Source organism: Hyla sarda, chromosome 7, assembly GCF_029499605.1.
Source record: "Hyla sarda isolate aHylSar1 chromosome 7, aHylSar1.hap1, whole genome shotgun sequence".
Classification (NCBI taxonomy): domain Eukaryota; kingdom Metazoa; phylum Chordata; class Amphibia; order Anura; family Hylidae; genus Hyla; species Hyla sarda.
In genome coordinates, this window is record NC_079195.1 from 96,521,795 (window position 1) to 96,665,973 (window position 144,179).

At 42.1% G+C, this 144,179-nt stretch overlaps 2 protein-coding genes across 5 annotated transcripts in view; one reads left to right on the forward strand and one right to left on the reverse strand.

Annotated features, from left to right (window-relative positions):
• Positions 1–14,507: 14,507 nt before the first annotated feature.
• STAMBPL1 (STAM binding protein like 1) lies at positions 14,508–115,197 on the forward strand. Of its 3 annotated transcripts, none has more exons than XM_056530091.1 (11): positions 14,508–14,539; positions 57,488–57,571; positions 61,077–61,294; positions 61,375–61,450; positions 62,424–62,519; positions 67,885–68,254; positions 69,774–69,898; positions 98,868–99,005; positions 99,799–99,911; positions 106,634–106,733; positions 114,875–115,197. In XM_056530091.1, the coding sequence occupies exons 2-11, from the start codon at positions 57,542–57,544 to the stop codon at positions 114,929–114,931; spliced, it is 1,323 nt and encodes a 440-aa protein (XP_056386066.1). In that variant the 5' UTR covers positions 14,508–14,539; positions 57,488–57,541; the 3' UTR covers positions 114,932–115,197. The 3 variants fall into 3 exon arrangements, with proteins under 3 accessions (XP_056386066.1, XP_056386065.1, XP_056386068.1); XM_056530090.1 differs by lacking the exon at positions 14,508–14,539 and adding an exon at positions 14,763–15,108; XM_056530093.1 differs by lacking the exon at positions 14,508–14,539 and adding an exon at positions 54,224–54,327.
• A 22,529-nt stretch (positions 115,198–137,726) lies between these two features.
• Positions 137,727–144,179, reverse strand: part of ACTA2 (actin alpha 2, smooth muscle) — a 25,744-nt gene continuing 19,291 nt past the window's right edge. The window contains exons 2-9 of one of the 2 annotated variants that reach the window (XM_056530096.1): positions 142,457–142,627; positions 141,790–141,918; positions 141,253–141,363; positions 140,387–140,471; positions 139,497–139,658; positions 139,215–139,406; positions 138,537–138,718; positions 137,727–138,021 (exon numbers count right to left, since the gene is read on the reverse strand). In XM_056530096.1, the coding sequence (XP_056386071.1) occupies positions 137,878–138,021; positions 138,537–138,718; positions 139,215–139,406; positions 139,497–139,658; positions 140,387–140,471; positions 141,253–141,363; positions 141,790–141,918; positions 142,457–142,585 (1,134 nt within the window). In that variant the 5' untranslated portion in view covers positions 142,586–142,627 and the 3' untranslated portion in view covers positions 137,727–137,877. The remainder of the gene's footprint in view (positions 138,022–138,536; positions 138,719–139,214; positions 139,407–139,496; positions 139,659–140,386; positions 140,472–141,252; positions 141,364–141,789; positions 141,919–142,456; positions 142,628–144,179) is intronic. The other variant, XM_056530097.1, reaches the window with a different exon arrangement.

Genomic DNA, 144,179 nt, shown 5'->3' on the forward strand with positions numbered 1-144,179 from the left:
CCCCACAATAGTAGGCAGGTTCCCCACAATAGTAGGCGGTTCCCCCACAATATTAGGCAGTTCCCCCACATTTGTAGGCAGCTCCCCCCCACAATATTAGGCAGCTCCCCCCCACAATATCAGGCAGCTCCCCCCCACAATATTAGGCAGCTCCCCCCAACAATATTAGGCAGCTAGCCCCCCAAACAATATTAGGCAGCTCCCCCCCACAATATCAGGCAGCTCCCCCCAACAATATTAGGCAGCTCCCCCCACATTTGTAGGCATCTCCCCCCCACATTAGGTCAGCAGTTCCCCCACAATAGTAGGCAGCTTCCCCCCACCCCACAGACATACAGCTTCCAGCCATATACAGTGTATGGCTGGAGGCTGTATGTCTGTACTGCTGCCTCCACAGTGTTCCGGTCACTGCTCCTCCAGTCTGGGGTCACATCTACTGCTATGGCCTATGGACCAGAGGAGCGGTGACCGGAATACTGAAGAAGATGACACGGTCACTTACCAGGCCCCGGCCGGCGTGCGTTCTCCTGCGACGATCCTGCGGTCCTCCTGCGTCTCTATGGTTGTACGCACGGGACGTCAGTGACGTCCCGTGCGTATGACCATAGAGGCGGAGAAGCGAGGAACCAAAGGAGGATCGCAGGAGGACGCCGGGGAATGGTGAGTGACCGGCGGACATCCTTATGTCCCGAAAAGATTTTTCGGGACAAAGGGATGTCCGGGATAGGAATACTTATTTTTATGTGCCCGGGCCGGCTCCCGTGTGTGGCTGCAGGCGGGGGCCGGCCAGAGCATATAAAACCTAATACAGTATACTAAAAACCAGGGGGCCTCCAGCTGTTGTGAAACTACAACTCCCAGCATGCCCGGACAGCCTTTGCCGGTCCGGGCATGCTGGGAGTTATAGTTTCACAACAGCTGGAGGCCCCCTGGTTCTTAGTATACAGTATTAGTTTTTATATGCTCTGGCCGGCCCCCGCCTGCAGCCACACACAGGAGCCGGCCCGGGCACATAAAAAGTATTCCTATCCCGGAGAGCGCACCCCCCCCCCAGATGTTGCGCCCGGTGCGGCCGGCCCCCCCTGCATCCCCCACGAGTGCCTCTGCCACTGGCAGTGTTTGTAACGTGTGCTGTGGGCGGGCAGGGGAGGTGGGTCATTATCGGCACATTTTTTGTTGTTTCGGCATTTTGCCGAAATAGCTATTTTCGGCCGATATGTATCGGCCGCCGATATATCGGTGCATCCCTACATCAGACCTTTTTTCACCCAACTTCGTCACCGGGTACTGGTATTGCCACCCACCGTACCACTCTGTCACTGGGTCACTTTCAGGACTCCTGATGCTGCTGCCACCTCCAGGCTGTCTTATTCTGCCACTATATATTCTACTCATGCTGCTGCCAACTCCAGGCTGTGCCATTCAGCCACTATATGGTCTCCTCATGCTTCCACCACCTCCTGGCTGTATCACTCAGCCACTATATGGTTTACTCATGCTGCTGGGCCTGGGACATTACCTAAAAATATTTATGGTAGCATTAGCTACCATAAATCTTCAATTTAAATTTGAAAATGTATCTTTTAATCTCAGAGATTGTGAAGCCCTATTGTCTCCTCATGCTGCCGCCAGCTCCAGGCTGTGTCATTCAGCCACTATATTGTTTAATCATGCTGCTGGGCCTGGGACATTACCTAAAAATTTTCATGGTAGCATTAGCTACCATAAATCTTCAATTTAAATTTGAAAATTCATCTTTTAATCTTAGGGATTGTGAGGCCCTATGGTTTCCTCATGCTGTCGCTAACTCCAGGCTGTGTTATGCAGCCACTATATGGTCTCCTCTCGCTGCTGCCAATTCCGCCATAAATCTTAAATTAAAAAAAAAATCGATGTAATCTTTTCAAGACTGAGGCCCTATAGTCATCAATGTCATATTACCTGTGGAATTATCACAAGAATCATATGAAACAGCTTGGAGCGATAACAATGAACCTTAACTGCTTAAATGAAACATTCGCACTTTCACAGTCAGGGGGGCGCTGAGAGTCTGGGGCTAGAACAGGTGGTATCTCGCCTGGTGGAGGACCGACAGCTCGATGCTTACCAGAATGGGTAATCAAAAAATTAAAATAAATTCAAATTAATATGCCATATCCAGATGCTCTGCTGCAGTGATTCTAATAGCGATGCCTGTAATCTGCATGTCATACTGAATAACAGTATTATTTCACTAACACAGCACACTCACTATGTGTGTTAGGACAAGGCAAAGTATTGTACAGCTTCTCTGTAGGCCAGAAATAGCCGTTTTTAACCCCTTAAGGACCCGGGGTTTTTCCGTTTTTGCATTTTCGTTTTTTCCTCCTTTAAAAAATCATAACTCTTTCAATATTTCACCTAAAAATCCATATGATGACTTATTTTTTGCGCCACTAATTCTACTTTGTAATGTCGTCAGTCATTTTACCCAAAAATCGACGGCGAAACGGAAAAATCAATGTGAGACAAAATAAAAATAAAAATGCTATTTTGTAACTTTTGGGGGCTTCCGTTTCAGCACAGCACATTTTTATGTAAAAATGACACCTTTTTATTCTGTAGGTCCATACAGTTAAAATGATACCCTACTTATGTAGGTTTGATTTTGTCGTACTTCTACGTTTAAAATTGTCATCTTCTGACCCCTATAACTTTTTTATTTTTCCGAGTATGGGGCGTTATGAGGGCTCATTTTTTGTGCAGTGATCTGAATTTTTTAGCGGTACCATTTTTGCATTGATAGGACTTATTGATTTATTCATTTTTTCATGCTATAAAAAGTGACCAAAAATGCACTATTTTGGACTTTGGAAATTTTTTGCGCGCACGCCATTGACCGTGCGGTTTAATTAATGATGTATTTTTATAATTCAGACATTTCCGCACGCGGCAATACCACATATGTTTATTTTTATTTACACTTTTTTTTATGGGAAAAGGGGGGTGATTCAAACTTTTAATAGGGGAGGGTTTAAATGATCTTTATTCACTTTTTTTTAACTTTTTTTTTGCAGTGTTATAGCTCCCATAGGGACCTATAACACTGCACACACTGATCTTTCACATTGATCACTGGTTTCTCATAAGAAACCAGTGATCGATGATTCTGCCACATGACTGCTCATGCCTGGATCTCAGGCACTGAGCAGTCATTCGGCGATCGGACAGCGAGGAGGCAGGTAGGGACGCTCCTGCTGTCCTGTAAGCTGTTCGAGATGCCGCGATTTCACCGCGGCTATCCCTAACAGCTCCCTGAGCTAACCGGCATGGTTTCACTTTCATTTTAGATGCGGTGTTCAACTTTGAACGCCGCGTCTAAAGGGTTAATAGCGTGTGGCAGCGCGATCAATGCCGCGCGCTATTAGCCACGGGTCCCGGCCATAGTTAGAGGCCGGACCCGCCCCGCGTTATAGATCGGGAGCGGACTCAGGGCGTACAGGTATGCCCTGGGTCCTTAACAGGTTAATAGCGATTCGCCACGAATAAATTTGGTCCGAACCCAAAATTTAGCAAATCGTCCGAATACAATTTTTCAGAAATTCGCTCATCTCCAGTAGGTACACCAAAATATGCGACATACTGAAGTTGCAAATAATACATTCCTGACCACTGCATGATTTCAACTGAATTAACGACTTTCAATGTCACTTAAAAAAAAAATTCTATTTGATTTGGTGCAAAACATTGTCGTAAAAAACAACTGCACCAAAAAATAGAGACAAACTACAGCCTAAATAATGGAGTACAAGGTTTTATAAATGCCCCTCATTATCTCTGTTTTTGTAATCCTGGAAATCCTCTTAAAAAGGCTGCAAGGACTCGAACTTGGGAAATAGATGCTTTTAGGGAAAGACATAAATGCAGATTCCAATCAAAAGTATCCTTTCTGTTCTCTTGATGAAATTTCCCTTTGAATACATGAAACATTACGGCAATAAATCTTTGCTGTTAATATTTTCTGCCACCAGATGGTGTCAGCCTAACAAGCATTGTGCAGCGTAACATGCTGCGCGCAAGATCTGAAGGTTTCCGCTGTTAGTACAGTACTCGATTTTCACATCAACAGTGCCTGGTGTTGTCATAGAACATACAATATCCTATTTATAGACATGTATATACACTTTTAACTGTTGTATCTTGAACCTTTGAGCCCCTGATCACTTGTCTGCAGCCATGTAATTGAAGCATTTGTAATGTTCACTTCCACCAAGAAACAACCCAGATTTAGCACATGTATCTGTGTGTCACACCTGGAAAACCAAGGCCACACAGTTATATTTTAGTCGGTATTTTGAATTGGTAAACCTAAACAAAGTGTGCAAACTTAGGGTTAAATGAAAACTGTCAGATATTTTCTCCAGCACTATCCACAAGCCCTACCTTGCCCAGATCCACCCGGTCGTTCGCACGCAATTGTAGTTTTATTATATGTGGAAATCTTGCTGTAACTGGCACGGACGGGGCTTCTGCAGCTTAACTGGCACTGACGTCAGCACCGCCTGTCCGCAGCGCCGGTCGCTTATGAATATTCATCCCCCCTCCCTCCATTTAGGAGCGCGAAGAGAGGGAGAACTGGAGGTAAGGGGGGATGAATATTCATAAGCGGCCGGCGCTGGGGACGGGCAGCGCTGACATCACTGCCAGTTAAGCTGCAGAAGCCCCGCCCTTGCCAATTACAGCTAGATTTCCACATATAATAAAACTACAATTACGGGCGAAAGGCCGGGCGGATCCGAGTAAGGTAGGGCTCGTTGGAATCAGCTTCTCCTGCACTATGCATCAGTACTTGTGGATAGTGCGGGAGAAAATATCTGACAATTTTCCTTTAAGCTCCCAATGGTGTAAGATGCCCGCGAGGTGAGACTTGTATGGTCCTGATGACTCTTGCTGTCTGGTCAGGTAATCAGAGACGCAGTCAGCTGGGACATGGCAGTAACAGAGATGCAAAAATAAGGTAATGTTGCTTCCATGTAAAACAGACTAAAGAGTATGCACCCCTTTTGTATTTTTGACCCACTATTTATGCTGATGTAAGATACGGACTGAAATAGTACTGTATGAAAATTGTACACATACATATCTGTAATATGGTGCCCATAGCCTGCTATGAAATCGAACTGTACCTCTGTGTTCCTCTGGATATATAGGATTACACACATTGGACTTTGGCTCATTTGAAGAGAATTTGCAAAAAAAATTAATAAATAAAAAAACCTGTACCCTGTGGCATAATGGTATCAGAGAAGGTTCACACTAGTAAATAGCATCTGCAAACTGGCCAATCTACACCACATTGTACAGCCAGGGGATCCATTCATTTCAATGTGCTGAATGTATTCAAAAACTTGTCTCTTAAGGTAATGAATAACTTTTTTTTTCTAGATTAGAACCGTATTCTGAAACATGTTCTTTTTTCTAACCAGTTTCTATTTTCTGATAGTAATTTTTTTAAATTTCCTTTTTGTGCATTATTATGGGGTCAGCCTGAGCTATTCTAACAGCATTTTATAAGTGCTTTACAGCTGGACTCATGGACCATAGACAGCAACAGACACCACCAGGGGTGGACTGATGGAAGGTCAGAGGGCCCGGTCAGGTAAAAGGTCCACCGACGCTCCAGGACCCAGATCCCCAGGCAGATGAGCGCTGCTATCTGCTGTATTTGCAGCATACGTACATTTAGCAGAAAGCCTCCTCTGTGTGAGCCGCTTATGTGGCCTACACAGAGGAGACATAACCTCCGCCCCCACCACGCAATGCAGGCACCAATGACGTCATGTGGAAGCTAAAGAACGTGGCCTGGCAGCAGTGCAGAGGAGATCGCTGCGTCGTACATGTGAATATCTGTTGTTTTTTCCTTTTTTTTTTTTGTTTCAACTTAAATAAATAAAAATGATCATAAAGTCCCATCATAACAAATATGGTACAGATAAAAACTACAGACCACGGCGCAAAAATGAGCCCTCATATAGCCCTGTATGCGGAAAAATAAAAAAAGATATAAAAAAGGTCAGAAGATGACAATTTTAACCCCTTAATGACGCAGGACGTATATTTACGTCCTGCGCCGGCTCCCGCGATATGAAGCGGGATCGCGCCGCGATCCCGCATCATATCGCGTCGGTCCAGGCACTCATCAACGGCCGGGACCCGCGGCTAATACCACACATCGCCGATCGCGCCGATGTGCGGTATTAACACTTTAGAAGCTTTGACCGCCGCTTCTAAAGCGAAAGTGACCCGGCTGCTCAGTCAGGCTGTTCGGGACCGCCGCGGTGAAATCGCGGCGTCCCGAACAGCTGACCGGACACCGGGAGGGCCCTTACCTGCCTCCTCGGTGTCCGATCGACGAATGACTGCCCCGTGCCTGAGATCCAGGCAGGAGCAGTCAAGCGCCGTTAACACTGATCGCAGGAGTGTTAATACCCTATGGGACCTATAACATTGCAAAAAAAATGTAAAAAAAAAGTGTTAATAAAGGTAATTTAACCCCTTCCCTAATAAAAGTTTGAATCACCCCCCTTTTCCCATAAAAAAAATAAAACTGTGTAAAAAAAAATAAAAATAAACATGTGGTATCGCCGCGTGCGTAAATGTCCGAACTATAAAAATATATCATTAATTAAACCGCACGGTCAATGGTGTACGCGCAAAAAAATTCCAAGTTCCAAAAAAGCGTATTTTGGTCACTTTTTATACCATTAAAAAATGAATAAAAAGTGATCAAAAAGTCCGATCAAAACAAAAATCATACCGATAAAAACTTCAGATCACGGCGCAAAAAAAGTTATAGGGGTCAGAAGATGACATTTTTAAACGTATAAATTTTCCTGCATGTAGTTATGATTTTTTCCAGAAGTGCGACAAAATCAAACCTATATAAGTAGGGTATCATTTTAACCGTATGGACCTACAGAATAATGATAAGGTGTAATTTTTACCGAAATATGCACTGCGTAGAAACGTAAGCCCCCAAAATTTACAAAATGGTGTTTTTTTTTTCGTTTTTGTCGCACAATGATTTTTTATTCCGTTTCGCCGTGAATTTTTGGGTAAAATGACTGATGTCACTGCAAAGTAGAATTGGCGATGCAAAAAATAAGCCATAATATGGATTTTCTGGTGGAAAATTGAAAGGGTTATGATTTTTAAAAGGTAAGGAGGAAAAAACGAAAGTGCAAAAATGGAAAAACCCTGAGACCTTAAGGGGTTAAACAGACTAATTTTTGTGCATGCAGTTATTTTTATTTAACCCCTTGGGGACGGAGCCCATTATAACCCTAAGGACGGGAGCATTTTTTGCACTTCTGACCACTGTCACTTTAAGCATTAATAACTCTGGGATGCTTTTACTTTTCATTCTGATTCAGAGATTGTTTTTTGGTGACATATTCTACTTTATGTTAGTGGTAAATTTTTGTCCATACTTACATCATTTCTTGGTGAAAAATTCCAAAAATAAAAATTTTGCATTTTTCTAACTTTGAAGCTCTCTGCTTGTAAGGAAAACAGACATTCCAAATAAATTATATATTGATTCACAAATACAATATGTTTACTTTATATTTTCATCATAAAGTTGACATGTTTTTACTTTTGGAAGACATCAGAGGGCTTCAAAGTTCAGCAGCAATTTTCCAATTTTTCACAAAATTTTCAAAATCGGAATTTTTCAGGGACCAGTTCAGTTTTGAAGTGGATTTGAAGGGCCTTCATATTAGAAATACCCCATAAATGTCCCCATTATAAAAACTGCACCCATCAAAGTATTCAAAATGACATTCAAAAAGTTTGTTAACCCTTTAGGGTTATTCACAGGAATAGCAGCAAAGTGAAGGAAAAAATCCAAACTCTTCATTTTTTACACTCGCATGTTCCTATAGCCCCAGTTTTTGAATTTTTACAAGGGTTAATAGGGGAAAAAGCCCCCTAAAATTTGTAATGCAATTTCTCCCGAGTACGGAAATACCTCATATGTGGCCCTAAACTGTTGCCTTGAAATAAGACAGGGCTCTGAAGTGAGAGAGCGCCATGTGCATTTGAGGCCTAAATAAGGAATTTGCAATAGGGTCGGACCCGGTTACCTACAGTAAAATCTTACAGCAGTGTTTCCCAAACAGGGTGCCTCCAGCTGTTGCAAGACTCCCAGCCTGCCAGGACAGTCTATGGCTGCCCAGCAATATTGGGAGTTGTGGTTTTGCAACACCTGGAGGCTCCATTTAGGAAACCCTGCCATATGAGACGTTTTTCTTTTTTATGGGGGAGTGGGGATGTGTAAGGGGGTGTATATGTAGTGTTTTACTTTTTATTATTTGTTAGTGTAGTGTTTTTAGGGTACATTCACACAGGCGGTGATTCACAGTAAGTTTTCCGCTGGGAGTTTGAGCTGCGGCGGAAAATTTGCCGCAGCTCAAACTTGTAGAAGGAAAACCACTGTAAACCCGCCCGTGTGAATGTACCCTGTACATTCACATGGGGGGGTGCCCCAAACCTTCAGCTGTGGCAAAATGACAACTCCCAAAATGCACTGACAGACCGTACATGCTGGGAGTTGTAGTTTTACAACAGCTGTAGGCACACTGGTGGGGAAAAACAGACTCCAGCTCAGTGATTCCAACTTGTGTGCCTCCAGCTGTTGCAAAACTACAACTCCCAGCATGTACGGTCTGTCACAGCATTCTGGGAGTTGTAGTTTTGCAATAGCTTGAGACACACGGGTTGGAATCACTGAGTTAGGAAACAGAGACTCTAGCTCAGTGTTTCCCAACCAGTGTGCCTACAGCTGTTGCAAAACTACAATTCCCAGCATGGCCAGACAGTCAGGGCATGCTAGGAGTTGTAGTCATGCAACAACTGGGGAAGAACAGTTTGGAGACCGCTAAGTAGTGGTCTCCAAACTGTAGCCCTCCAGATGTTGCAAAACTACAACTCCAAGCATGCCCAGGCTGTCCAGGCATGCTGGGACTTGTAGTTCTGCAACATATGAAGGGCCAGAGATTGCAGAACTACATGCCCAGCATCCCTGACTGTCTGGCCATGCTGGAAATTGTACTTTTGCAACATTTGGAGGGCTACAGTTTGGAGACCACCGTATAGTGGTCTCCAAACTGTGCCACTTCAGATGTTGCAAGACTATAACTCCCAGCATGCCCAGACAGTCAGTGCATGCTGAAAGTTGTAGTTTTGCAACATCTGGAGGACCACAGTTTGGAGACCACTACACAGTGGTCTCCAAACTGTGACCCTCCAGATGTTGCAAAACTACAACTCCCAGCATGCCCAGACAGCCTTTAGCTGTCTGGGCATGCTGGGAGTTGTAGTTCTGCAACTTGTAGAAGGCCACAGAGAAGATCACTTACCGCGATCTTCACTGCAGCCTTCTCCACACCGCACTTTGCGGCTGCTCCTCCTGTGTCGATGCCTCCGCCACCGCTGGTCCAGGATTCCTCCGCCTCTCCGGGTAAGCCGGGCCATGCTCCCCCCTCGCCACCCGTGCTCCCCCCCACTCTGCCCATACTTCGATCGGTGGGCAGAGTGGGGGAAATTAACTCTAACCCCCCCCCCCAACTGCCATTGGTCGTCAGCCTGATCGACCAATGGCAGGGGATAGGAGGGGGTGGCAACACTGCCACCTCACTCCTGTCCTTTAGGATGGTCATTCTTATTTTCTGGGCGACACAATTGGCTCAGATCGCGGCAAATCGCTGGTCTGAATTGCCCAGCGATTTGCCATGATCGCCGACATGGGGGGTCTCAGAACCCCCCTAGGCATTGCCACGGGATGCCTGCTGATAGATATCAGTAGTCATTCTGGTCCAATCAATGCCCGGCGAGCTGCGGTGATCGGAAATACGGAGGGTGTATGGATACGCCCTCCGTCCTTAACCCATTAAGGACCCGGGCTTTTTCCGTTTTTTCATTTTCAATTTTTCCTCCTTAACTTTAAAATATCATAACTCTTAAAAATTTTCACCTAAAATGATATATAATGGCTTAATTTTTGCGTCACTAATTCTACTTTGTATTGACATTAGTCATTTTACCCAAAAATCTACGGTGAAACGGGAAAAAAAATCAATGTGCGACAAAATTTATGAAAAAACACTATTTTGTAAGTTTTGGGGGCTTCTGTTTTTACGCAGTACATTTTTTGCCAAAAATGATACCGTATCTTTATTCTGTAGGTCCATACGGTTAAAATGATCCCCTACTTATAAAGGTTTGAATTTGTATCACTTCCGAAAAAAATCATGAATACATGCAGGAAAATTTATACATTTAAAATGGTCATCTTTTGACCCCTATAACTTTTTTATTTTTCTGTGTTCAGGGCGCTTTGAGGACTCATTTTTTGCGCCGTCATCTGAAGTTTTTAGCGGTACCATTTTTGTTCTGATCAGACTTTTTGATCACTTTTTATTCACTTTTTTGTGGTATAAAAAGTGATCAAAAATGCGCTGTTTTGGACTTTGGAATTTTTTTGCGCGTACGCCATTGAACGAGCGGTTTAAAAAGCAGTATATTTTTATAACTCTGACATTTCCACACGCGGCGATACCACATATGTTTATTTTTATTATTATTTACATAATGTTTTTTTTATTTTTGGAAATGCCGGGTGATTCAAACTTTTATTAGGGGAAGGGATAATTGAAAGGGTTAATGATTTTTTTACACTTTTCTTATGCAATATTATAGCTCCTATAGGGGGCTATAACATTGCATGTACTGATCTTTTACACTGATTGATCCATCTCCATAGGAATGGATCAATCAGTGTTTTCGGCGATTGAATGCTCAAGCCTGGATCTCAGACTTGAAGCATTCATTCGGCGATCGGACAGCGTAGGAGAAGGTAAGAGACCTCCTCCTGTGCTACAGCTGTTTGGGATGCTGCGATTATACCGCGGCGATCCCGAACAGCTCCATGAGCTAACCGGCACATTTTACTTTCGTTTTTAGCCGCGCGGCTCAGCTTTGGGCGCGCGGCTAAAGGGTTAATAGCGATCAGTGCCGCGCGCTATTAGAGGCAGGTCCCGGCTTCACTATGACGCTGGGCCCGCCGCGATATGATGCGGGGTCACCGTGTGACCCCGCGTTATTTCGCAGGACCGGGACTCATGACGTATGCATACGTCATGGGTCCTTAAGAGGTTAAGTGACAGGACGTGAGGGCGTATGCATACGCCTTTCATCCCCAAGGAGTTAAAGGGGTACTCCGGTGGAATTTTTTTTATTTATTTTTTTTAAATCAACTGGTGCCAGAAAATTAAACAGATTTGTAAATTACATCAATTAAAAAATATTAATCCTTCCAGTACTTATTAGCTGCTGAATGCTACAGAGGAAATTATTTTCTTTTTGGAACACAGTGCTCTCTGCTGACATCTCTTTCCATTTTAGGAACTGTCCAGAGCAGCATATGTTTGCTATGGGGATTTTCTCCTACTCTGGACAGTTCTTAAAATGGACAGAGATGTCAGCAGAGAGCACTGTGGTCATGATGTCAGCAGAGCTCTGTGTTCCAAAAAGAAAACCATTTCCTCTGTAGTATTCAGCAGCTAATAAGTACTGGAAGGATTAAGGATTTTTAATAGAGGAAATTTACAAATTTGTTTATCTTTCTGGCACCAGTTGATTAAAAAAAAAAAAAGTTTTCCACCGGAGTACCCTTTAAGTAGTAAAATAAAATAAAACCTACATAAATTGGGTATCCTTGTAACAGTATAGACCTACAGAATAAAGATAAGGTGTCATATTTATCAAAAAGAAGCCCCCAAAAGTTACAAAATGGCAGGATACTTTGTATTTCACCCCATAAATAAGTTTTTTTTAGTTTCGCTGCAGATTATGATATAAATTAAGTGATGTAATTACAAAGTACAATTGGTGACACAAAAAAAATAAAGCTCTTATATGGGTCTGTAGGTGCAAAATTGAAAGAGTTATGATTTTTAGAAGAGGAGGAGGAAACATTGAAAGTGCAAATGTCCGCACTGAAATTTTCCATGGACATTCACCTGTGTGAACACAGCCTGAGGGTTTGAATACTTTCCCTTAAAGTGTACCTGTCAGATCCAACAAAAAAAAAAAAAAAAAATTTTTAATATATCACTCAGTACCTAATCCTGACCATGTACATCTAATTTTTATGCTTCTAGCACCTTATTTTTTTTTTTTATTACACTTTTAATTTAGCTCACTAGTCTGAATTCCTCTCAAAGGGAGGGGGTGTGGCCTCACTGTGCAGGTCTCCGCCCCTCCCTCAGTATACTGTCTGCTTACATCTCCCATAGCATTAGCAAAACTACAACTCCCAGCTTGTCCTCACTGATAGTAGCGGGACAAAAGCTGACAGTGGGAGGACTTTTCTTCCAGCTTTGAGCCCTGGCTTTTTCAGCAAGAAATACTGAAAATGTTCTAATGAAAGAAATTGCGAAACCTGTTGGTTTTGCATGCTTTACAACATATCAAAAGTTTTTGTATCTGACAGTGCCCATTTAAAGGGTCACTCATTAAAACAAATTTTTGCTATTGCACTCCTTATGGTAAATGAAAAATATTTCTAATATACTTTGTTTAAAAAAAAATGAAGTTTTCTATGTTTTATTTGTGCTTAAAAAAAGCTCAAGAGCACATTTTCCCCCAACTCATACACAGACTTTGGACCAAAGTCCAAACATAGGAAGTGCAGCCTGGAGTGCTGAGGGGGGGGGGGTGGTGTCCAGCCTCATCCAATGATAGCTCCTCTCACACATAACTGCCATAAGCTGTTGGTTTTGCACCCCCCCCCCCCTCAGCACTCCAGGCGGCACTTCCTGTGTTTGAGTTGGGGGAAAATGTGCTCTTGAGCTTTTTTAAGCACAAATAAAACATAGAAAACTTCATTTTTTTAAAACAAAGTATATTAGAAATATGTTTCATTTACCATAAGGAGTGCAATAGCAAAAATTTGTTTTAATGAGAGTGACCATTTAAGTGAAAATGATTTTTTTCTTCCATCTAATTCACAATACATGGGGGAAAAAAATTATATAGATGTTAAAATATAGAAAACCATAGCATTCCATTCATTTCATTTAATGGATTTCAGCAATTTCAGATAAACATCGAAATTCTCACAAATGCTGATAAAAAGTGGTGTATTTTTGTAGACCTCTGCATCAGTGGTTTTGCGAAGACATTACAGTGGGGATCAAAAGTTTGGGCACGCCAGATAATTTTTTTTAGTAATGTGCATAAAATAGCCAAGGAAAGATGAAAAAATCTCCAAAAGGCATCAAATTACAGATTAGACATTCTTATAATATGTCAACATAAGTTGGATTTTAGTTCCATCATTTACACTTTCAAAATAACAGAAAACAAAAAAATGGCATCTGCAAAAGTTTGGGCACCCTGCAGACTTTATTGCATGCACTGCCCCCTTTGCAAAGCTGAGACCTGCCAGTGTCATGGATTGTTCTATATCATCATCTGGGAAGACCAGGAGATGTCAATCTCAAAGGTTTTAATTGCCCAGACTCATGTGACCTTGCCCCAACAATCAGCACCCATAGGGACCTATAACACTGCACACACTGATCTTTTACACAGATCACAGGCGTGTATTAACACGCCTGTGATCAGTGTTATCGGCGCTTGACTGCTCCTGCCTGGATCTCAGGCACGGAGCAGTCATTCGCCGATCGGACACCGAGGAGGCAGGTAAGGGCCCTCCCGGTGTCCGGTCAGCTGTTCGGGACGCAACGATTTCACCGCGGCGGTCCCGAACAGCCCGACTGAGCAGCCGAGTCACTTTCACTTTCGCTTTAGAAGCGGCGGTCAGCTTTGACCGCCGCTTCTAAAGGGTTAATACCGCACATCGCCGCGATCGGCGATGTGTGGTATTAGCCGCGGGTCCCGGCCGTTGATGAGCGCCGGGACCGACGCGATATGATGCGGGATCACGGCGCGATCCCGCTTCATATCGCGGGAGCCGGCGCAGGACGTAAATATACGTCCTGCGTCGTTAAGGGGTTAAGCACTGGAGTACCCTTTAACTCTGCAGGGTGCCCAAACTTTTGCAGACGCCCTTTTTTTGTTTTTTTGTTATTTTGAAAGTGTAAATGATGGAAATAAAATCTAACTTTTTTTTGACATATTATAAGAATGTCTAATCTGTAATTTGATGCCTTTTGGAGATTTTTCCATCTTTCCTTGGCTTCTTTATGCACATTAATACAAATTTTTACCTGGGGTGCCCAAACTTTTGATCCCCACTGTATATTGCAAGACATCACTTGATAAGTCACATAGAACTCTAGCATAAAAAAATAAAAAAATATTTAAAAAAAGCCTAAAAACTGCATTTCTTGCCTAATTGGGTGGGTGTAACATCTGGTGATGTAATGACTCATTTATACTCATCAGCAACATTGAAAATTGACATTTTCAAGGTTTTATTTTCTAAAAGAGGCGTTTCGGGGGTCCTATTTATTGATGCCGCGTCTTTCAGGTAATTCATTATTTGAATACATTATTGCGTTACGCCATACCTTTCCCTTACGCAGTATAGATTAATAACCCTTCCTTGTATTTACTAAGCGCCCAAATCTTACAGAGCCACAAGCCATGACGCTGCGTTAGTCCTGTGAAGTGTGAGTGATGCATTCCTCATGGCTCCTATTAATAATGTCACACGAGGCCAGCAATAAGCAGCAGACATTGTGCTTCCTGTAGAGGCGGGGAGAGGTTTCCCTCCTCATGCTGCTCAGTAATCATCCACCTCAGGACTATATACACCGACAGCCGCTCTCCCATTTACCAGCAGTCTTCTCTCCCTATCACCGCTGTGGAGACTGTGGATTATTATTACAGCATTGATACAATTTGCACATGAAAGCGACATTTGGTAAACAAGCCATTAAATAGGGGGCAGGAGAGAGGTGGGGACACACAACCAGGCTGCTGTCATTTCATTTTGTTCTATTACAAAAAGCCAGGAGCTGCAGTTCTTTCCAGCAAAAGCCAGGAAAGCAAAGAGGCAGATGACAAGCGAAGGCTGCACCAGGGGCTGCGGTGTTGGTAAGTCTCCGGATTCTCATTTTCATCTATTAGGAGCAGAGAGATGGGTCATTGGTTTCTTGCTACAAAAGAACAATATGTAATTCTATATCACCAAAAGGAAGAAAAAAATAATCTATATTGTGAAAACGGATAATCATAATAAGAATAAAACAAATGGAGAGAGGACCCCGTCACAATCTAAATTGCACATGAAAAAGACATCTTCTGCGTTATTCCTTAGTGGGCAGAGGAAGGGGAGTGTGGGGAGTCATATGTTACAGATCTGGCGCTGAAACTCCTAAAGATAAGTGATGTATGGCGTATGCTGAAAGCCTTTGATGTCCAGATAGTTATCAAGCAGATATGTTGTGACTTTTTCATTATGAGACTCATCTGGCACTGCAAAGTCCTTCTTTCTGTTCTCTGTGAGTGGTGACATTGGTAAGGACAAGTGATTAAAGGGGAATTTCACTTGTGGTAATAAAGAGCGTGCATAGTACTTTTTAGAGATGTGAAAGCTAGAAACGGGTATTGTCTTTACATCAGTGGTCCCCAAACTGCGGCCCTCCAGATGTTGCAAGACTACATCTCCCAGCATGCCTGGACAGCCAACGGCTGTCCAGGCATGCTGGGAATTGTAGTTTTGCAACATCTGGAGGGCCACAGTTTGGGGACCACTACTTTACATGAATGCGTGAGGCTATAAAAGGACTGGTGACGTCGAAAGATATACATGGAATCCTAAACCCTAACCCTATTTCTTTTTCCCTATTACATATAAGTTCTTGCAGGGTAAATCTTTAGCCTAGATGCTGACGTGTTGTTGGGCAACAGAAAATCACATTGTGTGACCAAAATATTTCTGTGACTTGTTATCGCATCATTTTATTACAGGTGTGATTTAGCCGTTTAAAAAAAATTAAAAAAAAAGCCAAATTGCAGCGAACTTGCAGTCACATTGAGGTCATTGATGGCAAAGTCGTGTGCAACCGGCGACAAAAAAAATAATAATCTATCAACTGTAGCAACAGAATACCTTTTAGTAACATTACTTGCAAAATTACAGTGCGACAATGTGTTCTTCTCGTCATTCGACCAAAGTCACCTTGTATGGCAAGGTTTGACTACTACGGGAACACATACTATACACCTTTTATGTACTGTATATAGTAAAATGTATCCGTGGAGGTCCTTTTTATGGCTATAGCAGGATAATGCATTGTGTATTTATATAATTCTGCTCCTTCCTTAAAGGGGTACTCCGGTGAAAACCTTTTTTCTTTTAAATCAACTGGTGGCAGAAAGTTAAACATATTTGTAAATTACTTCTATTAAAAAATCTTAATCCTTCCAGTACTTATTAGCTGCTGAATGCTACAGAGGAAATTCCTTTCTTTTTGGAACACTGATGACATCACGACCACAGTGCTCTCTGCTGACATCTCTGTCCATTTTAGCAACCATGCATAGCAGATGTATGCTATGGGCAGCATGGTGGCTCAGTGGTTAGCACTGCTGCCTTGCAGTGCTGGGGACTTGGGTCCATATCCCACTAAGGACAACAATAAATAAAGTGTTATGATTATTAGAATAACGTCAGCAGAGAAAACTGTGCTCGTGATGTCATCAGAGAGCATTCCAAAAAGAAAATAATTTCCTCTGTAGTATTCAGCAGCTAATAAGCACAAGAAGGATTAAGATTTCTTAATAGAAGTAATTTACAAATATGTTTATCTTTCTGCCACCAGTTGATTTAAAAGAAAAAAGGTTTTCACCGGAGTACCCCTTTAAAAACATTCAAAAAGTTCTTATTGAGGAAATGTGGATAATTTGTTGTAAACCAAGTATTACACATAGTCTAACTTTGCAATATATCAGTGTTAAAACTCTGCTATGATCTCAGGGACATACTTGTAAAAAGGAAAGAGTAATACTTTTCTACAGGCTTTATGAACTGCTTACTGACGTTTTCTATTCATATTCATCCCACTTCCTTATGAGGCATTAGTATTGGCCCTCATATTTAACACAGTAAAGTTCGGCCATATTACGGTTGTCTGAGGCTTACCTAATAGAATTGTAACATGATCTTAAGGCTAGGTTCAGACTACGGAATCTCCGGACAGAAAATTTCCGCCCGGAGATTCCGAGTGCGGCCAGCGCTGACTGAATCAGTCGGCTCTAGGACCGCGCGGACACTGCAGTCTCCAATAGACTGCAATGTGTTCCGCGCAGATTTCCGCTTGAAGAAAGAGCAACCCCTTTCTTCAGGCAGAAATTTCCAAGCGGATTTTCCGTTCACAAATTCCGCTTCACAAATTCCGAAGTGTGAATTTGGGATCGGAAAACCATTCACTAGACTGTACATTTTAGCAAGCGGAATTTCCGCCTGCAATTTCAAAGCGGAATTGCAGACGGAAATTTTGTAGTCTGAACCTAGCCTAAGAGTTAATGAAATAGTAAAATGATATTCTAGTAATATTTATCAACTCTGTGACAAATCTTTTCATTACAATAATTCTTTTCATGTAATAACTGCGGAGCTATTAATACCCATCAGCATACTTTTATTCCTGTGTCAGACATGATTGTGCCAGCTTGTAATAGGACATATTAGCCAAAAAAGTCTGAGCAGATCTGCAAAAAATGTTGTCAGACGTCATGTGAATAGTTTACTGCCTCCAGGAACACTGAGGCAGACGCTGTGAGAGCTGACACCACGCCATCCTCGTGACCTAGGTGACCAGAGCTGTTACCAGAAACTACATAGCTATATCAACCTATATACTCATCAGCAAGCATGTGATCAAGCCATTCCCATGGTAGGAATTCCAGATGCTTGTCTATTATGGCATAGGACTGCCAGTGTTTAGGGTATGAAAACCCATCCAGGAATATGATCCCCACATAGCATGGTGCAAGAGAGATGTGGCTGCCCCGCCATTACTAATTCTAATGCCAACCGGTCAGTGACAACATGTCTAAGCTTGGGTGTATTATTGATTATAAGGGTATTTACGACAGAAGCATTTGTGCTGAGGGTGTGATGAAGGGCAGATGGTATTACCCTTAGGGGCAGATGGCATTAACCCCTTGTGTTTGTGATGCCAGGGTGTGGTTTCCTCTACACCACCTGAGGTATGACCGCTGGTTCCTGGGCTAGGCGCGGGGCAAATAATCACTCTGATGTAAAGTTACGGAACAACGGAAGCTTTACTGAGGTAGACAGATGGAATAGTCTTTACAGCTCAATTAGGTCCAAGGAGATGACCAGTGACTTAAGGTGACTTGCGGGCTTGCTGGGACTTGTAGTGGATTTGGACTGAATTATACAGACCCATGCTGATTTGAGCAGACTTGACTATGACTGACTAGACTTCACCCCTGTGATTGCTTACCAGGCTTTGACGTTCATCTGAAGGGGCACTTGGTGATGGAAGCGTGGCTGCGTGGTTAGGCCTTGGGTCTCTTCAGGACACCAGACACTCTCAGGTCTTGACTGTACTGTACTCAGCACTGAACTGCACTACCTAGCTCCTCCTTTGGTTTATAAGGGAGCAATTTGGAGGGGTCCTATAGGTCACTCACAAGTCACCTGGTCAGTCACATGGTCACCGACACCTTCCCCGGTTACACAGGACTTGGTAACAACATTTTAAGGCATATGAACATTAGAAAGACAGATTAATAAATAACATAGGTCACTTAACCATTTATGGCACATATAATGAAGGTGGACTCAGGGGGCTCTGAAATAGAGTCTGCCACACAGGACAGAAAGAGTACCAGAGAGCATCTCCTGTACTGGGCCACTGAACATTTAAAATGATCCACTGGATAGGATAGGGAAAAACATGGCTATGAGAAATTTGAAAAGAGCAGAGGTTGAGCCTTCCTAAAATGGACAGAGATGCCAGCAGAGAGCACTGTGCTTGTGATGTCAGCAGAAAGCATTGTGTTCCAAAAAGCAGATATTGCAAGTGTTTCTTATATGATTCGACTGTGTTCAAAATTTCATACATCATGTTCGATTTCATGATTAGTAGTGGTGAAGTATTTCGAATTTTGAACTCATGGGGTTAAATATTCACCTGCGGTGATCACACCTGGTCTGTTTAGCTCCGTATATATTTTCCACTCTCCCACTACCCATCATGCATCTGATGAAAGGTCACATGACCTGAAACGCGTCATGCTGGACGTATCCTGAGTTATATGCTATTGTATCTGTGTCTGAGACTAATCCATGTCGAGGTTTTAATCTGGATGAAAATAAAGGTGAAGTTACTTTATCGCTGGCTATTGCTGTTTTGTATCAGATTTGTAAATTACTTCTATTTAAAAATCTTAATCCTTCCAGTACTTATCAGCTGCTGTATGCTCTAGAGTAAGTTGTATAGTTCTTTTCAGTCTGACCACAGTGCTCTCCGCTGCCTTCTCTGTCCGCATCAGATAATGTCCAGAGCAGGATAGGTTTGCTATGGGGATTTGCTTCTACTCTGGACAGTTCCTGACATGGACAGAGGTATCAGGAGAGAGCACTGTTGTCAGACTGAAAAGAATTCCAGAAATAAATAAAACTTCCTGTGGGGTATACAGCAGCTGTTAAGTACTGGAAGGATTAATATTTTTAAATAGACGTAATATACAAATCTGTTTAACTTTCTGGCACCAGTTGATGAAATTTTTTTTTTTTTATATTATCCATCCCTCATCTCTCCTCTATCTCATCTCCTCTCCTCTCACATCTCCTCTCTCTCTCTCTCTCTATATATATTATATATATATATATATATATATATATATATATATATATATATATATATATATATATATATGTTTTCCTCCGGAGTACCCCTTTACTTCTATAGCACTGTCATAACCATCCACAGTGATCGGTGGGGGTCCTTTTTGTCAGACCCCTCCTTATCTAGTATTTATCTGTGTAGTGTATACAGCATGTGATTAATGCTATTGGTTGGAATATCTCTTTAATGGTTTTCCTGTTTTGTATGCATACATCTTAGGTTGGGTTCTTACACAATATTTTGGTTCAGAATTTACTATGGTGGGTCCAAAAAGGTGAAAATTATAATTTTCTTTGTGGATGCTCCACTCGTGTTCAAGAAGACTGACCAAAATACTACATGTGAATCCAGCCTAAAACAGGTGCCATACACTGCAATGTTTAGCCAAAACCCAAAATCATTTCCAAAGGAATGTGAAATATAAAAGGAAGGACTTCTACTTCTTCCTACTGGATCCATTCCTGGCTGCGGCTCAAAAACTGCAGTGTGTGACACCGGCCTAAGAGGGGCTTTCACTCTATTATTATTGCTAAACTTTCAAAAGGATAAGGTGTAAAACATTGACCATTGGAAAGGTCACCAGTCGACCAAAAATGGTCCATGTGTTATGATCTAACCTGCCGATAGGTAAGGATAGGTTCACATAATGTTTTTCACACTGCGGAATCGGCGGTAGGACCGTGCGGCACTGCGCCATCACCATTGACAGCTATGCAGTGCTCGCGGGATTCCGCACAAAGATTTAACATGGTCAATCTCAGTGCAGAACAATTTCAGCGGCGGAATTGTCCGCCGCTGAAATTCCTCAGTGTGAATGGGTCTCACAGAAGACCCATTCACACTGATGGTAACGTTCACTGCGCGGAATTCCGCAGTGTGAACGTACCCTTACAGTATGTCAGGTATGCATGTATATCTCTTGCTGGTATACATCAGTAAAATTGTATGTATATTATGAATAGTTCAGTAAGAAAGCAGTATATCTTAAATATATTTTTTTCATTGAAGCCTATGGGTGAAGGATATCATGGTATGGCACTAATCATGGGCATCCATTAAACAAAGAGCCCATGAGCTTTTGGTTAGATTTTCATTCCGTATCCTATCAATAGTTTAACAGATATATCATAGAAAGCTCTTGACACGTACAGTATGTTGCTATTGTAGCCTATGGGTAATAGATGACATTTGTTAGGCGTCTGTCACAACCTCTGTGTAATGTATACGTAAGTAGCTTTACCCAGAGTGTTTGCTAAAGAAACTAAATTATGACTTGAACAGGGCCAAACAAACATGACGGGAACCCCCCCCCCCCCCCCCAAACAAACATGACGGGAACCCTCCCCCCCCCCGTAATCCACATGCACAGAGCGAACTCTGCTCTGTGCCGGATTACGAGCAACCACAGCTGTCACACCCCCATCTATATATCTCTCATAGAAAATAATATAGTGGACATGACGACCATGCCTGCAGCCTAGCACAGCCAGCGTTCTGAGTATAAATGTTCAGAACACCGGGGTGCCGGGCTGGAGATCGCGGGGGGTCCCAGTGACTCCCTGCAATGAGACATCTTATCTCCTATCCTTTGTATAGGGGATAAGATGCCTAGAGGAGGGGTACCCCTTTAAGTCTAGGAATTCCTAAATATCAGTGTCACACCTCTGTTTTCTGTTTTGAGGCTTTGCTACAGGTATTATTGAAGGTACTGGAAGAGTAAGGCCCCCTTCACATATGTGCATTGTCCAGCGTAGTTTTCCTCTGGCGCTGTAGAAAACGCATCGGAGAGAAACTGATTGTAGAACTGATACCATTCTTTTGAATAAAACAGTTTACATTCATCAGCTGAATGTTGGATGGTGGAACACACCGCATGGGCACCAGACAGGGCAACATATCTTGCGCATGGCACTCTTTTACTTAAGATCCCTGTCGTATTTCAAGGAAACAGTTTAGGGCCACATATGGGGTATTTCCGTACTCGGGAGCAATTGCGTTACACATTTTGGGGGTCTTTTTCTCCTTTCACCCCTTATGAAAAGGAAAAGTTGGGGGCTACACACCAGCATGTTAGTGTAAAAAAAATAAAAAAGTACGGAAATACCCCATATGTGGGCGTAAAATGCTCTGCGGGTGCACAACAAGGCTCAGGAGTGAGAGCGCACTATGTACATTTGAGGCCTAAATTGGTGATTTGCACAGGGGTGGCTGATTTTACAGCAGTTCTGACATAAACACAAAAAAAATAAATACTCACATGTGACCCCATTTTGGAAACTACACTCCTCATGGAACTCACAAATTTCTGTTAATGTTGGATGGGAAAATGAAAAAAAAATTCTCTCACTAAAATGCTGGTGTAACCCTAAACTTTTCGTTTTCACAAGGGAAAATAGAAAAAAAAAGCCCCCCAAAATTTGTAACCCCATTTCTTCTGAGTAAGAACATACCCCATATGTGGATGTAAAGTTATCTGCTGGTGCACTACAATGCTCAGAAGAGAAGAAGCGCCATTGGGCTTTTGGAGAGAATATTTGTATGGAATTGAAGGCCAGGTGTGTTTACAAAGCCCCCATAGTGCCAGAACAGTGGACCCCCCCCCCCCCCCCACACACACACATACACATGTGACCCCATTTTGGAAACTACACCCCTCACGTAATGTAATAAGAGTTACAGTGAGTATTTACTCCCCCCTACAGGTGTCTGACAGATATTTGGAACAGTGTTCGGTGAAAAATGAAAAATTGAATTTTTCATTTGCACAGCCCACTGTTCCAAAGATCTGTCAACACCAGTGGGGTGTAAATGCTCACTGCACCACTTATTAAATTCTGTAGGGGTGTAGTTTCCAAAATGGGGTCACATGTGTCCTCTGTTCTGGCACTATGGGGGCTTTGTAAACGCACATGGCCCCTGACTTCTATTCCAACCAAATCCTCTCTCCAAAAGCTCAATGGCACTCCTTCTCTTCTGAGCATTGTAGTGCGCCAAGCAGAGCTCTTGACGTCCACACATGGGGTATTTCCATACTAAGAAGAAATGGGGTTACAATTTTTTTTTTTTGGGGGGGGGGGGGCATTTTCTCCTATTACCCCTTGTAAAAATGTAAAATTTGGGGGAAACCAGCATTTTAGTGAAAAAATTACAATTCTTTTACACATCCATCTTTAGCGAAAAGTCATCAAACACCTGTGGGGTGTCAAGGCTCATTGTAACCCCTTGTTACGTTCCTTGAGGGGTGTAGTTACCAAAATATTGTGCCATGTTGGGGTTTTTTGCTGTTCTGGCACCATAGGGGCTTCCTAAATGTGCAATACCCCACCCAAAAAACGTTTCAGAAAAACTCACGTCAAAATCCCATTGTGGCTCCTTCCCTTCTAAGCCCTCTAGTGCACCCACAGAGCACTTAACATCCACATATGAGGTATTTCCTTACTCGAGAGAAATTGGGTTACAAATTTTAGGGTGATTTCTCTCCTTTTACCCCTTGTAAAAATTCAAAAACTGGTTCTACAAGAACATGCGAGTGTAAAAAATAAAGATTTTACATTTTCTCCTTCATTTTGCTGCTATTCCTGTGAAACACCTAAAGGGTTAACACGCTTTCTGAATGTCATTTTGAATACTTTGAGGGGTGCAGTTATTATAATGGGGTCATTTATGGGGAATTTCTAATATGAAGGCCCTTCAAATCCACTTCAAAACTGAACTGGTCCCTGAAAAATTCAGATTTTGAAAGTTTTGGAATTTTTCCACAAAAATTTACCACTAACAAAATAGAATATGTCACCCAAAAAACAATCTTGGAATCAGAATGAAAAGTAAAAAGCATCCCAGAGTTAACTGGTCAGATGTGCAAAAAATGCTCGGGTCCTTAAGGCGAAAAGGAGTCCTTAAGGGGTTAAACAATATACTGTAACAGGCAGGTTATGGCTAGAGCAGGGTATGTTCATACTAAGGTACATGGGGCTTGTTCTCTTTACTTTAGCTCACGTGCTTGTCACTAGTTCTTTTTCTCTGAAGTAGGCAGTAACTGAATCAACTGAATTATAGTAGAGCTCAATGACGACATCCAGTGTCCCCTTGTTTCTTGGTTATATATCTCCCAGTAATGGGATGACAATAAAAGGACTATTCTGGATAAGGCTTTGGACAGGAATTCTTAATAGCAGTAGTCCGCAAACCTCAAACGGACTTTAGATACAGAAGTTGTGGAATCCCGAGTTTATTTTTTATTTATTTTTAAGATACATATTCCCTTTAACATTCAAAGAAAGTGGCTCTTGGAGTTGGAGGGTCTTATTTAACATCCAGGATTTAGGCTGTGTTCACACCGCATCTAATTACCGCATGCAGTTTTTGCCTTGTTTTACTACAGATTTACAGCAAAACGGCATGCAATAATTAGTTTGTGGTACTGCTATGTTTGAACACAACCTTACTCCTGTCTCCTTGTTAACATTTTGCTAAAGTGCACTTGGGAAACAAATTAGGTATGAAAACCTGGGTGTGTGCTAAGGATAACAAGAAATCTTCCTTTTCTAGACATCTAAGCATTAAAACACCTAAAGCACTTTTTCCAATGACATGTAATGCCATAATGTACTTTTAGGCTAGCAACACTATTGTGTTTAGGGGAGGGGATACAATGCCTGTAGGTTTCTTTTTCTTTCTAAGCCTTCCCTTTGATAAAAAGAATGTATATATTGTTAGTAGGTAACTTGAGTAGTAGGTAAATAAGCAGAGGATACACTTACTATTGCTACTTAATTACTTGCTTACCTTACCTAGAAGGAAGCGCCGTGTGGTAGCTTGTGTAACATTTGATATATATTTTGAAGTACTGTTTCAATGGCTACCAAAATAAAAATGTAGAAACTATTTTTAACCAAAAATTGAGTACTATTAATGGGGCCCCATGGCAAAAAAATAAAGTCACTGCCGCAACCACCTCATCCCTTTCAACTTGTGCCAGGGACCCATCAGGGGCAGCCTTCCCTCTTTCCCTACCTGACCAGGTACTCATACATGCACAGTGACGAAATTGGCCAGGAGCAAGGCCAAAGGCTTACAGGAGGGATATGCTGCCAGGCCAGGCTCAGCATATCAGGAGCAGTAAGGGCAACAGAGAGCAGGCTCCCAGGGAACGAGGAGGCGGTGGCTCTGGATCAGCTTGCTGCCCTCTTACGCCCCCTTTTAGAGGTTAATAGCGAGCACACATAATCCGTGGGACAGGCAATTGCCCATAGTGACAGACCGCTTGCCTTTTCTTTCTATAACGAACGCAGAGAAATGTATCTGGCACTGCTCTCTTCAACCCCCTCTGATAAATTCACAGTGGATGTGTAAATCCGGGCATCACTGGCAAAGACCCACCAGTGCTCTTAGCTTGTAACAGGACAGACTCCAACAATGCAGTATGGAAGAGACACAGCGCTGAGGCAGACAGATACCGGTCAGAAGATTTTTTGCAGGTGAAAATGCAAGGCAACAAATGTTTTCCTACTCGCAGGTAGCATTCTCACAGCCTGATTAAACCACTGGCCCCACCCCCTTAAAAAGTCCCAGCATTCCCATACAAACTTTATTAACAAGGAACAAAAAATAGGACACTCCTAGAAAAAAGTTAAAATTCTATCTACTTAAAGGAAAACTGTCACATGTTTGCTCCCGCACTATCCACAGGTACTGATGGATAGTGCGGGAGACGCTGATTCCAATGAGTCCTACCTTGCCCGGATCCGCCCGGCCGTTCATGTGACAGTTTTCCTTTAAAAAGCATATTGAATATAGAGTGGGATTGGCAGCACTGTATACAACACTTATTACAATCTGTGTCTGCATAATCTTGTACAATTACACTATACTGTTAAGATTACTTCTCTCGTTCATACCCATAGGGCCCAATGCTTCAGTTCTAAGGACAATTTCTGTTTCTTTTCTTAATAATTACTGGTTACGATCACCTCCCGTAGGCAACAGATCTACTCGTTTTAATCCACAAAAACACATGCATTTAGCTTCACTTCAGTGACATTCCAACATGTGCCGTATTAGCCTAGGTGATCCCACACCTGTTCTTAGTGAATGCACGTGTTCACCAAAACGTCTGAACAGGGGTCGAATCATTTTGCCGATGTAATAGCAGCCGCAGTCACGTATGACTGCATCAACTATATAACAGGTACAACATGTGAAAAATTGTTCAATCTGGATCTCATACTGGCCTAATCGGACAAAAGATTGGTTACAGAAACGGCAACTACCACAAGAGTGGTTACCCATAGGAGCCGAACTCCGTAGCCAATCTTCAGTGCGGGTTCTATCAATCTGGCCCTTCATTAGGGAATCTTTAAGATTCTGACACCTTCTAAAGGACACTATAGGTTTGTGACAAGCCATTTCTGCAAATATAGATTACTTTGCAATGATATGCCAGTTTTTTTGTATAGCAGTCCTAATCACATTAGACATTGTGCTGTGCCTAAGCTTGGTGAATTAATGGTAAAAGGATATCCACGGTCTTCTAATTTCTTACTGAGTACTGTCTCCTGTTGGTTAAATGAAACAATGTCACTATTGATATGACTTATTCGGAAAAAAGGTCCATAAGGTAAGACATCTTTTGTATGATTAGGGTGAAAACTATCGTATTTCAGTAAGGAGTTGGTAGCAGTTGGTTTTGTGTCGAGCTGCAGATAGATCCGTCCACTATAGGAATCTTTACATCAAGAAAATTTATGGAATTGTCACTACAGTCACTAGTAAACATCAAGTTGGCGGTATTAGAATTTAGGTGTTGTACAAATAGTTAAAAGGTCTCCCTGGGTCCTGCCCACATCATAAAGACGTCATATATATATATATATATATATATATATATATATATATATATATATATATATATATATATATATATATTACATACAAACAGATATATCTGAGGAAATGATTGGACAGGGAGAAAACTATCCTCTCCTCCAAATTTCCCAAGTATACAATGCTCAAAAAAATAAAGGGAACACTAAGATAACACATCCTAGATCTGAATGAATGAAAACTAAGCATTTGAAATACTTTCATCTTTACATAGTTGAATGTGCTGACAAGAAAATCACAAAAAAATTATCAATGAAAATCAAAATTTATCAACCCATGGAGGTCTGGATATGGAGTCACACTCAAAATCAAAGTGGAAAACCACACTACAGGCTGATCCAACTTTGATGTAATGTCCTTAACCCCTTGGGGACGGAGGGTTTTCCAGTTTTTGCACTTTGTTTTTTTCCTCCTTACCATTAAAAAAATCATAATTTTGCAGCTAAAAATCCATATGATGACTTATTTTTTGCGCCACCTATTCTACTTTCTCATGACATCAGTCATTTTACCCAAAAATCTACGGCGAAACGGAAAAAAAAATCATTGTGCGACAAAATTGAAGAAAAAAATGCCATTTTGTGACTTTTGGGGGCTTCCGTTTCTACACAGTACATTTTTCGGTAACATTGACACCTTATCTTTATTCTGTAGGTCCATACAATTAAAGTGATACCCTACTTATGTAGGCTTGATTTTGTCATACTTCTGGAAAAAATCATAACTACGTGCAGGAAAATGTATTCGTTTAAAATGGTCATCTTCTGACCTCTATAACTTTTTTTTATTTTTCTGTGTATGGGGTGGTATGGGGGCTCATTTTTTGCGCTGTGATCAGAAGTTTTTAACGGTACCATTTATGTATTGATCTGACTTTTTGATCACTTTTTATTCATTTTTTCATGATATAAAAAGTGACCAAAAATACGCTATTTTGGACTTTGGAATTGTTTTGCCCGTACCGATGACCATGTGGTTTGATTATCAATATATTTTTTATAATTCGGACATTTCCACACACGGTGATACCACATGTTTATTTTTATTTACACATTTTTATTTTTTTTTTATTGGGAAAAGGGGGAAAAACTTTTATGGTAGGGAAGGGGTTAAATGATCTTTATTCACTTTGTTTTACAATGTTTTTGCTCCTATAGGGGGCTATAACACTGCACAAACTGATCTTTTACATAGGAAACCATTTCTCATAGGAAACCACTGATCGATGATTCTGCTGCTTGACTGCTCATGCCTGGATCTCAGGCACTGAGCAGACATTCGGTGATCGGACAGCATGGAGGAAGGTAAGGACCCTCCTGCTCTCTTTACAGCTGTTCGGGATGCCGTGATTTCATCGCGGTGATCCCGAACAGCTCCCTGAGCTAACCGGTAGTGCTTTACTTTCGTTTTAGATGCTTTGAACGCTGCTTCTAAAGGGTTAATAGCGTGCGTTATAGAAAGGGAGTGGGCTGAGGGCGTATAGGTACGCCCTCCGTCCCCAAGGAGTTAAAACAAGTCAAAATGAGGCTCAGTAGTGTGTGTGTGTGGCCTCCACGTGTCCGTATGACCTCCCTACAATGCCTGGGCATGCTCCTGATGAGGTGACAGTCTGTGGTGCAACGTGGCATTGGTGGATGGAGCGGGACATGATGTCACAGATGTGCTCAATTGAATTCAGGTCTCAGTAACGGGCGGGCCAGTACATAGCATCAATGCCTTCCTCTTACTACTAACATACTCCAGCCACATGAGGTCTAGCATTGTCATGCAGCAAATGTACTGCACAGTGTTGGGCTGTAACCACAACCCCCACTTGTGGACGTCGGGCCCTCATACCACCCTCATGGAGTCTGTTTCTGACCATTTGAGTGGACACATTTTGCAGTGCTCTGGCAGTGCTCTTCCTTCTCCACCTTGCACAAAGGCGGAGATAGTGGTCCTGCTGCTGGGTTGTTGCCCTCCTACAGCTTCCTCCACTTCTCCTGATGTACTGGCCTGTCTCCTGGTAGCGCCTCCATGCTCTGGACACTACGCTGACAGATACAGCAAACCTTCTTGCCACAGCTTGCATTGATGTGCCATCCTGGATGAGCTGCACTACCTGAGCCGCTTGTGTTGGTTCTAGACTTCGTCTCATGCTACCACTAGAGTGAAAGCACTGCCAGCATTCAAAAGTGACCAAAACATCAGTCAGGAAGCATAGGAACTGAGAAGTGGTCTGTGGTCACCACCTGCAGAACCACTCCTTTATTGGTGTCTTGCTAATTGCCTCTAATTTCCACCTGTTGTCTGTTCCATTTGCACAACAGCATGTGAAGTTGATTGTCAATCAGTGTTGCTTCCTGAGTGGACAGTGTGATTTCACAGAAGTGTGATTGACTTGGAGTTACATTGTGTTGTTTAAGTGTTCCCTTTATTTTTTTTGAGCAATGTATATTTGCAAAGGCTGGCGCGACTGGGGTCCCCATTGCGGTCCCCGCCTGCTGCCAATACCATTGGCCATCAAAAGTGAATGCATTATGGCTGAGGAGAAAAGCCAATGTGTGGCAGATGATGTCGTTATGACTGTCTTCAAGCTGTTGGCGACCAAGCTGACGTCTAACAGCCTCCACACTTACATCATGCGGGATGCGGGTGTAGAGGCTCTCCACATCCAGGGTCGCCAGAAGGCAATCCACCTGCCTCAATACACACTCTACATGCTGCAAGAAATCTCCGGTATCCTTGATGTAAGGGGGTAATGTATCCAGGACTGGACATAAAGTCCAGTCACTATATAGTGACAACACTTTAGTAACTGATTTGCGGCCCGCTATGATTGGCCGGCCCGGTGGTTGTGTCAACAATTTGTGTGTTTTGGGGAGAAAGTACCAATACGGTTGTTTAGGAGAGGTCCAAATTTATTTTTCTGCAAGTGTTTCTGAAAAAAATGCCTCTATCAACCGCAACACACAATAAATTCCTCAGACAGTATTGGTACTTTCCCGTGGGATCTGTAGGGAGAACAACATATGTATTTTTGTCCAACAACTGTTGTTTAGCTTCCTGAACGTAGTAGTTCTTACTCATCATGACAGTATTCCCACCCTTGTCTGCTTGTTTAATTACGTTTCACATGTCGTACCCATTTTGTAGTTTATGCAGTCATATGTGACTGTGGCCGCTATTAGGCTGGATTCCCACTAAGTTTTCTCCCATATGGCAGGGGAGAGCTAAAACCTCGCGCTCCCTTATGCGCTCCCGTATGTAATTCATTTGAATGAGCCGACCACAGTGAAACGTTCGGTCGGGTCGGCTCATTTTTGCCCCGTATGCGTTTTTACAACCGGACCTAAAACCGTGGTTGACTACGTTTTAGGTGCGGGGAAAAAGCGCATACGGCGCAAAAAAACAATTCGACCCCTGTTCAGACGTTTTGGTGAACACGTGCGTTCACTATAAACAGGTGTGGGAACACCTAGGCTAATACAGCACATGATGGAATGTCACGGAGGTGATGCTAAATGCATGTGTTTTTTGTGGATTAAGAAGAGTAGATCCGTTGCCTACGGGAGGCGATCGTAACCAGGAATCGTTAAGAAAAGAAACAGAAATCCGGACGAATTGTATTATTCTTTGTTGCTCAGTACATCATAGTCCCGGGTATTGGGCCCTTTTCTGATGTCCATTTTCCTCCTTTTTAATATATTTTATTAATTTTGTAATTCAATAAAAATATTGTCATTTATTATACTCTTTGAGTAGCTCTGTTTTTTTTCCTTTTGGTACATATGAAAAGTTAAAATGTACACTCCTATAGAGGGAAAAGGGGTTGCTGATGCACTGGGTTTATGCAGGTGTTATGTGAGCACATAGGAAATTAACAGTGGGTCAGCAATGAAACAGCTAGCCTAAATACTGAACTGGCTTGCACTGTGTTGGGGGATGATTTATACAGTACACTAGTATGGATGGCATGAGGGGAGAGAATGGGTTACTAATATACCCGGTTTGCAAGGTGTTGTGAGCAAACAAGGAAGGAAAAGCAGCAGCAAAACATACACAAAACACTAAGCACAGACCTGTTGCTAAAATGTAAAGGAAACCTTGATTTACCTTGCCTGAACAGTGCAGATTCTCTGCACACTCACAAATGCAGATACACGGGGTGGATTAAACATTCCTTCACTTGGCATAAATGTCAAAAAGTTAGAAAACTTTGTAATGTTTTGATATATTGCTGTCACACTTGCCAAATAAGCATAGCGTGGTGCAAAGTGGGCATCAAGCCACACAAAAGGTGGCTTGGTGTCCAACTCCCCAAAGTTTTTAGAATTTATCTCTGAAAAAATTGGTAGAAATTGTAACCAAAATCTATGCTTTAAGCTTGGTGTTGATTTTAGTGAAGGTGCACGGACAGCCTAAGATGCACAGCTAAACAGTGTGCCTGTGCCCCAGTGGGGATTTTTTATTTTTTTGTTAGACTGGTTGATCATATCTCACCCCCCCCCCACCCCCTGATTTATCAGGCCCAAGCAAGTAGAGTTCAGCGGTGACTGGGTATAGGGATACCAGAGGCTAAAGGACCGAGTGAGCTAAATATGTTATCTCTTTCTGTTTAAACAGGCAGCCTGGGCATGTTTTTAGAAAAACCTTTTGCACTGGGCAATCACTTTATAACCAGCATCCCGAAATATAAAGCTATAAGGTTTTTTCTTAAAAATACCCCTGACATGAAGTTGTGTAGTTATTTTTATTGGCAATGTGGTATTGTCTCCAGCTCTTTCTCCAGTGACAATTCATCATTGTCTGCTGTCTCTGGAGGATTGACCAGATCTTGTATCTGAGCTCAAGCCCCACCCATGAGTGACATCATCACCTCTGACAGCCCGTCCAGCCTACTTCACCATTTCTCTTTATAATCTACTTTTGAACATATGGGGAAGAATGAGTTATGTTTACAGTATGCTACCCTGTCCTAAGCAGCGCCACAAGCAGAGGAGCAGACAGGCACTGAATAAAGCAGTTGCTGAGTAAAGATAGAGCTTGCTGTGATATGAAATGCTCTGGAGAGAGAACTGGCAGGAGTGTTGTGGTGGGGAGTAGGCAGGGTAGGACAGATATGATGAAAAGCTGAGAGGAAGCAATGCATTTTAGGAATTGTATGGTGGAGGAGAGGATTATATACCCATTAAACAAATGGATTTTTGGTGATTTCAGAACTGAGACAGACAGGTAAGCAATGCTATATGATTATGCAGCATATATATTTTTTTTTACCTGATGTCAAAATAGCCCTTTAATGACATATTTGCAGACTCCTATTTTCAAATGTATATTTTTTTAATTATGTCACGGTGGAAATTGATTGTTCCATCATTTGCCATTCAGATTTGAGTTCTCCACAAACAGTGACTGTTGACTTAGCTTCCATATGTCATGAGTATTTGCTTAGTGCATCTTTGGTGCTAGCACCTGTTATGACCAATATTTTCTACTAGGGCTGAACAGATAAAATGTACAGATTTTAACATGTAGCTTTATACTTTTCCAAGGTCTTACTGCAATTCAGGTAATGACAGTTTACTAAGGGATTGCTTTATATGTAGTTCCCTAATATGCAAGTGTAGTTTAGCCAAAATGTAGATTTGTAGAATTCTTTGGGTTACACTTGCTGCTAAACCTGTAGTTATATTATAGGTGAAACTATAATTATACGGTATAATAAATAATACTTAAGTCAACTGCTTAGCCAGAAACTTCTATATAATTTAGCACTTTCATTACCTGAATTACTTCTTTATCAATTACAGAGATGGCAGTAGAACAGATCTATGTATTGAACCTTTAAAGGGGTACTCCACTGGCCAGCGTTTGGAACATTATCCAGCCCAAAGTGGTAAAAAAACAAACAAATAAGATATCAGCTCACCATGACTCCACAAGGCATCTCAGCTAATTTGTTTCAAAATCAGACAACCGTAACCCCCATAAATAGCCTTTGAAAATCCTTTCAGCAAAAAAACTCCACACACCGGGCATGTTTTTTGTGGTAGCTGCTGGGAGGGGCTGCTGTGAGAGTGAGCAGGGAGGGGTGTGTGTGCCCATCAGTCAAACAGAGACACTCAAACACTGCACACTGTCAGCTCTCTGAGCAGGGGAGAAGGGATTGTGAAGTGTTTATGGTAGACGCTAGTCATCAGTGTGATAGGATCTCCTGGACTTCCTGTCTGGAGAGAAACAGGGTATGTGCTCAGCAATAAACTTATATAAACTTTATCACATGCAGCTATATAAAGGTAATTTCATTTGGCTGAAGTTCTCCTTTAAAGACCACACCCCTAAGCAGAGCCATATTTACATCTCTCGCTGCCCTAGGCACTAAGCCAGAATACACCCAAACCCACTCCCCCCCTGGTAAGGGCACATTTAGGCTATGTTTAGACGTCAGAATGACATTCTGCAGACTGTGGGCGCTGGCATGACATGCCAGTGCTGGGACCGCTCAGGAATGCGCTGTCTCATAGAATGCAATGCGCTGTCTCATAGCCTGCGATGCATTATGTCTGCAGCAATTTGCCGTGGACATTAGCTTCCTCCCATTTATGAATGGCACTTTTCTGGTGGATTCTGCTGGAAGATGGAATATGAAATTCAATGTCTCACTAGAAGTTCAGCAATATAACTTCTAGAATGTAAACTGAGCAGTAGAAACCCCATTAAAATCAATAGGAAGCTGCTGCAAGAAGAAAGCTTTTTGTGAGCATTTTTTCCCAGGAGGTATGAATATACTTTACTATCTTGATAACTGATGTTGTACCCAGTATCTCGTGGTTGAAATAGTCAGCACTATCTTGTTGAATCCAAGTGCTGATTTCTTGTGTGTATGATTGCTGAGGTGGTTTACTGCTGAATCTGTAATAATACATATTTACATTGGAGTTCCCTTCATTTTGTTTTCTTTCTTCACGATTTTGGTGACACATTTTAGTGAATATAAATAAAAGTTCTGTTTTAAGCACTTCAGGTTTTGGTATTTATGTTCACTTTTGCCTTTAAAGATCTTAAAGGTCCTTAGATTGCCTTGATCTATCTGATATGTGTTTTCCAACAAAGAGCAGAAACATCTTAAAAGGAGTTATCCGACATAAGGTGACATTAGTACTTACCTGCCAGACAGTAATGGACATGCTTAGCAAGGGTTTGTGCTTGTGTTGGTGGTAAATGGCCATGTCCTGAGTTCCCCATAATGCTGCTGGCTTGTTTGTGTGAACTGGCTATTTCCTGTTTGTGTTCCCTCCCTCAGACTAAAATTTCCTTGTTTGTAAGTGTGAGGTCACTTTGCTACCGCCCACATATGAACTACTCCACCCATTGCAAAACAGTTAGGCTTCCTTCCATGTATGCTGTGCTTGAAACTATAATTCCCTGCAGCCCAGTGGAGATTTCTCCCTCCCACCAAGCAGTGGCTCCACCTATTAAAGCAGACAGGCTCCCTTTCAATACCTGACTAGTGATGTAATGCCTCCGGATGCACTGCAAGCTGGGAAAAGCCTGAGACAACACTTTTTGTATGCTGTTAAAAATAAACATCAGGGCAAATATCACATAAATAATTGTGAGACCAGCCATCAACCACAGGTACAGGCACTATATTATTATGAACTACACTAACTTTACTTCCGCTGTCAAATAAAAAAAAATGCCGGAATACCCCTTCAAAGTATAAGCCTCAAGCCCAACGGGGGATACATAAGTCAAGAATAGTGTAATTGTGTAATTACAGATGAATGGTCCTGCACCCTGTATGAACTCCTCTCACTTCCTCCCTGGGGAGGGGGGGGGGGGAATGAGGTGAGGAGTTCATACAGGGTGCAGGACCATTCATCTGTTGTTATTACACTATTCTTGACTTTTGTAATCTTTTGCTTAGGTTGGTCATTTGTTGGCTACTATCATTCTGTGTCCTCATACCCCATTGGGTTTATGTGATGTATGCTTTTGTTGGCCCTTATTTTCCATTATAGCACCTGATGATTTGTAGTATGCACACTGTAACATTAGTGCATTTATGTTATATGCTGCTATACTTCTCCCTTTATCCTCTCATCCTCCATTTTTCTACCTGTACAACCGATCTACCTCTCAATCTTTATTAGTTCACATTAAAAATACACAAAAACTTTGATAGTTTCTTTTATTTTAATTTTTTTGCCATTATATACCCTGGTCTCTTTGTTTGGTGTATATATCTTTAATAAATTAGCAAAATATTATAACATTCTGTTTTTACTTTGTCATTATGGTGTATTGAGTGCATTTTAGCACAATGGCCTTAAACCGTAAAATAGTAAAAAGGGTCTGAAAACTTTCTGAATGCATTGTACATCTGTGTGTATAGTAAAAATTTTTTTTTTTTTTTTACAAATATTTTCCTTGAGAGCCTGCAGGATATGTGGTTTTATGGGTTACTGTTGTTTATGAATATTTAAACTATAACAGGTGGCTTACGTAGATGCTGAGAGGCACATACATTCATAGTACCAAGATAAGTTTTATTCTTTTCTTCCTCTTTTATGTTCTGTATTCACAATAATAGCCTACAAGTTATAAAAATGAGAATTATCACGTAACATGGAGTCTTATAAGAGAATCTAAATGTTGTCACTGTACTGTGTCTCCTATTTAGATAGAACATACATTTTTCTCTGGCTGCTACAACATTGTTGTAAAAAAGTGACTAGCTGCATGTACATAACATATAAAACCTTTACAGAATTTAATGAATCATAAATCAGTATACACTACGACCCATGTCTAAAAATGCTGGACTGTCACACTTAGAGGATGATCACCTAGAAATAACAGTAAGGCTATGTTCACACAGTGGAATATCCTTAATTCCACACAAATTCCATTCGCCAAAGATTGCTGAACGAAATTGTGGAATTCCGCTGGCATTCTGTGTTCTCAAAATACAGAATTCTGCTGAAATTCAAAGCCCCAATTACCTCCATGGGATTCCGCCGCAGAATACCGCAAAATTAAAAGGCAGATCGTGGTATCTCCACGCCGAGTTGCAGCCGCGGAAATTCCACTGTGTGATTGGGTCAGCGGAATCCCATTAAAGTCAATTTTGGCAGAATTCACAGCTGCAATGCATTCAGAAAGTTTTCAGACCCTTTAGTTTTTTTTACATTTTGTTATGTTTCCAAGTTTTCCCCCTCCCACATCATTCTGCACTCAACACCCAATAATGACAAAGTGGAAACAGAGTTTTAAGGGTAAAAATTTTAAAACAGATTTGTTTGTGAACAATGCCCCACACAATGACTGAATAACACTGCCATACCAGAACAGAACATTACCGCCAAACTGTGACTGAATAACAGTAATGCAATATTGTAATGAGATATAATATTGTAATGAGATATAGTATAATATAATATATGGTATACCAGAAGAGAACAACATCACCATACCATGACTGAACAACATGGCCATATACCAGAACAATACCGCTATACGTATCTGAATAAAACCACCAGAACAGAACAACTGAGAAGCACCACCATACCAGGACAGAACGATACCACCATACCAGAACAGAGCTGGGTTTGGATAGTTTGGCTGAATTGTCGGCACTGTGCTACAGTATAGTCAGTGGCGTAGCTATAGAGGTTGCAAAGGTCACCATTGTGACCAGGCCCCATGGCACTATACTACGGCTGAAGGTCTGGGACCTCAGCCTGAAGGGGAGGCTTATTGCTGGAAGTCCCAGCGCTAGCTTCTATCATATCGCACCCCACGCCCCGGCGCTAGCTTCTACCACAACCTCAGCACCATAATGCTGGTGATTCGTACACCCCCAACGCACGCAGGCACGCTCCTAATGCCTGCAGCAATGGCCGTGCAGCGCAGAGTCTGCCGGGACCCGATCACCAGCAGGCCTCCTCGCTGATTTCATGGCAGCCACCGGTGAGTGAGGAGGGGTTAATTAAATTTGGGGAGTAGCGGCGGGGGGGGGGGGGGGGTGGGCGGTAGTGGCTTGTCAATTTCGGGTCTGGGGGGGTGAGTGGGCTGTGCTGACAGATTTGGGGTCCGGAGGCAGAGTGTGAATGTATGAATGATGTGTGTATATGTATAGTACGTATGGTGTTTGTATGAAGTGTGTATGTTCTGTATGTATGAATGATGTGTGTGTGTATTAATGATAGATGTGTGTAAGCAACATGTATGAATGTATGCAAGTATGATGTGTAGAGATGTGTGTAAGCTGCAAGGATGTATTATGTGTGGAGATTTATTATGCGGGGGGGGATCTGAAGGTGGCGGGTGTATGTATGATGCGTTTATGTGTGATGTGTTTATGTATCATGGATGTGTATGTATGATGAGTGTGTATGTGTTATGTATGTGGGGGGGGGGGGCGGGGCGGTGTGTGTATGTACGAGTCCAAGAAAAGGGAGTCAGCATAGACCATCTCCAGATTCTGCAAGTGTCCTACCATCATGCAATGGCTGGAATCACTCAACTTCCACAGGATTTGTTGTCACAGCAAAAGAATGCCACAGAGGTCCGGAAATAGAAAAAAGGCTTCCAATTTTATTTTAACTCCATAAAGTGTACAAGTGCAACGTTTCGGCAAATTGCCTTTGTCAAGCATACAAACTGCCATTCTTAAATACAATAAGATACAAGATGATTGGTTCAAAAACATATGCATTACTTTCTTAATAAAATAAATAAAAGACCTGGTTCACACTTAGCGGCCGCAGTGCCATGCCATGCCCCTGGGGTAATACTGCCACACACTGTGCCCCTGGGATAATGCTGCCACACACTGTGCCCCTGGGATAATGCTGCCACACACTGTGCCCCTGGGGTAATACTGCCACACACTGTGCCCCTGGGATAATGCTGCCACACACTGTGCCCCTGGGGTAATACTGCCACACACTGTGCGCCTGAATATATAACTGCCACATACTTTGCCCCTGGTATAATACTGTCACACACTGTGCCCCTGAACATAATACTGCCACATGGTGTATACCTAAATAGAATGCTGTCAAACACTATGCCACTGATATAATACTGCCACACACCTGTCCGAGTATAATACTGCAACAAATTGTGCCCCTGATTATAATGCTGCCTCACACTGTGGCCCGAGTATAAAACTACCGCATGCTCGGATCCCAAATATTATATTGCCACTGTGTCCCTTAACCAGCCTAGCGGTATTCCCGAGCGTGACTCGGGGGTTAATTTTCGCTGCTAGAAGCGGTAACCCCGAGTCACGCTCGGGGTAGAATTGCAGAGTTGCAGTGCGGGCTGCACAGTATATCGCAAAAGCAATCGAATCGCGATTTTTGCTTTTTGCAATATAGCGATGTAGCCCCCAGGAAAATATGTGATTATCTGCTCGGGTCGGCTCCTGTGGCGGGGGCCTGCCAGAGCAGGTAAAGACATATACTAAAAGTCAGTGTTTCTCAACCAGGGGGCCTCCAGATGTTGCAAAACTACAACTCTCAGCATGCCCGGACAGCCAAAGGCTGTCCGGGCATGCTGGGAGCAGTAGTTTCACAACAGCTGGAGGCACCCTGGTAGAAAAACACTGAACTAAGTGTAAAAGTAAAAAGGAGGAAAATAAAAAAAACTTTTGCTCACCTAATCCCGGTCCCTGCAGATGCCGTTCCCCTCCGTGCGCTCCGGTCCCTGCTCTCTTCACTATTCATCTTCTAGGACCTTTCACTTTTCAGCCAATCACAGGCCGCAGTGGTGTAAAGCCTGTGATTGGCTGAAGGGGAAAGGGCTTGTTCTGCAGCAAATACACTAAGTTTGAAATCTGCCCGGCAAACCCAGTGTATCCTGCTGCAGAACAAGACAAGGTGAGAAGGGGGGATGAATGTGACACAGGGGAGAATGTGACAGGGGGGAGTGGAATGTAACATGGAGGGGGGAGAATGTAACAAGGGGGGGAGAATGTGACAAGGGGGGGGGGGAATGTGACAAGGAGGGGGAGAATGTGATATGGGGAGATGTGGAATTTCAATGCAAAAAATTGTACCGCTTTTGGTACAAATTTCCAGACAGAATCATACCACCAGGGAGGTTAAACAATGAATGAGGTGCCCCCCATATGAACTCACCAGCTGTTGCAAATCTAAAACTGCCATCATGCAGACAGAAGAGCATGATGGGAGCTGTAGTTTTTAAACAACTGTAGAGAAAAGGTTGGGAAATCCCTGTTATACACATACTTCCAGGGCCGGACTGGGAGCAAAAATAGGCCTGGGCATATTAGACTATGCAGTCCATTTTAGTTTTTTACAGTGGGTGTTGCAGAAGTCAGACACCCATTAAAATAAAATAGGCTGCATATAAAATCACCTCAGTTTAAGTGGCTCTCCAGCTGTTGCAAAGCTTCAGGCATTATGTGAGTTGTAGTTTTGTAAAAGTTGGACAACCACAGATTGGGGTACAGTGTCACCCATCATCACTGCAGAAATTACAAGTGACTCCAGCTCTGATGGGACAGTCAGGCAGCATACACAATTGTATAATGACTCTAACAGGAGACGTCTTCTCTGTTGTCTTTACTTTTCTTCTTCATCTGGTCTTTGTCTTCTTTCAGCTCCATCTTCTCTGCAGAGTCTGACGCCAGAACATCATTGGTTTCTGTGTTAGCAGATCCTCATACTCTGTATAAAGACAATAATCATTATAACCCTGCCAGACATCATGACCCCTAAAATAATACTGCCAGACACTGTTTCCTCTGTTTGTCAGAATCCCAACCTAGTACTCCCCCCAGACCCATTTTTCTCCTGCAGACCGCTAAGGGCTTCTTTATACTGTGGACATTTTGTCGGTAGAATGTCTGCTTGCTGCAGGCGCCACCGAAGCCATTGGCAGTAGGACTGCACGGATGTGCGCCATCTCTATAGATGATAAAGCAGTCTGGTGAAATTCCACCAGCAGAATGGACGTCCACCCAAAGAACAAACATGTTTGTTTATGTTCATTCTGCTGGAGGAATTCCACTGTGGTGATTCCACAGTATGCACAGAGCAGCAGAATCCGCCAGAGGAATGTCCTCAATGTGGATGGGCCTTAAGTCCCCCTAGGTCCTCTTCCAGACCCATCTTTTCTCTCCTCCTTCAGATTCCTCCAGACTCCTCTGCCCCCCTGACCCCTAAGTCCTCATCAAGACTAATCTGCCCCCCAAGACCCCTGCATCATCCTTCTTTACACTTTTCTGTCCCCTCCCCGACCCCTTTATCCCTTTCTGCCCTAATACCCTCACCCCCAAGACAACCCTTGAATGTTGTTACCCTCACAGGTAACAACATTCTTCTTTACTCTTCTGCCCCCCAGATCCCTTTATCCCCTTCTGCCCCCCCCCAGACCCCTGCATCATTCTTACTTTTATGCCCCCCCAGACCCCTTTATCCCCTTCCAACCCTAAACCAACACCACTGCCCCCCCAAGACCCTAGCATCATTTTTACTTTTATCCCCCCCCAGACCCCTTCATCCCCTTCTAACCCTAACACCACCACTCCCCCCCCCCCCCAAGACCACTGCATCATTCTTACTTTCAGTTGTATGGCACTGGGCGCAGATGGCTGGCCCCATGGACAGCACGATCCCGCTTCTTCTCTGTCGCAGGTCCCTCGCTGCTCCACTGCTCTGGCCTCTTCTTGTCAGGCCTGGCCAGAGCAGATGATGCAGACAGCGCTAATAGGAGAAGCACGGCCGGGCAGGGAGCAGGCCTGAACCGGCTGGAGGTCCCGATGACTGACTGCCATGGTCTGGATATGGACCGCGGTCCGCCAGTTGAGTACTGCTGGTGTAGGCAGTGTGCGGGACTTTTGGAAGAACATTTTTTTCATAACACATATTGATACATTTTACATAGACATTTCCATGACATTGGATGGATCTTACATGCTCCTATTCATTCAATTGATTGAGACCTTAGCCAAATGGTTGGCAAGGGTTCTGTCCATAAGCTTGCTGTCTGTATCCAATAATGATCAGCAGACTGTACATGCTCTTGACTAGAAGACAGACTTTAACTGTGGATCAGCACAAGGTTCTGCAAATAAAACATTTACTGTATGAAGAATTACTTTTTATGTATAACTAATTTTATTTGAAAATGACCTGAATGTAGTCACTAGCTTACTATGTTTGGGCCACTGAAATCAACGGGGCCTGTGCCTGTCAATGCACAGATAAGTTGGCCTCTCGTTTTAATATTTTTACCATGTCACAGAGGGCTGAAAGGTGATGTGAACATGGCCAAACCAGTAATTGGTGAGGACCTGCTGTGCCACCCAACTGGTTTGGCTTTGGGCCAAGTAATCTGGGATTAGTCTTGTTGTGGGTGGTGGCCAAGAAACACCTGTGTGAAGCACTTAGGGATCAGGCGGAGACCAGTTTAGGTACAGGCAGAGTTCACATGCATACAGCACAGGTTTGTAGTCTGGAAACAAATTTTGGATGCACATGTCAGTTCTTTAGGAGGCCAGAACAATGCACATGTGCACCCTTAGGGTGGCACTTAAGATGAGAGCAGGAGAGCCCTACTGGACTACATACAACAGATAATCCAAGGGAGGAACCGCACACCAATGAGGACACACTGGCAAACAGTTGCCTATTCATGGAATAGTGCTGCAGACTGTATGGTCAAGATAGCTGAACAATACATACTGTTGGCCACAAAAATCCTCTTTTCTAAGGAGCTTTCCTGCCACACCCACCATATTACCATTGGACACTTGTCTGCTCCTGCATTCTTTCCTTTGCTGAGAGGTTTCCTTTTTTTGATTGGTCACCTGCCATTTTGCATTTGAGAGACAGCTCTGTAGAGATTCTAGTGTGTTTTTACTTTAAACATGTATACAGAACTGTACTGTATGATAGATTATGGTGGCTGGCATCAGGGCAAAGAACCACCAAAAAGGATGTAAGTATGGACATAGGCCATAGTGGGACTTGAACATAAAGTTTGTTGCAGTTTTTTATTCTTTTTTTATTTTGAAATCAAAATATACAGCACTATTTCCCACGGCTGTGTTAGCAAAGCACTCAAAACCTGTCTAGAGGAAAAATTGAGTTGCCCATAACAACCAATCAGATCGCTTCTTTCATTTTTCAGAGGCCTTTTAAAAAAATGGAAGAAGCAATCTGGTTGCTATAGGCAACTCAGCAACTTTTCCTCTGAACAGGTTTTGATAAATCTCCCTCCCCCATAGGGTTGCACTGTGAACTATAAGTGGCCACAATCATGACCCAACAGTCCCAAATCCATCTCGGTCTATTGGATTGCATTATGACCCTGTTGCTTTGCCTAACAATGATGCATATGAGACATGTAGCCCCATCCTAAGACAAAAAAAAAAAAAGTCTGTATGAATGTTGGATAAGGCTGCATTCAAATCTCGTTTTTTTACATATGGGTGCCGGATCCGGCTGGGGGGAGGGGAAAACAGGGCGCTCCCGTACCCCAGCCGGATCAGCCCGTGACTCAATTTACTTAAATGAGCTGACCGGAGTCAAACGGTGCCTCCGGTCAGCTCAATTTTGACCCGTATCCGGTTTTGGACCGGACCTGAACTGCAGTTTACTACGGTTTTAGGTCGGGTCAGGAAACCGCATACGGGTCAAAACTGAGCTGACTGGAGTCACCGTTTGACTCCGGTCGTCTCATTAAAGTAAATCGAGTCACGGGCTGATCCGGCTGGGTGTACGGGAGAGCCCCGTTTTCCCCTTCCCCCAGCCGGATCCTGCGCCCGTATGTAAAAACGAGATGTGTTAGAGGGCAGTGGTCTTCAAACTGCGGACCTCCAGATGTTTCAAAACTACAACTCCCAGCATGCCCGGACAGCCGATGGCTGTCCGGGCATGCTGGGAGTTGTAGTTTTGCAACATCTGGAGGTCTGCAGGTTGAAGACCACTGATATAGGGGGAGATGTATCAAAACCTGTGGAGAGGCAAAGTTGCCCATAGCAACCAATCAGATTGCTTCTTTCATTCTTAACAAGGCCTGTGAAAAATGAAAGAAGCGATCTGATTGGTTACTATGGGCAACTTTGCCTCTCCACAGGTTTTGATAAATCTCCCCCATAAGGTACGAGGTTACAGCTTAGTGAAACCAGCAATAAATGTGTCTTAATAAAGTCACTTGTGAGATAAGTTGTTGGTATCCAGTCCTGTAAAGTTATAAGTACCTTGCTGTTCTATTAAATTAAACACCGGTACAGTGACCTTAGGAATCACAATTGAAAACAGGTATATTATTCTTTACTCCTGACAAGTACATATACCAATAAGCGTATTGCAATGCTATATTAGGGTACGTTCACACGTGCAGATTTTCGCAGCGTATTTAGCTGCAGATCCGCTGGTGAAGGCCCGGTTCTATGCTGCCTTTACATGTGCCTGCTGGTAGCGTCAATTCGCCGCTGCCAGCAGACACAGTGCAGCGATGTGCGCGGCGTACTCGCGCATTCCCGGCCGCTCTCCCTGCTCTGAACTAGGCAGAGAGCTCCCGCGATGTGCAAGTATACTGTGACTCGCACATCGCAGTGTGTCTGCTGGTAGCGGCGTATTGCCACTACGAGCAGGCACATGTAAAGCCAACATAGAGCGGGCCTTCACCAGTGGATTTACAGCGTAAAATAGGCTGTAAATCCTCGCGTGTGAATGTACCCATAAAGTGGCAGGGGACTCACCAGTATCCTAAATAGTGCAACTGTCCTAGGAGCGCTCCTGATCTTGAATGAGACTGCTGAGTTTGTTACCTGTAATTGTTAAGGCCTCAGATCACCTGGTCTATTGGCACATGCTCCATAATGCTTGACACACACAATGCATTTATTTTGTAGGTTTATATTGCTGATGGGAGATTAAGGAAAAAACATTGGGAAAACCATATGTGCTTCATCCCGGCTCACGACTGTTTACTAATGGACTTATTTACAGGACAGGCAAAATAACCACGGCGCAAAATGAATTCTGATAGAAACGCATGCAGTTTTTCACAGCATTTTTTTCCCTGACCGTCAACACAATAAAAGTGCAAAAAGAAATGTACCTTGTGACCCCATGTGCCGAATCTGCTGCTTTTTGTTGTACTACAGACATGCTGACTCACTATTCTTTGTAGCTGTAATACTTAAAGGGGTACTACGCCCCTAGACATCTTATCTCCTATCCAAAGGACAGGGGATAAGATGTCTGATCGCTGGGGTCCCGTCCCTGGTGCTGATCTCCCTGCTACACCCGGCATTTGTTTAGGGTGTCGGATGCAGTGCCGGAGGCTTGTGAAGTCACGGCCATGCCCCCTCAATGCAAGTCTATGGGAGGGGGCATGACGGATGTCACGCCCCGCCCATAGATTTGCATTGAGGGGCGTGGCCGTGAAATCACGAGCGGGGCGTGACCGTGACATCACGAGCCTTCGTAACGCATCGCCATTCATCTGGCTCACAGCGAAGTTCACTCCGTGCATCGGATGTCTGGGGTGCCGCAGCCGAGATCTGACATCATATCCCCTTTCCTTTGGGTAGGGGATAAGATGTATAGGGGCGGAGTAGCCCTTTAACTATTATTGTATGCTTCTTTAAATATGAATAAAAAACAAAAGTCGACTGTATCTTAAAAGGAACCTGTTATGTTTCATGCTGTAGCATTTCAGAGAAATGACAGTTGTTGTACCAAACAGGAACATGGCACTAAGTCACTGTGGCAGTCGCAGCCATCTTCTCCTGCCACCGCCAAGAGATCTTTCCTCATGCACATCATTCAAGCTCAGCGGAGATGCCACTGGGGACCATCCCAATCTGAGAGTAGGGTCACACATGCCGTATTTTACTGCTTATTTACCGCTGCGTATTTTCCTACCCATTGAATTCAATGGGTAGCAAAATACGCAGCTGGTTTTGCTACCCATTGTTTTCAATGGGTAGGAAAATATGCAGCAACAAATATGCAGGGCCCATTCTCATGGCAGAATTTCTGGGCAGAATCTGGTCAGAAGTTCAGTTGGAGCAGCCTTTCATTGTTTTCTATGGGATACTACTGCACTGTGCACACAGCAGAATTTCTTCAGCAGAAACATCTGCCGTGGAAATTCAAACAAGTGTGTTCCATGCTGGGAGTAATAGTACTACCTAAAAAAATGTAAGAAATAACGCTGCATGTGTAATTGTCTGATTTATTTAAATAAAATGGGAATGATCCCGCACAGGGAACGGAATAAAAAATTAATAAAAATAATGTTCCTATCACATATGTGCAATCAAAAAATCCCACAGACTCCAAAATTGAAATGGTACTGATAAAAAAAAAAAATAATGATGAGGGCGCGTACGTCATGGACAATTCCGGTCCCCGCCGGATGAGGATCAGACCGGGATGCCTGCTGAAATCATTCAGCAGGCATCCAGTGCAAACGCCCAGGGGGGTCATTAGACCCCCCCATGTCAGCGATCGCAAAAAACGCAAGCAAATTCACACTTATGAATCGCTGCGATTCCGGTGATGCGGGTCACTGGTGACCCGCTAACCCGGAGATACAAGGTGATCGGGAGTGTAGGATACACCCCCTATCACCTCCTGTATCTATGGGGAGGTGGCGATTTTGTCACCCCCCCCAGGATCGCTGCTATTGGCTGGACGATTGTCCAGCCAATAGCAGCCGGCAGGGGAGGGGTTAACCGCATCCTCCTGCACCTCCCGTGGCTGGCTGGGTTCAGTCAGCGGTCAGAGCTGCTGGAGGAAGACCGGGACCCCCCCTCTACTGAGATAGGAGCCCCCACAGAAGTAAAGAAGCCCCCCATAGATCAGGGAAAGAATACAATCCAGGGAAAGGTAGGGTAAAAAGTAAAATAAAAGTAAAAAAAAAAAAATTTCCCCCGCCGACCCCTAATAGGTCCCCAAGGGTCCGCCGCAATTTTTCAGTGTGACCCGGGCCCTATTAGGGGTTCAGGGCGCTGCATTTGGCCCCCCATTTTTTTTTTGGGGCCGCAACGCTTTCCCCCCCCCATACAGTTTATAGTTACACCAATCACACACATTACATACTCCCCCCCCCCCAACTTTTATACCAGCATCCCTCTCTTCACATCCTTTGCCGCCAGATCGACGTCCGCTTGTGGGACCGTGCGGAAAAACCAGAGAGGCCTCCCTCTAAATTTGATCCAGACACCTATTCCCAAGGGTGAGTCCTGTGCCCTTGCCCATGAAAACCTGTTGTTGGTCAAGTATAAGGATAAGAGGGATGTCCTTATGCTGACCACTATTCATGGCAACGGCAGCTCACCTGTCCCTTTGCGAGCTACCACAACACCGGTCCTCAAGTCTGATTGTATTCTGGACTACAATCGGTATATGGCCATGCGCAAAACACAGGTATGGTACAAAAAATTTGCGGTCTACATGGTACAGATTGCCATGTACCCTTTTGTACTGTCCCAGCACTCTGGCAATACAGGGACATTCCTCCAGTTCCAAGAATTCCTAAAGGTCCTGATTTTTGGCGACCGGGAAAGAGCAGGCCAGACTTCCCAAGGAACTGGAGTTATAGGTGCCAGGATCGTCCCAGGCCAACACTTTCCAGGTGAAGTCCCCCACACTGGAAAGAAGGGACGAACCCAGAAAAGATGCAGAGTGTGTTACAAGAGGGGGATACGGAAGTATACCACCACTCAGTGTGACACTTGCCCCGACCATCCGGGCCTCTGCATTAAGGATTGCTTCAGGGAGTATCAAACTTCAATGGAGTACTAAATTTTCCCTTCTCATTTTAATTTTCCATAATTTGACCCCAATGTACCAAGTCCAGAGTACATTCCAAGTTTCAACCCCATAAACCACTAAATTGCCCAAAATAATGTTTCATCTGAAAAAAAATGGGTAATGGGTCACTGAGTCACTATCATCGGGGACTTTTTATGTTGCCTCAAATGCGCAGCGCTCTCTCTCCACCTGAGCGGGGTGCGCATTTGAGGCAACAAGTTAGGCACGACCCCACACATCACATTCCCAGAATGATGATTCAGAGCACAGGGTTTGGGGTGGGCATATTTTTTAGTTTTGGCTATGCTCAGGGGAGCATCATTTATAATTTTAGGTCCCACTGTACCCTATTTATTTACCCCATGTAATGCCCTTTAATGGGGGGGTCCCACTGTTCTGGCTCCATAGGAGAAATACAAAGCTCAAGGACCCTGACTGATCTCCGGCACCTCTGAGACCGGTGTGCACGCTGTTTACGTCAAGATATGAGGTATGTCCTTACTCCAAAGAAATGTATTTACACATTTACAATGACATTTTATCCTTTTATCACTTGTGAAAATGAAAAATCTGGGGTAACCCCAGCATTTTAGTGTAAAAAAAAAAACAAATTTTTCATTTTCACATCCCACTTCATGAATATTTATCAAACACCTGCGGGGTGTTAAGGCTCACTGTACCCCTTGTTACGTTCCTTGAGGGGTGTAGTTTCTAAAATAGTATGCCATGTGTTTTTTTTTCTGTCCTGGCACCATAGGGGCTTCCTAAATGCGATATGCCCCCCATTTCAGCAAAATTTGCAAATGTGACTCCTTCTCTTCTGAGCATTGTAGTGCGCCCGCAGTGCATTTGACGTCCACACATGGGGTATTTCCATACTCAGAAAAGTTGGGGTTACACATTTTGGGGGGCATTTCTCTTATTACTCCTTGTAAAAATGTAAAATTTTGGGAAAAAACAGCATTTTAGTGGAAAATAAGAATAAAAAAATCATTTACACATCCAAAGTCATCAAACACCTGTGGGGTGTTAAGGCTCACTGTACCACTTGTTATGTTCCTTGAGGGGTGTAGTTTCCAAAATAGTATGCCATGTGTTTTTTTTTTTTTTTTTTGCTGTCCTGGCACCATAGGGACTTACTAAATGGGACATGCCCCCAAAAAAACATTTCAGCAAAATTTACTTTGCAAAAGCCAAATGTGACTCCTTCTCTTCTGAGCATTGTAGTACGCCAACAGAGCACTTGGCGGGCACATATGAGGTATTTCCATACTCAGAAGAGATGGGGTTACAAATTTTGGGGATCATTTTCTCCTATTACCCCTTGTAAAAATGTAAAATTTGGGGGAAAACCAGCATTTTAGTGAAAAAAAATTATAATAATTTACACATCCAACTTTAACGAAAAGTCGTCAAACACCTGTGGGGTGTTAACGCTCACTGTACCTCTTGTTATGTTCCTTGAGGGGTGTAGTTTCCAAAATAGTATGCCATGTGTTTTTCTTTTTTGCTGTCCTGGCACCATAGGGACTTCCTAAATGGGACATGCCCCCAAAAAAACATTTCAGCAAAATTTACTTTGCAAAAGCCAAATGTGACTCCTTCTCTTCTGAGCATTGTAGTATGCCAACAGAGCACTTGACGTGCACATATGAGGAATTTCCATACTCAGAAGAGATGGGGTAACAAATTTTGGGGGGCATTCTTTCCTATTAACCCTTGTAAAAATTAAAAATTTGGGGGAAAACTAGCATTTTAGTGAAAAAATTATAAAAATCATTTACACATCCAACTTTAACAAAAAGTTGTGAAACACCTGTGTTAAGACTCACTGAACCCCTAATTATGTGCCTTGAGGGGTCTAGTTTCCAAAATAGTATGCCATGTGTTTTTTTTTGCTGTTCTGGCACCATAGGGGCTTCCTAAATGTGCCCCCCAAAAACTATTTCAGAAAAACTCACTCTCCAAAATCCCACTGTTGCTCATTCCCTTCTAAGCCCTCTACTGCACCCGCCAAACACTTGACATACACATATGAGGTATTTCCTTACTCAAGAGAAATTGGGTTACACATTTTAGGAAGATTTCTCTCCTTTTACCCCTTGTAAAAATTCAAAAACTGGGTCTACAAGAACATGCCAGTTTAAAAAATGAAGATTTTGAATTTTCTCCTTCACTTTGCTGCTATTCCTGTGAAACACCTAAAGGGTTAACAAACCTTTTGAATGTCATTTTGAATACTTTGAGGGGTGCAGTTTTTATAATGGGGTCATGTATGGGGTATTTCTAATATGAAGACCCTTCAAATCCACTTCAAAACAGAACTGGTCCCTGAAAAATTTTTATTTTGAAAATTTTGTGAAACATTGGAAAATTGCTGCTGAACTTTGAAGCCCTCTGATGTCTTCCAAAAGTAAAAACATGTCAACTTTATGATGCAAAATAAAGTAGACATATTGTATATGTGAATCAATTTATAATTTATTTGGAATATTCATTTTCCTTATAAGCAGAGAGCTTCAAAGTAAAAAAAAAATGCTAAATTTTAAATTTTTTCATCAAATTTTGGAATTTTTCACCAAGAAATAATGCAAGTATCGACAAAATTTTACACTTACATAAAGTAGAATATGTCACGAAAAAACATTCTCGGAATCAGAATGAAAGATAAAAGCATCCCAGAGTTATTAATGTTTAAAGTGACAGTGGTCAGATGTGCAAAAAAATGGCCGTGTCCTACACTGAAAATTGGCTGGGTACTTAGGGGGTTAATGTTGCTGAAATGCTGTATTTCTATTAATTTCACCTTTTTTTGTCTGTTTCAGGTCAGGGTCACATGGGGGGCATCCGCAGCATATTTCATGCTGCAGATGCGCTGACGGCTGTCACAGATGGACTGCAGAGCAGGGGCTGTGGCCAGGTAGCTCTGTGTGTCCGCTCGTAGTGGTGGATTTCTGCGGTGGTAAATCTGTCACTATGAGCAGACACACAGACCTACCCTCCGCAGCTGGCAGCTCGCTCTGCAGTCCCTTTGTAAATGGCGTCGACACATCCGCATCTTAAAATATGCTGTAGGTGCACCTAGTGTGACCCTGCCCTCATAGAGCATTTTATGACAAAAGGAAGAGTGTCTGTAAAAAGTAAAATTTGTTTCACAAAAAACAAGCCCTCATATGGCTCTGTCATGGTCTGATAAAAAGGATGTGGCAGTGGGCAGAGGTCCTGTGTGAAATAACACAGGTCGTAAAGAGGTTCTGTGAAGGGAACAGGATAGTGGATTGGGGTTAAATCACGTTTTAACTCTGATTGCATTGTTTAGTTTGTAACTTTTAAGAAACTTTCACCTTGTGTGAAAATAACCTCTAAAGCTTTTATGCCTTTTTTGAGAATTTAAACAACTTACATTATTGTTGTACCCGTGAGGCTGTTTCTACTAAGTTTTTTTGTCCTGCGTTTTTTGGTTTGAAAACATGCCTGAAAAAATGGCAGTCCAATTTCCTGCATCTGGCATTTTTTCTGGCGTTCTTTCATTTGTGTGGAAATTTCACCTTGGCAGTTTTTTTTTGTTACCCAAAATTTTTGGGTACCAAAAAAAAAAAAGGATGCAGTAGTGATGGAACATTTTTTATTTAACAAAATGTAGATATTTTATAACAAAATTTTTATAAATTTTTAACAAAGTGTGTGTTTCACTTTTTTCTCTCAATTTTTTTTTACATTTTTAGGTAGTACTACTACTCCCAGCATGGAACAGATGGTTCCATGATGGGAGTAGTAGTACCTGTACTAATAGACATATCTCCCGGGGTGTCAGTCATGACACCTGATGTGATCGTCCATAATATAGCAGAGATGCGGAACGGCTCTATACACCGCTCATTCATATTTTCCGCCCAGAGTGGTGATTGGCCGGATGGTTGCAGCCAATCACAGCTCTCAGAGGGAAATATGAATGAGTGAGTGGCCGGACGGAGTATAGTGCAGAGATGCGGAGTGCAGGAGAAAGCCGCTCCATATCTCTGCAATAGACAGGACGATCAACGGTGTCAGTAGTGATACCCACTGTGATCTGTTATTACCTGCAGATACTACTACACCCAACATGGAGCACACTCTGCTCCCCGCTGGGAGCTGTAGTACCTGCATTAATAAACAGATTGCAGCGAGTGTAATTTCTGACACCTGTTGCGATCTGTCTATTAATGCAGGTACTACAGCTCCCAACATGGAGCAGAGTGTGCTCCATGTTGGGAGTAGTAGTACCTGCAGTTAAGGAAAGATCACAGTGGATGTCACTCTTGACACCCGCTGTGAACCTCCTGTATAATGTATAGATGCGGCCAGCCGCTCTTCTATGGTCCCCTGCACTGACTTATTTATATTCACTTATTCATATTTCCCACAGAGAGCTGTGATTGGCCAGATGGTTCCATCCAATCACAGCTCTCTGTGGGAAATATGAATAGCTGTATATATACGTCAGTGCAGGGGACCAAAGAAGAGCGGCCAGCCGCATCTATGCATTATACAAGAGGATCGCAATGGGCGATCTGTCTATTAGTACAGGTACTATTACTCCCATCATGGAACAGTGTGTTCCATGCTGGGAGCAGTAGTACTACATAAAAAAATGTAAAAAAATAAAGAAAAAAAGTGAAAAACACACACACATACTACATTTTTATTATTGTCAGCTACATTTTTAGGTCCCCGTCCGCTCACACAAATTGATCCCTTTTTAAAAATGTCTAAAAATTTTGTTATAAAAAGATACATTTCATTAGATACAATTTTTTCCTTCACTACTGTATCTTTTTTTTTTTTTTTTTTTTAATGGTACCCTATGAAATTTTATTAAAAAAGGTATCTCCAGCTTTGGGAGTATTAGTTCCTCTAGATCCGCTGGTCTATCTTCTTCACCTTTCTTACCCTGTCCTGGCTAAGAAACCTTTTAAGCTATTTATGCATATGGTGTTGGCTGCTAAAACCCTTATTACTAGGTGTTGGAAGAAACCTCTTCCTCCCTCGGAGTCTGACCTACTCTCTCTGATCCGTGAGATGCGGTCATTGGAGTTCCTTACGGCCTCCTTGAATAACAATATCCCTTCATTCCTATTGGTCTGGGAGGCCTGTGATTGCTTCTCCGATAGACAGCCGCCTTGACTTTTTCCTCTTTCTCCCTTCTTTTTCCTTCTTTTCCTCCCTTCCTTTTCCTCCCTTCCCTCTTCCCTTTTGTGTCTGTCTTTTGTGTTGTCTGTCTGTTAACTCCATTCCATCCCCCTTCCTTGTTTTTGGATTACCAAGCCTTTTCAGTTATGTCAACTGGCGGTGGATTATTTGATTACCCTGACTACTTTCTAGTTATTGATTGCTGGGCGTTTGTTTCATGGCTGCCTACGGGCTTGATCTAATGCCTGCCTGCCTGTTTAAGCTTCATGTCTTGTGGATTGATTTGGGGCCTTGGCCTCTGCAATGTTCTTTTTGTGTTATATTCTTGTCTAGATTGAAACACATGTAAAATCTTTAATAAAAATTACAGTTCAGTTTAAAAAAAATAAAAAAAAGGTATCTCCATCACTTTTTTGGATCCCTAAAGTCCAAAAAAGAATAAAAACCGCCTCAAAAATGCCAAAGTTAAAACCCACATATCGTTTTTCTTGGCGCTTTTTCACTCCCATAGACTTCTATGGGAGAGAAATGCCACGATTTTGACAATAAAAAATTGCCAGTGGCCAAGGAGCTGAAAAATGCCACAAAGAGTGAAAAAAAACGGCAAAAGGATTAAAAAAAAAAAAAAAAACGCCAATGTGAACAACGCCAAGTGGAATAAGAATTTTGGGATTTCTCATTGATTTACAGCTAACATCTAGCTGCGGCGTTTTTTGGCCGAAAAAATGCCATGCGGCAGAATTGGCATTTCCCCCCCCCCCCAAAAAAAAAAAGTAGAAACTTAGCCTTAGCCTGAAAGGGAAAAGACAGTTCAGTAAACTTGTTTATTTGGATTACACCATTCTTCACATGTCTACTTTTAAAGGGAAACCAGCATGTGGTAAGAAAGATATTGGGGGAGATTTGTCAACACCTGTGTAGAGGAAGAGTGGTCCAGTCACCCATAGCAACCAATCAGATTGCTTCTTTCATTTTTCAGAGTCCTTTTTAAAAAAAAGAAAGAAGCAATCTGATTGGTTGCTATGGGCAACTGCTCCACTGTTGCTCTACACAGGTTTCGATAAATCTTTCCCCATAACACTAGGCATTTTGTGCACCATTGCACATCTATATTCTAGTTTCTAAATTTAACATTAAAAGACTAATTTTTATATAAGACCCCCACTGTGTTTAGAGGGTAACTGATGTGTTTAGCTAGTCCTGTGTATCATTTTATTATTCTGTTAGATCCACAGAATGACTAAGTATGAGAATGTATTCCTAGATGACTAAAGAGCAGGCGATAATTGCTTTCCGGGCCGATGACTATTACACGCATATCACTCATTCATTCTTGGTAAACTACTATGTTCTGCTGGAATATAGCAATGAGCACCCCTCCCCCTACTCCATCGTTTACAGGCAGCTCACTCAGTACTGTTATCAGTAACATTGTATGACATGCCTACTGTTTATTTTTCCTTTGTGATTGCTTTATATATTTGTATTTATTGCCCATTGACCTGTGCACAGATATAAAGATGGCTGCCTGCACTGTAAAGGTTGCACTTGTCATGTTCAATGAAAATATTACAATGAAGCTTACTGACCTGTTTATCTATGGAACGGCGTAAATAGCAGTTCCTTGGGCCAGGAAAACGGAGACATATATTCTCAGAAATCATCTGTTGAGTGCAAGAGATGACCCCTTTAATAATGTGATATATATTGGAGAACCAAAGTGAAGGTGCAGTTGGCTTATTGCTTCATTCATAATTCCTAATGCTTATATAAATGCATGAAAAGTGACGTATAAACACTCAAACTAGTGAAGATGGCACATGTTAAAGACCTCATAATCTTTTTTAAATAGGGTGCATATATATATATATATATATATATATATATATATATACAGTGAGCATCATTATCTGCTTATCTGATAGTTTGCCATAATAGTTTGATGTTGAGAATGTTGTCTTCATTCATAAACATACTGAAGCCTTAGCAACCAACTGTTTATTGACTCGAAACCAGTAATCTTGTTGTCTTTGGGGTCACTTTGATTTTATTTTTCTCCTTCTATATATGAGGTTTATATATTTTAGACATTAGACTTAGATTAGGACCTGAAATCCCTTTTGGAAGGGGTAAATTGTTGGTAAATTGAAAGTTCTGCTGCATAGGCCACGAAAATCGTGTAAGCAACTATTTACTTATTGTAATAGTTACGGTATACTTATTATAACTATTATATACTTATTATAATACAGTACTTATTTTTCTATGGCAGTCTCAATGGGGGAGATTAATTAATACCTGTGCAGAGTAAAATTGCCCAGTTGCCTATAACAACCAATGAGATTTCTTCTTTCATTTTTAACAAGACCTCTGCAAAATGAAAGAAGCGATCTGATTGGTTGCTATGGGCAACTGGGCAACTTTTACTCTGCACAAGTATTAATAAATCTCCCCCATTGAGACTGCCATAGAAAAATGCATTGATTGATTGAGCTTGGCATGCCAAATATCACTTTGATAATATGGCACCCACTCAGGGCCTTATTGCCCACCCTACAGTCATCAGAATGGATTCGTTTTCTGTACTGTATTACATGATGCCTAAAGAAAAGTTACTTTAATAAATTGGGGTTTAGCCTTATCAGAAGCAATTTATGACTGGTCACAGAAAGCAGTACAACATGTTAAAGATTTTATCAAAAGCAAAGTAGAAAAATAGATGGCATCCTTGTCTTTAGGTCTATTTAAACTTAATCTTTATTATATCCATTAAAAAGGAGGCAGGTTGGGCAGAATAACTACCATGAGCCATTCAGGTGACAGCTGTTTCACGTCAAGTAGACTCGAAATGACCATCGCCTGAATGTCTTGTGGAATGTTTCCTTTTTAATGGATCTAATAAAGATGAATTAAAAAAAAAAAATAAAGACAAGGGTAAGTGCCATCCATTTTTTCCACTTTTGCTTTGTATATATTGGTTACTTGTGTCACATTTAAGCACCACCCACTCGATTTAGCTTTCTGCATGCTTAACATTTCGCCAGTGCTACAACATACCAGTTGCATTGTTTTTTCTATCTGTTGCTGAGCTTCTGAATGGTTAAATATTTTGTATTCTGTTTTATTAGTGCATCAATGTATATCTGTATAAGCATGTATTCTGAAACATAAATACCGTACAATAGATCCTAGATTAATGTATTAATGTATGTGTTTATGTATGTGAGTAATTTTTCATCTGCAAACTCTTAATCCAGATGTTTCTGTTTCGTGCATGGCCCCATAACCTTTAAATGATGGTGACCGGTAGCCTGTAGCCATGTTTCCTGTTATAGGAAGATATTGTTCATGGCTTATAAATATTAAACAGAGCAAGAACATTTGAAGTACTGAGCAGATCATGCATTGATTTTTTTCATCCTGATCCTGTTAACTCACTTGTGTATGACTCTTATGTCTTTATTTCATTGATAAAACAAGGTTGGATTCCTTGTTACTGTGTTTTTTTTTTGTTTTTTTTGTGTGTGTTTTTAATCCTATATATAGCAAGTAGGGATGCTAAAAGAGCTCCCACCCTGAGGCTGTGTCACTATGAGCTCACCCTCCTAGAGACTTCCACCCAGTTTGATAAAGAAGCGAATGCAATGCATATCCTTTATGGCCATCTTGTAAATACCTCTGTTTAAAGGGACTTTGGGTGATCAGAGTCCTATAATTTAGTTCTGTAATGCTGTCATTGTATGGATATATATATAACCATTTTGTTCACGTTGAGAGGTTGTACATCTGTGTAAACCTAATCTTTTCCATAGCTGAGGGTTTGTTACAATGTATTCAGTCTAAGCAATGTTATATCAGAAAATTACATAATAATTCTTTATCTAGTCCTTAAAGGGGTTGCCGAGGAATAGAAAAACAACTAATTTCTTTAAAAAAAAAACAGCACCACACCTGTCCTTAGGTTGTATGTGGTTTCACAGCTCAGTTCCACTGAAATGAATGGAGCCAAGTTGTAATACCAGATGTTTTCCGCCGGAGTACCCTTTTAATGTGTCAGTCACGAGGTTTCAAAATAATTTGTTGTGTAGATTTGACTTAGGCTGCAATATATTCCTTTATATATCAGCTGCATAACTATATTTGTTAAGCAATTTCATCTGGCTGCTCCTTAATTTAATAGAAAATAAATTTAATAGAAACCTTTAAAAGGATTGTACACTTTAGAAAACCTATTTTCATACGTCCTATTAGGGAATTCCCGGTAGAGAAAGATCTGTTTACTGATTATCGCTGACCAAGTACCCAATTATTTTAATGAAAACTTCTATCCTTCAGAGGTCTAAGAAGTTTACTGTATACAGATCTCTGTCAAGGAAACCATGTGACATAGCTGTCGATCACGTTCAACCTATATTCCTACTATGTTGATTCAGAGAAAGGCAAAAAAACTTTTTGAGGCTAATTCCAAATGCCCCATACCAAGAGAAAAATACCTGGATCAACATCTTATTCTTAGAAATCTAGTACTAATAAGTTAGAATATTTTAGGTTTCCAGAAAAGCATCCAGGCTTCCCTTAAACTTGTGTAATGAGTCACAACATCATGTGGCAAAGAGTTCCATAGTCTCACTGCTCTTACAGTAAAGAATCCCCATCTGTGATGATGGTGAAACCTTAGTTCCTCTAGATGTAGAGAACACCACCTTGTGCTGGGCAACATTAAGCTGTGCCTCAGTGCAGGAGTACCTACATATCCCTTGCGCACTTATCCAAGCTAGCCTTGAGAAATACGACTACGGACATAATACACATAAGATTGACAGACATGGAGAGAGGGGAACATATATCTTTCTGCCCATTCAGGCTACTGGGTGACCAAAGACAGCCCACCAAAGTCTTTAAAACGCTGATTATGTTTGCCATCTTTATAGAAAACAGTAAAGTACTAGGCTGGATGAGAGAGCAGGAATACTTACTCATTTTTGAGCTGTACTTTAGTCAAAGCACTTTGCATTTTACATGAAGCATATTACCCTATAGCACCAATATGTTCTGCACAGCTATACCCAGGTATGTGAGAGAGAGATCATGTAAGAAGAAAGGAGATATTTGATGCAGATGTTGCTCTTGGTCAGATTCATACCTTGGACCTCAGATTGTAAGGCCATGTTCACATGTTGAAATTTCTGTGCTGAATTCTGCATTGGAATTTGGCATGGAGATTCTGCTGCGATTCCACAGGATTCTGCTGCACTGTGTGAAATTCCCAATTGTACACAGAGAGAATAAACCCGTCCATTGTTTCTGCGGACACTGCACAGAATGCATAGATGTCTATTAGACGGCGCATATTATGCTGGCGCCCACACTCTCCGGAATGTCGGCACGGAGGTTTTCCATGTGGATATTCCGGATGTGTGAACATGGCCTTATAGTCGAGAGAGATTCTCTCAGTACTAATCCAGTTAGTGATCTTTCTGTTCCTACGCTCTCCGCCATCTCCTCTGCTGTTTTCTGTAAATCATAATTCTTGGTAGAAGTAAAGCAGCTTGTAATGAGCACAGAACAGCGTGATTGTATTTGATGCACATTAGTGTCAGGCCACCATTGCTGGATATGAGGCTTGAGATCATTATCATTTCTGGGCCATTGTATCGACCAATGATTCATACAGAACTGAGGAACTGACGTTATTTGATACTTGCGAAGCATTGATTTTCTTTGTTTCTCCTCTGGTTGCAGATGGACAGATTGTAAAGCTATTACCAGCCCCTTCCCATCAACTCTGAAGACAGCATGGAACAGTCCATCTCCATTTCATCACTGGTGAATCCTTTCAGTTTATTTTCTCTATATACTTGTCTTTTCTCAGCTGTAACGCATAAAATGCAGAATGTGCATGTTTGTATATACTATATTCTTCATAAAATCTGTAATATACCTTTCTGCAAGTTGTAAACCATCTTTACTTTATAGTTGTGCTTGACCTTTCTTGCTTTATTTCATAATAAATACATACACTTTACTGTATAGCTGGGATGTAAAAATGTTCTAGCTCTAAGTTAGAGTTTGGAGAATCTTTCCCTTATATCTCTATGTACCACTAAAGAGTTAAATAACAAAGCCGGCTTTTCATCATTTGTAAAGGGAGAACTATGTTGTATGATGAAAAGGATTCGGAGACTATAATGGTCTTTAAGAATCTGTAAGCTATTAATTTGATACTTTATATGTTTGTTGTATTTTTGTATGATACATTTGCTATTTTTATTGATTTTTTTGATTAGTGATGAATGTATGGACAGGGTGTGTCCACCTGCAAACACCTTTTTTTTTTTTAAATAGTTTTTATAAATATAATCTATAGATTTGAGTAACATCCTATATGCGTATCTATAATTTGTTTTTGTCATAGCCTGTTATATAGTCTAGAGCGGCATTCATGGTTCAGCTGATTGTATCTATAAAAACAACAAGCTGAGACATAAGACATAACAGCCTAGATTTACTAAATATGTCTAATTCTTAGACAGTGTAAACTTAGTCTACAAATGTGCCAGGGTTACCAGAGTTACTAAATAGTGCATGCTTTTTGATAAATCTGTCGAATTCTTAGACTGTCTTGTTTTACTGTCAATAAATAACTTAGTATGCCCTGACCACATACATTTTTACAGTTTCTTGATACACGATTCCTATGAGTGTTCATAGTTTGCCTGACAATTCAGGGAATCAGTCAGATGGGCATAAACTTAATTTTAAAAATGTTAGTAAATTTCAGGTGGTGGACGGGATTATACAGTCAGGGGATGTGAATGTTTCACATGGAGGGGCGTGTATGCCTAATACACATCTCCTGACTGTATAATTAAGTTCTTGCCCATCTGACTGATTCCCTAAATTGTCAGACAAATTATAAAACCTTATATTTCAAGAGGCTGTAAAATGTGTGTTATCAGGTGTTACGCCGAGCGCTCCGGGTCCCCCTCCTCCCCGGAGCGCTCGCAGCATCCTCTCATTCGCAGCGCCCCGGTCAGACCTGCTGACCGGGTGCGATGCAATATCACTTCCAGCCGGGATGCGATTCGCGACGCAGGAGGCGCCCGCTCGCGAGGTGCATCCCGGCTCCCGTACCTGACCCGTTCCCCGTCTGTCTTGTCCCGGCGCGCGCGGCCCCGCTCCTTAGGGCGCGCGCGCGCCGGGTCTCTGCAATTTAAAGGGCCACTGCGCCACTGATTGGCGCAGCAGGCCTAATCAGTGTGTTCACCTGTGCACTCCCTACTTATACCTCACTTCCCCTGCACTCCCTCGCCGGATCTTGTTGCCATTGTGCCAGTGAAAGCGTTCCCTTGTGTGTTCCTAGCCTGTGCTCCAGACCTCCTGCCGTTGCCCCTGACTACGATCCTTGCTGCCTGCCCTGACCTTCTGCTATGTCCGACCTTGCTCTTGTCTACTCCCTTGTACCGCGCTTATCTTCAGCAGTCAGAGAGGTTGAGCCATTGCTGGTGGATACGACTTGGTTGCTACCGCCGCTGCAAGACCCTCCCGCTTTGCGGCGGGCTCTGGTAAATACCAGTAGCAACTTAGAACCGGTCCACCAACACGGTCCACGCCAATCCCTCTCTGGCACAGAGGATCCACCTCCAGCCAGCCGAATCGTGACATCAGGGCACCCTTAGCTATTAAGTGATAATGCTCTCTCATTTTTGGGTTGGCCATATGGCCTCTTTAAGTTTATACCATCTATTATTTGGATTTAATAGGTGCACCATAATGTTGGTGCTTTTTTTTGTGTGCCTAAATTGTATCAAAGGCACACCCCTTTCAAACATGCCACTCCCCCTTTCAGCCCACTTTCTGGTAGACCATGCTATTCATTGCAAATGTGTCTAAGACATATAGTAAATGTGATCCAAAGCATGTACACCAGTTTTAATTACAAACCAGACCATAAATCTGGCGCATTTCAACTAAGCCAATATTGTAGGTGAGGTTCACATCTGTTCAGGGCCAGAAAACGTAGCTGAATGGTCCATTGAATGACGTATACCAATGGAGCCAGACAGACCCCGTTGACATTAATGGGGTCTGTGGGGTTTTCGTATGGGGTCTGTCTTTTCCTGGATCAAAACCTGACAAAAAATCATGCATGTTTTTTCTTTGTCTGGATATTTGAACGGATTCTGTGACAAAGGCCCTGAACAGATCCTTTGATGCAGATGTGAAGCTTGCCTTTAAAGGGCTAATTATATATATATATATATATATATATATATATATATATATATATATGTATGTATATATGCTCTAAAGCCACCACACTACTTGCTCCCTGTAAACCATCCTGCTTGTTGATATGCATGGCTCCTGTGGTCCCTGTTGTCTTCTCTGGCTGCTTGATATTTTTTGTCATTCTTCCCTCCCCTTGCCTACCTCCCTCAGCACTCTTTGCAGCTCTGCTCTGCTAGCCCCCGCCCTTTTGCTCTGAGCAGCAGAGAGATGTTCAGTGTGTGATTGGCTAAGGCTGCACACATCTCCAAGTTCTCAGCACTAAAGAGAGCATGAATTATCAGAGCAGGGCAGAAACCACATGGAATGTGTCTCTCAGGAGGGTGAGGACTGCTTTCAGAGAGGGATTTGGACAGAGACAAAGTGGACGGCTGAATTATGTCATTTCCTCACTCCATGCATGTTAGTGACAACCAAAGAGGGGAAACTGCTCTATATAGCTGATGAATGATATTTAGACAGTTAAATTGGTTGATGAGAGGGAAAGGATAGGCTATGGGTTTAGTTCTCTGGAGTACCCCTTTAAGGATTCTCTGGGGATAAAACAGAAGAAAAGAAAATGTCAAAATTGTAAACTAATAGACTTTTTTGTAAACTCACTTTTAGAGTTCTTTACCATTCCCTCACTGCTGCTGTTCGAATCCCCTATGATCTCTGTTTGTTCTCCTGTATGATGATGTTTTACACAAACAGGCTATCCATTCATGGTTCATCGTGTCTCTACAGCAGACCATGACCGGTTGGCTCAATCACATGACATGTCACCATGTGGAGCACACATCATCATACAGTGTAAATAGAGATGCTATAGGGGACCTGATCCATTGCTGTGGGGGAATGATGAAGAATTCTTAAGGGAAGGATATTGAGAATTGTTGATTATTTTAACATATTCATTCTTTAAAAAAAAAAATTTCATATTGTAAAGACTCATTATCCTATATAAACATTACAGATAAGCTCAATATTGATTGTGTACATTTAACTTCAATTATTGCTTTTTTTATGTTAATTTTATTATTTCTTAATATATTTACAATAGAGGAAGCTGGCAGCTATGCCAGATCACACAGATGTGTCTTTGAGCCCAGAGGAGCGTGTCCGTGCCCTAAGCAAGCTGGGCTGTAACATCACCATCAATGAGGACATCACTCCCAGACGTTATTTTCGTTCTGGAGTGGAAATGGAGAGAATGGCCTCTGTGTATCTAGATGAAGGGAATCTTGAAAATGCCTTTGTTCTCTACAACAAGTTTATCACGTAAGGATTTAGACCATATTCTTTTTTTAACCTTTATGTTCTCAAATGCCATAGGCTGTGAAATGTATTTTGTGTTGTAGATTGTTTGTTGAGAAATTGCCTAATCACCGGGACTACCAGCAATGTGAAATCCCAGAGAAACAGGTTATATTAAAGGTAAGCTTGAGTTATTATGACATAGCTATTGCTTTATCTTCAGGTCTTAGGCTCTATAAAATTCTTTTGTTTACGGAACACTAACTTGAAAAATTCACGTACAAATAGGGGAGAGGGGAGAAGATATGGATGAAGGGAAGGGGTGGGGGTAAGGCTACATTCACACAGGCATTCACCCTACAGCAGAGCGTCAGCATAACATGCTGGCACTAGGACCTCTCGGAAATGTGCCCTCTCATAGACGACAATGCATTTCCATGCTGACTTGGCAGAAAGAAAAGACATGTCTATTCTCTCTGTGGACTCCGAAATCAGGATTTCCGCAGCAGATGTCCCTCTGCGTATTTCTAATACAGAATTACGCAAGGAAATTCCATCATGTGAACATAGCCTAACTGTATGACCAATTTTAGTTTATATACTGATCAATTAAAGTGAATCTTCCAGCTCTATATCATGATCAATGCTCAGGTGTCAGGAGAGTGAGGCTGAGCTGCAGCATACACACCTCACCACACTGCTTGCCTTGACTAATTGCCATACAGGGCTCAGTGCAGGAAACGAAGCCCTGTGCATCAATACAAATGTGCATCATGCAAAGTGGGGTATGGGGAGGAGAAGGTGTGCATCATGCAGCTTGGCTACACCTCATTGACACTTGAGATTAGAGCATAACATAGAGCTGACAGATTCACTTTAGTACATCTTCATAGGGGTCAAAGCTTTGTTTTTTTTTTTAATACAGAGGATGTGTGAGAGCTCTGTATTAATAAGAGACTATCTATCAATAGAAGAGCCTTAATGTTACATGACAGCACTAGCTTTAATTTCATAAGTTTAAATTATATAAAACCTAATTAATTTACCATAATTAATTTCCATGATAAAAAAGACAGAAGCCTCTGCTTTGATATTCATATGTGATGCTATGTATTACAAAGTAATGTCTTTTATTTTCCTGCTCTTCATTAAGACATTGAAGGAGGTTGCCTTTCCAAGGACAGATGATCTAAAAAAAGATCTACTGAAGAAATATAACCTAGAATATCAAGAATACATGAAAGATATTGTAAGTTGTACAGAAAGTCAATACTGCATTTAATACCATTCTTGGGAGAGCTGTTGTGTGGGTATTGATGTGTGATGTGATATAAATACACTGTCTATGTAATTAGGCAAATTCAAAATGTCCCTTGTGCTGAAGTAAAATACCACCAGCTCCAACATGAAATTATCAAATATAAAAGCCAAATACACAAACACATGAGTCACTGTTTATAAAATATCAGATCCCTGTTATTAAAGACTTGGGATATTATCATCCCCCCCCCCCCTTCAAGTGTATTTAGACAAATCAGATGAGCCCAGTAAGGCAAGACACTTACTTAGTTGATGCAAACCCAAAAGGAGAAGCAGGTGTGTTACAGCTAGGTGAAGTAGATCGTATAATTGATCAAAGCATGCCTTCAAGATTGTGAGTCATTATATAAGCCAAACAGGCATTCTCACTATGAAGCATAAGATATATTTTTATTTCCTGGGCTTTCTATACAAATGTTTCCCACCTTTTGTTTATTTTCGATAGGTGGCACCATTATTACTGATTGAGGCATCTACTGGGTTAAACATCCATACCCCTGCCATTACCACGGCTTCGAAGGCCCAACAATTGGACCAAATACCTTGTACGCCCAATCAGGGCCAGCCATAGACATTGTGCTGCCTGGGTCCAAGAGTGAAATGCAGCCCCACCCCCAAAAGAAAAAAAAGTACTATGCCATAAAATTGCACTGCATATTCAAGAGCTGCACAGCAATGCAACTTACATTGATCTGCAGCATTAGGTAGGCAGCAGTTTCCCCACATTACGTAGGCAGCATAGTTTCCCCACATTAGATAGGCAGCATAGTTTCCCCACATTAGATAGCATAGTTTCCCCACATTAGATAGCATAGTGTCCCCACATGAGGTAGCATAGTTTCCCCAAATTAGGTAGCATAGTTTCCCCACATGAGGTAGCATAGTTTCCCCACATGAAGTAGCATAGTTTCCCCACATGAGGTAGCATAGTTTCCCCACATGAGGTAGCATAGTTTCCCCACATGAGGTAGCATAGTTTCGCCACATGAGGTAGCATAGTTTCGCCACATGAGGTAGCATAGTTTCCCCACATGAGGTAGCATAGTTTCGCCACATGAGGTAGCATAGTTTCGCCACATGAGGTAGCATAGTTTCGCCACATGAGGTAGCATAGTTTCGCCACATGAGGTAGCATAGTTTCCCTACATGAGGCAGCATAGTTTCCCCACATGAGGTAGCATAGTTTCCCCACATGAGGTAGCATAGTTTCCCCACATTAGGTAGCATAGTTCTCCCACCCACGACACAGAGACACACAGACACACTCACCTGGTCTGTGCAGCGTTTTTCACTCCAGCGGTGGCCTCACAAGTGACATCATTGACGTCCACCCGTGCGGGTCTGCGGAGGAACTTCCCTTGCGCAACGTTCCTCGTCAGACCCGGACCGGCAGGCTCACTGTCCTAAAGTGGCTGTAAGCGGTCCCACCAGGTCCCATGGTAGGGCTGGCCCTGCGCCCAATGAGGAAATAAAAAAAAATTCTGACTGATTCGGACCTAGCATGTGATATAAATGCATAAAAAAACAGCTGATCGAATAGCAAAGCCAGTCAGGTGTTGGATTTGGTTGTTCTGTCCAATTTTAAAAATATAGCCTTCAGGTTTTACTGGCAAAACATGTTTTTTCTATGCAGGTATACAATGATCAATTGGGTTGTCTTATGTTTGCCGGCAGCACCAGCAATTTTTCAAGTTTTCCTTTATTGCCTTCCCAGAGTCGTAACATTTACATTATTTTGTTGCCATATGAGGGTTTATTTTTTGCAGGACAAGTACTATTTTTTAGTGCCACCATTTTTGGCGTTTATACAATTTATTGGTAAATTTTTATTAATGCATTTTTTTGTGTGTGGGGAAGATAAAAAAAATTGTGATTTTGTGGCGTTTAACCCCTTAATGCAGACTGCCATGCATGTCCAGCAGCGGCGTTCTGATAGACTATGAAGGCTATTTGCAACAGACACTCAGTATTAATGACTGACATCAGCAATCACATTAGGGGTAAATCATTTCATGGTTCAGGTCATTGGTTGACATGATACCAAGTATGTGATTTTTTCCCCCCATGTTTTATGCAGAGAAAGGGAATGTTAAGGGAAAAAAATGTTTTTTTTTTTTTTACATTTTCTTTTTTTTTGCTTTTATCTTTTAAACTTTTTAGTAGTCCAACAAGGGGACTTTGACAGCAATCAGCATAATGCTGACAGGGAATGTACCCAACCCACTGCCGGCACAGCTGGGCACTCAGACACAAATGGCAAGAACAAGGCCCCGGCTAGCATGGAAACCCATCGGCACCTGCCATCATTTTGCAAGGAAGCCTAAGGGATGAATGTCGCACACAGATTCCTTACGTGTTGTAATTACATACTTGACAACAGCATGTAAGGGGTTACTCTCTTTGGAGTACAGATTTTTCTGCTCCTGGTAGTTTGAGATGGAGCACAGGAGACCAGCATTGTCTAATTCTAGCTCAGCTGTGAAAACATGTGACTGCTGTAAAAAAAAAGTTGTATTGGGGGTCAGGAAGCAGAAGGGGATTTTCTGCTTACAAAAAAAAAAATTGCCAGTAAACAGGAAATTGGAAGGAGGAAAAAAAATCAGACTAATCTCTTCTGTTGTACCTGGTCCAGCGCTGGTCTTATGGAGTCTTTGATGGAAATGCACGGGTGGTGTTACCAGGGCTGGCTCCACCAATAGCAAAATAGGCAGCCGCCTAGAGCGCCCTTGTCAGGCCCAAGGCCTGATTATTGAATCCTACATGTGTATTATAATTGTATCTGTGTGTAATGTATTATCCAAGACATGGGTGAGGGGTCATTCAGACGGTGTATGTTTTGTTTTTTGTGTATTGCATTTTATTGGGGTCTGGCTGTTTGATATCTCCTTTGAAGTCATGCACTCTGGTCCCATCATATAATCAAACAGATAAGGGGTCAGGAAGAGAGATGCCCCTCCTGGTGGGATCAGAGGGGAGGGGGGGGGGGGTAGAGTTTCCCTCCAAAGAGGCAGATAAGACTTAAAATGCTGGACTCAACTGTTGTTCAAGGCTGTGCAAAAAGCTGACAAGAGCTGGACTCTCACTCCCAAGGACGGCTATACCATTATGCTGTAAGGACTTCATTTTTGTTTTCTGAACTTGTCTTGCCAAACTCTTTTATATATTTTTGTACCTGTATGTCATTTGTTTCTGTATTTATATATATATATATATATATATATATATATATATATATATATATATATACTAAAACAAAGCAATGGTGCAGCACTCCAATTCCGGTAAAAAAAGATTTGTGTATTTATTCACCACATCTCAAAAATACAGCAACGTTTCAGCTCAACAATAGAGCCTTTCTCAAGCTCTATATATATATATATATATATATATATATATATATATATATATATATAGCACTGTGATACCTTTTATCAGACTAAATGTTTAATTAATCAGCTCTGGTCTTTGATCTCTAAATATATGAGCTCACCTTTCTGACGGAAGCTCTGGTGAAACATGTTTATCAAAGGGTTAATTTGGTGACTTGCTGGGACTAGTAGTAGATACCCAGAGGTCTGGTGGCAGTAACCCTTGCACCATCACACTCTCTCTAATGTCTGGGCTGGACCGATAGGGTGTGATCGTGACAGCCCTCTTGATAGGGGCACCGCTTTGCCCGCTGCGATAAAGTCAGCCAGTATCCGAAGCACCCGCCTATCCAACCAACAACCCCAACCCCCCCCCCATACCATAAAAAATCTGCATTTCTCAGCCTACTGGAGGAGCGCTGTGCCACGTCCAAGGCAGACTGGCGCAATCATTGAGGTCAGGTGACATCACGCACATCTCCATACATCCACGGTGTCTCACCCCAGTAGTAAGGTTATTACATGAGGAGGTGGTTTGTTACAGTGTAAGGTGGGTGTATCAAAGGGTGGAGCCAATGGGCAGAGGCGGCAAAATTGGCTTTTGTCTAGGGTGGCAAAAATCCTTGCACCAGGCCTGGGTGTTACCATCAATTAGCAATGGAACACTGCAGCCAATCACTGGCATCGGTAGTCATGTGCACTTCCTCTAGCATGTGACCACTGAAGCCAATAAATGGGAAATTTAAAGGGGTACTCTGGTGGAAAAATGTTATTTTTCTAAATCAACTAGTGCCAGAAAGTTAAACAGATTTATAAATTACTTCTATTAAAAAAATCTTAATTCTTCCAGTACTTATTAGCTGCTGAATACTACAGAAGAAATTATTTTCTTTTTGGAACACAGAGCTCTGTGCTGACAACAAAAGCACAGTGCTCTCTGCTGACATCTCTATCCATTTTAAGAACTGTCCAGTGTAGGTGAAAATCCCCATAGCAAACATATGCTGCTCTGGACAGTTCCTAAAATGGACAGAGATGTCAGCAGAGAGCACTGTGCTCGTGATTCAGCAGAGAGCACTGTGTTCCAAAAAGAAAAGAATTTCCTCTGTAGTATTCAGAAGCTAATAAGTACTGGGAGGATTAAGATTTTTTAATAAAAGTAATTTACAAATCTGTTTAACTTTCTGGCACCAGTTGATAAAAAAAAAATATACGGTATATATATTTTCCCCTTTAAAGGAACTTCCTCTGGGGGCTCTAAAGTGGCGTGGTGTTGGACTGGGAACAACAGGAGGCATGAGTGTAGTTTTTTCTCATTTATTTCTCTTTTCAGTCCCTGCCCACTGGCAATTTTTTTTTATTTGGAAAAGCCTGTTAGGCATTATATAGTTGCCAGGTTGCCATTCGATTTACTGTCCGTACAACACACAACTGTGCCAGGTCCTCTTTATAGTCCTTTTCCCTTTTAGGTCAGTGTTTCCTAGACAGGGTGCCTTGAGCTGTTGCAAAACTACAACTTTCAGCATGCCCGGACAGCCAACGGCTGTCCGGGCATGCTGGGAGATGTAGTTTTGCAATAGTTGGATGCACACTGGTTTGGAAACACTGCTTTAGGTAATAAATGAAGATCCAGTAACCTCAATGCAGCAACTTTTAATTCACTAATAGGTTATTTAAAAACAGATTTGATAAACTATACTTTTTTATATATATACATTTTATCTTAAAAAGATCATACATTTATTTTGGAGACTCTGGACATGTGCAGAAACGTGCCCATTGCTACACCCCTACATCTGGACGAACAGTACACTTCCCTTGTGAATAGTCCATTCTAATTATATCTATAGTAGTAGGAAATTGCCAACTACATTTTGGATGGACCTCATGCATACACTATGTTATTATTATTTTTTTTATTGTTAGAATGAGAGAAAAGCAGAATGTCTAAAGAAACTGGAACAGCAGCAGCTCATCGAGGCCGAGAAGAAGCGGGTGGCGCAACTGCGACAGCAACAAATACAGACCGTGCAGTTCAGCTTTTTCGAAGACCAGCTGCGGAAACAAGACATGATCCGAGACCAGCTGAAATATCAAGAAAACCCTAGCCTTAATTCTAAGGTGCCCGAGCAAACAGATGGCACCATGATATCTTGTTTTCCCTCTCCTAAAAGCCATTCATTGGCTAATGTACTCTCTGGGAAAACAGTAAAGAATGATGCTGCTATACATGCTGGGCAGTCCCCCCCTATAAACAGGGCTTTAAAACCAGCAGCAACTCTAAGTGCCGTACAAAGTAAGTGCTTGATGTCCAAGACTTTATAGTATTTATGCATATGATCAATTAAATATCCAATATAGACTTTTGCCTGTTACTACACCTCAAGGTTTAGCTGTCTATTGGTTTCCTTTGAAATTATTAGGGTATTGCCACTGTATAGCCGTATTTTTTCCAGCCATTAGATATCAACCAGAACCAGCCTTTTGGAAGTCCAACCTGCCCAGTTGCCAGAGGCATAACTTATAACATCTGGGCCCCAATGCACAATCTGTAACAGAGCCCAATGTCTACCATGTGTCATTTATAAAACTGGTGTTTTCTTATGGGGCAAAGGTGTCTTTGGGGCCCCCTTGGGTGTCTTTTGGGCTACCTTTGCACCAGAGGCATGACTTGTAGATTCTAGGCCCAGATGCAAAATTTTCAACAGGGCCCCATGTGCCATTTTTAATACTGGTCCCTTATGCGGTAGATGTGCTTTGAGGCCCCCTTAGGCACTAGGGCCCTGGTGCGACTGCTACCTCGGCACTCTCTATTGCTACACCCCTGCTCTGCACCCCCTATAGTAACACCCCTGCCTGTTGCATGTGGCACATCATGTCATTACTGAAGAGTATGCCACTGGCCCTAATAGCCTAGGTGCTTCAATCAAGATCCCATATTTTGTGCTTACACTAATGGCAAGGCAACAGGATAAAACTTTAATTTCTGTTGTTTATTTGACAGTGTTATTAAGGAAACTATCTGTCAGTATTATTTAAACATTTTATGGCAATGATTTTATATACGTATAGAAAGTAGCAAATAGGGTCGGCACTGAACCACACTTATGGAGCACTATGCAGACTGCTGATTAATTCCGGCAGGCGGTATGGGCAGGGTGTTACGGGTATACTGCACAAGTGATGCGGTGCTCTTTTCGTTAAAGTAAGGCAAATGTAAGTCTGTGATAGATAAAGTGAAAGGCACTCACAGTTCGTAGTTCTGTGCAGATTTCTTTATTTTCAAGTGCTTAAATCAATAGCGGGACGCCAGAGCAGGGTCAGGTTTGAGCCATGGTTACAGACGTATCGCGCCTCGTCTCCGGCTCTTCATCAGCTAAGGCACGATACGGCTGTAACCATGACTCAAACCTGACCCTGCTCTGGCATCCCGCTATTGATTTAAGCACTTGAAAATAAAGAAATCTGCACAGAACTATGAACTGTGAGTGCCTTTCACTTTACCAATGATTTTATATAGTTTTATTATTTCAGCAGCATGTAGTACACCATAAGAGGGAGGGGGTTCAATACAAGGTTTTGCACAGAGCTCAATCTAACACTGTGTTTCCCACCAGTGTGTTTCAGGCTGTGGCAAAACTACAACTTCTAGCATGTCCAGCAGGCTGGGAGTTGTAGCTTTTCCACAGCCCGAGGCACACTGGTTGGGTTACACTGATCTACACTAAGGTTGGCCCTTTTTCAATACTGAACTGGTGTCGTCATTTGTGTTTTATATGCAGCTTTTTCTAACAATTTTTATTACTCTTGTTCAGATGAAATAGTGGAAGGATTGCGGATAGTTGTTCTGCCCAAAGACCTTTCTCAAAAATTTCTGCAACTGGCAGAAGCAAATACAAGCAGAGGAATTGAGACGTGTGGCATTCTTTGTGGTAAACTGGTAAGGATATGTATTTTTTTTATATGATTAGAAATCACCTATTCTACACCAATGAGATACAATGTGTACTAATATGTTCAGAAGTCATATACTCATTTGGTTAAGGAGTGGCCCCAATTAAAACAATATTAAAGGGGTACTCCACTGGGGAAAAAACATTTTCATCAACTGGTGCCAGAAAGTTAAACATATTTGTAAATTACTTCTATTAAAAAATCTCAATCCTTCCAGTACATATTAGCTGCTATTTGCTCAACAGGAAGTTCTTTTATTTTTGAATTTTCTTTCAGTCTGACCACATTGCTCTCTGCTGACACCTCTGTCCATTTTAGGAACTGTCCAGAGTAGGAAAAAATCCCCATAGCAAACCTATCCTGCTCTGAAAAGTTACTAAGATGAACAGAGGTGTCAGCAGAGAGCACTGTGGTCAGACAGACAGAAATTTAAAAGGAAAAGAACTTCCTGTGGAGCATATAGAAGCTGATAAGTACTGGAAGGAGTAAGAGTTTTTAATGGAAGTAATTTACGAATATCCAACAGGTGGGGAAAGGGTACTCGAGCTCCCCAATGGAATTAAAAATAATACTTTATTTCACTACATATTTAAAATCCCAAAATGACAAAACAAAAACATAGGTGCTCAAGTGAGTTGAAACCTGTGTACGCCGACTCGTTTCAAACTATATAGTTCTTAATCATGGCTTTAGGTCTGCTTGCTACAAACTGCTTTATATACTGCAATATTCACAACAATTCACAGACTGCTCCTCCTCCCTGGACAAAGCTTCTTCCAACCGGAAGGAAGCCAGGGTGGTTTGCATATAGAAAATAGTACACAGAAATACTGAACCAAAATATAGTAATAACGAGTGCCACCAAATCAAAACACACATGGCAGGTAAGTAATACATGCTTAATAATTATAAGCCAAATAGTCTCCGAAATTCGTGCCCTGTGGATACCTGGTGTCGAGAGCCAGTTTCCAAAAGGCTTCCCTTTTTTAGTAAAGCCCGGGACCAATCTCTACCCCTCCATGGAAGGGTGGACTCGTTCAAAACAGCATACCTCCAAACACGAAGTTTCACCTCTGTGGACTTCAATGATGTGTTTGGATAAACCTGAAAGGGAGCGTGACATCGAAACCGCATCATCTGAACAGTGAAAAAGTTCATAGATGCGTCTTTTAAACTTTCTAGTAGTGCATCCTACATATTGTATGTTGCATTGTTTACAAGTTACCAAATAGATTATATGAATGGTATCACAATTAATAAAAGATTGAATTATGTTTTTTTTACCCATTGACTGCTGAAGAAAAAGTAGTAGACTTAGGAATGAATTTACAAAGGTTGCACCTTCTCCATGCACACTTAAAACATCCCTTGACGTGTAACCAGGTATTATCAACTCCAGTTGCAAAATCACTGGGTGACAACCAATTGCGCAAATACCTCTTTTGGCAACAACATTAATACCATTCTGTAAGATGTTACTAAGTACCTCATCATCATATAATATAGGTAGATGATTTTATTTTGTGTAAATTCAGTACTGTATGCCGTAGAAAACGTTACTTTTCTCTGAGTATAATTAGATTTCTCACAGCTCTTCTCATCTGACAATAAAGCTGTACAATCTTTATGTCCAGCTATTGCCTGAGCTAGAGATGAGCGAATTTCTGAATAATGTTATTCAGCCGATTAGCAGAATTTTCAGAAAAAATTTGGTCTAGTCCGAATTTATTTGTGGCGAATCGCTATTAAAAACGGCTATTTCAGGCCTACAGAAAGGCTCAATAGGGGTGTAGAACACTTTGCCTTTTCCTAACACGCATATGGAGTGTGCTGTGTTAGTGAAATAATACTGTTATTCAGCATGACATGCAGGTTACAGGCATCGTCATTAGAATCACTGCCGCAGAGTGTCTGGATGTGGCAGATTTTTTATGTAATTTTTATTTTATTTTATTTGAATTTATTAAAATTTTTTGATTACCCATTCTGGTGTGCATCGAGCTATTTGTTCCAACCCCTGCCTCTCAGCGCCCCCTGACTGTGAAAGTGCGAATGTTTCATATAATCAGTTATGTTTCAATGTTATTGCTCCAAACTATTTCATTGGATACTTGTGATAATTCCACAGGTAATATGATGTCGACGGCCATAGGGCCTCATTACATTTATTTGTTTAAATTTAAGATTTAAATTAGATTCTTAAGTTTAATGTCCTAGCGTTTACTTTGAACTAATACTGTATGACCACAAAACCTAATCTAACAAGGAGTCCCATGGCGGCACAAGGAAAGAGACTAGAGGTGGCAGCAGCAAGAGGAGACCATATAGTGGCTGAATGACACAGCCTGGAGTTGGCGGCAGCATGAGGAGACCATAGGGCCTCACAATCCCTAAGATTAAAAGAAGAATTTTAACATTTAAACTTAAGATTTATGGTAGCTACTGCTACCATAAAATATTTTAGGTGATGTCCCAGCAGTATAAGGAGACCATATAGTGGCTGAATGGCACAGCCTGGAGTTGGCGGCAGCATGAGGAGAACATATAGGGGCTGAATGACACAGCATGGAGGTGGCGGCAGCATAAGGAGACCATATAGTGGCTGAATGGCACAGCATGGAGTTGGCAGCAGCATGAGGAGACCATATAGTGGCTGAATGGCACAGCCTGGAGGTGGCGGCAGCATGAGGAGAAAATATAGTGGCTGAATGGTACAGCATGGAGTTGGCGGCAGCATGAGGAGAACATATAGTGGCTGAATGGTACAGCATGGAGTTGGCGGCAGCATGAAGAGAACATATAGTGGTTGAATGACACAGCCTGGAGTTGGCGGCACCATGAGAAGAGCATAGTGCGCCTAAATGGCACAGCCTGGAGTTTGCGGCAGCAAGAGGAGACCATATAGTGGCTAAATGGCACAGCTTGGAAGTGGTGTCAGCATAAGGAGAACATATGGTGGCAGAATGAGACAGCCTGGAGGTGGCAGCAGCAGCATCAGGAGTCCTGAAAGTGACCTGGTGACAGAGTGGTAAGGTGGGTGGCAATGCTAGTACCCGGTGACTAAGGTGGGAGACTAAAGGTCTGATGTGGAGGAATGTTTGTAAATGGGGAGCAGCGCCTTAAATCTGTTTGGCACTATCCATATTTGTGATGTGTTGGTGTGGCACCATGGTCAATCTACTCTGATGCATCAGGCATTGGTGGGTGGAAATCCTGGCTGATCCATACCTGATTGATCTTCACAAAGGTCACTCTCTCCACATTTTTCTTGGACAGGCGAGTTCTCCTTGGGGTGACTATGGCCCCCGCCGAACTAAACACCTGCTCTGATTGCACACTGCTGAGGAGTTGCTTCACTATGCAGGTGAAGAAGGGTACTTATCAGCGACTGTAGACTCAGGCTGCTGCTGATGGAGCTGGTACTGCTCCTGCCACCCCACCCTCACCAGCAGCCATGGCAGTGGATGGTGAGCGCAGAGGGCCCCCCGAGTCAGACTTGCGAGAGGATGGACGATGGCGCCTATAGGCATCGGCCAACTGACTACGTAGGATGTCTCTGTAGTAGGTCAGTTTGTCCTCCCTCTCAGTGAGTGTAAAAAAGGCCCCCATTTTGTGCCGGAAGCGAGGGTCCAATAAGGTGGAGAGCCAGAAGTCATCCCGCTGCCAAATGGTGACAATTTGGTGGTCACTACGGAAGCAACTGAGCATCGTGCATCGTGCCATTTGTGCAAGTGACTCGGATGAACTCCCTGCCTCCATATGCACTGCATACTGCCACAGTGTGTCTGGGTTCTCTGTCTCACCTTCCTCATAACCCTCTAGCTCCTCTGGCTGCTCCTGCTCGTCCTCTCCTGTCGGATGACTAGAAAAACCGCCCATTTTGCGAAACCTAAACTGTGCTCCACTGTGTCCCTCCCTCCTCCTCCTTCTCTAGTTCAGCCCCCACAGGGCTCATGTGGCCGTGAGATGTAGGCGCCACGTCTCCAGTGCCCTGACCAGCCATCGTTTACAACACGTGTTGTAGGAAATGAAGCAGTGGAAGGATGTGGTTCATCCCTTAATCCTGTCTAATAATGAGGCTTCCTCAAAGGGCCTGAGCAAACCGCAGGTGTCAAGTATGAGCTGCCACTGGTTGACATTGAAGTTACACAGGGGAGTCCCCCTATCCGCTTGGATCATCAAGAAATCGGTGATGGCTTTTCTCTGTTCGTATAGTTGGTCCAACATATGGAGAGTGGAATTCCAACCTGTGGCAACGTCGCAAATCAGACTATGTTGGGGGATACCGTTCTGATGCTGCAGCTCAAGGAGGGTGTGCTTTGCGGTGTACGAGTGGCTGAAGTGCAAGCAAAGTTTCCTTTCCATTGTTAGGATGTCTTGCAAATGGGGGGAACATTTCAGGAACTGCTTGACAACCAGATTGAACACGTCTGGCATGCAGGGTGCATGGCTCAGCCTTCCTTGTCGCAGCACAGACAAGATGTACTTCCCGTTGAAGTGCATGCAAAGTTTCCTTCCCATTGTTAGGATGTCTTGCAAATGTGGGGAACACTTCAGGAACCGCTTGACAACCAGATTGAACACGTGTGGCATGCAGGGTGCATGGCTCAGTCTTCCTTGTTGCAGCACAGACAAGATGTTCTTCCCATTGTCAGTCACCATGGTTCCCATTTCCAGTTTTCGTAAAGTAAGCCATGCTCCCGTTTCTTTATGAATGACTTTTAGCAGTTCCTCCCCTGTGTGACTCCATTCGCCAAGGCAAACCATGTGAAGAACAGCGTGACACGACGTGCCCTGCACACATGGTATGCTGAAGGGGCACTGAGACTTGTCCGTGCAGTGGAGGCTGAGGAGACGGTGAAGGATGAGGAGGCGAAGCCGCACACTGTCACAGGACCAACGGCCTGAAAGCATGGAGAAGGAAGTGGCGTGGCCTATCCAAGTTGGTGTTATGTACAAACAAGGAGAGCGCTCCTAGTGTGATACCGTAATGCAAAGAGAACATGAACAAACAAGAAAACTTGCTCACCAAGTATAATTGTACTGCAACCAAGTACAACTATGGTGAAGGCGTGAAGTGACCCTGTAACGGGCGACGGCAGCTGCTCCTGGACACACAGGTGAAGCACTTAAACGAATCCCTCCAAGGAACAGCCCAGGATAGAGGCAGCGCACAAGACTTCAAAGGTAAAATGGTTTATTTACCCGGCATGCAACGCGTTTCGCTGGATAACCAGCTTCATCAGGCAACTGGTGAAGCTGGTTATCCAGCGAAACGCGTTGCATGCCGGGTAAATAAACCATTTTACCTTTGAAGTCTTGTGCGCTGCCTCTATCCTGGGCTGTTCCTTGGAGGGATTCGTTTAAGTTGGTGTTATGGCTGTGCAGGAACCCCATTCACCCAGTGGGCCATAAAGGAAATTTATTGTCCCTGACCATAGTTGAAGCTCCAGACATCAGCGCTGCCATGTACTTTGATACACACCAACAGGCTTAAGGACTGGCCCACCTTCTCTTCTACAAAATTGTGCAGGGCTGGTACTGCCTTCTTCGCAAAGAAATTATGGATTGGGACTCTCCACCCTGGCTCGGCACAAGCCTTCAGTTCTCTGAAAGGTGCAGAGTCCACAACTTGAAAAGGGAGGGACTGCAGCACCAGCAATTTGGAGAGGAGCACATTCAGCTTCTGCGCTGTTGGATGAGTGGGTGCATACTGTTGTCTCTTGGACATTGCTTTTCCGATGGATTGCTGGAAAAATGACTGACTCAAAGGAGGAGCAGGAGCATCTGGAGCGACTGAAGGAGGGCATGACACACAGCTCCCTTCGGCTGAGGTGGTGGAGCCTTGGTTGTCTGAAAGAGGGAGCTGCGTGCCACTGGGTGATGCAGCAGGCTGGACCACCACATCGGAGCCACGGTTCTCCCAGCCTGCTTTTTGGTGGCGCAGCATAGAAACAAAGAAACATAGAATCTGTCGGCAGATAAGAACCATTTGGCCCATCTAGTTTGCCCAATAATCTGAATTCTATCAATTAGTCCCTGGCCCTATCTTATATGAAGGATAGCCTTATGCTTATCCCATGTTTAAACTTCTTCACTGTATTTGCAGCGACCATCTCTGCAGGAAGGCTATTCCATGCATCCACTAATACAGGGGCGGACACAGACAGCAGAGGGCCCCTGTGCAAAGAATGTGCCTGCCCCCCCCCCCCCAGCACTGTGCCCCCTCATGTACCTAGACCCCACCGGAGTGCCTCCACTTATCCCGCCCGTGTAGTGTCGCCACTTGCCTTGTCCACCACAGGTGGATGGAACGGCTCCTGAGGTGGGCTCCGGGTGGCCCCTGTCCCTCTCAGTGTGCGGACCAGGCCCCATGAGTACTCCCCTGGGTCAGCCTGACCCGTATCTAGCTGGGAGGCAGAGGGCAGTGCTCCCCTTTACACTCGCACCCCTTGACTTAGCACGACACCCCTTGGCACCCCCTGGTTCTTTGGCTCCTTAGTAATAGAAGTGACTTACAGGCAGGGCCAGACTGGGACCAAAAATAGGCCCAGGCATTTTAAAATAAACAGCCCATTTTTATAGTGGGGGTCTGACTCATGGGACCCCCACCAATCACCTTGGTTCAAGTGGCTCCCCAGATGTTGGAAAGCTGCAACTCCCATCATGTCTGAAGTGACTACAGCTGATGGGACAGTCAGGAGACTACACAATGATATCAGTGACTACAGCTCTGATGGGACAGTTAGGAAAATACACAATGATATCACTGACCTGAGTGACGTCTTTTCTGTTGTCTTTATTTTTCTTCTTCATCTGGTCCAGACACCAGGATTTCTTCCATCTTCTCTGCAGAGTCTGACACCTGGACATCATTGGTTCCTTAATTTGTCAGTAGATCCTCATCCTCTGTATGATGACAATAATCATTATAACCTTGCCAAATACTGTACCCCCTGAATATAATACTGCCAACCACTGTACCCCCTGAATAATGCCAACCACTGTACCCCTGAATATAATACTGCCAACCACTGTACCCCTGAATATAATACTGCCAAATACTGTACCCCTGAATATAATACTGCCAACCACTGTACTCCATTAATATAATACTGCCAACCACTGTACTCCATGAATATAATACTGCCAAATACTGTACCAACCACTGAATCATCCCATACACCCCACGCACTCCATCCTCAGTCTCCTCATCACCCCATATACCCCACGCACCCCATCCTCAGTCTCCTCATCACCCCATACACCCCACGCACCCCATCCTCAGTCTCCTCATCACCCCATGCACTCCATCCTCAGTCTCCTCATCACCCCACGCACCCCATCCTCAGTCTCATCATCACCACATGCACTCCATCCTCAGTCTCCTCATCACCCCATACACCCCATGCACTCCATCCTCAGTCTCCTCATCACCCCATGCACTCCATCCTCAGTCTCCTCATCACCCTATGCACTCCATCCTCAGTCTCCTCATCATCCCATGCACTCCATCCTCAGTCTCCTCATCACCCCATACACCCCATGCACTCCATCCTCAGTCTCCTCATCACCCCATGCACTCCATCCTCAGTCTCCTCATCACCCCCATACACCCCACGCACTCCATCCTCAGTCTCCTCATCACCCCATATACCTTAAGCACCTCATCATTATTACACAGCTGACACACCCACATCAGGGCTGCCGTCAGAAATTTTGGGGCCCCTTACACAGGTCAAGGCCCCCTTCAACCCCTCCCCGCCCCCAGGTAATTTCTAAATTGCATATACTTACCAATGCTGTGCCATAGCACAGAATTTATCAGTGTTATTGGCGCTACCTTACTACAGGCTGTTGAAGCTTTCTGCACTAATGGAGCAAAGATCAGACGAGCCGGAGGCAGATAGGTACCCTCCGCTGAGTTGATCGGGACACCACAATTTTGCTGTGGTCCTGATCAGCTCCTCTGGGCTATCTGGCAACCTATTTTCATACTTTTAGATGCTGCAATGAACTTTGATTGTGGCATCTAATGTGGTTAATGCTGGACATCACCCTGATTGGTGAACTCTGGCATTAGCCACATATCCCAGCTCTAACCAACCGGTTATGAAGCATAGAACTGGAGGGGGGCAGGACGTACATTTACACCCTGGAACCTTAAGGAAATACACATATACAGCCTCATATGCGTACACAGCCTCTATATACTCATACACAGCGCCAATACACACATATAGTCATGGCCGTAAATGTTGGCACCCCTGAAATTTTTCTATAAAATTCTCACAGAAAAGGATTGCAGTAACACATGTTTTGCTATACACATGTTTATTCCCTTTGTGTGTATTGGAACTAACCCCCAAAAAAGGGAGGAAAAAAGCAAATTGGACATAATGTCACAGTTTAATGTCACAAATGATTGGCACCCTTTCCAAATTGTGGATAAATAAGATTGTTTCAAGCATGTGATGTTCCTTTAAACTCACCTGGGGCAAGTAACAGGTGTGGACAATATCAAAATCACACCTGAAAGCAGATAAAAAGGAGAGAAGTTCACTTAGTCTTGGCATTGTGTGTCTGTGTATGCCACACTAAGCATGGACAACAGAAAGAGGAGAAGAGAACTGTCTGAGGACTTGAGAACCAAAATCGTGGAAAAATATCAACAATCTCAAGGTTACAAGTCCATCTCCAGAGATCTAGATTTGCCTTTGTCCACAGTGTGCAACATTATAAAGAAGTTTACAACCCATGGCACTGTAGATAATCTCCCTGGGCATGGATGGAAGAGAAAAATTAATTAAAGGTGTAAACGCAGGATAGTCCGGATGGTGGATAAGCAGCCCCAAACAAGTCCCAAAGATATTCAAGCTGTCCTGCAGGCTCAGGGAGCATCAGAGTCAGCGCGAACTATCAGTCGACATTTAAATGAAATGAAACGCTATGGAGGGGAACCAGGAGGACCCCACTGCTGACACTGAGACATAAAAAAGCAAGACTACATTTTGCCAAAATGAACTTGATTAACCAAAATCCTTCTGGGAAAACGTCTTGTGGACAGATGAGACCAAGATAGAGCTTTTTGGTAAAGCCCATCATTCTACTGTTTACCGAAAACGGAATGAGGCCTACAAAGAAAAGAACACAGTACCTACAGTGACATATGGTGGAGGTCAATGATGTTTTGGGGTTGTTTTGCTGCCTCTGGCACTGGGCGTCTTGAATGTGTACAAGACATCATGAAATCTGAGGATTACCAACGGATTTTGGGTCGCACTGTACAGCCCAGTGTCAGAAAGCTGGGTTTGCGTCCGAGATCTTGGGTCTTCCAGCAGGACAATGACCCCACACATACGTCAAAAAGCCCCCAGAAATGGATGGCAACAAATCGCTGGAGAGTTCTGAAGTGGCCAGCAATGAGTCCAGATCTAAATCCCATTGAACACCTGTGGAGAGATCCTTAAATTACTGTTGGGAAAAGGCGCCTTCCAATAAGAGACCTGGAGCAGTTTGCAAAGGAAGAGTGGTCCAACACTCCGGCTGTGAGGTGTAAGAAGCTTATTGATGGTTATAGGAAGACACTGATTTCAGTTATTTTTTCCAAAGGGTGTGCGACCAAATATTAAGTTAAGGGTGCCAATAATTTTGTCCAGACCATTTTTGGAGTTTGGTGTGACATTATGTCCAATTTGCTTTTTTCCCTCCCTTTTTTGGTTTAGTTCTAATACACACAAAGGGAATAAACATATGTATAGCAAAACATGTGTTACTGCAATCCTTTTCTGTGAGAAATACTTATTTTTCTTGAAAAATGTCAGGGGTGCCAACATTTACCATTATGACTGTATATGGCACTGAATACATAATCTGAGACTTTAAAACCTCACTTTTAATACTTCTTCTAAAAACCATATATCAAAAAAGAAAGTGAATAGAACTGTATTTATACATATCTGCATCTATTTCCGGCCACCATCTTAGTAGCCATATTAATACTTGCCGCCTGTTCACACCGACCATATATGAACACTTGCCTGAGTGAACATCCAATTTTCAACATCAATGTGTTAGTCTTATATACAATCATGTGTTCCATGTCCATCGCAGGAATCCTTGTCAGTTATTTTATGTATTTGCATGTATTCAGAATTAGTAGTGTTAGTTTTGTAGTCACACTCATTATTAGTATATTATTGAGAGTTTTAGCACATTCCAAAACATCAATGCATAAATCCTCTCTTTGGCAGACTACATTCTCAGTCTCTTACTGCATGCTATCAAATGAAAGGCATTTAATCCATTCAGAGCATACAACATAACTGTTCTGATGGCGGCCATAACACATACACACACTACCCCTATATACACACACACATGGCCATCATACACAGCTTCTATATGCACATACACTGCCTCTATATACACACATGCATCATAAATATATATACACTGCCTCTATATACACACACAGCCATCATACACACATACACAGCTGCTATATGCACACACTGCCCCTTTATACACACATTTCCATCATACATAGCTTCTATATGCATATACACTGCCACTATATAGACACACACTGCCATCATACACACATATCAGCCACTATACACAAACACTGCCACTATATAGACACACACTGCCATCATAAACACATATACAACCACTATATACACATACACTGCGACTATATATACACACACTGCCATCATACACACATATACAGCCACTATATACACATACACTGCCACTATATAGACACACACTGCCATCATACACACATATATAGCCACTATATACACATACACTGCCACTATATAGACACACTCTGCCATCATACACACATATACAGCCACTATACACTGCCACTATATAGACACACACTGCCATCATACACACATATACAGCCACTATATACACATACACTGCCACTATATAGACACACTCTGCCATCATACACACATATACAGCCACTATATACACATACACTGCCACTATATAGACACACACTGCCCCTTTATACACACATGGCCATCATACACATACACAGCTTCTATATGCATATACACTGCCACTATATAGACACACACTGCCATCATACACACATGGCCATAAATAAATACACTGCCTCTATATACACACACTGCCCCTGTATACACACATGGCCATCATACACATACACAGCTTCTATATACACATACACAGCTTCTATATATACATACACAGCTTCTATATAAACATACACAGCTTCTATATAAACATACACAGCTTCTATATACACATATACAGCTTCTATATAAACATACACAGCTTCTATATAAACATACACAGCTTCTATATACACATATACAGCTTCTATATAAACATACACAGCTTCTATATACACATATACAGCTTCTATATAAACATACACAGCTTCTATATACACATATACAGCTTCTATATGAACATACACAGCTTCTATATACACATACACAGCTTCTATATACACATATACAGCTTCTATATAAACATACACAGCTTCTATATACACATACACAGCTTCTATATACACATATACAGCTTCTATATAAACATACACAGCTTCTATATACACATACACAGCTTCTATATAAACATACACAGCTTCTATATACACATACACAGCTTCTATATACACATATACAGCTTCTATATACACATACACAGCTTCTATATACACATACACAGCTTCTATATACACATACACAGCTTCTATATACACATATACAGCTTCTATATAAACATACACAGCTTCTATATACACATATACAGCTTCTATATAAACATACACAGCTTCTATATACACATACACAGCTTCTATATACACATACACAGCTTCTATATAAACATACACAGCTTCTATATACACATACACAGCTTCTATATAAACATACACAGCTTCTATATACACATACACAGCTTCTATATACACATATACAGCTTCTATATAAACATACACAGCTTCTATATACACATACACAGCTTCTATATACACATACACAGCTTCTATATAAACATACACAGCTTCTATATACACATACACAGCTTCTATATAAACATACACAGCTTCTATATAAACATACACAGCTTCTATATACACATACACAGCTTCTATATAAACATACACAGCTTCTATATACACATATACAGCTTCTATATAAACATACACAGCTTCTATATACACATACACAGCTTCTATATACACATACACAGCTTCTATATAAACATACACAGCTTCTATATAAACATACACAGCTTCTATATACACATATACAGCTTCTATATACACATACACAGCTTCTATATAAACATACACAGCTTCTATATACACATACACAGCTTCTATATACACATACACAGCTTCTATATAAACATACACAGCTTCTATATACACATACACAGCTTCTATATAAACATACACAGCTTCTATATACACATATACAGCTTCTATATAAACATACACAGCTTCTATATACACATACACAGCTTCTATATAAACATACACAGCTTCTATATACACATATACAGCTTCTATATAAACATACACAGCTTCTATATAAACATACACAGCTTCTATATAAACATACACAGCTTCTATATACACATATACAGCTTCTATATAAACATACACAGCTTCTATATAAACATACACAGCTTCTATATACACATACACAGCTTCTATATAAACATACACAGCTTCTATATAAACATACACAGCTTCTATATACACATACACAGCTTCTATATACACATACACAGCTTCTATATAAACATACACAGCTTCTATATACACATACACAGCTTCTATATACACATACACAGCTTCTATATACACATACACAGCTTCTATATACACATACACAGCTTCTATATAAACATACACAGCTTCTATATAAACATACACAGCTTCTATATACACATACACAGCTTCTATATAAACATACACAGCTTCTATATACACATACACAGCTTCTATATACACATACACAGCTTCTATATACACATACACAGCTTCTATATACACATACACAGCTTCTATATAAACATACACAGCTTCTATATAAACATACACAGCTTCTATATACACATACACAGCTTCTATATACACATACACAGCTTCTATATAAACATACACAGCTTCTATATAAACATACACAGCTTCTATATACACATACACAGCTTCTATATAAACATACACAGCTTCTATATACACATACACAGCTTCTATATACACATACACAGCTTCTATATACACATACACAGCTTCTATATAAACATATACAGCTTCTATATACACATACACAGCTTCTATATAAACATACACAGCTTCTATATACACATACACAGCTTCTATATACACATACACAGCTTCTATATAAACATACACAGCTTCTATATACACATACACAGCTTCTATATACACATACACAGCTTCTATATACACATACACAGCTTCTATATAAACATATACAGCTTCTATATACACATACACAGCTGCTTTATACACATATACAGCTTCTATATACACATACACAGCTTCTATATACACATACACAGCTGCTTTATACACACACTGCCCCTTTATACACACACAGCCATCATACATACATACACACACACACACACACACACCATACACTGCCCCCATACAAGTAAGTACCTGTGTGCAGTGTAACCTGCTGCTCCGCTCCTCTATTGCAGGCAGTGGGCAGGAAGAGGAGGGACACGTGAGCTGACGTCACTGGCCAGCTGCTACTAGCAGGCCCTGCTGGTAACTGAGAGCCGCTCACAGGCATGTCTCATACCAACTGCAGCCCCTGACATTTTAAAGTGACAGAGTGCTGCCCTCCGGACGGTGCACCTTCTCGCTCCAGCCCCCGCTGGCCAGTCTGGGCCACAGACAGGGCAGGGCTGGAACATAAGAAAAAAGAATGTGATGTAGTCAGTCAGTGTACAGTAAGGCCCCCCAGCTGTCAGTGAGTGACAGTCACTCACTGACTCGCAAGAAAGAGTGTTGGGGCCAGTCGGGCCTCCCTGAGGGTCCGGGCCCCTTACTGGAGTACCGGTTGTACCCCCCTGATGACGGCCCTGCCTGTCCGTCTCATCCGGCCGGTTTAAAGGTAAATTACTGCTGTCAGCGGCAGGTCCGGGACCTTTTGCCGCAGCATTTAGTATGAAGTACTGGCAGGGGGCCCTGCAGAGGCCCAGATTGTGAGGCCCAGGCTGTGACCTGGGCCACTAGGTGGGCCCCCTAACACGCTGGGCCCCTGTGCAGCCGAAGCGGCTGAACAAGTGATATGTCCGCCCCTGCACTAATATACTTACTACCTGATATTACTTTTAAACCTTTGCCCCTCTAATTTAAATCTATGTCCTCTTGTGGTAGTTTGTCTTCTTTAAAATATGTTCTCCTCCTTTACCGTGTTGATTCCCTTTATGTATTTAAAAGTCTCTATCATATCCCCTAGCAAGTCTCTAGCATATTTTGACGCAGGGCCATGGTGCCAACATTGGGACCCTGGCCATGCTTCACCTTCTGCCAACATATCTTGCATGTGGCTATGTTAACCTCCTCCGGATGCTTGATGAAAAACTGCCACACTGCAGAAAAGCTGATTTTCCCACCAACAGTCCACACTAATTGGCTGCTACTGCTGCTGTTTCCAGGAACCCCTGTTCCACTACCTCCTGGGAAGGTAGGCTGCCGCGAAACAGGTGGTCTCCCCCGGGCACGTTTGGGTCCCGAATTTCCACTTCTGCCACCATGCTGACTGCCAGCCATGCTATCATCTTGCGGGCTCAGATGCTGCCTCACGAACAACCTGCAACCCTCTTCTCCTGATAATTATGAAGCCCTTCTGCACCCAGCTCTCAATTGCGATCGGCTTCATCATCATCAACAAGTGTCTGCACATCACTGATGTCCTCCTCAGGTTCCTCAACAGTGTCTGCTTCAGGACCCTGAACGTTAACAACACCGCCTCCCACTTCACTCTCCTCATCACTACTTGCCCGCCTATCAGAGGATGCTGAGGATGTCTCCTCCACTTCTTGGCTGGGCAGTAGCTGCTGACTGTCCTCTATTAGATCGTCCTCACTGAATAGTGAAGCTGAACCCACAGCATAAGATACTTCTGTAGGGGAGGGAACAGCATAGGACAGAGGCAGTGGGAGGACAGGGACTGCTCCCAGGCCATGCCAACTGAGGGTTGTGTCTGAGGAACCCACTGACTGTTGACTGGGGTATCAGATGTCACTTGTCATGAAGTAGATGACCGTGTTAACCAATCGATGGCGGCAGATGGGTTGCTGGTCGACACACGACCGCTAGGTGATACCGGGAGCTCACCAGGATACTGGGAAATATGCTGCGTATCCTTCGCTTACCATTCACACAGGGCTTTCCCGCGGCAGCCCTATGTGTGTAGTGAGCTTTGGATGCGGAGCCGCGCATCACAGTCATGCCGACACACGGCCCCACCTCCAAAACGCACTGCACACATAGGGCTGCTGCCGGAAAGTCCTGTGTGAATGGTGAGTGAGGGATACGCAGCGTATTTCCCACTGCTTCTGCAGATTTTGCACAGCGTTAAAAAATACGCTGCGTGTATGCCAGGTGGGAACGTGCCCTTAAAAAGTATGCGTACAACACCAGCCGGTGAGTACCTTTGGCTGTCCTTTCACAGTATCTAGACCCTTAAGACTTTATAAGGAACAAAATGGTACAACACTTAGATGTACGTATGTGTTATGCACTTATGAGGGCAGAAAAATGCGCTACAGTACGCTTAAAGTTTTTGTGCACAACACCAGCTGGTGAGTACTTTTGGCTTTTCTGTCACAGCATCTAGGCCCTTAAAGGGGTACTCCGCCCCTAGACATCTTATCCCCTATCCAAAGGATAGGGGATAAGATGTCAGATCGCCGCGGTCCCGCTGCTGGGGAGCCCTGGGATCCCCGCTGCGGCACCCCGCTCTCATTACAGCACAGAGCGAGTTCGCTCTGTGCGTAATGACGGGCGATATGGGGGACGGAGCAGTGTGACGTCATGGCTCAGCCCCTCATTACATCACGGCCCGTCCCCTTAATGCAAGTCTATGGGAGGGGGCGTGACGACCGCCGCGCCCCCTCCCATAGACTTGTATTGAAAGGGGTGGGCTGTGACGTCACGAGGGGCGGAGCCATGACGTAACGATGCTCCGGCCCCTGTACTGCCCATCATTACGTGCAGAGCGAACTCGCTCTGTGCTGTAATGAGAGCGCGGTGCCGTCATTCGGAATAGTTTGTTGCAAACGCTGAGCAGCGGAGTTCCCCTTTAAGACTTAATCAGGAAAAAAATTGTACAACACTTTGATGTGGTATGCACTTATGAGGGCAGAAAAATGCGCTACAATACACTTAAAAAAGTTTTTGTGCACAACTCCAGCAGTAGACACGAGTGCTGCAGCACAAAATCGCTGTGTGTTACTGCCAAAATTGCAGTAGTGTTGCTCGCGAATATTCGCAATGCAAATTTTATTCGCGAATATCGCATATTCGCGAATTCGCGAATATTCGCGAATATAGCACTATATATTCTTAATTACGAATTTTTCGTTTTTTTTTTTCTTGTTTTTTTTTTCACAGTAAACAGTGATCATCCCTCTCTGCTTCCAGCTTGTGTGGTGTAAAGAAGGCTCTAATACTACTGTGTGATACAGGTGTGCAACTTTTCGCATATGCGAAAATTTGTATATGCGAAGTTTCGCATATGCGAATTTTCGGCTATGCTAATTTCGGTTTATGTTAATTTTCGCATATATTAAATTTCGCATACGCGAATTTTCGCATATGAGAAAATAAAACGCGAATATTACGAATATGCAAATATTCGCGAATATATGACGAATATTTGTCCATATATTCGCGAATATTCGCGAATTCGAATATGGCCTATGCCGCTCAACACAATTTCTCAGTTTCACTCCCTTCCCTATTAGTGCATCTAGGCAGGATTTGTGCTTGAGCTGAATCGCTGCTGTTCTTCTGTGCAACACACTGCTCTCTGATCCTCTCTACAATAGAATGCTGTAGACAGTGACTGGGAGGTGAATCGCTGCAGTAAGAATGCTTTTCTGTGAAACACAAACTGCTCTCTGTCCAACAGAACGCTGACTTGACTAGGAGGTTAATCACTGCTGGAAAAAGCTTTTCTGTGTAACACACAGAGCTGTCTGTCCCTTTCTATCTCTCTGCAGCGTAAGGATGAAGTGACTGGCCACAATATGGCTGCCGATTATATAGGGCTGTGACATCACAGGGGTGACTGGCTGGTGATAGGCTGCATCCTGCATGTGATACAGGGTCATCCCGCCTATCCTTGTTCCCACCTTCCCAGGATTCCTTGCCCCATGTCCTCACATGTCGATCCGCCATTTTAGATGCCCTGGAGTCTGGACCACACTAAATGGAGTTTAATGAAGCGATTTGCACAATAGAACCACGGTGATATTCGCATTAGTTGCGAATCAAACTTTTCCTGAAATTCGTAACAAATTCGGATTCGTCAGATTTGATTCGCACATCTCTAGCCCGGGCTCTAGTCAGAGTGGATCGGGAATAGCCTCTATTCTTTAACCTCGTGTCGATATTGCGGTATGTATTGAGATATGTTTGAACATCTGACGATGGTCGTTTCACTCTTAAATATTTGCCGACAGGGAGGTTTACGAATGAAATGACGAGCGTGACAGCTGGTGGCACACAATATACTGTTGCCTGAGGTGGGCTTACGATATAAATATGTGTTTACACAATTATTGGCTTCAGAACAATCAAATGCACATCAAGAAAATTTATGTTGTTACCACCCCAGTCAAAGGTAAACTTCAAATTCAGATTGTTACTGTTAATGTATTCCAGGAATGTGGAGGCCTCCTCCTTGGACTTAGACCATACTAGGAGGAGGTCATCTATATAACGGCCGTACCATTGTATTGCTGAAGCAAATGGATTGATGGCCACATATAGATGACTTTCCTCCCAGTATGACAAGTACAGGTTTGCAAGACTGGGTGAAAATGTTGAGCCCATGGGGCAACCCATAACCTGCATGTAGAAATCACAGTTAAAACGAAAAAAGTAGTTGTTTTTTTTTAAGCAAAAAACGCAGAGCATCAAGTAGAAATCCACGTAATGTATGATCATATTGGCTATGTTTCCTTGCATGGTAATCAACGGCAATAATGTTGTGAGGTATACATGAATATCGCGTAGCTACATCACAAGATAGCCAAGAAAAAACATTTTTCTATTTAAGTTTGTCCATGGCATTCAATAAGGGTTTCGTATCACGACAACTAATGGTTGTAGTAAATGATCAATCCATTCCGCCAGTCTTTCATGCACCTACCCTATCCATTCCACTATAGGGTGTAATGGGGGGGGGGGGGGGTGAGTTGGATCTGTAAGAATTTTTCTGTAAGTATGCGTGTCCCCCAAAAGATACATTACCTGCTTTTAATACAATGACCCATCCATAATAACAGTGGTTCATTAAGATGTTTGTTCATATTCGATTGGAGTTCAGTAACGTCGGTAAGATGGAAGGAAAAATTAATTTCACCTATATTAGTTTCAATTTCTTTTATTTATTTTTTTTGTTTACGTACTATTAGAATATCCATGAGCTTAAAGGAGCATTCAGACAATGCATTGTTCCAGCATTCCTGGTATTCATCTTCTAGTATTGTGGTGGATTTTTTCCAGATCCTCAATCCTTGAGGCACCATTTGATTGTCTATGTATTGCTTTAGGGTAACACAGTCCCACCATAAATGCAGCTGTAAATTTTTTTGATGCTCCAAATCCCACATGAGTTTTTTAATGTCAAATGGAAAGGTGGGATTGTTTTCCTTGGAAAAAAGGTTGGCAATTCTGGTAAGGCGTTCTGAATTGTCCAGACTTAATTCTTTAAATATATCATTCAAAGCAGCAGCAGACCCCGTAGTGGGTTCCATGTTATAGATAATATGAAAACAATCTTCTATACCTGGGGAATCTGCCATTTGTGACACCAAAAAAAGTTTCAAAACATCCAATCCATATGTTTATCCTGTAAACTCACGCTCCAGTCCTATGGACTTGTTTCAACATAAGGTTGAAAAGGATTTAAAATCTCTTACTCAGGAAAAACAGTCTTCCAAAAAAAACTTTACCAGATCAGAGTTCACTGCGTTAAAACAACTGGTAACAAATCCCAACATACCGTATTTTTCGCCCTATAGGACGCACCGGCGTATAAGACTCACCCAATTTATAGGTGCAAAATCTAAAAAAATTTAGATTTTTAACCCAATAGTGGTCTTCAACCTGCGGACCTCCAGATGTTCCAAAACTACAACTCCCAGCATGCCCGGACATGCTGGGAGTTGTAGTTTTGCAACATCGGGAGGTCCGCAGATTGAAGACCACTGCACAGAAGGTAATACTCACGTGTCCCCGCCGCTCCGGACCCGTCACCGATGCCCTGGATGTCGCTCTGTCGCCGTGTCCCCGTCGCTCCGGAACATCTCTGCTGCCGGCCGGGTATCCTCGCTCTCCGTCACCGGCATCATGTCGTTACGCACGCTGACGCACGTACGCAACGACGTGATGACGAGGAAGAAGAGCGCCGGCCATACAGGGGATCCCTGAACGGAGAAGACACCGAGGAGGCAGGTAAGGTCCCTCCCGGTGTCCTGTAAGCACTAACCCGGCTATTCAGTCGGGCTGTTCGGGACCGCCGTGGTGAAATCGCGGCGGACCCGAACAGCCCGACTGAACAGCGGGGTTAGTGCCACTTTCCCTTCAGACGCGGCGGCCAGCTTTGATCGCCGCGTCTGAAGGGTTAATACTGGGCATCACCGCGATCGGTGATGTCCTGTATTAGCCGCGGGTCCCGGCCGTTGATGGCCGCAGGGACCGCTGCGATAGGGGTGTATTCGCCGTATAAGACGCACCGACCTTTTCCCCCCAGTTTTGGGGAAGAAAAAGTGCATCTTATACAGCGAAAAATACGGTAATAGTGAGAGGAGCTGATAAAGTTGGCACCACTGTTATTATGGATACATTTAAGCGTGAATTACCGGATTTGATTGCATATGGTGTTACCCTTAACATTTTCAGTGTCCAACAAAGTGAGTTTTTATGCCCAGAGCATCATATAATGCCAGTCTTTCATGCATTCCCCAAAATACATACATAAAAACATCTCCCCCCCCCCCCCCCATTACGCCCTATAGTTGCAGGGATAGGGTCAGTGCATGAAAGACTGGTGGCCTGGATTGATAATTTACTATAACCATTAGTTGTCCGTACAGCGAGCTACATTCATGATACTAAAGCCTTATTGGATGCTATGGACAAACTTGAATGGAATTTTTTTTTTCTTGGCTATCTTGTCATGTAGCTATGCTATATTCGTGTATACCTCACAACAAGGCTATTATTGCCGTCGAGATTACCATGTAAGGAAACATAGCCAGTATGATCATACATTGCGTGAATTTCTACTTGATGCTCTGCGTTTTTTGCTAAAAACTACTTTTTTTGTTTTAACTGTGATTTCTACATGCAAGTTACGGGTTGCCCCATGGGCTCATAATTTTCACCCAGTTTTGCAAACCTGTACTTGTCATATTGGGAGGAGAGTCATCTATATGCGGCTATCAATCCATTCGCTTTGGCAATACAATGGTACGGCCGTTATATAGATGACCTCCTCCTGGTATGGTCTAAGTCACAGGAGGAGGCCTCCACATTACTGGAATGCATTAACAGTAACAACCTGAATTTGAAGTTTACCCTTGACTGGGGTGGTAACAACATTAATTGTCTTGATGTGCATTTGGTTGGTTCTGAAGTCAATAATTGTGTAAACACCTGTTTATATCGTAAGCCCCCCTCAGACAACAGTATATTGTGTGCCACCAGCTGTCACACTCGTCATGTCACTCTTAACATCCCTGTCAGCAAATATATAAGAGCGAAACGAGCATCAACAGATGTTCAATCACCAATCTCAATACATGTTGCAATATCGACACGAGGTTAAAGAATAGAGGCTATTCCCGATCCACTCTGACTAGAGCTTGCATAAAGATTGTACAGCTTTATTGTCAGATGAGAAGAGATGTGAGAAATGTAATTATACTCAGAGAAAAGTAATGTTTTTTACAGAATACAGTACTGAATTTACACTAATAAAATCCATCATCATTAAACATCTACGTATATATTATATGATGATGATGTACTTAGTAACATCTTACAGAATGGTATTAATGTTGTTGCCAAAAAAGGTCGGTCTTTGCGCAATTGTTATCACCCAGTGATTTTGCAACTAGACTTGATAATACCTGGTTACATGTCAAGGCATGCTTTAGGTGTGCATGGAGCATGTGCAACCTTTGCAAATTCATTCCTAAGTCTACTACTTTTTCTTCAGCAGTCAATGGGAAAAAACACATAATTAAATCTTTTATTAATTGTGATACCACTCATTTGGTAACTTGTAAACAATGCAACATACAAAACGTAGGATGCACTATTAGAAAGTTTAAAAGATGCCTCTATGAACATTTTCACTGTTCAGATGGTGCGGTTTCGATATCACGCTCCCTTTCAGGTTTATCCAAACACATTATGGAAGTCCACAGAGGTGAAACTTAGTGTTTGGAGGTATGCGGTATTGAACGAGTCCACCCTCCACGAAGGGATGGAGATAGGTCCCGGGCTTTACTAAAAAGGGAAGCCTTTTGGATACTGGCTTTCGACACCAGGTATCCACAGGGCATGAATTTCAGAAACTATTTTGCTTATATTTATTAAGCATGTATTACTTACCTGCCATGTGTGTTTTGAATTGGTGGCACTTGTTATTACTATTTTTTGGTTCAGTAATTTCTGTGTACTATTTTTTATATGCAAACCGCCCTGGTATCCTTCCGGTTGGAAGAAGTTCCGTCCAGGGAGGAGGAGAGGTCTCTGAATTATTGTGAATATTGTATTATATAAAGCAGTTTGTAGCAAGCAGACCTCAAGCCATAATTAAGAACTGTATAGTTTGAAACACGTCGATGTACGTGGGTTTTAACTCACTTGAGCACCGATGTTTTTGTTTTTTCCTTTTTGGATTTTGAATATTTAGCGAAACAAAGTATTATTTTTAATTTCATTGTGGAGCTGAGTACCCTTTCCCCACCTGTTGGATTGCCTTGTGACTAACCAAGAATGTGGCTTGCTGTTTCCTCCTGTGCTCCCTGCGATGATGCCTTTCTCCATGTGATTGCACGCAACTGGTGAGCTTAAGTCATTTGTTTTTCCCTTTTTTTTCATATAATTTACAAATCTGTTTGACTTTCTGGCACCAGTTGATTTAAAAAAATTTTTTCCAGTGGAGTACCCCTTTAAACTATTTTAATATTCATTTTAAGTCTCTCTGTCTACTTTTTTTTTTGTATGCAGATATGTTTCACATAGCTTTCTTTTAACTACAATTGTCATCTATAGTTGCTCCCATGAGGTTGCCTTTTTTAGTCACCAAAAGGTGTGGCTTCCTTTTCTCCTTGACACTTAATCACATTGACTCAACCTTCATCTTCCATCCCATTTTACCTACTGCTGGGACCCTGTTCGATCAATAGAGAGGGGTCTAGAGTTTAAAAGGAGTGATCAAGCATGAACAATACTGGTCCATTAAAACCTTGTGGGGGTTCTGTACAGAATCTACTTAAAGGAATTCTTTGGTTTAGGATAATTTATCCCTTATTCTAAGGATAGGGCATAAGTGTCAGACAGCGGGGGGCCAGACCGATGAAAACCCCCGCCATCTCCCGTGCATCACCCCGGCTCTCGAAATGGTGGCCAACATGCCCCCTCCATGCATCTCTATGGGAGAGCCAGAGATACCCAAGTACAGTGCTCTGGCTCTCCCATAGAGATGAATGGAGTGTTAGCCACCACTTTGTGCGGTGAACGACACAGCTCTTTTCATGCATACAGTGAGGGCACTGTATGGGAGATTGTGGGGGGCCCAAGCGGACAACCCCCGACGTAATCTGACACATATTTCCTATCCTTAGGGGGGATAAATTTCCCTATCCCAGAGTACTCCTTTAATCTACTGAAAAGACAGAATTGTAATGGCTGTGAATTATTTAGTAAGTCACAGCTGGGCAATAATAGTTCCATGAAAGTTGTGTTTTCCATTAAATTACTGGTCTCTGTTTTTTCCTGAAGCAATTACGTAAAATAAGCTAATTACTAAAGAGAAGTACAACAGCCTGTGATCACCAACATAGAACTGTACCCTTCCCTTGTGAACATATCGGCAACTAATTTGCACAATAACATCTCAGTATGTAGGTTCACTGTTGTTGAAATGTAATAGAGCATGAACAGTAGGAAATAAATGACATAAAAATATGTACCGTAAAATAAAAATAATAGCAACTACGTAATGCTCAAACTTCCACAGATTTTTTTTTTGTTTTCTGTACAGTATACAAAAATACAAACTTGCATATAAAATCCTGACCTGAATTAGAAATTAGAAAGGATCTATAATGTGATTGTTATGATAATTCAAAAAAAACAAACCTGCATTACCATAGCCTGAATCACTGCAGCGCAGGGGCTCGGTGGTTAGCACTGTTGCCTTCAGGTTTCAATTGTACCCAAGGGCAACATCTGCATGGAGTTTGTAGGCTCTTCAGTGTTTACATGGAATTTCTCCCACACTCTATAAAATATAGTAAGGCTAGATTGTGAGCCCAATGGGTGCAGGGACTGATGTGATCATCTCTGTACAGTGCCGAGGAATATGTCAGCACTAGATACATTGATAAAATAAAAAATGAAGTTTAGTGTGCCCACTGAAACTCTGGCTTGAAAGTGTTATTGTCATTATAAAAACAACTTTTGACTTGTCATGCAGGCATGCCAAAAGTTCTGATTTGTCAGATTTGACCACTCTATATGGCCACTGAAACCCTGACCATTTTTTAAGTGCTTGACATGATGGCTGGATGACAAGTCAAATGTTTTTTATAATGACAATAATGCGTTGAAGGAGAACTCCGGTGGGATTTTTTTTTTCTTTCTTCTAATTATGGACATTGTCTGGGATATAAAGAAACATCTAATTACCTCTAGTACTCCCACGGTGCCTCCGGTGTCCTGCTCTGGTCTCTGATACAATCATCTTCCTGAAGCTGCAGTGTGACTATCGTCTATGGAAGCGCATAGGTCCAATGTGTCATAGTGCAGCTCAGAGTAGACGATCGTTGCAGGGCCCAAAGCAAGACACTGGAGGCATCGCGGGAGTGCTGGAGGTTAGTAGCTGTTTGTCCTTTTCTTTTATTCCCACACACTTCCCATAATTAGAATAAAACCCCTTCTGCTGGAGTTCTCCTTTTAAGGAAGATCTGTCTGCTCTCCTGGCCTGTCTGTTTGAGTAAATGCTTCCAATCCCTATGTAAAATAAAACAGCTGTTCATTGACTATCAATCTCCTTTTTAGGTTTCTGGGACCCCTGCGGAAACTAGGAATGGGGCACAAGGCCCTATAGTTTTTTTTTCTGTGTGCAACTCACTGCCCTGTGGGTCCTTTATATGGAAAAACTTTGATGATCAGTGGAGTTCTTGGTAGTAAGACCCTTCCTACTCAGGAACTCATGACCTATTCTTGCAATACGTCATTACTTGTAATGCAGGACAAACTTCTTTAGGGTAGGGTCACACATGCCGTACTTTGCTGCATATTTTTCTACCTATTGAAGTCAATGGGTAACAAAATATGCAGCTGATTTGCCACCATTTGACTTCAATCAGTGGGAAAATATACAGCAGAAAATATGCAGCATAATACGGTACGTGTGACCCTACCCTTAAGGTGCAAATCCAGAATATTTATTTTCATAACTGCACAGCCCATAGAAATGTGTGTCTGTGTCCTTTTTTGATATGCGCTGTAAATACCTGCTTGGAGAGGCTGCTTCGGCCAGGCCCTGAAAATCTTATAATCACACCCTAAGTCATTACATTGTACGGCTTTGGGTCTTGAGCTCGGTATGGTTACCTAGGAGAGCAGCGCAAGGCTTTAGCACAGAGTGCGCTTCTAAGATTTGCAGGGACCAGCTTAAAGGGGTACTCCGGTGGAAAACATATATATATTTTTTTTATCAACTGGTGCCAGAAAGTTAAACAGATTTGTAAATTACTTCTAATTAAAAATAATACTACTTCCAGTACTTATCAGCTGCTGTATGTTCCACAGGAAGTTCTTTTCTTTTTGAATTTCCTTTCTGTCTGACCACAGTGCTCTATGCTGACACATCTGTCCATGTCAGGAACTGTCCAGAGCAGGAGCAAATCCTTATAGCAAACCTCTCCTGCTCTGGACAGTTCCTGACATGAACAGAGGTGTCAGCAGAGAGCACTATGGTCAGACAGAAAGGAAATTAAAAAAGAAAATAACTTTCTCTGTATTATACAGCAGCTGATAAGTACTGGATTAAGATTTTTTTTTAAATAAAAGTAATTTACAAATCTAACAAGTAGGTGACTCTGCACTGCTCAGTCTGTACATGGACTATAAGGTGGATACGGGGATCACGGTTTCTGCTACAGGAACTCGGGTGGTGCTCTGACTATATGCACAGTTCAATAAAACTTGATAGTAGAAGATATGGAAAAAACAGTCGGCAACTCACCACGCTGGTTCACGTGAGATCCTTCTTTATTGCAGCATACTCACAAATCAAAGCAGGGGAGAGACAAACAGACAACGGGGGGTACAACAGGTGGGCAACAGAACCGTTTCACACGGTGAACGTGCTTCTTCGGGCCTCAGTTGCAAAATGTGACACAAGATTGTTAAATACAGGTAACCAGGCAGTTCAACCTATCAACAATGACTACGTGTGTGATGATGACATAAGTGGGTGTCAAACAAAAACGGTACTGACCCACCTAAATCATAATAGCTAAAAAGACATTAAAGTGCAAAAATTAAAAACAGGGGGCCATATTGACCTTATCGTTAAGGACCAAAGGACCACATGCATCCGTTTTTAATATCCAATAAGTTTCTCTTTGTCAGAGAAACTTATCTAAAGAGATACCTGGTTTAGGTTCCACCTTCTCCAACCCTGCAAACGTCAGTACGTCAGGATTGGCACCATGGGCTTCCACAACATGATTAATCAGACGAGGAGCTCCCTTGCGGGTACGTAATGAATACATATGTTCTCTAATACGATTACGTAATTGTCTGATCGTCTTACCTATGTAAAAATAGCCACACGGGCAAAAGATGACGTACATGATGAACTTGGATCTACAAGTGATCAATGATTTAACGGTATGCATGTTGCCACCTAACCGCATACTTTTTTGTCTTGTGTTCTGCCTACAAAAATTGCAACTGTTGCACGGATCTTACAAAGAGAAACTTATTGGATATCAAAAACGGATGCATGTGGTCCTTTGGACCTTAACGATAAGGTCGATATAGCCCCCTGTTTTTATTTTTTAGCTATTATGATTTAGGTGGGTCAGTACCATTTTTGGTTGACACCCACCTATGTCATCATCACACACGTAGTCATTGTTGATAGGTTGAACTGCCTGGTTACCTGTATTTAACAATCTCGTGTCACATTTTGCAACTGAGGCCCGAAGAAGCACGTTCACCGTGTGAAACGGTTCCGTTGCCCACCTGTTGTACCCCCCGTTGTCTGTCTGTCTCTCCCCTGCATTGATTAGTGAGTATGCCGCAATAAAGAAGGATCTCACGTGAACCAGCGTGGTGAGTTGATGACTGTTTTTTCCATATCTTCTACTATCATAATTTACAAATCTGTTTAATTTTCTGGCACCAGTTGATTTGAAAAAAAAAAATTCCACTGGAGTACCCCTTTAAGCAGCCTCTCCAAACAGGAATTTAGGTCTGGCATTTAAAAACAAAAGAAACAAATACACATTGCAATCATTGCTATGGATTTCACCATTGTGAAAAAATATATTCTGAATTTACGCTTTAAACTAAATTTGCATAAGAGTGGTTATAAAGAGTGTCTGTCTGTCTTTTAGAGGACATTTCCTGTCCTGCATTACACAGACACAGTGTAATTCCTAATTTTTCCTGTGATGGAGCTGCAAGTAATTTATACACTTACAACAGGTTTTCCTGAATATCACAGCTGGGTTTCCACCAGGGGGCACTTTATTATTTAAATATTTTCCTAAATCTTTTCTTAAAAGTAGTTATTATCCAAAAGGGAGAACCCCTTTAATAATGCCTCTAGCTCAGAAATATGGAGTACTCTGGTTAATTTTGTTGATGTGAAAACAAAGCTGTGTAAGGACACATTGTAGCAGATATCTAAGCTGTAAACATTCATGACTTAGGTTTTAATGATGTAGCTTAAAATCTTATTAGGTCCTTCCAAGCGTGCTACATTTTTTGCTGTGTCTGCTCTACAATGAGCAATGTTGCCCTCCTACTTTAGATGTAGCTTGGCCTGACAGATTTCTTTTCAGATCAGTTAAGTTAGATAATTTTGACACATCAATAAATTACATGGAAAAAAAGATTATTTGCGTTCTTGAGTTACACACACACACACATATATTTATATATATATATATATATATATATATATATATACATATATATTATAGCTGCTATAGCCACAGAACAAGATTGTGTAATGTACATGGCCTAAGAAAAGAAGTGCTTGTTAAAGAGATACATAGGACAGCACAGATAGAAGTGTGCCCTGCCCCTTCATACCCTGAATTAGGCACATTGTGGGTAATAGGTGCCTATTGTGTGGATACTAATAATACACAGTTTGTGATGCCAAAAACAAGGCTGTGGTGCCGCTAATAGTGATATAATTAATTAAAGTTAGGGTGTAAGATAAAGTTTGTGACACCAGGGCACCGTTAACCTCCATTGTCCAAGGATGAGATAGCTTCTCCTGGGCCAGGCCCTGGGTAATGAATACACTGATACGAGATTACGGATAACTATTTTTACTGTTGCTGAAATGACTGAATCCTTGACAATACAAGCTTTAGTGCAGAGGGATGTACAGAGTGTAACCTGGGGAGCCTTTCGCCTTTCTGTTGTGTTGTAGTTGCTGTAGCTTTCAGATTATTAGCAGCCCACGCTGGCTTGAGAGATTTAACTTGACCGACTGACTGAAGACTATTTGTTTCCCCAAGAACCCTGTGCTTACTGCCAGGCTTTGACATTTACCTGTGTGCCGGGGTTTTCCTGAGATTGGTGTGGCTGTAGAATTTTGAGATTTTCTTCTCCTTAGACTTCTCCTCACGCACCTCAATTTACATTGCTGACCAACACTCTTCCTCACTCTAGCACTGACTAGAACTTAACAGCTCCTCCCCCCCTACACTACATGAAGGCCAATGTTGTGGGGCTCTCATTGGGGCGTCAGGGTCACCTAGTCACTCTGCAGCATTCCCTGAAGGCTACAGTGTACAATTCAAGGATAACATAATACAGGAATAGAAACACAGTATAATAAATTAGATATTGGAGAGACAGCAGGCAATCTTTAGCCCACAGGACAGCCTTTGGTGCTGGGACACCACAAATATACTTAAACGTAGAATTTTAATGCACCAGGTTTATCATAGTTGCTCTGGCTGATTAATAAATCTGGAAAGTCTTATTTTAGTTTACTTCACCTGTTATAAAGCTTACTTAAGAATGTGCAAAAATGTTGGTACATTAATTTGACACTTTGACATTTTGGCCCATTCGCTCTCCAGTAAGCGACTACTTTGGACTAGGGTTTTATTTTGTGCACAGTTGTGTCCTATTATTTCTTAGACATTGCAGTATCTCATTGCGTTTTCATTATCTTTGGCAGACCCATGATGAATTCACCATTACACATGTGATTGTACCAAAGCAGTCTGCAGGGCCGGACTATTGTGACATGGAGAATGTGGAAGAATTATTTAATGTACAAGACCAGCACAATCTTCTTACCCTGGGATGGATCCATGTGAGTAAAAAAAAAAATAAGAAGAAGAATATAGAAAATGATTTTAACAGCAGTTTTTGTTTAGTTTAGACTGCATACTGTAAACCCAAATTAGAATAAAATCCTAACAATGACTAATATTTGTCAAAATATTCTCTCAACTTTGTTCCTACACATTGCTGACACATTAAGGGGGTAGTCATAGCTCAAAATGGTATTCCTCATATACAGGATAGGGGGAAACTAGCTTATTAGAGGAGCCTTACTGCTGAAACAGCCACTGATCATGAGAATGGGGAAACTCAGATTATAGTTTGCGTCTAAAATGACATCAAAACTGACCCTTCTTCTAAATACTAACATGAGATCTACTACTATTTATTGCATGTTTATTGTCATTTTATGCTGCTTTATTGATGCATTCAGCAGAAGTAACAAACAGCAAAGCAGAATGTGTTTCAAGTGGTCCAAAGCCTCAGTAAAATGGGCCATTGCCTGTCCATATACTTCATGGTTCAAGCAGTGTGTTAACCATACTTTTATATGGTGCGCCTTTGGACTGTCTTTTTTAAGGTTTAAACCAGCTATTAGTTGGCTTATGCCAAACTTTTAGTGCACTATAAAGTTGGTGCTAAGCTATGCCCCTTGTTGAGCAAGGTGCAAAAGCATCTAAATATTGCCCATCCAGGCCAAATGTAAAGGATGTGGATTTGCATTTGATTTGATGTGACATTTAAAGTATCAAAATATATTAAATGTTTTTTATACAATGGAATAACCGTGTACTATTTATTTTCTCTATTGTCTTTTGCAGACACATCCAACACAGACAGCTTTTTTGTCCAGCGTGGATCTCCACACTCACTGTTCCTACCAGCTCATGCTACCCGAAGCCATCGCTATTGTTTGTTCTCCAAAGCACAATGAGTATGTACATTGCATAATAAATGTGTATCAGTATGTGGGTATGAATTTCATATGCAACTTGCAAAGTAATCTAAACATTTTCTTAGGTTATGTCCACCTTTTTGAGCCTCTTTTTTTTTTTTTTTTTTTTGTTTATGGCAGAATTTATCTACATTGATTTGAGGAACTTAGTATATAGGTTGCTTTACCTGTGTTCAAATGTTTTATTTATTTTTTAAACAATACAAAAAATTAACTTATCATAAATGTCAATATATATTTTCCCACTCTTTGAAGAATCCCCCAATGTCTGGTGAGAGGAGGAAAAACTAAATTATGGAATTATCACAAAGCCTTTAAATCTCCCTAGTCACAGTCATCCCATACTTAATCTTACTTCTTTTACATCAAAAACCTTCTTCCAAATACCCCTTATATGTGGGCAGTTCCAAAATAAGTCCAACAGATTGGCGTTCTCTTCCCCACATTTGGGACATTCCGCGTTCATTCGACAACCCATAATTCTATCAAACTGTGCGAACTTATCCTGAACAAGGCTTTATTTAACGTTTACCTATAAGTCTGACATAATTGAATGTAGCACAAGTGATGTGCCTCTCTCAAACCTAATTCTACCTTAATTGTATGTAGGAAGTACCCCTTCCTCAAACAACTGATCTACATATGTAACCCCATACTTAATCCATAGATATTTAATATTTAGACTACCTGATATCTTACAAATTACTTTGAACTCTTGCCAAATCCTTCTATGTATTTAACCACAGATAACCAGTCCTTTTGTCCAGCCACTGGTAGGTCTGCTTGCAGCATTTTCACCATGTTCTTAAATGAGCTCTGTTGCTCCCTAAACAATTCTGCCAACAAGGGATTCTGCCGGCTTCTTTTAATATTTATCAATTTATTAGCCATAAAATAGTACTTACATTTTAGCAGACTCCATCCACCTTCGCCCTCTGGCAATACTAAATTACCATATTTTAGTTTCACCCTATTTTTCAATCTCCTCAGCATTGCCTCCAAGCCCCGAAACCACATATCCTTAATCCGAATTGGCAATACCACCATTTTGACTAATTAAATTCTATCAGCCATTGTTAGGGGAGGTTTAACCCATATATCAATTTTATTTAGAATTTTCTTCATTAGCTGTCAAAGGTTATTTTGTGTGTAAAAATCTACCCTTGGTGACACCTTGATCCCTAAATATTCCAGTGTTTCATCCTGAACCTCTGTCTGACTCCAAGAACTGCTGGCAACAAAGATTATTTCTCCCAATAGATTTTAATCCAGACATTTTCCCATAGTCCTCCACTAGTTTTATAACTTCTGGCAAACCAATCTCCGCATTTTCCAAGAACAAAAGAACATCCTCAGCATATAACAAAAGCTTCTCTTCCCTCTCATTAATCTCAAAACCTCTAATCTCCCTTGATTTCTTTATCATTGCCACCAAAGGTTCCGTACACAGCACAAATAACAAGGGAGATAAGGGGCATCTTTGTCGGGTCCCTCTTGATACCCCAAAATACCTAGTTATGGAGCCATTTATTCCAATTCTAGCACTTGGATGTTCATATAGAAGTTTAATCAATTTTATTATTCCTTCTCCTAAGCCAAATTTCTCCAAAACCCGCCACAAGAACCCCCAATCCACCCTGTCAAACGCTTTCATTGCGTCTAAAGACAGGATGGAGCTGAAGGGTTCATCACCTAGTTGTTTATTTACAAATGTCCTTACCAAATTATTATACATCAACTTCCATGGAACAAAGCCTGTCTGTTCAGCCTTGATGACATCTGGGACCACCGAGGCCAATCTCCTGGCAAGCACTTTTGCCAGGATCTTGGTGGCAGCATTAATCAATGAAATGGGACGATATGGCTCCACCTTAAGAAGGTTCTTACCTTTTTTTTTTATATCAATATTGTTTTGGTTTCCATCATTGATTGCGGAAGGGCATTAGTCTTAAAGAATTCTTTCAACAGTATACTCAATATAGGGACAAGGGCTTCTCTAAACTCTTGATATATTTCAAGGGAAGGCCGTCCAACCCTGGCACAGATGACTGCACAAGAATCTATTGCCTCTCTAATTTCTTCTGCCATTATTTCTTTATCCAACAAATCCCTTTGTTCTACTGACAGTGCAGGTAGGTCCAATTACTGTAAAAAAAAAAAAAAAAAAACTTTCGCCTCCTTATCTTGTAGAGTCCCTTTTGATTCATACAAATTTTGGTATGAATCAATGCTAGTCTATGGGAGGGGGTGTGACGGACCTCCCATAGACTTGCGTTGAGGGGGTGGGGCGTGACATCACACAGGGCGGAGTCGTGACGTCACGCTCATCCACCATTGTGGTCAGGCTCCAAATCTTCCAGTGTTGCCGGTGTGAGGTGGAAACCATACATGTGGGTGCAGCAGCCGAGATCCCGGGGGCCCCCAGCAGCGGGACCCCGGCGATCTGACATCTTATCCCATATCCTTTGGATAGGGGAAAAGATGTCTAGGGATGCGGAGTACCCCTTTAAGTGAGGTAAGGAGAGTGATAAAAAGGCTCTGTATAAAATGCAAAGTAATGTAAACAGGGGTCAAATGGCCCTACCATGCTTGAATTGGAGCTACCCACTCTATCATATGTAAACCAATGCATACAAATTACATGCCAAAAGTCAATAGAGAACCTCACTTACCCATAATGGAAACCTGTCTCCACCGTCCCAACGTACGTTTCATCTCCCGACTTTCTCAAAGGACGTTCTCCAGTTTGTTCCAAACGCTGAGCAGCGGAGTACCCCTTTAAATATATTACAACCGGGGTATGGTCTGATATTGATTTATGCTTGTACACAATTTTATTAATGTTTCTTAACCCAATGTCATTGCACAAAACTAAGTCTATATGCGATGCGACTTGATATGTTGTAGAGAAGCAAGAGAACTCACTCCTCTCAGGATTCATTAAGTGTCATGAATCATGCCCACCTACTTCTTTTACTAATTTACATAATCGTGTGTCTAAATTGATCCTTAGTTATAGTCTGTATTATAGCCCTGATTTCAGCATTGCAGATTTCAGCTCTGAAGCCTGTATAATTGTGAATGCAGCTCTTAACTTTAACACAGGTTTGACTTTTTCATTGCATATAGAGCTGTAGTAGACTTTCCCTTGTTAAGTTGTAAGACTCTTATTTTCTCAGCAAGTGTATCTCTAGCTTAGCCATTGCTTGTTGGGGCTGAATTTGCTGTTCTAAGCGAATCTAAGCGACCTATACCAACTGCTCGGCTCAGTCTTCCATGGCACTTGGACTAATTCTGCCATTACAACAATTAACTCTCTCTTTTCTTACAATAATTAACTCTCTCTTTTCTTCACAATATTTATATATAATATAATGCTCAGTTACTTTAGTAAGTAAGGCTCTGTTCACATTTACATTAAAGGATCTTTTCGGAGCCTTCATAGAAGATTCTGTCAATTTGGACAGGAATTATTGTGATGAAAGCATTGCCATTTTTCCTGTACAATTGATGGGCACATTATTGGAACCTGTTCAACCCCATTGAAAGTCAGTGTGTCCTTGTGGATGCTATCAGTGTCAGTCCTGCAGTGGATCTGACAGAATGATGTGGCTTTGGTTTTTAAGACCCCCTTCACATATGTGTGTGGTACAGAAGTGAAGTGTTTCCCTCTGGTGCTGTAGAAAAAGCGTTGGAGGGAAACTGATTGAAGAAAAGTTCACATTCATCAGGCATATCAAGTTGAACAGCTGATGGTGGAACAGGCAGCATGGGCACCGGACAGGGGAACGCATCTTGCTGCAGGGGAACGCATCTTGCTGCAGGGGAACGCATCTTGCTGCAGGGGAACGCATCTTGCTGCAGGGGAACGCATCTTGCTGCAGGGGAACGCATCTTGCTGCAGGGGAACGCATCTTGCTGCAGGGGAACGCATCTTGCTGCATTCCCCTGTCCGGCATGCACAATAAGGAACGTCGGATCCTAAACAACTGATGCACTTGTGTCATCAGTTGTGGCATTATTTGAGGCGAGTTTAGGCAGAGCGGCATGCCAAACATATGTGAACCCAGCCTAAGTGAAAAGAGCCTAAACCATAGGTGTTGATGTGACATAGATCAAAATGTACTCAACATAAACATAAGTTATTTGGGTAAATAATACAAACATGTCAATTAACCTTAAAAATAAACAAAGTAGAAATCACCATATCTTGAAAAAATATAAAAAGCCTCTTTAATTCTTACAGTATAATAGACTACCTGGCACTCATAGACCCCCCCCCCCCCTTGGTTTTTTATTTCTTTTCAGAACATTCACCTAATATGTGCACTGGTCACACTTCCTCAAGAGCTTAGTCCGGCTTTCTTACACTTGGGAGTAATTCTAACTTTAGTATATGACTAGAGTTGCCACCTTTCTTGCAAAAAAATGTTGGCCATGCTAATTTGCATTATATATGCGTGACATTACTGGAAGTGATAGAAGAGATACAGTAGATATGCAGGGGATTGAAATGGCACAGGGGGATAAAAGGGGGGAATGAGATGGCACAAAAAGGTTCAGAGGGAGGGGGGGATTTCAATCCCCCCTCTAAAAAAAAAAAAACCTGTGCCATTTCAATATCCCCCCTGATCCCCCTGTGCCATTTAAATTTCCCCCCTCTTAGCCCCCTGTACCATTTAAATTTTCCCCCTCTTAGCCCCCTGTACCATTTTAATTGATCCCCTGTGCCATTTTAATTGATTCCCTATTTCCTGATCCCCCTGAGCCATTTTAATTGATTCCCCCCTCCTTATCCCCTGTGCCATTTTAATTGATTCCCCTCTCCTGATCCCCCTGAGCCATTTTAATTGATTCCCCCCTCCTGATCCCCCCGAGCCATTTTAACCCCTTAACGACAATCTATGTAAATGTATGTCATGGTGCCGTGGTACTTAATGCACCATGACGTACATTTACGCGCCACCATGACCGCGAGCACCGGACTGGTGCTCGCATCATGTGCGACAGGTGCCGGCTGCTATCAGCAGCCAGGGACCCACCAGTAATAGCGGACATCTGCGATCGCGCGGATGTCTGCCATGAACCCCTCAGATGCCGAGATCAATACAGATCACAGCATCTGCGACAGTGCGGTACTTTGATTGGATGATCGGATAGCCCACAGCGCTGCCACGGGGATCCAATCATCCAGCATGGCAGCCAGAGGTCCCCTCTCCTGGCTCCGGCTGTCTCCCGGGGTCTTCTACTCAGGTCTGAGATTGAGCAGACCACAGCAGAAGATCACTGATAACACTGATTAGTGCTATGCTCTATGCATAGCACTGAACAGTATTAGCAATCAAATGATTGCTATAAATAGTCCCCTATGGGGACTATGAAAGTGTAAAAAAATTATGAAAAATCCCCTCCCCCAATAAAAACATTAAACATCCCTTTTCCCCCAAAAAAACGTAAATAAAAATAATGAATACACATATTTGGTATCTCCACATGCGTAAAAGTATGAACTAATAAAATATATTGTTAATTATACCATACGGTGAACAGCGTAAAAGTAAAAAAAAATTTAAGTCCAAAATTGCTGATTTTTTGTCACATTTTACTCCCAAAAAAATTTATAAAAAAAATTATAAAAAAGTAATACCTAAGAAAAAGTGGTACTGATAATAACTAGAGCTCATGGCGCAAAAAATTAGCCCTCATGCTGCCCCATATACGGAAAAATGTGAAAGTTATAGGTGGTCAAAATAGGGCAATTTCAAACATAAACATTTTGTTAAAATGGTTTGAGATTTTTTTCCAGTGGTACAATTATAGAAAAGCATATAACATGGGAATCATTTTAATTGTATTGACCCACAGAATAAAGAAAACATGTAATTTTTACCGGAAAGTGTACAGCGTGAAAACAAAACCTTCTAAAATTTGCTAAATTGCGGTTTTCTTTTCAATTTTCCCACATAAATAATATTTGTTTGGTTGCACCGTACATTTTATGGTAAAATAAGTGAGGTAATTACAAAGTACAATTGGTGATGCAAAAAACAAGCCCTCATATGTGTCTGTAGATAGAAATATAAAAGAGTTATGATTTTTAGAAGGCGAGGAGGAAAAAACGTAAATGCTAAAATAAAATTGGTCTGGTCCTTAAGGCCAAAATGGGTCTGGTCCTTAAGAAGTTAATTGTCCTGACCCCCCCCCCCCCCCCTTGTGCCATTTTAATAAATCCCCCTCCCCCATTTCCCCGCTGGCAGTCTAGCACTGCCTGTACCTCACCAGGCCTGTATGTCTCCAGGCTCAGGTGCAGGGAGCTTCTCTTGGCGCCAACGGGTTTTCTGTGCGGGAGGCACTGACAATGACTAATGTCTTCCTGCACGGCTCCTTGGCGCAAGAGGATGTCACACGTCACTGCCGCAGGTCACTGATTTTGCATGGCTAGTATTCTTCATAGAAAATTACCAGCAGCAACATGGAAATGCCTGCGCCGGTAAAATACTATCTGGGGTGCAACCCTATCGTAACATGACAGGCAATAACAATCGATGCTTTTTTTTTGCACTGGACACAATGCCATTCTTTCAAGAGTGCTTCAGGGGGATGTGCAGGGCATTACTTAGCTTCCAGTCCATCAACTTATATTTCAGATTTTCTAATGGGCTCTTTTTCATGTATTTATCTATTTTCTTTTACTTGTATAGTACTGGGATCTTTCGACTCACTAATGCGGGCATGCTGGAAGTTTCGGGGTGTAAAAAGAAAGGGTTTCATCCACACAGCAAAGAACCAAGGCAGTTCAATGTAAGTAAATGCAATGTCAATACATCCATATACAAAGCTATGTGTGCTGATCTACCTACAAGAGTAAGATAAGTAAAAGTAAGTAAAAGAAAAAAATTCTAAAAAGTAAATTTAAGGTAACACTAATACAGTGACAGCTGAAGTAGCAGCGGCTGGCTAGTTTTGCAGCACCGTACTGAGTTGCTTAGTAACACACTGGGAAATTGTGTGGGGTAGGTTTTTTGAGCTGAATGCTAAATATATCTCCAAACTGTATTGTTAACTTGTAAACAGCTTGTTCCAAATCCCTTAAGTCCTGAGAATTGTTTACAGTAAGAAATGTTTTTCTCCCCAGATGATACTTTTTCCATTGATGTATGTAAATAATATTTCTCTAAATTTGCATGTCCCTACGACATGTCAAAAATTTTCTCTCGTGACAGGAACACTTTTTACATTCATTTCTTTTAATCTTTCTTAATAACTAAAATGTTCCATGCCCCTTATTAGTTTAGTTGCATGTCTCCGTGCCGTGCTACAAAACATGGTGCCTTTGGAAAGATAGAAACAGATCAGTTAATCCCATCCTCTATATCATTAAAGGGGTACTCCGTCACTAAGACATCTTATCCCCTATCCAAAGGATAGGGGATAAGATGTCCGATCACGGGGGTCCCGGTGCTGGGGACTCCCGCAATCTAGCATGCAGCACCCACCTGCTAGCACTGCAGAAAGCGCTGGAGGCTCCAAATCTTATGCCTCCCGACCACGGGAACAGAGTATCGTGACGTCACGACTCCGCCTCTGTGTGACGTCACACACTGCCCCCTCAATGCAAGTCTATGGGAGCAGGCCCAGTACTGAACCTTGGGGGTACACCACTAATAACCATGGCCCATCAGAGTACAAATCATTGAACACCACTCTCTGGGTAGGGTCCCTAATCCAGTTACTAACTAAATTTTGTAAACCTAAACTTCAACTCTGGGAGATTCAGCGCAGAATAGAAGTGACATGACACTTCAGTGTGTTTTTCTCACTCCTATTGAAATAAATGGGAATTGGGTTTAGGGCAGTGACAATGCACTGTTTTGGACATGCAAATTGTCACACTTTCCACATCAAAAACAGATTGTCTCTCCTTAGTCTACTTTCACACAGTATGTAGATTTTCAACAGTATAACCTACAGCAGGCCCAGTGTATCCATACAAAAGGCCTAGACCAAATGGTTTTGTGGACCTTATACAGCCTGCAAGGCTAGATGTTCCCCACCCCTAATATCAGAAGTGGCTGTCCGGGCATACTGGGAGTTGAAGTTTTGCAACATCTGGAGGGCCACGAGTTTGAGACCCCTGATGGACATGGTGTTTACTGCCCATTGGCCATTGCAATCTACAAGATGGAAGATCTTGCCATTGGAACATGGCTGACAGATGAGGTGTGAGGCGTCTCCTTCCTTACTGGTGTAAGTGAGGTGTTTGCCCATCCGTGACCTCACATCTCTGAACCTTTCTTAGAGAGACATTGTTGGAATCAGAGATTTAAGGGAGATGTCCGGTGCGGACTCTTCCTATTCCATCCTGCCCGGGCTGCAAAAAAAGAGAAAATAAACTTTCACTTACCTTCCTACGTTTCCCCGGAGCTCTGCAACATCTGATCAGTCGGCTGGGCTGTCTACTACCTACTCCCCTTAGCCCAGTACGTCACACGGTGCTTCAGCCTATCACCAGCCACAGCGATGTTCCGCATCGGCTGGTGATAGGCTGAAGTGCCATGTGATGTACCGGGCTAAGGGAAGTAGCTAGTAGACAGCCCAGCCAACCGATCAGATGTTGTGGAGCTCCGGGGGAACGTAGTAATTTAAATGAAAGTTTGTTTTCTCTTTTTTTGCAGCCCGGGAAGGATGGAATAGGAAAAGTCCGCACCGGACATCTCCTTTAAAGGGGTTCTCCGGTGGAATTGTTATTTTTTTAACCGCTTAGGGACCACGGGTGTACAGGTACGCCCTGACGCCCTGATACTTAAGGACCAAGGGCGTACCTGTAGGCCCATGGTAATTTCGGTCCCTGCCGCACACAGGGCGGGGACCGGATCGGGATGCGTGCTGAAATCATTCAGCAGGCATCCCGTGACAATGCCCAGGGGGGGTCCTGAGACCCTCCACCGCAAATCGCCAGTGAATTCACACAGGCGATTTGCGGTGATTCCGGGTCATACGAGTCTCCGGTGACCCGGAAAATAAGGGGGATCAGAGTTTTCCAAGAAACCCACGATCCCCCTGAAGGGATAGGAGTGAGGTGGCAGGTTTGCCACCCCTCCTATACCTGCTATTGGTCGGTCAGAAGCGGCCGACCAATAGCAGATCGGGTGCGGGGGCTTAAAGCTTGGTTCATCCAATCTGCCCACCCACTGTAGTCCGAGCAGAGCAGGGGAACCGTCCGTGACCGGTGCCGGAGGTCCACTTACCATCGGCGGCGTGCGACAGAGGACGGCAATGTGGCTCCCTGGTGCGGCAATCCTACAGAAGCCGGTGAGTTGTTGCCTAGCAACATCTGAAGGGCTACAGTTTGGAGACCCCTATACAGTGGTCTCTAAACTGTAGCCCTCCAGATGTTGCAAAACTACAACTCCCAGCATGCCCAGACAGCTATTTTCTGTTTGGCCATGCTGGGATTTGCAGTTTTGCAACAGCTGGAGGGCCACAGTTTGGAGATCACTGTGCAGTGGTCTCTAAACTGTGGCCCTCTAGATCTTGCAAAACTACAACTCCAAGCATGCCCACACAGCAGTTTGCTGTCTGGGCATGCTGGGATTTGTAGTTTTGCAACATCTGGAGGGCCACAGTTTTGAGATCACTGTGCATTGGTCCCTAAACTGTGGCCCTCCCCCCCCCCCCCCATAAAAATGAAAAACGTATCGGACGTCAGTGTTTCCAAAACGGAGCCTACAGCTGTTGCAAAACAACAACTCCCAGCATTTCTGGACAGCCACTGACTGTCCAGGCATGCTTGGAGTTTGGCAACAGCTGGAGGCACCCTGTTTGGTATTCACTGGCGTAGAATACCCCTATGTCCACCCCTATGCAATCCCTTATTTAGTCCTCAAATGCGAATGGTGCTCTCTCACTTCGGAGCCCTGTCGTAGCCCTGGGCTTTTTCTCCTTTTACCCCTTATGAAAAGGAAAAGTTGGGGTCTACACCAGCCAGTTAGTGTAAAAAAATAAAAGAATTTACACTAACATGCTGGTGTTGCCCCTTACTTTTTATTTTCACAAGAGGTAAAAGGAAAAAAAGACCCTCAAAATTTGTAACACAATTTCTCCTAAGTACGGAAATACCCCATATGTGTGCGTAAAATGCTCTGCGGGTGCACAACATGGCTCAGGAGTGAGAGCGCACTATGTACATTTGAGGCCTAAATTGGTGATTTGCACAGGAGTGGCTGATTTTACAGCAGTTCTGACATAAACACAAAAATAAATATCCATGTGTGACCCCATTTTGGAAACTACACCCCTCACGGAATGTAACAAGGGGTATAGTGAGCCTTAATACCCCACAGGTGTTTGACGAATTTTTGTTAAAGTTGGATGGGAAAATGAAAAAAAAAAAATTCTTTTTACTGAAATGCTGGTGTTACCCAAAAATTTTCATTTTCACAAGGGAAAATAAGAAAGAAGCCCTCATAATTTGTAACCCCATTTCTTCTGAGTAAGAACATACCCCATATGTGGATGTAAAGTGCTCTGCGGGCGAACTACACTGCTCAAAAGAGAAGGAGCTCCATTGGGCTTTTGGAGAGAAAATTTGTCCGTAATTGAAGGCCACGTGTGTTTACAAAGCCCCCATAGTGCCAGAACAATGGACCCCCCTCCACATGTGACCCCATTTTGGAAACTACACCCCTCATGTAATGTAATAAGGGGTGCAGTGAACATTTACGCCCCGCAGGTGACTGACGGATTTTTGGAACAGTGGTCTGTGAAAATGAAAAAAGTAATTTTTCAATTGCAAAGCCCACTGTTTTAAAGATCTGTCAAATGCCAGTGGGGTGTAAATGCTCACTGTACCCCTTATTACATTCCGTGAGGGGTGTAGTTTCAAAAATGGGGTCACATGTGGGGGGGTCCACTGTTCTGGCACCATGGGGGGCTTTGTAAATGCACATGGCCCCTGACTTCCGTTCCAAACAAATGATCTCTCCAAAAGCTCAATGGCGCTCCTCCTCTTCTGAGCATTGTAGTTCGCTGGCAGAGCACTTTACGTCCACACATGGAATACTTCCATACTCAAAAGAAATGAGGTTACAAATTTTGGGGGACATTTTCTACTATTACCCCTTGTAAAAATGAAAAATTTGGGGAAAAAACAGCATTTTAGTGAAAAACATTTTTTTTTTCATTTACACATCTGACTTTAACAAAAAGTTGTCAAACACCTGTGGGGTGTTAAGGTTCACTGTACCACTTGTTACATTCCTTGAGGGGTGTAGTATCCAAAATATTATGCAATGTGTTTTTTTTTTTTTTTTTTTTTTTTTGCTGTTCTGCCACCATAGGGGCTTCCTAAATGCAACATGCCCCCCAAAAACCATTTTAGCAAAATTTGCTTTCCAAAAGCCAAATGTAACTCCTTCTCTTCTGAGAATTGTAGTTCGCCCGCAGAGCATTTTACGTCCTAACATGGGGTATTTCCATACTCAGAAGAGATGGGGTTACAAATTTGGGGGGCATTTTCTCCCATTGCCCTTTGTAAAAATTCACTTTCCAAAATACCATTGGTGCTCCTTCCCTTCTGAGCCCTCTACTGCACCCGCCGAACACTTTACATACACATATGAGGTATTTCCTTACTCGAGAGAAATTGGGTTACAAATTTTGGGGGTCTTTTTCTCCTATTACCCCTTGTAAAAATTCAAAAACTGGGTCTACAAGAACAGGCGAGTGTAAAAAATGAAGATTTTGAATTTTCTCTTTCACTTTGCTGCTATTCCTGTGAAACACCTAAAGGGTTAACAAACTTACTGAATGTCATTTTGAATACTTTGAGGGGTGCAGTTTCTATAATGAGGTCATCTATGGGGTATTTCTAATATAAAGGCCCTTCAAATCCACTTCAAAACGGAAAATTTCGAAAAAAAAATAGAAAATTGCTGGTGAACTTTGAAGCCCTCTGATGTCTTCCAAAACTAAAAACATAACATTAATGATGCAAACATAAAGTAGACAAATTGTATTGTGTATGTGAATCAATATATAATTTATTTGGTATGTCCATTTTCCTTACAAGCAGATAGCTTAAAAGTTAGAAAAATGCAACATCTTCAAATTTTTCATGGAATTTTGGAATGTTTCACCAAGAAATGATGCAAGTATCGACAAAAATTTACCACTACCATAAAGTAGAATATGTCACGAAAAAACAATCTTGGAATCAAATTCATAAGTAAAAGCATCCCAGAGTTATTAAAGGGATACTCCGGTGAAAAACTTTTTTTTTTAAATCAACTGGTGCCAGAAAGTTAAACAGATTTGTAAATTACTTCTATTAAAAAATCTTAATCCTTCCTGTACTTATTAGCTGCTGAACACCACAGCGGACATTCTTTTCTTTCTGAAACACAGAGCTGTCTGCTGACATCATGAGCACAGTGCTCTCTGCTGACATCTGTGTCCATTTTAGGAACTGTCCAGAACAGCATATGTTTGCTATGGGGATTTCCTTTTACTCTGGACAGTTCCTAAAATGGACAGAGATGTCAGCAGAGAGCACTGTGCTCATGATGTCAGCAGACAGCTCTGTGTTTCAAACGGAAAAGAATTTCCATTGTAGTATTCAGCAGCTAATAAGTACAGGAAGGATTAAGATTTTTTTTTAATAGAAGTAATTTACAAATCTGTTTAACTTTCTGGCACCAGTTGATTTAAAAAAAAAAAAAAAAAAAAAGTTTTTCACCGGAGTACCCCTTTAACCCCTTAAGGACCGGGGTTTTTTCCGTTTTTGCATTTTAATTTTTTGCTCCTTGCCTTTAAAAAATCATAACTCTTTCAATTTTGCACCTAAAAATCCATATGATGGCTTATTTTTTGCGCCACCAATTCTACTTTGTAATGACGTCAGTCATTTTACCCAAAAATCTTTGAAAAAAAATTGAAAAAAAAACGCTGTTTTGTAACTTTTGGGGGCTTCCGTTTCTACGTAGTAAATTTTTCGGTAAAAATGACACCTGATATTTATTCTGTAGGTCCATACGATTAAAATGATTGTCATCTTCTGACCCCTATAACTTTTTTATTTTTCCGTGTATGGAGCGGTATGAGGGCTCATTTTTTGCGCCGTGATCTGAAGTTTTTAATGGTACCATTTTTGCATTTTGCATTGATAGAACTTACTGATCGCTTTTTATTCATTTTTAAATGAAATAAAAAGTGACCAAAAATGCACAATTTTGGACTTTGGAATTTTTTTGCGCGCACGCCATTGACCGAGCGGTTTAATTAATGATATATTTTTATAATTCGGACATTTCCGCACCCGGTGATACCATATATGTTTATTTTTTTTTTTTTTTCAATAGTAAAGTTTATTGAAGATTTTAAACATACAAAGTAGTAAATGTGCAAGTGACCAAGGGGCCAAAATATGTGGTGCACATGCGCCTAAAAGAAATAGACAGGCAGTATGGCAAACAAGTCATATTAGGAGCAGTAACACGTTTATTTTTATTTTTATTTACACTGTGTTTTTTTTTTATTGGAAAAGGGGGGTGATTCTAACTTTTAATAGGGAAGGGGTTAAATGATATTTATTCACTTTTTTTTTACTTTTTTTTTGCAGTGTTATAGGTCCCATAGGGACCTATAACACTGCACACACTGATCTTCATCATTGATCACTGGTTTCCCGAACAGCCCGACTGAGCTAGCCGGGAACTTTCACTTTCACTTTTAGCCGCGCGGCTCAGCTCTGAGCGCGCAGCTAAAGGGTTAATAGCGCTAAAGGGTTAATAGCGCGCGGCGCTGCGCGGCGATCGGCGCTGCGCGCTATTAGAGGAGGGTCCCGGCTTCACTATGACGCCGGGCCCGCCGTGATATGACGCGGGGTTACTGTGTAACCCTGCATTATATCAGAAGAGCAGGACCAAGGACGTACCGGTACGTCCTTGGTCCTTAAGGGGTTAATGCTTAAAGTGACAGTGGCCAGATGTGCAAAAAATGCTCTGGTCCTTAAGGGGTTAAATGAACTGGTGGCAGAAAGTTAAACAGATTTGTAAATTACATCTGTTAAAAAATCTTAATCCGTCCAATACTTATCAGCTGCTGTATGTTCCACAGGATGTTCTTTTCTTTTTTAATTTCTTTTTTTTTTTTTTTTGTCTCACCACAGTGCTCTCTGCTGACACCTCTGTCCATGTCAGGAACTGTTCAGAGCAGGATAGGTTTGCTATGGGGATTTGCTCCTGCTCTGGACAGTTCCTGACATGGACAGAGGTGTCAGCAGAGAGCACTGTGGGTAAGACAAAAAATAAATTAAAAAAGAAAAGAACTTCCTGTGGAACATACAGTAGCTGATAAGTACTGGAAATATTAAGATTTTTTAACAGAAGTAATTTACAAATCTGTTTAACTTTCTGGCATTAGTTCAAAAAAAAAAAAAATGCTTTCCCCTGGAGTACCCCTTTAAGTTATCTGCAGTCACATCTAAAGGCTAGACTCTATTGTGCTTACAGATATTTAATAGTGCTATGTGCAGCTGTCACAACCCCACCCATAGGCTTGCATTGAGGGGGCGGAGTGTGACGTCCCACGGGGGCGGGGCCGTGACATCACAATGCTCCGGCCCCGTGATCGCCAGTAATCAGACCCGGAGCAAACATGGGGACTGATTGTAACGGGGGGCTGCGTGCAAGATCACGGGGTCCCCAGCGGCAGGACCCCCGCGATCAGGCATCTTATCCCCTATCCTTTGGATAGGGGATAAGATGCCTTAGCGCCAGAGTAACCCTTTAAAGCCGGTGGAGGGCAGATTGTTAATATGGGTCAGGATCGATTATAAAAGAAAACCATAATGTTAATGTGAACCGGGCCCAAGACTTTCAATGCTGTAAAGGTTATAAGGCCATTTACTTGGTTATGATCCCATTTTCTTGATTTCTTCTCAGACGTGCAGACATGTGATTGTAAAAGATGCAAAGATTTCTGTGCTGGATCTAAGGTGATGGCGACAAGTAACATCTGAACTTGCCTGCGAAAGATGGATGACATTCAGGCTGCCAGTTTTCTTAGCCCATTTTCAGAATAAATCAGTGGACTTTTTCTAATTTATACATTTTAAATGTAATAGTTTATTTATTGCTTCTGCACATTTTGGAATTTATTTTGTTTACTTTGATTTCTGTGACCACACAGACCATAATAATGAAGACATCCTGGGTATGTAGACTTACATCAGACATGGCCTGGAATTAAAAGTGCTTCAGAGAAATCGTTGTTGTCTGTTTTCTTGTGTTGAAATCTTGTGCAATATTGTGAATAATGGTTCAGGGAACCAAATGGCTGTAGTGGGCAACATGTGTACTCACAGCAAATATCAGTCCTGATATTGTAACAATCCATGGGAATGAAAGTTTAGAAAGCAAAGCAGCTCGATCACATCACCTTTTCAGATAGTTTTCCCTTAGTTTTTCAGTCCAACTACAAAGTTTTAGAAACATATTGGGATTTGATACTAAGCTGGTGATCTCTCCAGAAGGAAAGACATTTCAGGGTTTTGTTGCCCCTTGTCAGTAAGCCTTTGACAAGGGGCAAGAAACCCAAAAACAGCACTGTCCCCAAATGGGTACTATTTCCTTCTGGCTTGGCATTAAATCCCAATTAGTTGAAGTGAAAAAGTGTTTAGGGAAAAATAGCTAGAACGTTGGTGTGATCGAGCTGCCTTGATTATTCCCTCTTCCCAGACTGCCCTGTGAAGTGCTAATGATCTTTGAAGCTCCACACACCAGTAATGGTGTCTCCTCAAGGAGAAATCTTACTCAACATGCGCACATATATATATATTTATATACAGACCAAAAGTTTGGACACACCTTCTCATTCAGAGTTTTCGTTATTTTCATGACTATGAAAATTGTAGATTCACACTGAAGGCATCAAAACTATGAATTAACACATGTGGAATTATAGACATAACAAAAAAGTGTGAAAATATGTCATATTCTAGGTTCTTCAAAGTAGCCACCTTTTGCTTTGATTACTGCTTTGCACACTCTTGGCATTCTCTTGTTGAGCTTCAAGAGGTAGTCACCTGAAATGGTTTTCACTTCACAGGTGTGCTGGTGTGGAGGAGGAGGTGTGATGGTGTGGAGGAGGAGGTGTGATGGTGTGGGGGTGCTTTGCTGCTGACACTGTTGGGGATTTATTCAAAATTGAAGGCATACTGAACCAACATGGCTACCACAGCATCGTGCAGCGGCATGCTATTCCATCCGGTTTGCATTTAGTTGGACCATCATTTATTTTTCAACAGGACAATGACCCCAAACACACCTCCAGGCTGTGTAAGGGCTATTTGACCAAGAAGGAGGGTGATGGGGTGCTGTGCCAGATGACCTGGCCCCCACAGTCACCAGACCTGAACCCAATCGAGATGGTTTGGGGTGAGCTGGACGCAGAGTGAAGGCAAAAAGGGCCAACAAGTGCTAAGCATCTCTGGGAACTCCTTCAAGACTGTTGGAAGACCATTTCAGGTGACTACCTCTTGAAGCTCATCAAGAGAATGCCAAGAGTGTGCAAAGCAGTAATCAAAGCAAAAGGTGTCTAGAACCTAGAATATGACATATTTTCACACCTTTTTGTTATGTCTATAATTCCACATGTGTTAATTCATAGTTTTGATCCCTTCAATGTGAATCTACAATTTACATAGTCATGAAAATAAAGAAAACTCTGAATGAGGTGTGTCCAAACTTTTGGTCTGTACTGTGTATGTAATATATATATATATATATATATATATGTGTGTGTGTGTGTGGAGTAAGATTTCTCCTTGAGGGAATCAATCCTCTGACATGTCACTGTGACATTTTGCCAGTTTCATATATCCATTCTTAGCCTCTTTAACACTGTGCAATGCAAAAATGTTAAATACACTTTCTGGTTTTATATATACAAAGATTAAAGGGAATCTGTCAGTTCTATTTGCTTTTGAGAGCTGCAGACACTGTTGGATAGTGGTTATAAGAACAAACTGTACTTTTCCTGGAGCTGATGGTGGTTGCCAAAGTAATGAAGTTACCTTTTTATTTGTTTTAGCCAAGTGTCAAGGAGGGGGTATGACTTCTTGCTTGCCCTTACTTGTATGTATTTTGCCCTGTATATCAGACACAGCAGACACAATTAGTAAAGGTCCCCAGGACACTGGTTCTCAGGAAAAAAATCGGTGTGCAGAAGCGCTCTCTCCTCTAGGTTAACTCACTGGTTTAGGATTCAGATCGTGGTCATATGAAAAAGTAGCCAGGCTCGGTGAAGTTAATTAATAATTGTTGGATTTTATTGATGGAGATCACAGATAACGCGTTGCGAGGGGTGGGGGCCCCTCATCGTCAGATCCAATGATGTGGCAGATGTGCAGAGGCCACTAATTTATACAATAAAAGCCCGCAAAATTCCACACGAGTTACCGGGTACAAGATAAAACACAATTTGCTTTAATACAAACATAATATACCGATGAACTGTACAGTGTCAGCAATATTTGCGGACACCTGGCTGGAGTAAATCTAAAAATGAACACAATCATATAATCCATCTTTTATATATGAATCCTATACATAATACATGAATCCATGATACATAAACGTATTAGGACCGTTAGCCCGGCTCTCCGTACGAGAAGCGGGGCAGGTATGAGAGGCAGAGTGCTGCTCGCCGTGTTCCGGTGGCATGTGAAGATAGAAGTGCAGCAGGATCGCGGCTGCTCACGGTATGGGAGACTGTGCACGTCCGTTAAGGAAAGAAGATCAGGGTAAGTGTTTCCTATGTAGACAACATGTTTTCTTTTCCAAGTGAAGGGACAATTAGTAAGAGTCAGTGCTTCAGTAAGAGTCAGTAGGCAAGGACACAAGGGTGAGTGAGGAGGCATGCCAGACTGTGACACTCTAGAGCAGTGGTCTTCAACCTGCGGACCTCCAGATGTTGCAAAACTACAACTCCCAGCATGCTGGGAGTTGTAGTTTTGCAACATCTGGAGGTCCGCAGGTTGGAGACCACTGCTCTAGAGATTTACTAGTTTGGAAACTACTATCAGCCCCAGTAAAGATAGAGTTTAATATCCACAGGATATAACATAAATGTATGATAGGTGAGGGTCCCATTTTCTGGTGCCCAAACCTTGCTAGGCTGTATTCTTAACTACCATAAACTTTCCCTGAGCGATATAACTGACTGTTATTGAATGTTAAAAGGACATCATGCAACTTTCTAACTTTGTATTTCAGTTCCTCATCCTATTCCAGAAATCTGCTCTATTTTAGTAAAAACATGCCTTCTTGCCACTATAACGTTGATATTTTAACTATTATTTTTACAGTTAAAGGAGCAGTGCAGTGAAAAATAACTCATCCCCTATCCTAAGGATAGGGATAAGTTATAGATCATGGGGGGTGTCTGACCGCTGGGAACGTTCGTGATCTCCTGAAGGGCCATTCCGACCCCCGCAGAAAGCCGCGGCCAACATGCCCCCTTCCAGCAGACTGGCGGGGCCCTGTACAGGAGATTGTGGGGGTCCCAGCGGCTGGTATCCCCTTTGGATAGGGGATAAGTTATCTTTCACTATAGAACTCCTTTAAGGTGTGAGGAGTGTGTGGACTGTTTTCTGTCATGGTATGTAAACCACAATCTTTCCATTCACTGATGGTAAGCATAGGTCTTGAAAACTATGATTTTTCTATGATCTTTCTATTATAAATAAGATTTATTAGACTTAAAGGGGTTATCCAGGGAAAAATTTTTTTTTTATAAATCAACTGGCTCCAGAAAGTTAAACAGATTTCTAAATGACTTCTATAAAAAAAAATCTTAATCCTTTCAGTACTTATGAGCTGCTGAAGTTGAGTTGTTTTTTTTTCTGCCTAAGTGCTCTCTGATGACACCTGTCTAGCAAATCCCCATAGCAAACCTCTTCTACTGTGCAGTTCCCGAGACAAGCAGAGATGTCAGTAGAGAGCACTGTTGCCAGACAGAAAACAACAACTCAACTTCAGCAGCTGATAATTATTGAAAGGATTAAGATTTTTTAAATAGAAGTAATTTACAAATCTGTTTAACTTTCTGGAGCCAGCTGATATAAAAAAAAATAGTTTTTTTTTTCCTGGAATACCCCTTTAATTCTTCTAACACTGATACATGTACTAGGACACCTAAATAGCTCTATGAGGTTCTACAGTATAGCCTCTATATAAGCACACCATATAGAAGCACACTGACTGCTTACCACCTGCCTCCATTCAGCCTCCTTCACGTGGTTCTTATAGCTGAAAATATGGCAAAACATAATAAGAAATGGCTCCACAGGTAAACCTTGGACAAAAGACCAACGTAATTGATGAATGGAGCATTTTGGCTGGAGTCAACCTTTATCTCTGAAATATTTTTATGGACTGATATGACAGATAATTCATGGCACTGTACTAATGCTGCAGCAATGAACTGTGAGAGTCTTAGTTAGATTTTACTGTGCATACACCTGATAAGATTATTTGAAAAACCACATTTCATTGGCAGCTCAGAGAGCCTGAGGTCGAGCAGCTCCCACTTTGTGGTTGTACATTAACTTTAATGTGTTTTCTAGTAAAAATCAGATTACTTCCTCTTGCATAGTTTTCCAGATGCTGATGCCCAAGCTGCACATACCTAAGCTATGGAGAATAACAAATCCACTTCTGGTAAATCAATTTTACGCCATTTTCTCACGGCCGCACAATGCCCACCTCATATTTTAGCAAGGGTAGAGTAACTTCAGAGAACGTTTCTCTCTAATGGACCCATCATGTCTTAGTATTAAAAGGCCAGCCCATTGATTGCCATAAATATACAGTATGTTCTTCTTTAAAGGGGTACTACCGTGGAAAACTTTTTTTTTTAAATCAACTTTTAAATCACTTCTATTAAAACATCTTAGTACTTTTTAGGGGCTGTAAACAAAAGAGAAATCCAAAAAAGAAATGCATTTCCTCTGATGTCATGACCACAGTGCTCTCTGCTGACCTCTGCTGTCCATTTTAGGAAGTGTCCAGAGAAGCATGTGTTTGCTATGGGGATTTTCTCCAGTTCCTAAAATAGACAGCAGAGGTCAGCAGAGAGCACTGTGGTCATGACATCAGAGGAAATGCATTTCTTTTTTGGATTTCTCTTTTGTATACAGCCCCTAAAAAGTACTGGAAGGATTAAGATTTTTTAATACAAGTGATTTACAAATCTGTTTAACTTTCTGGCACCAGTTGATTTAAAAAAATAAATAGATAAGTTTTCCACGGTAGTACCCCTTTAAGGACATGAATGACATATTGCTGGCAGATTCCTCTACAGCAGTGATCTCCAACTTGTGGACCTCCAGATGTTGCAAAACTACAACTCCCAGCATGCCCGGACAGCCGTTGGCTGTCCGGGCATGCTGGGAGTTGTAGTTTTGCAACATCTGGAGGTCCGCAGGTTGAAGACCACTGCTCTACAGAGTACAGCCGGTTGTTTGGAAGTCTGGGAAAATGGGGTATAAGCCCCTATAGAAGCTGTGATAAAGAGCATGTTATTTTTCACACAGTCTTTCTTATGACCAGCAAATTGTGAGATGTAATTTTTGTTTGGAAAATACTAAATAATGCCTTCAGCTTAGAAGAACCTATAATAAAGTATTATTGGAATATCTAATCAATAATTACCCTTTGACTTAATCTACCTCTAGCTGGTTCTCAAGACTCTATAATAGAGTATTATTGGAATATCTAATCAATAATTACCCTTTGACTTAATCTACCTCTAGCTGGTTCTCAAGACTCTATAATAAAGTATTATTGGAATATCTAATCAATAATTACCCTTTGACTTAATCTACCTCTAGCTGATTCTCAAGACTCTATAATAATGTATTATTGCAATATCTAATCAATCATTTCTCTTTGACTAATTCTATCTCTAGCTGATTCTCACCAGCTCAGAAGCAGACCTAAATCCTGACCATAGCCCAATAATCCTCCATCCTTTTGCCAACAACGACAAAGTCTAGAGCCTTCCTGGTCATGACCCCCCCCCCCCAACACCAGAACAATGATTCTTACAAACTCTAAAGACCCCCACCATGAAGATTGCTTTGATTTACCATATCTTCCCTCTGCCCAGGCCACTATCAAACGCTCACTTACCCTTGCCTTGATTTACTCTATATAACCCCACAAAAAACTATCCCCATCTGATTTCATGCTTTGTATGTGGGGAACTCTCCTATTTGTCTTCCTAAAATGTCTGTCAGTTTATTTCCCCCCCCCCCTTCTTATAGTCCTCTGTCTCGCCCCATTTTGTTATACCAGACCATCGCCTGCTGCTATCCACTTTCCCATTACTCATAGATACACTCCATCCATGTCATAGTGGCCTCCCCACAAGGATCACAACTCCCAACCATACTTTTAAAGAGAGAAGTCAACTACTGTCCATATGCTCTATTATCCCCTCCATGTGTTAGAAGTCCCTTTTGTAAGCCCAGAACATCCATGCATTACATGGACAACCATTTATTTTTAATCACGTAATGTTACACTTTCCCTTTGGCAAATACTGAAGGGATGATGTGTGGCTGCCCGTGGTGTTCCCTGACAACAAGCACTGATCATTGCACTGTTTTCATTTTAAAAAGGGGTTGCCATTGTGTTGAGACCTTGACTGTGTTAAGACCTGTGTTAACTGAAATATAAAAGCACAAACGGATGCGCTCCGTAGTGTAACACCAAAGGTGAGTTGGTAACGCTAAGTGTGAATTGCGCTTACCACATGAAGTTGTACTCCAACCAAGTACAACAATGGAACAGGGCGTATCATCAAAGGGTCTCTGCAGCTTCGTCCCGCTGAAATAGAATCACGATAAAAACAAGCAATCTCCAGGAAGCAGAGCGGGATCAATGGAAGCGCTGAGACCAGATAAGAAGTTAAAAGAATTTATTTCCCATGATGCAACGCGTTTCACGGTCACCCGCTTCCTCAGCATGATGCCTGAGGAAGCAGGTGACCGTGAAACGCGTTGCATCATGGGAAATAAATCCTTTTAACTTCTTATCTGGTCTCAGCGCTTCCATTGATCCCGCTCTGCTACCTGGAGATTGCTTGTTTTTATCATAAGACCTGTGTTAAGACCTTGACTGATCACTAGAATGAGCCGAGAAAAGACTATACTTTCTATACATTCTCTCTCTCTGCTCTGTGCCGTGTGACCCAAAAAAACTACCTATGTAAGTCTATGGTTGCGTGCACAGACAGCAAGAAGAAGTGGCGTTCAGCAGCGTGCATCTCTCTAGTAGTTCTTTGGTTGGGGTCTGAACACTCAGACCATAAGACATGTAAAAAAAATTTAAGAAAACTCTGTGACCATTTTAAAGGGGATTTTCCAAGATGACAAGTTAAAGGGGTTATCCAGATTTTATTAACTTGGCATGACAGGCACCATAGTGAAAAGTTATGTCTTTAGTGCTTTACTTGCCATACTTGTGTGAGGTGGATCAGCCCCTTTTTGTGATTTCTTGGTCCCCCCCAGGTTCAGCATTCTTCCGTTGTCTGAATGAATGTTGTCTCAAGCCTTTCCCAGGATCCTGTTTGGCTTGAGATAACAGCTGATCACAGGGGCAGCGACATGCACAGCTTCGAGCCAGTCTCGAGCCGAACAGGATTCTTGGAACGCTTGATACAACAGTCATCCAGACACTGGAGAATGCTGATGTTGGTCCATCCCACACATGTAAGACAAGTAAAGCACTTAAAGGACAAGTATCATTTAAAAAAAAAAAAAGTTTAGATCGTGGAGGGGGGTAAGTTTTTGTACATGATACTTGTCCTTTAAGACATAACTTAGCATAACAGGCACAACAGTGAAAAGTTGATAAAACCTGGATAAACTTTTTAACCCCTATCCATAGGATAGGGAATAAGTTGTGATCGCTGGGAACCCCAACCAGAATGGAGGAGAAAAGGAACTATAGCATGCACGCTCAGCCACCACACCATTGACTGTCTAAAGCACTTGCGAACATAGCAGACTTTAGTGTTCACCAATGTTTAAAAGTCCTATTGAAAATTTATGGAACAGCAATTGGACATACATGCTGCCACTTCATTTACACAAAGCACAATTGATCTCCATTCTCGTTATGGGTGGGGGTACTGGTGGTTAGATCAGCTTGCTATGCTCTGTCCTGTGGATAGGGGATAACAATTAATTTGGGATAGCCCTTATAAAAATGTACCATGTGAGCAGACAATGCAGCGGCTTAAGGACAAGAGAGCAGACCTGGGCCTAGTTTGTCACATGCCCTTTACTATTCAGTAACGATGATGACTTCCCTCTCGATAAGTAATACACAAGAGGGTAGAATTGGCACAAGTATCATGCATAGGTGTGGATGGAGAAACAAACACCAGATCCATCTGTCCTGGGCAACCAGCACTCTAATAGGGACCCATCATGATCCTTGCAAAAGAGCCCCGTTTCTTCTGTGTACACCACTGCTCCTCATGTATGGTCTCTATTCCTTATTAGTTTTTCATTTATATATGTAACAAGACATAGAATATAAACAGTCTGCATTTATGACGAAATTCTATGAAGAGATTGTATGCATTAATCCGGCAACACTCCAGGGATTATTATGTGACAGAATGTGGGAAAAGAGTTATTTTATTGTCTGTTTTATATATATTCCTGAACATAAATGCTATTTAGGGACTGATTATGGATTTTTTTTTCCATTGGACAAAGAGAAAGTTCAGAAAAATGTCTCACATCTCCAGTGCGGATTTCCACTAATATTTATATACTGTACACATGCAAATGATATTAGACAACTTTTTATGTTTTTTTTTATTTTATTTTTTTTATACTGGATTGGATTTAAAACGAAGGGGAGCTTAGAAGGTGTGTGTGCAAGGGTGTGGATTCATGGTTTTAACTATCTACAGGGGAAACTACATACTTGGAAGCCTATATACAGGGAAAACTTTGTTACTATTGACTAATAGGGAAAATAACATACTGGCTGAACCTTTCTGCTTACTGAAGTGACCTACCTATTGGGGAGACCTACCAACCCACTCACCTCTCCACTACTGAGTGGGACACCAAGAGGGCATTATTACTGTTTAGGGCACTAAAGATGGGAAAAGGTAAGGAGGGTGCTGGAAAGTGCAGAGCCTAATGCCAGATGTTTCCAGCACAGAAATTCCATTTTCCGAGTCCACACAAAGAATGAACACGTTCAGTCTGCATGGCATGCATAGCTGTCTATGAGATGGCGCATTCCTGTGCAGTCCTAGTTTGCGGAATGTCCGTATGGAGAATCTTCGTACGGACATTCCATTGTGTGAACATAGCCTAAGATGTTTTTCTGGTAGGTTCTGTAGAGATGAGTTGTGGCTGGTAGAAAATATCCTGGTGGTGTTGCCAAATGCTTATGCAAAAGAGAAGGTGACTGACTCCGATCAGAGAAGACATCACCTGTGAGCCACTGGGTGTAGCTGCACTGTGATCTTTAGGGAGCCTGAGGAAGCTCCACAATGGAGTGAAACAGCTTTAGCAAGCATTGAAGTCCTGTCTGTGGTGTACCCACCTGACCGTGCTGTATTTTAATGCACGCAAATAAAAGAAACCGCACTGTAATGGTGAGTGCCTTCGTATATATCTCTTTCTTCGCCATTTCCCATAGATGTGCATGGGACTTTAAACAAAAACCCTGACCCTCACAAATGGGGGTAGGTTAGGGTTAAATTAACTATCCTATTTTTTTAGGGGACATATAAGTAACATATAGTATTATCAAAATATCTCCAGCTGTTTTGAAGATATGCAGTAACATATATTTCCCATAGACTTGTATGGGACTTTAAACAAAAACCCTGACTCTCGCAAATGGGGGGTGAGGAAGGGTTAATTTACCTCCTATGTTTGTAGTTGACATATTAGTAACATGTGTACAAAGTTTCATGTTGATATCTTTAGCCGTTTGGAAGTGATGCTGGAACAATTGAGTTTTATATATATATTTATTTTTCATTAACTTGTATCTGATACAGTCATGGGCGTAAACATTGACACCCCTGAAATGTTTCAAGACATTTCTCATAGAAAAGGATTGCAGTAACACATGTTTTGCTATACACATGTTTATTCCCTTTGTGTGTATTGGAACTCAAGCAAAAAAGGGAGGAAAAAAAGCTAATTGGACATAATGTCACACCAAACTCCAAAAATGGGCTGGACAAAATTATTGACACTCTTTCAAAATTGTGGCTAAATAAGATTGTTTCAAGCATGTGATGCTCCTTTAAACTCACCTGAGGCAAGTTACAGGTGTGGGCAATATAAAGAAAAAATCACACCTGAAAGCAGATAAAAAGGAGAGAAGTTCACTTAGTCTTTGAATTGTGTGTCTGTGTGTGCCACACTAAGCATGGATAACAGAAAGAGGGGAAGAGAACTGTCTGAGGACTTGAGAACCAAAATTGTGGAAAAATATCAACAATCTCAAGGTTACAAGTCCATCTCCAGATATCTAGATTTGCCTTTGTCCACAGTGCGCAACATTATCAGGAAGTTTGCAACCCATGGCGCTGTAGCTAATCTCCCTGGGTGTGAACGAAAGAGAAATTTATGAAAAGTGTCAATGCAGGATAGTCCGGATGGTGGATAAGCATCCCCAAACAAGTTCCAAAGATATTCAAGCTGTCATGCAGGCTCAGGGAGCATCAGTGTCAACGCGAACTATCTGTCAACATTAAAATGAAATGAAACGCTATGGCAGGAGATCAAGGAGAACCCCACTGCTGACACAGAGACATAAAAAAGCAAGACTACATTTTGCCGAAATGAACTTAAGTAAGCCTAAATCCCTCTGGGAAAATGTCTTGTCTTGTGGACAGATTAGACCAAGATTGAGCTTTTTGGTAAAGCACGTCATTCTACTGTTTACCAAAAATGGAATGAGGCCTACAAAGAAAAGAACACAATACCTACAGTGAAATATGGTGTTGCTTCAATTATGTTTTGGGGTTGTTTTCCTGCCTCTGGCACTGGGTGCCTTGAATGAGTGCATGACATCTGAGGATTACCTATGGATTTTGGGTTGCACTGTACAGCCCAGTGTCACAAAGCTGGGTTTGTATCTGAAATCTTGGGTTTTCCAGCAGGACAATGACCCCAAACATACGTCAAAAAGGACCCAGAAATGGTTGGTAACAAAGCGCTGGAAGGTTCTGAAGTGGCCTGCAATGAGTCCAGATCTAAGTCCCACCTGTGGAGAGATCTTAAAATTGCTGTTGGGAAAAGGCGCCCTTCCCATAAGAGAGTCCTGGAGCAGTTTACAAAGGAAGAGTGGTCCAACATTACGGCTGAGAGGTGTAAGAAGCTTATTGATGGTTATAGGAAGCAAAGTTATTTTTTTCCAAAGGGTGTGCAACCAAATATTAAGTTAAGGGTGCCAATAATTTTGTTCAGCCCATTTTTGGTGTTTGGTGTGACACTATGTCTAATTTGCTTTTTTGTCCTCCTTTTTTTGTTTAGTTCCAATACACACAAAGGGAATAAACATGTGTATAACAAAACATGTGTTACTGCAATCCTTTTCTGTGAGAAATACTTCATTTTTTTGAAAATTTCAGGGGTGCCAACATTTATGGCCATGACTGTATATTATTGCTTGAAGTTAGATCCCCAAAGCATGAGGCCGCACTACTGTTGCAGTGTCCCAATACCCACGCTACAGCTGCAATCTATCAATAGCCTTTTTGGTGTGAGAAAATCTTCACTCTGTTTAAATCTGTAAGTGGGGATACACTATGAGATAACTTACAAAACTGTCTTGTATATAACATTGCATAGGCAGCATGCACTGAGGTATAACAGGACTGTAAGGGTTAAAAATATTCATATGCCTTATATCAGATAAATTATACATTGGTCACATAATGCTTCCTAGCTGGTTTCTATGCAGAAACGTCTAGAAGGCTATGGGAAGAGTCTCTATTCAACCCCCTTTTTTTAACCTCTTAAGGACGTAGGGCGTACCTGTATGCCCTACACCAGATCCCGGTATTTAAAATGGGGTCACGCCGTGACCCCGCGTTATACCGGGTCGGTCCCGGCGGCTAATGATAGCCGGGACCCTAGGCTAATAGCATGCGGCACCGATCGTTGTGCCGTGCGCTATTGACCCTTTAGACGGGGCGATCAAAGTTGATCGCCACGTCTAAAATGAAAGTGAAAGCTTCCTGGCAGCTCAGTCAGGCTGATAGGGACTATCGTGATAAAATCGCGATGTCCCGATCAGCTAGGACACGAGCGGGGGTCCCCTTACCTTGCTCCGTCGCATCCGAAAAAATGAATTAAAAGTGATCATAAAGTCCGATCAATACAAAAATGGTACCGATAAAAAATTCAGATTATGGCGCAAAAACCTCATACTGGCCCATACGTGGAAAAATTAAAAAGTTATAGGGGTCAGAAGATGAGAATTTTTTACGTATAAATTTTCCTGCATTTTGTAGTTATGATGTTTTTTCAGATGTACGACAAAATCAAACCTATTTAAGTAGGGTATCATTTTAACCGTATGGACTTTTCCGCATAGAAATTTAAGCCAATCATACTTGAGGCTGCTCTGGGTCTCCTCCTCCCTGTTTATCATTGCACGTGCTACCCAGGGAGGAGGAGTATAAGGAGCAAGTGCAGTTCTGTGAGGAAAGTAAATCTGTGAGGAAAATAAAGAATGGTGGGTGTATTATAGTTTTCATAACTAAATGCCCTAGTGTTCCCCCTATATCAGTGATGTCCCGGTACAGCTATGTCTAATCTGCAGGCGGGTTACCGCACCTCTGTGATACCTGTCAGCGGGACTCCAGCTAACAGGTATCACGGAGGTGCGGTGACCCGCCTGAACTCTCTGCTCCCAAGCTATGCATTGCGCTCATCAGCTGAGCGCACATCATAGCCGGGACCCGCATTAACCCTTTAGATGCCGTAATTAAATTTGATTGCGGCGTCTAAAAGTGCTGAGATGTCCTGCCGGTTAGCTCAGGGAATGCTGAACGGGATCACCGCAGTGTAATTGCGGTGTCCCGATCAGCTGTAAGGACGGACGGACGGAGATCCCTCACGCTGCTCCGTGTGTACGAACATCGCTCCTTTACTGCTGCTGGTGATGTAAAGTATTTTGTAATATGTGAAACTGAGTAAGGACTGAGGGGGTGGGGGCGGGATTATGCAAATTAGCCACGCAGTTGGCAGATAACTCGCTCTAGCCAGCTAACAGACAGGCTGTGAGCGAGCTGTGCTAGTTACCCTGTCCAGACATCATTTCCTGGCATAGGACTTTTGCCCAGCTGGCTGACGTCCCAAGTTTGTGTGCGTGAGGGGGTAGAAAGGTGTTCTAGTAAAGGAGGGAGACCCCTAGTGGACGGGTTTTCAAAGATGAAAAACTCATATAAAACTTTATTTTTTTTTTATGTGTTTCAATTAGACATATTGTTTTTTCACCATGAAGAATAAAATATCAAAAATAATTTTAATGAGAGTGCCCATTTAAGGGGTTGAAGGGGTATTCCGGTGCTCCAGCGTTCTGAACATTTTGTTCAGAACGCTCTGAGCTGGAGGTTGTGATCGTCACGTCACGATCACTGCCGCCGGAACCCGGTGTCTGTTTAGAACGCCAGGTGCTGCGGGATATTGCGGGGGTATGGGGGTGGCATCGGGGCCAGCAGCAGGACCCCCACAATCAGACATCTTATCCCCTATCCTTTGGATATGGGATAAGATGTCTAGCTGCGGAGTACCCCATTAATGAGGACTGGAGACAAAAACGAATTAAGTCAGGCTCAGAACCGTAAAGTGTGAACATCAAATAAGCCTAGGTCTGCATTTTGTCAGAACAACAACTCCTCGACTTCAAGGCATACCTTCACCTAGGCTACAGTGAGACTCCTAGATGAGATAAGCCTGCTATAAGAAAGTCACTTTCCTGTTCCAGATACAAGTTTAATTGTCTGAAACAAATCCGTATCATGTATACTGTGATCTCCACACTGGATGGCAGGGGAGGACTGATAGGTTGGGTCCTCCTGCACTGCCTAATGGCTCAGCCCTGGGGGTCACCACCTGCCAGAACTTCTTAAAATAAAAAATCTTTTTTTCATCTCCAAATCCCTACCCAGTTCATATCTAGCAAGTCCTGGTCAGACAGTCACAGAGGAGCAGAGATCTCCACCCACAACACAAGGGCAGCAACTGTCCAATCAGGACCTGCTCTTTCTCTGCTAGATGCTGTAAGTGTAGGACCTGTTGTGATGTCACAATCATGTGACCTGTACTTGTGGGGGCGGAGCTCAGCAAGATAGAAGAGATTGTGGCTGAAAGACCTGTGAGGAAGATCATGTGACAGGAGTTGGTGGAGTATATCAAAAGAACAAAATTGTAAGAGTGTTCAGGGTAGTGCCTAAAAAGTAACTTTTATTTGGATCATTAAAAATCACCCAAAAATGTGTTTAATTCCAACACCATTAAAATAAATATATACAGACCACCAGGAGCAGAATCCTTCTTGGAACAAAGGAAACGCTCAACCTGTGCCACAGATAATTAGCAACTGTTTGTTACCAATGTTGAGTAGCAATGTATCATACCACTAATATAGTATACCACCGACGCGTTTCTGCCATGTGTTTAAATGGCGTCCTCAGGGAGGCATATAATATGTACAAAATCGGTATGTCAGATCAATACAAGAGATATTATATGTACAAAATCGGTATATCAGATCAATACAAGAGATATTATATAGGTCCTTGGCATGGGTGACAGGTCATACGGCTGCAAAAAGAAATTCTCCTATCCCTATATATCCTGTAGGGAGAAGCAGCAGATATACATAAATGGTAGTACGCTGTCCCTATGTTGTATGCCAGGACTCTGTCCGTTGGTCCACAGAACCCTGGTTAACGGGGCGGGCCCAACAACCTGCTGTGGCGCAGGGAGCTGTCCCCGTCCAGCTCTATTCACTCCGGTGAGTGAACTGTCATCGTGAACTGTCACAGACGCCGACAGTTCACTCACCGGAGTGAATAGAGCTGGACGGAGCCAGCTCCCTGCGCCACAGCAGGTTGTTGGGCCCGCCCCGTTAACCAGGGTTCCGTGGACCAACGGACAGAGTCCTGGCATACAACATAGGGACAGCGTACTACCATTTATGTATATCTGCTGCTTCTCCCTACAGGATATATAGGGATAGGAGAATTTCTTTTTGCAGCCGTATGACCTGTCACCCATGCCAAGGAACTATATAATATCTCTTGCCACTCAACATTGGTAACAAACAGTTGCTAATTATCTGTGGCACAGGTTGAGCGTTTCCTTTGTTCCAAGAAGGATTCTGCTCCCGGTGGTCTGTATATATTTATTTTCATGGTGTTGGAATTAAACACATTTTTGGGTGATTTTTAATGATCCAAATAAAAGTTACTTTTTAGGCACTACCCTGAACACTCTTACAATTTTGTTCTTTTGATATATCTGAATGCTGGGTGGAATTGCGCTAAAGCGCGGTCTGACATGGGACCTAACATATCTGCGCTTAGTGATTATTTAGGAGTGGGTGGAGCCCAGCAGGAGAGTAATGTATTTGGCTAAAAGACATGGGGGGATATTTATCAACACCTGTGCAGAGGAAAAGCTAATCAGTTACACATAGCAACTAATCAGATCACTTCTTTCATTTTTCAGAGGCCTTTTCAGAAATGAAAGAAGCAATCTGATTGGTTGCTATGGGCAACTGGTCAACTTTTCCTCTGCACAGGTTTTGATAAATCTCCCCCATGTAGTGCGGAGCAGCCGGGAGGAAAAAGAGCATGTGAAGAGCCAGGCGAGCTCTTCCTGCAAAAAAAGTCCAATGGCTGTAGTCACAACTCTTGTGGTGTGAAGTCACTGTATATACCCATGTACAGGGTAACTAATGTCATTGTACACAGTATATATTTTGTATATTAATTGGGTGTCATTGTAATTGTATTGACCCACAGAATAAAGATAATGGCCTTTACTTACTAAGAGTGTTGTGTAGGTTTCTTTGTGGGTTTTAATTCCCTAAATTTTTTCCCCCCACGGTATTTACTTAGGTTTCCGTACATTTCTCACTTTTCCCTGCATTTTGCTTTTTTACACATGCTCTGATCTGAAGGGTTTTCCTCAGCTCAAATCCACTTCATTTTCTATGGAAACCTTAGTAAATATGTAGAATTTTTGTAAAAATGTCGGGGACGTGCCTCTTTTCGGTGGCCATGCCCCCTTTCTTGATGTCCACACCCCTTTTTTCGGGTTTTCTCTGTAAAAGGGAGAGTTAGTAGAGTTTTTTTCAATTCTGGTGCCAATTCTGGCGCAGACAGAACTTCTGCCGCAAAGGGCCAATGTGGTAATTTGAACCGTACAATATACTGCATAGACACAAACCCCTGCCAAAAAAATATTGCATTGATTCTTTTCAATTTTACAAATATTGTTTTCTATATTTTCTCCATGTATTAAAATATTTATTTATTGTACCTTGACGGGGTGTCTATAAAGGTGTGGCTAATGGCCGGTTCACACTACATGTGTAGTGTACGGGTTGGGAGGAGCGAAAACTGTCCGCTCCCATATCCCAGCCGTGATGGATCCCGATTCATTTCAATGAACCGACTGGAGTAAAACGCTGACTCCGGTCGGCTTATTTTGCCCCATATGCGTTTTTCCCACCGGACCTAAAACCGAGGAATACCCAGTCCTGATCATGTGCATATAATTTTTATGTGTCTCGGACCTATATATCCAGAGATATAAGCATTTATCTGCTGGTGAGTTACTATTTCATTGTGCAGGCTGGAGGGGGCGTGTCAGTCTGTCTCCCTCACAGGAGCAAGCCTGTGCAGTCAGCCAATCAGTACTCTCTACTCTGTAACCCTTTCCTCTCTGGTTTTATGCTGTGTCATGTGTCAGAGGAAGATACTTGGAGCATGCCTGCAGTAATCAGAAGACATTATGGTGAATTCATAACAGGATAAAATGTATAAATATAAGAATAGATCTTTATAAAATTAGTGCAAGGTTTTTTTTAGATAAAAGTACAGCATTTTTATGAATACATGTTCTATCTGTTTTATCTTCTCCTAGTAAAGCTGGATGCTAATCAGCATAGCTGTCACTATGTATGTCATTCATCTTTCACAGACTCCTGAATTTCTGATCAACTTCTCTGTCATTCAGGAGTCCGAGAAAGCTTTGACTATTTCAGCATGCTGGGAGTTGTAGTTTGGTAACAACTGAAGCTGCAATGATTGTAAATAACTGTGTTAGAGCAGTGTTGCCTCCAGCTGTTTTAAAATTACAGCTCCCAGCATGTCCACACATCCTTTATCTGTAGTTTTGCATACACAATAGAAATCTCCTATACTGGATACCGGTATGCTTTACGGCCGCTATCCAGTATGCTGTAAAATCTAGACTAGTCTGTCTGGCTAAAAGACAGGCGACCCCTAGTGGTGGCTATTTTGAGCTTGAATTTCAGGTGAACATTTTAATCTTTTTTAACAGGTGTATATTGTGAAATGTCATATTATAATGAGTCCTGACAGTGCCTCTTTAAGGACAAAATTGTTAAGGACGAGAGGGGATGATAGTCACAACCTAGGGAGGCCACAGAAGTCGTTGGTACCTATATGGATATCATCCATAAAGCTGAAAATGTGCCACCAGAGAGATATTAGAAACATATAAACTGTCTGGAGGCACATCTGTCTCTCTGAATAGACTCCTCCTACTGGGGGGATACCCCTAATCATGAGAAGGTCGAGGGGAAGTATAAGGGCCCTAGTGAGCCTACATAGTTCCCTAATGCACCCTAACTCATAACCCTAGAGCCTAGGCGGGGTGGCCGCCCTAAAAAGGGTGGTCACGCACAGGAACCTCCCATTACCACCTAGTCTCCCTTATCTAAGTAATGACACTGTACTCAGGACACTTACTAAGGGTCTACTCTCTGCCTGTCCTGTCATTACTAATTGTGGGAGGAGTCTCAGAGAAAACATGAGAAATTTTGTTGCTCATTAAGTCCTAAAGGTGCTATGGAGTTAAGCTGATGAATCCATCTACACTCCTTCTGAAAGAGTTTACGATCTAGATCTCCCCCACGGTTTCACCCATTCAACTGCTGTGAACATCAGTCCATCTAGTCGGCCGCCATGAACACTATGCATATGCAGGAATAAGGATGTTTCCCTATGATTCTGATTGTCTCCCAGGTGTTCGAGAATCCTCCTTTTAAATGCTCGTATGGTTTTCCAAACATAGTGCATATTACACTGGCAAGTAGCAATATAGATAATTCCACAGGAATCACAGTTCATAAAACTTCCTATCCTGTAATTCATACCTGAGTTTGCATCAGAAAAGATATTAGTTTTCTTCACAAAGGGGCAGGCTTTATATTTGCCACATTTGTAACAACCCTTAGGTCTAGTGTATCTCCCTGACCAGATTTCCCTTGCACAGGTGTGAGGGGGAAGATGACTCTGAGTGAGTATGTCCCCCAGGCTTTTGCCTCTACGATATGGGATCTGTGGTCATTCTCCTATGACCTCCTCTAGGTCTTTATCCATTCTGAGGATCCCCCAATGTTTCTCAATAATTTGCTTGATGGGGTTAGCAGCTCGGTCAAAAGTACCTGATATCCTAATTGGACCACTAGGTTCATCTCTGCTCCGGGGAATGAGTAATTCTTCCCTAGAACTACATTTCACATGTTGAAAAGCATCCCTAAGTATGTAGTCCGGATAACCCAGATTACGGAACCTGGTTCTCAAGTCGTATGCCTGTCTAATGAAATCCCCAGTGTGGGAGCAGTTCCTCCTGAGGCGGAGGTACTGGCCCCATGGGATCCCCCTCTTCAGGGGGGCCTGGTGCCAGCTCTCCCACCTAAGGAGGCTATTGGTTGCTGTAGATTTGCGGTGGACTATTGTCCGTAACACCCCCCCCCCCTCGTCCTTCTCAATATTCAGATCAAGAAATGCAAGTTTATTCTTGCTAATCTCAAAAGTAAAAAAATAAGCCTATTGAATTGGTGTTGAGTGATTGTAAGAATACCTTGAATTCGTCCTCAGAGCCCTGCCAGAAAATTAAAATGTCATCAAGGTATCTTGCCCATAAAAGGGCAAGATCACTGAACCTCTCTCTCTTCAGAAAATACAAAACTGGCCTCCCACCAGCCTAGGAGCATGTTGGCGTAAGTGGGGGCACAGGGGCTCCCCATGGCCATGCCCCTAAGCTGGTGGTATAGTTGGCCATTAAAGAGAAAGAAGTTCCGTGTGAGGACGAATTCAAGCATGCATAATATTAACATATTGTGTGCTCTCAGGTGGTTACCTCTTGACGATAGAAAAAAACGATACTGCCCTCAGGCCCATCTCATGAGGGATAGATGAATAGAGGGCCTCCACGTCGATGCTAGTAAGTTATATACATTACATTAGATGATACAGGTGGTAGTTAACTATTTAGGGAATACAGACAAAAGAGGGGCCCAGAATAGAGTTTGCTTGACAGGGCAGCAAGGTTACAGGGGTGCAACTCCTGTGCTGGGCCACCACATTGATATATATTAAAAAGCACCCAATACAAAAAGAAAAAGTGTATTCCCTTAAACAGGTGAAAAAGTGTTACCTGTTGAGATACAATGGCTGTTGAGATACAATGACAAGTTGTATGTGCTCCTTAAAGGACAACTGCAGTGAAATAAACTTATCCCCTAGGGGATAGGTGTCTGATCACGGGGGGTCTGACCGCTGGGATCCCCGTGATCTTCCGAACGGTGCACCGGCTAATGCGCGTGTCGTGGAGCTCACTGAGCTCAAAGGACCCCCCCCCCCCACCAATGCAGCTCTATGGGAGAGGCGGGGATGCATGAACGCTGCATCTCCACCTCTCCCATAGAGCTACATGGAGGAGGTGTGTCGGCCCCGTCATTATGCTGCGCCCGGCACGCCTCCTGCACGAGAGAGCTGCGGCAGAGTGGGGGCCCCATGCCAGAGATCGCGGGAGGTCCCAGCATCCGAACCCCCCGCAATCAGACACTTATGCCCTATCCTGTGGATAGGGGATACGTTTATTTTACTGCCGATTTCCTTTAAAGGAAAACTGTCAGCCTGTTCACCCACACTAAACCCAATACACCAGGTTATAGTGTGGGTGAACAAGAGTCCAACAAAGGGTCATTTACTAAAATATGTCCCGTAGTTCCGGAGATATATCCCTCTGAAGATCCACTACTATATTCCATTAATTGCACACTGGAGACAGGGCCATGCTGGCTCTATTTTACATATTCATTGTTTGTGACTTCACGTCCTAGTGACATGGATTCGCTGTTCACGTGACTGCTGCAAAGAGCAGTTCGCTGATGTGACCATTGAGTCAAAGACAATGAATATATAAATTAAGCTGGCAGGTCCCTGCCTCCAGCATGCAATTCACGGAATATAGCAGTAGAGGGACAGATCTCCAGACCTAAGGAACATATTTTAGTAAGTGACCCCTCGTCGGTCTCAGGTTCACCCACACTATAACCCAGTTTATTGGGTTTAGTGTGGCTGAACAGGCTGACAGTTTTCCTTTAAATAACTAGATTTTATATGAACTTCATGGATGACACATGGCACAACCAAACTGCTTCAAAGCTGCAGAAGTGAAAAATGGACCACAAACTGGGGTATAACTAAAGGCAATTGTGCCTAAGTCCTGAAGTCCATATCTATCTATCTATATGACTTTTGATAGTTGGAGGGCCATATTTCAGACTTTGTAGATCTCCTGTGAATAGAGAAAGTAGACCTAAAAGTCCATAATTCTGGGATCAATATCTGTCCCCTTTATCTTTTAAAGGGGTATTCCAGGCAAAACCTTTATATATATATATATATATATATATATATATATATATATATATATATATATATATATATATATATATCAACTGGCTCCGGAAAGTTAAACAGATTTGTAAATTACTTTTATAAAAAAATCTTAATTCTTCCAATAGTTATTAGCTTCTGAAGTTTTCAGTCTAACTGCTCAATGATGATGTCACGTCCCGGGAGCTGTGCATGATGGGAGAATATCCCCATAGGAACTGCACAGCTCCCGGGACGTGAGTCATCAGAGAGCAGTTAGACAGAAAACAACAACTCAACTTCAGAAGCTAATAACTATTGGAAGGATTAAGATTTTTTAATAGAAGTAATTTACAAATCTGTTTAACTTTCCGGAGCCAGTTGATATATAAAAAAAAGTTTTGGCCTGGAATACCCCTTTAATAGAGGTGCAGCAGCAGTTGTTAATAAGTAATAATAACTCAATTCTATATTCTATATTTATAATAATACAAATCATCTCAGAGTTCTGGGTTCCCCCTCTTCTTCTATGGCCCATGAACACCCTCCCATAACCTGTATACTGTATCTTTTACAAAAATTTTAAACATAACAACAAATAATTACAGAAATAAACCTACCATATCTGACCAGAACATAACATAATTGTTACGCCTAGCGCTCCGGGTCCCCGCTCCTCCCCGGAGCGCTCACGGCGTCTCTTTCCCTGCAGCGCCCCGGTCAGTCCCGCTGACCGGGAGCGCTGCACTGACATGGCCGTCGGGGATGCGATTCGCACAGCGGGACGCGCCCGCTCGCGAATCGCATCCCAGGTCACTTACCCGTCCCGGACCCCTCCTGTCATGTGCTGGCGCGCGCGGCTCCGCTCTCTAGGGCGCGCGCGCGCCAGCTCTCTGAGACTTAAAGGGCCAGTGCACCAATGATTGGTGTCTGGCCCAATTAGCTTAATTGGCTTCCACCTGCTCCCTGGCTATATCTGATCACTTCCCCTGCACTCCCTTGCCGGATCTTGTTGCCTTGTGCCAGTGAAAGCGTTTAGTGTTGTCCAAGCCTGTGTTATCTGAACTCCTGCTATCCATCTTGACTACGAACCTTGCCGCCTGCCCCGACCTTCTGCTACGTCTGACCTTGCCTCTGCCTAGTCCTTCTGTCCCACGCCTTCTCAGCAGTCAGCGAGGTTGAGCCGTTGCTAGTGGATACGACCTGGTTGCTACTGCCGCAGCAAGACCATCCCGCTTTGCGGCGGGCTCTGGTGAAAACCAGTAGCCTCTTAGAACCGGTCCACCAGCACGGTCCACGCCAATCCCTCGCTGACACAGTGGATCCACAACCTGTGAGCCGAATCGTGACAATAATGAACACCACTGATACCACTGATACCATGGCATAGAATAAAACACCGATCCACCCCCACACTCATTCCTCCATACAAACAAATATACAATATTTACAAGACATTTTTCTTTAATACCCTTAAAAAATTTGTAAACTTTATACACTAATCTTAAATGTGAATTCCCTGGCCCAGTTGAAATAATTGTCCAAACTCTAATACCAGAATGAATAATATACAAATATACACAAACTAAATATATATATATATTTTGGCCCTGAGCTGGTTTCCCATTCCATGCCCCCGTCCCATAATAGTAGATCACTGATTTGTATGTTTTATTTGCTTCATTCATAGATCCTCCAGTAGGTGTCATTCTAACTGCATCTATCTCTACAGTATGCACACACAGACACACACACACACACGTCTGGTAAAATATAAACCACTGAATTCATTTGTAGAATAGATTAAGCTTTATTCATAACAAACAAAACAAAAAAAAAATACATTATCAAATTAGAGCCTAAGACATATTTTGGAATGAAATGGTGGCCATGTACTTGGTGTACAATTGAAGATATATCTTGAAATTGAAGACAATATAAAAGAAAAGAACATTTAAAAGCATTTGCGGTGCACAATGGAGGGGCCGGCTTCATCGTATTCTGGTTTGCTGATCCACATCTGCTGGAAGGTAGACAGGGAAGCCAGGATGGATCCACCAATCCAGACGGAGTACTTGCGTTCTGGGGGAGCTATGATCTAGATAAATAGAGAAACAAAGTCAGTGATTAAGAACGTCATGATTCTAAATGCTGCAGTTCATGTACACAGCTATATAAAGAGGTCTCAGTAGCAAAGTTGAGAAGTGATTCAACTGCTGCATTTTCAGTGCATTATAACTAAGCGCTAGGTAAATATTTACCTAGATATGTTTTACAGTATGTAAAACAACTACATACCGGACCTAAAACTGTGGTACACTGCAGAGGTAGCAGTTGCACCAGGGTCCTGTGACTGAGAGGGCCCCAAGGCACCTTTGCCCCATAGGAAGACACCAGTAGTATAAATGACAAATAGTAGACATGGGGTCCGGTTCAGATTTTGCATTAGGGCCCATACGCTACAAGTTAGGCCTCCGGGCAATAGCTTTGGACAATGCCACAAAACTATATATGGTATACTAATACTGTGGTACTATATTAATTATGGCCAAACAAGCACTGTTAAATGAATGCAAAATACTATAGAACTACAGTAATGTAAAAAACATTTACCTTAATTTTCATTGTGCTGGGAGCCAAAGCAGTGATTTCTTTTTGCATTCTGTCAGCAATGCCAGGGTACATGGTGGTACCGCCTGACAGTACATTGTTGGCATACAGATCCTTCCTGATATCAATGTCACATTTCATGATGCTGTTGTAAGTGGTTTCATGGATACCAGCAGATTCCATTCCTGTGTATTGTAATGAGTTGTATAGGTTAGTACAAAAATACTATTCACTGATATCAACCCATCAATAGAAAATAGACAGTGGTTGCTGTGACAAAATGGTGTCAACTTATAAGCAGGTGACACATGTCTAAAGCCATGCTTATTAGTTGACACCAAAAGTCCATGTCATGAAATTAACTGATATAGTTGTGCAATGACCTGTATGTTAAATTTGAAATTTGTACTTGGTATTAACCAATGTCTTAGTTTTACTCATCTCCATTAATAATTCATGAAGTTATGGGATGTTTATAGGACAAATGTCTGATATGTTCAACGATCTATACAGACATCTTCCATTCATCTGGGGATGAACAGAGTCATCTTCTAAAATATTTAGTGCTAGTTTGATGGTTGTAGTTGAAAAATGTTTTGTTAGTTAGTGCTACCTGTAAGCATATAAGAAATATAGCATCTTATAAATTTATCATAATGTAATAAAAATTAATTCACTAACCAATGAAGGAAGGCTGGAAGAGAGTTTCGGGGCAGCGGAACCTCTCATTGCCAATAGTGATGACCTGACCATCTGGAAGTTCATAGCTCTTTTCAAGGGAAGAAGAAGAGGCAGCGGTGGCCATTTCATTTTCAAAGTCCAGAGCCACGTAGCACAGCTTCTCCTTGATGTCACGGACAATTTCTCGCTCAGCTATATACAGAAGAAAAATCAATGGTTACTCTCTTGTTTCTAGTCCCTCTTGTAATTTATTATTATTTATTGTGAAACTGTTAGCCTTACCAGTAGTTACAAAAGAATAGCCACGTTCAGTCAAGATCTTCATGAGGTAGTCTGTTAGGTCACGACCAGCCAGATCAAGACGCATAATGGCATGAGGGAGGGCATAACCTTCATAAATTGGTACATTGTGGGTGACACCATCACCAGAGTCAAGTACGATACCTAGGAAAGAGGTAAATGTTGGTCAGCTTTCACCATCTATGAGTACCCATTGATATGTTTAACCTCTATGTCCATCCTATAGTAGATTTTTACAGTAACCCTTGAAGGGGATTATGCCTCAAAGTTGAAGGGGTTCTCCGGTGCTTAGACATCTTATCCCCTATCCAAAGGATAGGGGATAAGATGCCTGATCGCGGGAGTCCCACTGCTGGGGACCCCCGTGATCATGCACGCGGCACCCCATTTGTAATCAGTCCCCGGAGCGTGTTCGCTCCGGGTCTGATTACCGGTGACCACAGGGCTGATGGCGTGTGACGTCACGCTCCGCCCCTCAATGCAAGCCTACGGGAGGGGGCGTGACAGCTATCACGCCCCCTCCCATAGGCTTGCATTGGTGGTGGAGCGTGACGTCACACGGGGCGGAGGCGTGACGTCACACACCGCCGGCCGTGTGGTCGCCGGTAATCAGAACCAGAGCGAACATGCTACGGGGACTGATTACAAACGGGGTGCCGCATGCATGATTGTGGGGGTCCCCAGCGGCAGGACTCCCGCGATCAGGCATCTTATCCCCTATCTTTTGGATAGGGGATAAGATGTCTAAGCACCGGAGTACCCCTTTAAACTCATTTTCCTATTGGTTTGATTGGACTTAGAGTCACAATACGAATGGCCTTTAACTATGTAGAAGGCATGGGTATGCGATTTAAGTTCTAAATTTTACTTACCAGTTGTACGGCCAGAAGCATATAGGGATAGCACCGCCTGGATGGCAACATACATTGCTGGTACATTGAAGGTCTCAAACATAATCTGCAAGGAAAGAACATGTTGTAAAACAAAACCTTAAAGTTATATTACCTACAAAGCCCAAAAGGCTAATAATAATCAAACAACCTACAAAATTAGCCCAGAATTATATTCAAAAATTAAATCTTTATTATCAAAATAAATAAAGATTTAATAAAGATATAATATATAATAAAGATTTAATTTTTGAATATAATTCTGGGCTATAATAAGTATTTAATTTTTGAATATAATTCTGGGATAATAAAACCTTAAAGTTGTGTAACCACAGTTTGTGTAAAAGCATCTCAGGCTATGGAGATTTCCTGATAAAGAACCTACATGTAAGATAAATTATTTAAATGTATGTAGTAGAGTCAATGGCCCAGATTTATCAAACTGTGTGAAAAAAAAACTGAAGAGATTTTCCCACAGCGACCAATCACAGCTCAACTTTCACTTTACCAGAGCCCATTATGATATAAAAGCTGAGCTTTGATTGGTTGCTGTGGGGAAATCTCTACAGTTTTTCTCTCACACAGGTTGATAAATCTGGGCTAATTTTCTTTTGTCAGGGTCATAGCTGAAGGACAAGGGTAGAGCATGTTCCCTTACTGCCAAGCAAAAGGGGTGCATCAACAAGAGACTATGGCAAGTACAAGATTGAGGGATAGGACAGAAAATTAAATCATTGCATTAGGTGAAGGAAGGCCTGGCTGCCACATTTTAGCTTTTGTATTAGTTTGGGATATTCAACTTATTGGCCTAGTGGATTAAGTATGAAGTTACATTGTTAGTATCTTACCTGGGTCATCTTTTCTCTGTTTGCTTTGGGATTCAATGGAGCCTCTGTGAGAAGGGTTGGGTGTTCCTCTGGAGCCACACGCAATTCATTGTAGAAACTGTGATGCCAGATCTTCAGGAGAAAAAAAAATGATTGAAGATAATTTCTAATGGAAATAAACTGACAATCCAACACTGATCAAACTCCAGAGCCTGTCTACTATGTATAAGGCCCAAACATACTATATAGATAGTATAGGTCATTTATTCTTAGGCTCCTCATTAAAGAGGTTATCCAGGAATAGAAAAACAGAGATCATTTCTTCCAAAAACAGCTCCCGGTCTTTCTCAAGGTTGGGTGTGGTTCTGCAGCTCAGTTCCATTGAAGTCAATGGGGCCAAGTTGAAATACCTCACACAACCTAGAGACAGATAGGGAGCTTTTTTTGAGAGAAATTAGTTCTATTTTTCTATTCCTAGTTAACCCCTTTAAATTACCAACAGTAAGACATTGTTAATAATGAAAAGTATCAATCACATTGAAAACTGGTAAAATGTACCTTCTCCATGTCATCCCAGTTTGTAATGATGCCGTGTTCAATAGGGTACTTCAGTGTGAGGATACCTCTTTTGCTCTGAGCTTCATCACCAACATAGCTGTCTTTCTGACCCATACCTACCATCACACCCTGGGTAAGGAGGGAAATAACAGATTAGCATTATGTACTGTTTGGACAAGTTAAAGGGGTAGAAGCAGAAATTTAGTCCTTTTTTTCAAGTTAAAATGATCCCAAAAGCCCTATTCTATTGGCATAACATTATAATCTGACCATAGTGGTGATATAATGATATGAATGATACCCATTGTAGATAATGTATGTTCCTTGTAGTTTATCTATTCTATCTACATAACTCCAGCCAGTAGAACTGACTTTTATAATGATATATATATATATATATATATATATATCAGTCTATGTATCTATCTACACAGTCTCTATGTCTGCTAGGCCAGATGGGATCATAGGCAGTGCTATACTTTCGAAAGCCTTATGTTGTTATTTGACATCAGAATGAAAGTGGAACTGAATATGGTATATATATATATATATATATATATATATATATATATATATATATTAGAAACTACATGTGTTGCGGGTTATACTAGTTTCCTTCATAATGGAATTGAACAGACTGTTGCATCTTTCAAAGACTCCTTTTTACCTGATGCCTGGGGCGACCCACGATGGAAGGGAATACTGCTCTCGGAGCATCGTCCCCAGCGAAGCCAGCCTTACAAAGTCCAGAACCATTGTCGCACACCAATGCAGTAGTATCTTCTTCGTCGCACATTTTGTTTTGTTATAACTTACTTAAGCCTCTCAAACAAGAAACCTGTAGAGGGAAGGGAGCAGAAATACAAGTTTAAAAAAAATTAAAAAAATCTGAACATTTTAAGTATTTATTTATTATTAAAGGGTACCTTTCATCAAAAAAACTTTTGATATATTATAGATTAATGTAGGCAGAATAACTTTCCAATAGCATGTTATTAAAAAATATGCTTCTTTCTATAAAATTTTCCACTTTGAAAAAATGACCACTAGGGGTCTCCCTGCCAGTCCTTTTTTATAGATTTCAGACTCATGCTGGAGTCCTAAATCTCAGACTGCAGCCGGAACACAGACAAACTCACCACTGCTCACTGCCAGGAAGCAGTGTTGAGCTTGTCTGTGTCCTGGCTGCAGTCTGAGATTTAGAACTCCAGCATGAGTCTGAAATTTATAAAAAAAAAAAAAGGACTGGTAGGGAGACCCCTAGTGGTCATTTTTTCAAAGTGGAAAATTTAATAGAAAGAAGCATATTTTTTTAATAACATGCTATTGGAAAGTTATTCTGCATACATTAATCTATAATATATCAAAAGTTTTTTTGATGAAAGGTACACTTTAACAATTTTTTTTTTAAAGAAAGCAAATATAGATGATAAAAAACAGCTAACAAGATTGTACTGAAATATTTGAAGAACAGTGATTTAATATCACTATTTGATTTATAATGTTTAGATTTTTGCTATGATCCATAGTGGAAGGGGTTGTCTCAGAAAGCAAAAGTTTTAATGGGGTCCAGCAGCTGGGACCCTCACTTTTCTCGCCAAGCCAATCATGCTCCTCCCCTTAAGGGTCAAGCCAGACATGGATTCTCATGGACTTCCCATTCATTTCTATGAAGAGGGACTGACCATGTATAGCCATGTATCTAATATGGCCTAAAATTGCTTTGGGGCACTTGTTTTTACCTGTAAAATGTGGGTGTGAGTCATGTTTTTTTTAGGGTGAGTTTGCAATGCATTTCTATCCCTGTTGTAGTATGTGTAATTTTACTGTATGCAAAAATGTAGTCATCCATCCTATTGCAGTATATTCCAAGCAATGTGTCTTCGGCTGTTGCAAAACTACAATTCCCAGAATGCCCGGACAGCCGAAGGCTGTCCGGGCATGCTGGGAGTTGTAGTTTTGCAACAGCTGGATACACACTGTTTGGAAAACACTGCCTTATTGTGCACACCAAAAAAGTTACCATCCAGTTCTTTTTATTTTTATATAATGTAAGTCAATAGGAAATTGATTATGTATGGCAAGCAGTATCATCTGTTTTTAACATCCAGGTATAAATGTGTACATTAAACGGAAACAAATCCGCAGTGTGAACCCAGCTTTCTACTCTATAACCGAATCAAGTCCTCATTGGCAACACTAAAAGGAAAAAAAAAACTATAATAGAACAAGCCCTGTGATTCTATACTGAATGCATATGATGGGATCTTGCACAAGACTCTGCAAGAAATTCCCTATGGGGAATCCCAATGCACTTGCGCTTGCACCCTGACCACACCTTCCAGTATTATCCTTACTATTACCTTACCATATCTTGCCACTTTATGATA

What these genes read in the sequence shown, in the direction of transcription:
- STAMBPL1 (XM_056530091.1), top strand. Translation starts at nt 57,542, where the DNA reads ATGGAACAGTCCATCTCCATTTCATCACTG. An exon ending in AACTCTAAGTGCCGTACAAA is followed by an intron (nt 68,255 to 69,773) that starts GTAAGTGCTTGA and finishes ACTCTTGTTCAG; the next exon opens with ATGAAATAGTGGAAGGATTG. An exon ending in TGTTCTCCAAAGCACAATGA is followed by an intron (nt 99,912 to 106,633) that starts GTATGTACATTG and finishes TTACTTGTATAG; the next exon opens with TACTGGGATCTTTCGACTCA.